Source organism: Manis pentadactyla, chromosome 9, assembly GCF_030020395.1.
Source record: "Manis pentadactyla isolate mManPen7 chromosome 9, mManPen7.hap1, whole genome shotgun sequence".
In the NCBI taxonomy this organism is placed as follows: Eukaryota; Metazoa; Chordata; class Mammalia; order Pholidota; family Manidae; genus Manis; species Manis pentadactyla.
The window spans coordinates 125,879,565-126,001,460 of NC_080027.1; the positions used below are offsets into that span (position 1 = coordinate 125,879,565).

At 56.7% G+C, this 121,896-nt stretch overlaps 2 protein-coding genes and 1 long non-coding RNA gene across 9 annotated transcripts; all 3 read left to right on the top strand.

The window, feature by feature from the left end:
- The first annotated feature begins 27,522 nt into the window (after positions 1–27,522).
- TMEM9 (transmembrane protein 9) lies at positions 27,523–45,295 on the top strand. Of its 5 annotated transcripts, XM_036909486.2 has the most exons (7): positions 27,607–27,742; positions 28,381–28,552; positions 28,983–29,093; positions 30,066–30,157; positions 33,939–34,047; positions 36,308–36,439; positions 44,330–45,295. In XM_036909486.2, the coding sequence occupies exons 2-7, from the start codon at positions 28,520–28,522 to the stop codon at positions 44,480–44,482; spliced, it is 630 nt and encodes a 209-aa protein (XP_036765381.1). In that variant the 5' UTR covers positions 27,607–27,742; positions 28,381–28,519; the 3' UTR covers positions 44,483–45,295. The 5 variants fall into 5 exon arrangements, with proteins under 5 accessions (XP_057364122.1, XP_036765381.1, XP_036765382.1 ...); XM_057508139.1 differs by lacking the exons at positions 36,308–36,439; positions 44,330–45,295 and adding an exon at positions 34,558–35,540 and having other exon boundaries at positions 27,523–27,742; XM_036909487.2 differs by lacking the exon at positions 27,607–27,742 and having other exon boundaries at positions 28,402–28,552; positions 28,983–29,084.
- Positions 45,296–48,430: 3,135 nt separating this feature from the next.
- On the top strand, positions 48,431–54,951 carry LOC118924597 (uncharacterized). Its single transcript, XR_008999463.1, has 3 exons — positions 48,431–49,722; positions 49,820–51,325; positions 53,634–54,951. It is a non-coding gene; the product is annotated as an uncharacterized LOC118924597 (long non-coding RNA).
- Positions 54,952–58,975: 4,024 nt separating this feature from the next.
- CACNA1S (calcium voltage-gated channel subunit alpha1 S) lies at positions 58,976–121,685 on the top strand. Of its 3 annotated transcripts, none has more exons than XR_005029676.2 (44): positions 58,976–59,446; positions 61,008–61,113; positions 74,662–74,801; positions 76,305–76,447; positions 76,624–76,776; positions 78,934–79,139; positions 80,448–80,551; positions 82,283–82,428; positions 82,830–82,911; positions 84,654–84,814; positions 87,355–87,580; positions 88,208–88,415; positions 89,406–89,526; positions 90,332–90,446; positions 91,291–91,384; positions 92,072–92,141; positions 94,307–94,439; positions 95,049–95,178; positions 95,490–95,549; positions 97,107–97,213; positions 97,676–97,763; positions 97,971–98,078; positions 100,281–100,333; positions 100,618–100,764; positions 101,214–101,415; positions 101,858–102,016; positions 103,263–103,373; positions 104,526–104,609; positions 109,591–109,647; positions 110,521–110,649; positions 110,845–110,910; positions 111,506–111,597; positions 112,264–112,423; positions 113,411–113,538; positions 114,482–114,578; positions 114,891–114,993; positions 115,880–115,981; positions 116,240–116,364; positions 117,671–117,799; positions 118,366–118,580; positions 119,867–119,952; positions 120,646–120,734; positions 120,867–121,047; positions 121,185–121,324. XR_005029676.2 is itself a non-coding variant. In XM_036909482.2 (44 exons), the coding sequence occupies exons 1-44, from the start codon at positions 59,295–59,297 to the stop codon at positions 121,509–121,511; spliced, it is 5,655 nt and encodes a 1,884-aa protein (XP_036765377.2). In that variant the 5' UTR covers positions 58,983–59,294; the 3' UTR covers positions 121,512–121,685. The 3 variants fall into 3 exon arrangements, 2 of the variants coding, with proteins under 2 accessions (XP_036765377.2, XP_036765378.2); XM_036909482.2 differs by having other exon boundaries at positions 58,983–59,446; positions 120,907–121,047; positions 121,185–121,685; XM_036909483.2 differs by lacking the exon at positions 109,591–109,647 and having other exon boundaries at positions 58,983–59,446; positions 120,907–121,047; positions 121,185–121,685.
- The last annotated feature ends 211 nt before the right edge of the window (positions 121,686–121,896 follow it).

Consider the following 121,896-nt stretch of genomic DNA (forward strand, 5'->3'; position numbering starts at 1 on the left):
GGCAGGAGGAGCCAGATGGGGTCCCTCTCACCTGCTTGGACCATGCTATTTATCAAGACGTAACAAGTGCCAGTCCTACGGTCCTTATTCTAGAGAGCCAGTCCATCTTTAACCTTCATTATTTCATGCTCTAAGCCTAACGGCGTCTGAAAAATCAGAGCCAGGACAGAACAACCCAGCCAGGACTCACTGAAATTCTCTCCTCCCAGTATCCTGGAGTTGTCTGGAGGGGATGCCCGCGCATCCAGATGTATGATCAGCCAGCCAGGGAATGTCCCCCCCGGGCTGATCTCGTGCCCACTGCCTACCCCCTTCTGGGTACAAAGTGAGCATCCCAGCATCTCCATCTCTGCCCAGCCCCCCACCCTGGGTGGGCAGCCAGGTGTGCAGTGCCCACCTAGCTGGCACACAGCCGGCCTTCAGCCTCCCACCTGCTCCCTCCTCCCTGCTTCCAGCAGCTGTGTTTGCTGCCAGGGGCTCTGCCTAGACTGCGGGTGGGCCGGAGCGCTGGGAGCAGACGTAGGTCTCTGCACACTCCGAGGGCTCCCTCGGCCCCCCCACTCACCCCACCCCCCTCCTCCTCCTCTAGCCCAGGCTTGGCAGGGCAGGGCCCCCAGGGCTAATGCCCTCGCCTCTGAGGAGGTCGGCGATGGAAGGGTCCCGTGACACCAGCTCATCCAGCTCCTCCTCTTGCAGAGCTTTCAGCTCATAACCGGTTTGGCGTAATTAGGTTTGCCTCATGTTGCCGCTTTTAAGTGGAGGTGTTCTCATCACCAAAAGCCCTACTTTTTCAGCTAAGCTTGTCCCTTGCGTCCCTTGATATTCTCAGTCACACAGTTACATAAAGCCCCCGCCCTCTTGGGAATCACACCCCAAAGTGGTACCAAACAGGAACAAACTTTGGGAGCTGGTCACAGCCCCTGTAGACAAGGGTGTGATGCCAGAGACTCTGCCATGGGGTGCACCCCTCTGAGAGCCGGGGAGTCACACAGCTGGGGGGCCCTCTGGCAGGAGGTGAGCTTTCTTGGGATAAAATGGGTGACCTGGTGTCTGGACGGGGCTGAAGGCGGCCAGGCAGTTGGTTGGGTTTTTGAGGATGTGTGGATGGAGGGTGGTAGTCAGGGACAGGACGGCAGGTATCAGATTTCCTTAAGGAGAGTGGTGGGCAGGTGAGGCCCAGAAGAAGATAAGACAGTAAGGCCACCTGTCTGCTTTAGAGGAGCCACCTGCTCTCTCCTCAAGAACCAAGAACTGGTTTGTTACCCCTAATAAGCAAGGCTGGTGAGGATTCAAGCGAGGTAGAAGGGAAATGGGGCTAATGTTTCCCTCAGGGGCAGGGTGCTAAACATTTACATGTGCTCATTGGCATGTTGGCATTTCTGTAGGCAAGCTTGGCGAGGGGAGGTGACTGACCTCCTACACTCTAGTGTATGTGTGTGCACGTGCACGCTTGCACACATGCACATGTATTTGTGTGTCCCCTCTGTGTTTCTAACTCTGGGTGTTAGAGGCTGGTGTTTCATTTGTGCAGGAAATATGTGTTGAGCACCTGCCCTGTGTTGGGTCCTGGGCCTGGTGCTATGTGTTGGGTCCTTGGGTCCTGGGTCCTGGGGCACAAAGGGGAGCAGACAGCAGGGCCCTCAGGAGCTGACAGTCCGATGGGGAACAGTTGCCTGGTATGACTTAGTAAGTGGTGCTTCTCCCCGACACTGGAGCAAATCTGGCCAATTCTCCATGAGCGTCTTGGCAGGCCATGCTCCTCTCATTAATGCTAATCTGTGGATCTAATCTGACTTCCTTCTTTTCAGAGATGGGTGCTGAGGCCTGGAGAGGCTGACTTGCGAGTTAATATAGCTAAAGACTGAAGAAAGTCTGACGTGGGCTCCGTAAGAGTCAAGTGCTGCTGTTTTGTTGTCGGCCCAAGCTCTGACCTGGGAGGTTCTACGCTGCCCTAATAGACCGATACCTGTTGGGGCCGAACCCCTCCTGGAAACTGGAGCACGAATTTCAGTTTCATTTAGCCACATAACAACTCTATGAGGCAGAAATGTGTGTCCATGTTACAGGTAAGGAAGCTGAGGCAAGAGTAAATGCTGGCCCCACGGTTACACAGCTAGTAAATGAGGAGGAGGGATGTAAAGCAGGCAGCCCGTTTCCACTTCACTCCTGCTTCCTGGCCCAGAATTCAGAATTTACAAATTAGATAGAATCCAACATTTTGTAGCCCTTATGGCTCTATTCTTTTAGTCGTGAGCCTTATCCTCAAAAGACCTGCCAGGGCCAATCAGAAGTTGAGAAGGGTCTAGCCATTTGCAATTGTTGAGACTTCTGGTGTATATTTATTTAAAGGGTGATATACATATGAGTAGGATATTTTAAATATTTACGTTTAACTTCTCAACATTTGTAATCCATGGATACAAAATGCCATGCAGTGTAATTCTGCTATTCACAGTTGATCACAGGACTGAGAAAACGGTTAACCCCTGGGCCATCGCACGCAGCTCTCTGTCGGATCACTGCCCCGAGCGCGTCTGAGGACACAGAGCTGAGCTGCATTTTCTCAGGTGGAGAAACGAGTGCGGGAGGAGCTGGGGAGCTGGGAGGCCGGAGGGAGGTGGTCTGGAAGGGAAGCCAGACCCCCAGGGCCTGGAGGACTTGAGGGGGTCTGATCTCAGGCACACTGGCTGCCCCACAGGACAGCCTGAGTCAGATCTCGTGTTAGAAACAGACCCTGGCCTGCTGTGCAAGGGAGCCTGCTTGTGCAAAATCTAGGCTCCTCACGGCTTCCACCAGCTTTCCACCAACCAGCACCCTCCCCGCCTGAACTGGCTTATTTTCTCCAACTCATAAACCCTGGGCTCTTGTCTCCAAATTTACTCTCCCTCTTGTCTAGAACAATGACTTTCTTGCCCTCCTGTGATCCCCATATTGAATGACATCCATGTGACAGCATTAATGCACCTTAGCTTAATGTCTCAGTCCTGTCCTGGGGACACCTGTCCCCCTCTGTGCCCAGGGCCGGAGCACACCTCTCCTCTTTGCCGCATTTCCTGGTGCCCACTGTGCCCGGGTTGGAGCTCTGCTCCCCCGGCAGCCTTATCCCAGGGCAGCTTCTCCTGAACCCACAGGCCCCAAGGTTGGCAGATGGTCAGAAGTGGTCCCTATTCTGTCTCCTCCCCACCCTGCAAGGAAACGTTCCCTTAAAGCAGAACAGCGTCCTAAACACAAGTTTAGTAAGTGCACAACGGAGCTTCTCAGCAGGTCAGATTCCTTGACAGGGCAGGAAACAGCCCCCCCACCAACCCCGTGGGCTTCCCACCCAGGGAGGTTGGAAAGTGCCTTTTGTGCCTTGCAATAGTTTGGTATTTATTTTGGAGTGAATGAGGAGCCATGAGAGGTTTTCAGGCAGAAAAATAATGTATTTGTGTTTAGAAAGATCGTGTTGGTGCTTTACGTTGGTTAGATTGGAGTGGAAACAGATCGAAGCCAGGAACTGTCTCCCCATTAGGCAGGTGCTCCCCACGGGCAGCGGCTATGTTTCCTGTGTCAGACCAGGGGCTCCAAGGGCAGGGCCAGGGACTCCTAACTCCCGTGCCTGAGCCTGTAGATGCACCTACGGGCAGTGTGATGCTTGTGGGCTGATTTACCCAAGGCACAGATTGAGGCCCAGACTGGGGACAGAACGTGATCCCAAGAACCTGCACTCCCATTGGCCAGCTGAGACCCTCTGAGGCAATCCCCCTGCCTCCATTCCAAGGGCAGTGTGGCTTCTTGCCTGGGATCAGCTGTCCTCCCTCTGGCACCAACTCCCCAAATTCCCAGCAGGCTGGCGACAAGCAGCTGGTGGCAGAGATCAGGCTGAAACTCCATCCCTGTCAAGCAGCTCGGCCCCAGGGAGCCAGGCCAGTGCAGGGCACTGCAGGCAGGGCAGACTGAGGCCGGGCGGGGAGCTGGGCTGGCACTTGCTGGGTACTTCAAGGCCTTGGAAGGTGTGGCCATGTGGATGAAAGGAGGCTGGCAGTGTCTTGCTTAAGAAACCCTGAGGACAAGACCCCTCCACCCCCCTACCCCTGGGACTGGAGAGCACATTCCTACCTTCAGGGGCTCTTTGATGGGGCGCAGTCCCCACTGTCGGGTCTCCAGTAAGCAGTGTCTCCCTGCTGTGTTCGGCGTGGGCAGCAGAGCTGTGTGACAAGCAGGCAGGGAAACCAGCATGTGTGACATCCATAATGGGTGACTAGCAGGCAGCTGCTATTATTGTGCCACTTGACCGTCTCCCTGTCTTCCCTGTGGACGCAGAGAGGTGTTGCCTCTGCGTGCCTGACCCTTTGTCACTTGGTTGGCACTCCACCTTCCTTACGAGCCGATGCACAGTGGTGAACGCTTAGCAGTATGGACCTGAGCCAGTCCATGCATTTATTTATTGGCTCTCTCCCCATCTTGAAATGTAAGCCCCATGACCGAGAGAGATTCTGTTGTTTTGGAGTTGAGAACAGTGCTTGGCATTCACGCAGCGGAGAACTGTCTGCTCCCTCCCGCCCCGTCCAAGCTCCACACAGTTCACCTGACTCTCACTGGGGAGATGAGCGGTTTTCCACCCCCACTACTTGGTTTTAAGAGGGAGCGTTTGAAGATGCCTCTGTAAGTGTGGTGACTCAAAGACAGGCCCTGGATAATACGCCCAGAAAGCAGGGAAGGGAGAGGGTCCAATGAAAGGGAGCAGTGAGACTCAGGATGGGCCTGGGACCCACTGGAATGACAGCCAGGGGAGGAGCCGCTTGTCAGGAGCGAGTTCGGTCATGGGCTCAAAGCCAAGGGCCCGGGTACTGGGTTGATAGAGTGACCTTCCCTGCCCTAATGTCAGTGCCTGATTATTACACGGGCAGCAAAGCCGTGCCCCGCCCCTCTGGGTGGAGGTGGAGAGTGGGGTAGCAGGTGCAGACACAGAGGGAGCCACACCTAACAGTCACGACTAACTTCTCTTTACTGGTGTTGGTTCATTAAGAACGGTCGGGGACAGCCACCCAGCCAGAACTTGAGCCATAAAGTGTTAAAATGCCATGAAAAGTATAGATGTTCTCAACACAAATAATAGAGCAAAATAAGGAAATAACCACTGAATTCAGGAGGACATAGTCACTATAAAGGAAGAGTTCTTCCTTTATAAGACTGTTTGGTGACACACAAGGCATTGAAAAGCCACCAGGGAGGTCTTACTGTTTTAGATAAACATTGTTTCTTTGACCTCTGCCACATATTGCACTGGAGCTGATCCCCACCCGTGAAGACCTTTACCAGGATAGTAACCAAGTTCCCTGACTCGGTGCCAGATGCCACCTGGGCTCTTACATTTATGGGCATCTTTAATCCACAACTGTCCTATCCCCATTTTGCAGAGAGGGAAGCTGCACCTTTGAGAGGTGACGTGAGTTCAGATCACAGAGTGAGCTCTGACTGACATAGTGGCAGAGCTGGGAATGGAGCCAGGCAGACAAACATCTTCACCCCTTAAAACTTGGGCATATCTGTTTACAAAATGAGAAATCTAGGTCTGCTTAACTGCAACCCTGTCCAGTTCCTGCTACAGTTCTGCCTTCTAGAAACCAGAAAAGACAGAACAAGAAATGGAGGGAGGGATGCCTCCCATCCTCCTACAATTAATTCTGGACGATGCCCCAGGCAGTCCCTGGGCTCCACTATCGACCACATCCCAGGGGGCCACCTGTCAGCCTAGGCTGTTAGATGCTTGCTCCTGGAAGATTGACAGAAGCTGGCTGGATCTCATTAATGCCCAAGGCAGGAAAGGGCTTTACTGCCTTGTAGCTGATGTGTGGCCCTGGAGGAACACAATCAGGAACCACCAGACAGGGTGCCAGTAGGGTGGCTTCACAGAAGGGGGAGCCCAAAGACTTGGGGTCCACTCTTGGTCCAGTCTCAGGTCTCTCCTGGAGACAGTAATGCTGGTGTTCATCTCTGTGCTGGAGAAAGTTCTCCAGGACCCTCTTGCCCATTTCTTCTCACCCCATAGTGTGAGCTGATCCACGTGAGTGGGCGATGGTGCCCTGAGCCTCCTGATTCTCCGGGGGAGTCTTGTCTGTGGACTTTCCTCCGCTCTCCTGTGACGGTTCCACTGGCGACACAGTGAGTGCTTTCAGTGGCTTCTCCTGAACCCGGCCGCAGCAGGAGGTGGGGGCAGCTGTGACTTCAGACCTGCTGGGTGCCACTCTCACCTCATTTATGGGTGAATTATGGGGATGAAAAAATTGCCCTTACATTGTGGGTCTCGTTAGAATTTGAAGGAAGGAAAAAAATACATTTCTTGTCCAACTTTCTGAGATCAGTTTAAAATGACCTTAGGCTGAAAGGACCCAGACCACGATCTAAACAGACATAAAAATCAAGGGGATTTGGTATCATGGAAGGGACTTGAGCTGCCAATACTACTATTTTCTGGCTTACGCTGGTGGACATTTATGATCTTCTAGAAGAAGTGGTAGGGGGGGTCTATCCCAGGATTTGCAATCATGCAATTACAGATACAATTTGTAATTAATAGTCACATGTCCTGATCATGGGACTGTAGCCTAGTCTTAAACTTACTGAACATCTTTTTCCTCGCTTGTGAAAAGGGATGATAATATTAAGCATTATTAATGGAAGGGGGCGTGGACTCTTGAATCCATGACGACATGAGCCAGAGCCAGAAGCAAATCCCGCTTCTACCTGGAGACGGACAGCCTGGCGGCTCTGGCGGGGGGGAAGTAGGAGGAGACGTTTTCAGAGAGGCAAGAGGCCAGCCGTCCCGCAGGGCCGTGGGCCGTGGTGGCGTCTTTGTCCTTCACTCTGAATGAGATGGGAAGCGGCGGCAGCGTTCTGAGCAGAGGGCTCACGAGAGCTGCCATAACCTCTTAAAGGCCCCCTCTGGCTGCTGGGTTGCAAAGAGACTGAGGAGAGAGAATAGTGGGAGGAGGGAGACCAGACGAGTGGCCCCTGCAGTGACCTCGTGCGAGCTGGCCGGCCTGGGCCAGGGGTGGGGGGATGGGAGCGGCCGACAGACTGTAGGTGCCCCTGCGGGTAGGGACGGGATGTGCTCACGTCACAGTTTCCCACCACGCGTTTGAGTAGTGTATTTCTTTATTAAAGACTTACTTTTAAGTATCTGTCTGTTCCCCTCTACTGAAAGCTCTGGGGCAGGGATCATACACGTATTTTATTCCTTGGTGGATTTCCTGTGTTGAGCCCAGTCCAGCAATGTTTGAGGAAGGATGAGCAAAACTCGGGCAACTTCTCAGCAGAATGTGTCCCGGAGCAGCTGCCTGTCACCCGGCCTCTGCACACTCCCCGAGTCGTCTGTTCCACACACAGGGCAGGGGCAGGGGACCAGCGGCGCGGTGGTGGAGGCCCAGGGCAGGCAGGGTGGGAGGGAAGGGCAGCTGGCCAGCAGCCTGAGGAGTCACAAGGCCGGGAGAGGGAGAGATACTGGGAGGGGGAGTCAGGGGGAGGGTGGACACTGGGGCCCAGCAGAGAGAGAGGGGCCTTGCTGAGGATAGTGGGGGGCTGATGCCGGCAAGGGGCTCCTCAGAGCTCAGCCCACCAGTGACATAGGTTTTGGGGAGTGGTGGGGATCGACTTCACATCAGAAAGCCCGCAGGCTGTGGGGCTTTGGCTTCACTCTTGCTGGGTGCTAAGGCCAAAAAGTACATCAGGCATCCTGTCCTGGTGTTCTGGACAGGGCAGACCTTGGGGTGCGTGCAGGTGCTGGGTGGGAGGAGCATGGCACGAGTGGAGAGCATGGCAGGGGTGAATGTACCGTGAGGGCACACAGGGCCCAGGCTGGGTCTGGAGGAGAAGCCTGGAGAGAGGGGTTTGCGGGGCAGAGGGCTGCAGAGGCACAGGCTTGCCCCCCTTCTGTGTGACCACCCATACGTTCTTCTTTAAAAAGCAGGGAGCCTTCTGCATCTGCAGGCCATGACCCCTGATGGCCGCCCTCAGTAGTGAGCAGAATGAGTTCACAGGCTGTTGCTGCCCAGCTCGCCCTCACCTTGCGCCTCACACGCAGCTCCCCTTCGTACCTGCCACCCATGCATGCATCTAGCTTCCCCCCTCCACGGCCCCCTCTACCCGCCCCACCACAGAAAGCCCCATGCATTTGATTGTCTAATGCATGTGTGTACACATGCACACCCGACTGGGTACCAGGCACCTGCGTCCTTTCCTGGAATGTGAAGCCTTCAGGCCTCATCATTCTTCTCCTAGGTGGGGTCTAGGGAGAGAAAATTCTGATGCTGTATTTACATCCTGGCCTGGTATACATCCAAGGACTCTATTCTAGCCGTTCCTTTGCTGCCTTTCAGCTTTGTTCTGGGGTCATTTAACCTGCCCTGAATCTGGATCCCTCTCTTTCTGTCAAGCACCATTGTCCAGAGCTTGTTGAGAGCCCTTCCCTGGCTAATTCCTCTGGACTCTGGTTCCTCCCGCCCTCTCCCTCCACCTGCTGCCATTTCACCATCGCACAAATGCAAGGGAGGTTGCCAAAGGTTGGGCCTGTGTGTCTTGCTCTCTGTTTCTCCCCTCCACCACACTTGTGCACAATCCCTGTGTGCTCCCCGAGGAGAGGGTGATGTCTTCCTGTCCCTCTGGTTATCCCCATGGCACTCCATCCTGGCCTCTGCCCAGGAATTACTCAGCCTTGGGTGTTTTGCCAAGAGATGTGATCCTTGGGGCAGAAACCCGAGGAGGCTAAGCACATCGCATGTTTGCAAATGACTGCCTAAGGGATGGGGAGGGATGGGCATGTGGCAGGCTGGTTAGAGGGTGGCTCGTTCAGGACTACAGGTGCTGGGGGTAAAGCCCCTACCTCAGAACCTGGGACAGGTCATCCCTGTTGAATGACCTACAGGAGGTTACCCTTGACTGGTCGGGAAAGATGTAGCACCTCTCAGCTCCAGCATTTAATGAGCTGCCCAGACTGTTATTTGCTTTGTCAGCTTCCCTGCCAGGGACGCTCTGTGGTGAGGAGAGAAGGTGAGAAGAACCTAGAACAATCTAGAACAGGGAGGGCAGGTGTCCTATAATAGGGAGCTGGGGAGACCCTGGAGTGGTAGGGCATCTGGGCAAATCAAGCCCCTGTCTCAAGGGCCCCCTGGAGGTGAGGGATCAGAGCAAAGGAGCAGTAATGTATTCATTTGCAATCTATATTTAATATCCCATAAACATGCCTTGCTTGTACCAGGGCCTGAGCTGAGCTGCCAGGCAGGCTCACTCCAGTTGCCCCCTGAGAATACCTCAGAGGTTATCCCATCAAAGGCACAAAACCCTGAAATCAAGAAAGGTAGCAACTCCGCAGTCACAGGCCTGGTGTCACTGAGGGCTCTGAGCGTGGCTATCTACAGCTAACCCCAAAGGAAGGGTAAAAGATCAGGACAAAGGCTCCCAAAAGGTGGAGGGGAGAGGTGCTTGGAGACTAGAAAAGCAGCAGGACGGAATGACAACTCATTCTTTCCTCCCCGTGCCCTCCTGCCTGCCCGGCCCCCCCACGAAGTTTCACAAGGTGTCACCGACCAGCGGGGAGCTGCAGCCCCTCTACCAACCGGGGCCATGATAGGAGGATGGAGGAATGTGGCAGAAACGGGGGCCTCTAGAAGGGAGGGCAGGCAGCCGTTGGAATTCAAATGCTCGTTGGCTTCCTAGCCTGGTTTTCTTCAAATGGCCTCTGGTTTCCCTGCTCTAGGAAACCCGTCTCTGCCCCTCCCCTCCAGCAGGGGGAGACTGGAAAGGTCAGTCTGATGATATCTGGGAAGTTCTTCCAGGTCTTTGGGAGACCATTGCTGGACCCAAGAAGTGTTATCAGAACCCCAAGACTGTAAACCTGGCCCATGTGCCGCCCAGCTGGTGGGGGGCCAGGGGGAGGCTGCAGTTAATTTGCAGTGGTGTGAAAATCCTAATTCAGTTATGACTGAAGTTTTCTGAAGAACAGGAGCTCAGAAACTCTCCTTTTGGAAGAAAACCCCTCTGACTACTCCCAGGGTAAATGTTCACACCCGCTTTCTGGAGGGTTCCTTCTCTCTGTCAACTGCTCTCTCTCTCACATACACACACGCGCACATGCACACACACACCCTCAACACGGGACCTGTTTATAAAGAGGAGACATTACACAGAGTCCCAGAGAAATCCTAGGGTACCCGAGCACAGAGGGAGGCAGGAAGACTCCCCTCCGCGTTCTGCCTTCTCCGGCGAGGGCCCCTGACACACCAGATCTGTCTCTGTTCAAACAGCTTTTAGAACATGTGATGCACGTGTGTTCAGATGTCCATTAATGGAAGCAGAAGCCGAAAGGGAAAGGCTGAGACAGAGGAAAGGGCCTCTGCTCCCTCACACTTCTTGGAAGTTTATCAAGAATGTGCCAGACACATTTATTCCTATAATGGTTAAGGGGAAGCTCTGCCCAGGGACATGGGAGATTTTTTGTTGTTGTTGTTATCATTAATCTACAATTGCATGAAGAACATTATGGTTACTAGGCTCCCCCCTTCACCAAGTCCCCCCGACAAACCCCATTACAGTCACTGTCCATCAGTGTAGCAAGATGCTGTAGAATCACTACTTGTCTTCTCTGTGTTGCACAGCCCTCCCCGTGTCCCTCCCACGTTATACATGCTAATCATAAGGCCCCCTTTCTTCTTCCCCGCCCTTATCCCTCCCTTCCCTCCCATCCTCCCCAGTCCCTTTCCCTTTGGTAACTGTTAGTCCATTCTTGGGTTGTGTGATTCTGCTGCTGTTTTGTTCCTTCAGTTTTTCTTTGTTCTTGTACTCCAGAGATGAGTGAAATCATTTGGTATTTGTCTTTCTCCACTTGGCTTATTTCACTGAGCATAATACCCTCTAGCTCCATCCATGTTGTTGCAAATGGTAGGATCTGTTCTCTTCTTATGGCTGAATAATATTCCATTGTGTATATATACCACTTCTTCTTTATCCATTCATCTACTGATGGACACTTAGGTTGCTTCCATTTCTTGGCTATTGTAAATAGTGCTGTGATAAACATAGGGGTGCATATGTCTTTTTCAAACTGGGCTGCTGCATTCTTAGGGTAAATTCCTAGAAGTGGAATTCCTGGGTCAAATGGTATGTCTATTTTGAGCATTTTGAGGAACCTCCATATTGCTTTCCACAATGGTTGAACTAATTTACATTCCCACCAGCAGTGTAGGAGGGTTCTCCTTTCTCCACATCCTCGCCAACATTTATTGTTATTTGTCTTTTGGATGGTGGGGATCCTTACTGGTGTGAGGTGATATCTCATTATGGTTTTAATTTGCATTTCTCTGATAACTAGCGATGTGAAGCATCTTTTCATGTGTCTGTTGGCCATCTGAATTTCTTCTTTGGAGAACTGTCTGTTCAGCTCCTCTGCCCATTTTTTAATTGGATTATTTGCTGTTTGTTTTTTGAGGTGCATGAGCTCTTTATATAATTTGTATGTCAACCCCTTATCAGATATGTCATTTATGAATATATTCTCCCATACTGTAGGATGCCTTTTTGTTCTATTGATGGTGTCCTTTGCTGTACAGAAGCTTTTCAGCTTGATATAGTCCCACTTGTTCATTTTTTATTTTGTTTTCCTTGCCCGGGGAGATATGTTCATGAAGAAGTCACTAATGTTTATGTCCAAGAGATTTTTGCCTGTGTTTTTTTCTACAAGTTTTATGGTTTCATGACTTACATTCAGGTCTTTGATCCATTTCGAATTTACTTTTGTATATGGGGTTAGACAGTGATCCACTTTCATTCTCTTACATGTAGCTGTACAGTTTTGCCAACACCAGCTGTTGAAGAGGCTGTCATTTCCCCATTGTATGTCCATGGCTCCTTTATCGTATATTAATTGGCCATATATGTTTGGGTTAATGTCTGGAGTCTCTAATCTGTTCCACTGGTCTGTGGCTCTGTTCCTGTGCCAGTACCAAATTGTCTTGATTACTATGGCTTGGTAGTAGAGCTTGAAGTTGGGGGGGACATGGGATATTTTCATTTATTCATTTGATAAATGTTAGTTGAGTGGCTATTGTGTAAATATTGACTGAGTGGCAAGTACTGTGCTGGGAGCCGTCAGTCTAACAGAGGTACAGGCCTGGAGGTGACTATGCGTGAAGGCCAAGGTAGGGGACTGTCAGGGCTTAATGGGAGCACACAGGGTGACCCCAACCCAGCCTCAGGGGGTGGGAGCAGTCTGAGGGGGTGTCCCCTCCAGCATGGCAGGATGAGCAGGGTTCAGCTAAGCAAAGAAGATAGAGCGAGTGTCCTAGGTCTGGGGGACAGCTTCTGTAGGGGTTCAGAGGTAGCAGAGAGAGAGGTGGCCCATGGAATGCAGCAATTCTGTTATATCTGCGGTGATTCCTCGAGGCCCCTCCCCATCAAGGGCTTCCCAGAGGCTACCGAGCATCAGGCCCTAGACAGGAAGCATGTCCCCAGCCACAGACTACCTCATACAGGTTTGCTTTGGGCTTTCTTCCTAAATGCATCTGAAGATAAGGGTGATACTGGTAAGGCTTGTGGGGCCTCTTCCCTGAGGAAGAAAGCTGTCTGTGTGGGTCAGAAGCACTGAACACAGGGGTCCTGAGACCTGGGGGGCTCCTCTTAAGACAGCACCCCAGAGCCCTATTCCTACAGGCTACTTCCAGGACCTCAATCCTGACCTCAGTCAGTGCTCCCCACGTCTCTGTCTGTTCATGACCTCTCGGTGGGGTAGGTGAGGCAAGTGCCCTCTGCTTGTGGAGTCCCCAGTGTGGCCAGAGGTATTACAGAAGCAGCCCACTGCTGCCTGCTAGCAGTGTGGCCCACAAATGTGGCCCATTGACTGGTTTTGTAAAGTTTTATTGGAAACAGCCACATTTGTTCATTTAGTTATCCCCTATGGCTGCTTTTGTGTTACAACAGCAAAATCGAGTAGTTGAACAGAAGTTGTATGGCCTGCATGAAATAGTCACTGTCTGGCCCTTTGCAGACCTCTGGACTGGATGAACTGAATACTTTAAATTTGTAAATACACCCCTGCAACAGATTCCTGGAAGCCTGCTTCCAGAAATCCCATCTTACCAAATGCCCTGGCTGTGTAACTTTGTCAAAGCTGAGATGCTTTGACAAGGAGCATGAAGAATTTCCTCCTATGGTGATACTTAAGAAAAGCTCTCAGTTGGGCATAAAGGAGGGAATATCCTGCAGAGAAGCAGGAGGTGGACTTCTTATCTTTCTAGACCTGTCCGAGCTGAGACCAGAGGGATAACTTGCGGGGTTTGACAAAAAACTTATGAAAACAACAGCTATGAGAGAGGATGGAAGCCATCAGGGCCGGGTCACAGGGAGGCCAGGACGGCTAGAGGGACAGGCAGAGGACTCAGGCTGGGCCCCTGGGGCTGGCGAAATGGAGAGGCCAATCATGTGATGCTGTTTTCGGACGGTTGCCTCATCAGTACCCCTAATCCTATAGGGGTTTGCATGTTCCTCTCCTGCTCCCACAACAGCTGAACTCAGTCAGGAGACCCAGACCGCCTGTTGGGCAGTACAGAAGGAGAAGCGAGTGGAGTCTGAGAGGGCATAATGGTTCAGGGAGAGTTTGAGGATTGTCTGCAAAGGCCTGCAGAGGTCACCTCGAGCAGCCCCTTCTCAGGGAAGGCAGCACACCCCCAGCTGGAAGGGGGATCTTTTGGGTGGATGACGTCTGAGTCTGACAACCACCCAGCTAGAAGGTTCTCCTGGGGCCCATCCTTCCCAGGTGCTTACAGAGCCTGATAACCTGGGTGTGAAACCAAGCCCTGCAACTTCCTTGCACTATGATTTCGGACAAATAATTTAATCTCTCTACACCTGTTTCCATACTTGCAAAATGGGGATAAAATAGTAGGTTGTTGGGAGTTCTAAGTGAGATGGTACTTGAGGAATATGTGAAGAATGACTGGTAGAGCGTATGTTCCAAACACATGGTGGCTACTAGATGTGATCAAGCGGTTACATCTTTTCCCCTAATATATTTACTTGCTCTTGTTCTAGGTTTGAGCATTAAGATAAATAGTTGGCAAAAGACAACAGACTCTTCCTCTGATTTAGACCTGAAGGGGCCCAAGTTTTGGGTCCTGATGGCTCAGTGTTCAGCTCTAGGACACGATCTAATGGTACAGAACATTCTGGAACCTGATGGCTGGCCTTCCTACCTCCTCAGCACTAGCTGTCCAGGACTCTGTTGGAAGGTTAGTCCATTAGAATCCTGGTCTTGACCCTAAGTCAATCCAGGAGGGTCCAGAGTCCCCAGTTTGAGACACCATGGATGTCCAATACTCAGAGCAGTGCAGGCCCCATGATAGTCACAGAAGGAAGCGAGCTCCGAGACAGGAAGCTGACATCTTGAGCCCACTGTCTTGCCAGTGGGTTTCAGCCCCAGACAAGTTCACTATGGATTCAGTGTGACCAAAGAATATGATGGCAAAACGTTCTTGGGAGTGAAAGGGTTATACCCAACTTTATTTCCAGGTGGCAGGTCAGTCACATAAAATCCCGTTCACTCAGAGCGAGTCTGCCTGCAGCAAGCCAGTCTCTGCCTCTGGGCCCCTCTGTCCGCACACCGTCCTCTCGGCTTCTCTGCACAGCCATCCCACACAGCCATCCTCTCTGCACAGCTGTCTGCACAGCTGTCCTCTGGGCCTTTGTCTTCTGCGCTGCCACCACTCCAGCCTCTGCTCTGCTCTCCAGCGTCTACTCCGCTGACCCTGCCACCATGTCGTGCCCAGAGCACTGGGCAGAGCTCTTTATATAGAGTCAACAGCCATGTACTACCCACAGGTGTGCAGCGAGCTAGTCAACCAGGGCCGGGTGAGAATCCTGGCCACAGGAACTCTCATTTTATCCACACCCACTGACCCAACTGGTGCCCTCCCCCTCACTGCCCCCGGCAGGGAGAATCTGCCTCTGAGCCACCTACCCAGAGGCAGCTTCTACGGCCTTGGGTACTGATCATGGCAGATTTCTGTCATCCAGCTGGCAGGCAGACCTGCCAAAATCTCCCTCCCTCTCTCCCGATGTTCTGTGGCAAGGCCTCCCAAATGCAGGACTGGTCTTTAAAATGTTCATTGCACACATACTGTGTGCCAGGTGGTGTGTTAGGCGTTTTACTCAGATTGGGACATTTGGGGGACTTGGCTGGGAAGAGTAGGACACCAGCAAGCTGTGCCAGCGTCATGTCGGGAGCACTTACTCCACAGCCTCCTTCCTGGGCCACAGTTCCAGGCATCAGGGGTAACTGAAGGACGCCCTTCCCTGCATACTCCTGCATGCCCACCCTGCCCGGGGATGGTGGGCATCCTGTCCCGGGCTGAGCCACCTGCAGCTGGCTGTATTAACAGCAAGTGGTAAACTGATCAAGTGCATGGTGGACACGAAGATCGGCCCCCTCCTGAATCCCACCCAGGGAACACTCTCTCAGCGGAGTCTGCAGGCCTGCCTGGGGTGGGGAGACGTGGTGTCAGAGAATGGCTCCATGGAGTTCAAAATGCTGTGCAAGTGGGAAACAATCCCATTCACCCTTTGGGGGGAAGGTCCAAATCCTAAAACCTGATTTCATGTGGGGGTGCAAGTGCTGGGGAGGCAAGATTGAGGTCCAGGTCAGGAAGCTCCTTTCAACAGGTCTCAGAGAAATTCCAGAGCTTGCGCTGGCCAACAGCCGTGTGCCTTGGCCAGGCACTTGCCCTGCTTGGACCCGTTTCCTTATCTGTTAAATGAGGGCTTCCGCTCCGAAGGATTCCCAGCCTCCCCTAATCAGCAGACTTAGCAATGGCCCTGATCACAGGAACCTACAGAAGCCAGGGGGCCGGGCCTTCCTCCCCTTCTGTCATTCCCCGAGACTCCCTGCAAATAGCCGTCGCCCACGCCTGGCCACCGCCACTGGCCTCCTGGGCGATTAGGTTGGTTTCAAGTCAACCACAGACTTTAAAAAAACATAAACTAGGCATTCCGTGGTGAGCAGACACGCAAGCCGGAGAGCCCCGGGAGGCAGGGAACCCACTTCCGCGGGGTCCTGATTTTCAAAACACTCCCTGGAGCCTCTTTTATCCTTAAAAGGCAGTGAGATGCTTCGGCTTTAGTTTAACCCATTTACCGGGAGAGAAAACCAAGGCCCAGAGACGTGCTGGAACCTAGTGTGAGTGGCTGCTGGGAAACTGGCGTCGGGGCCTCTCTCCTCCCTGGGGGGCCCTGCAGCCCAAGGCCCCGGACCGGGAGCGGCCAGCCCCCGGACCACCCTGCGAGCGGCGGCCTGGAGCCCTGCGGGTGAGCGGCCCCCGCCCCTGCCTCCGGGACCAGCGGCACGGGCCCTCGCCCACGCTGCCGCAGGGACGCCGAGCGGTGCCCCCGGGGCCCAGGCGCCGCCGCCGCGGCCCAGCCTCCGCTCGCAGGGCCGGACGCCCCCCGCTCCGTCCCGGGCCCACCCACCCGCGCCGGGACCGGGCTGGCGGCCCCCAGGCGTCCTCACCGAAGCCCTTCCGGGCCCCGGGCCTGTCGGTTCAGCAGGCCTTATCGCCTGGTGGGGGATCTCAGTCTTTCTTGGGTGACAGCTGCTGGCCCAGCACAGAAATGTCCCTACTCTGGGGGCGTCACCTCCGCCCAGGCGGGGAGCGAGCGCAGCCCACGGGGAGGCGGCCCGCGCCCGTCCCTGGGGGGGCGCTGGCGAGGGTCACACAGGCGGCGGGCCTGACCGTCCCCCTCGGCAGCCCCACGGCCGGAGCCCGATGCTGCGCGCTCGCCCTGCGCCCGCACGCGTCCCTAGTTGGCCTTTCCATTTTTGCACCGGTTGAATGAATCTCGGTGGCCCAGGCCTGACACACAGTGGGCACCCGGTACCTGCTGTTGACGCACAAGCTCATCAGCTTGTTTACCTCCTGGGAGAGTCGTGCTCTCGGGCCTGTGGACATTTCACCCCGCACCCAAGACACTGGCACCTGGGCTGCCAGTGAGAATGTTAGCGTCCAGAGGGGTGCATTCTCCACTTGTAAAGATAAATTGGAATATGTTGAAGAGTATTCCTGCTATAATGTAGCCGATTCTCCTCTCTTAAGCTCTGAGGTGCTTATCCCGGGTGGGAGGAGAAAGGATGAAGTGTGTAGAGGACACTTGTGGTTTGTCCCCTCTGGTGACAGCTTCTGGTTTCATCTTGGGGGATGACCTTGGGCTGACAAAGTGTCGTGGCTTTCGTTGCTGAGGGGCAGGTGTGTGACCTAGTTAGGTCCCTGCGACTCCCTCTCTCTTCTGGACTTTGAACACTGCATAGTGACCTCAGGAAGAGCGGGAACCGCCTACGCCCCTGTGGCATGCGGAGAGGACTCGCTAGCTAGTCTTTTCCCTCTTCGTGCTTTATTCTTCAGCCGTTTCTTAGATTATATTATTTCCCACTTCTTTCCAACAACCTCCCTTTCTCCTTAGGCTAGCCATTTTGCGTTACCTAAAACTGAATCACCCTAACGGCTGGAGTCACAGCTTACTAACGTTGAATACATAGCTATTCCATTATTCAGCACTTCCATTCCTAGGTATATACTGAGGGAGACAAGAGCATATATCCATCAGGAACAGTTACAATAACAGCAGCTTTGCTCACAATAGCCAGAAGCTGGGAACAACCTGCATGGCCACCTGCATGGATCATTCTCACAGATACAATAATTAGCAAAAAAAGCCAGGCACAGATGAATGTATGGTTTAATTATGTTATGCTCAAGAACAGGCAAAAACCAACTGATACTGCTAGAACTCAGAATACTGGTTACTCTGGGAGAAAAGGGAGGCATGCTGACCGGGATACAGCACACAGAGCTTTCTGGGGAGCTGGGGGTGCTTCCTGTGTATAGTTGCAGAATGTATACTATAGGTAAAAATCCACTGAATTGTTCCGTTAAGATTTGTGCACTTTATTGTATGTGAATTATAATTAAATACAAAAGTTGAAAAAGAAAATATATCTATCAAAGCAAAAATGTTCTTCCACATACACTTAGAATCATCTTGCATACACACACCACACTTGGTAAAATAACAATCTAGTTCAATGCTCTTGCCTTATAGTTCAGAAAACAGAAATTCAGAGGAGGAGATATGCCATGCTCAAAGTCATACATAGACTTAACAGCAGAGCTGAGACAGGACCAGGACTCCTGACTCCCAGGCCTGACTCTTACACACGTAAAAATTAATCAAGCTATACACATGGGTTTATGCACTTTACTATGGAGTTGTTCTACCTCCATTAAAAAAGAAAAGTTAAAGAATTTTTAACTTGGTGGCAGGACTGGGTTTTCTTTTCTCCCTTCTGACTGCTGGTGGTGAGAGTCCTTAATAAGACAGTACAGAATCCTTATTGAGACATAATAAAATGAAGAGTTTTATTCTTCTGAAAATACAAGTTGTACTCTTACAACTCATGTTATTATCCTGCAGGTGTCTAAACAACCTTATTACCTCCTGCTACACTGGTCCTCACCTCGCATTAGGTGTATTAATCACCTCGCATTAGCTGTAGGTGTCTGTTGGAACTGTTTCATAGGACTTTTCTGAGAGCACATCAGAGGTCAAGGCAAGCACCTCAAGGCTAAGTTTTAAAAATAAAGTAAGTTGATTTAAACTGAGTCAAGAAAAGTATGCAGTATTGGAGGGACATAGAAAAAATTGTGAAGCTCAGACATGCGATTTGGGGAAGACAGTCTGTTGTGATTAGTCACTGCCCATCTTGGGCTGCCACTCTAGCTGATCAAGGCCCCACTTTTTCAAGTAAAAAGGCAATTCCATTTGGCAGGAACTACAGGCATAAAACATTGCCTGAAGCCCTGCTCTTTCTTTTCTGTGTTCACCATGAGCAGTATACGCTCGGCCCTAAGCAACAGGCCTGTCTCTTCTTCCATCTCTTGAGTTACAAACAGAGCTTTATTTGTACAAGAGCCCTTTTGAATCTCCTTAGAATTTTTGGCCGACTTCAGTTTATCCTGGACTTCAGTCTTTCCTAAATATTACCCTGGTAGTAATGAATATAGATGTTTTCTCTCAAAAAGTGATAAAATGTGACTCATTCTCATTAAAGAAAAAATTTTAAACAAAGCAATTTAATTTGAAGAAAAATAAATTGCTCATAGTCCTTTCCTTGCCCACCCCTATGAAAAACAAGCAAATGATAAACAGAAATATTTGTGAATTTATTATTTCTTTATCTATCTATCTATCATCTCTCTACCCACCCCTGTGTCCCCGCTCCCTCCATCCGTCCATGTTGGTGGGAGAGCAGACATTGCTCATTTTGCTCACGTAGTATCTCATTGGTCCTGACAGAGTGAGTCAGAGGTTCTCCTCTCTCCATGGGGTTGGGCACATGAACCATGCTGGACAGTTAGTCTTTCACCACCCTGGCCACAGTGATTGGTTGATGGGTGAAATTGTGACCCAAGCAAAGCCAATTAGAGTCTTCCCTGAGATGTGCCACATGTTTGCTATGATAGAGAAAGTCATTTTTCCTTGATATCCACAGTCATAAAGCTGTAGGCCTATAGTCATCAGCAGCATCTTGCCAACGATGTGAAATCTGGTCTGAAAATAAAGTCAGTTCACAGAGGAAAGCAGAGTCAGAGATGGAGAAAGGGGTAGAGCCCTGAAGACACCATTTGATTGGCTGCATCCAGTTGTCCCTGCAGCTGGTTCTACACACCAGCTTCCCAGTTATGTGAACAAATACATTCCTGTTGTATCAGGTTGAGTGTTATGAAATTGTCATTTTTGCAAGTCAAAGCCAGTCAAATATTAGCAACTGTATGTAGTTTAGCCTAACAATTTAAGCAAATTTGAGTTAGATTTCTAACACAGTTAGCCTCTTGACTAATTTAGGAAGATTCTTTAAAAAGTAAACTTTTTATTTAAAGATAGTTGTAGATTCACAAGTAATAATACACGAAGAGCACCTATATTCATTACTTAGTTCCCCCTGTTGGTAGCATCTTACAAAGCAGCAGTACAGTATCACAACCAGGATATTAACATTGCTACAGTCAAGACACAGAATATTTTCTTCAGTACAAGAATCCCTCATGTTGCCCTTTTATAGTCATATTCACCTGCTTTCCACCAACACTTCATCCTTAATACCTGGAAACCACTAATTCATTCTTCATTTCTGTAATTTTGCCATTCAGGAATGCTGTATAAATGGAACCATACAGTATGCAACCTTTTGGAATTGGCTTTTTTAAATCCAATGTAATTCCCCGAGATTCATCTAGGTTGTTGCACCTATCAGTAGTTTATTCTTTTTTATTGCTGAGTAGTATTCCATTGTATGGATATACCACAGCTGTTATAACCATTCATCCATTGAAGGGCATCTAGATTACTTTTAGGTTTTGGCTATTTTTAATAAAGCTGCTATAAACATTTGTGAGCAGGTTTTTTTGAACTTAAGTCTTCAGTTCTCTAGCTCATATACCCAAGAGTGTAATCACCTACAGTTGCATGAGAGTTGCAGATTTAATTTTAAAGAAACTGCCAAATAGTTTTCCATAGAGCTGTACCATTTTATGTTCCCTTCCCCAATGTATGAGTGATTTAATTTCTTCACATCCTCACTAGCATTTGGTGCTGTCACTATCTTTTTTTTGTTATTGTTTTTTTATTTTAACCTTTCTTACAGGTGTGTAGTGATGTCTCATTGTGGTTTTGACTTGCATTTCCCAAATGGCTGGTTATGTTGAATATTTTTTCACGTGCCTATTCACTTCCATGTGTCCTCATCAGCAAAATGTTGCTCCATGTCTTTTGCCCATCTCATTGGTTTTGTTTTGTTTTTACCATGAAATTTTTTAAGTTCTTTATATATTCTAGATACTAATCAGTTGTCAGATGTGGTTTGCAAATATTTTCTTTTCATCCTTTTAACAGAGTCTGTAGCAGAGCAAATGTTTTTAATTTTGATGAAGTCCAGTTTATCTTTTTTTTCTCTATGGGCTGTGTTTTCTGTACAAAGTGTAAGAATGCCTTTCCCAGGCCCAGATTCTAATCATTTTCTCTTATGAACCTTTTCTCTAAAAGTTTTATAGTTTTAGGTCTTACATTTAAGTCAGAGACCCATTTGGCTTAATTTTTTAATAAGGTGAGAAACTTTGTCAAGTTTCATCAAGTTGCCTAGGGACATCCAATCGCTCCAGCATCATTTGTTGAAAGGGCTATCTTCCCTCCACTGAATTGCTTTTAATCTGTCAGAAACTCAGCTGTGCATGTTTGTGAGCTATTCCTGGTTTCTTCCTCTTATTCCACTGATCTGTGTGTCTATACTTCCACCAATACCACACAAGCTTGATTTTTGGGTCTTTTAAAAAGGTTCTTCGCACGTAGCAGATGTTCAAGAAATGGTAGCTATCATTCATCCTTTCAACAAGCATATAAAATATTACAATTATAATTGCCAATATTTTCCCTATTTAATTTTCAGCAAAATGCATCTTATCTAGGGACCAAAATTTCATCAACCTGAGGTTCTCTGAGCACCAGAAATGACCATTAGAAAGTCTCTCCATTAAAAGAGCAATAAAGCATGCGAAGAACTGTATTTAGAGAGAAATGGATTCCACATGATAGAATCCCATCTGTTAATATTCGGGTAAAGTATCCAGGAGTCACTGGGGCAGGATTTCCCAAGGGTGTAGTTTCCTTGGTATATTAGTCTTTAAAGATGCTTCTTAAAAAAGAGTTCATGGTTAAAACTATGGGGAAACACTATATACAATAGTATTTTTTAAAGGGATTCACAATCTCTATTATTACAATGAAGCATCTAAAATGTCCTGCAACAAAATACATCTAGTAATTTACTTCAAACTGAGGTTTCCCAAATTATTTTATTCATTGAAATCCCATTCCTCCTATGCAGTGTGCATCCCACATATAATAACATCCCATGAAGTTATTCTTGGGAGTGTGTATTCCTGAAGTGTATTTTGAAAAACAGAGTATTTTCAGAAAGACCACAGAATGTCAGATCTGGGGGAAATGGTAGGGATCTCTAAGCCAGCAGTTTTCAAAGTGTGGTCTGAGGACCCGTATGGATCTCCAAGACTCCTTCGGGGAGGTCACGAGGTCAAACTGTTTTCCAGGTAATGCCACGATGTTACTTGCCTTTTCCGCTTTCACTCTCCTGCCAGCCTCCAGGGCAGATGGCATAAGACACAGAACCGATTGCAGAGGCAGGTGCGAGAATCCGGGCAGTGGGAAGATTTCCCAAGAAATGTAAAACATGCTGTTCTTCTCACAAACTTTTTTTCCTTTAGAAAAAGGTTTTTTTTTAATCAAAAGATGCTTATGTGTGCAATATTATTGTTAAAACGAATGTTTTAAATTCTCTCAGTTTTAGTTTTAATACTGTAAATACGAAAAGATATGACTACATTAACAAGGCTTTCTGGGGCCCTCAATAATTTTAAGAGTGTAAAGGGGATGTGAAAATGGGAAAAAACTTCTGTTTCCTGTACTCTACTCACTCACACATCAACACATCCGACAGCAGATATGTGGGTTTTCCACACATCAAACAATTCTGCAACATAAGCTGTATGTCCTACGACTGATCAGTTCTGACAGGACCCAGAATTAGTGCAGCCTTCGTGGGTTAAGGACTCAGTCCCATGAGACTGCTCCGTCTCCCTCCGCTTCAGAGGCCAGCTGCTAGTCACCTGCTGTCACCTCCGCTTCTGGCTGACCAGCTATAAACGGCGTTCCCACCATCCCTTCCTCAGGTTCAGTAATTTGCTCACAGAACTCAGAACAGCACTTTACTCACTAGTTTACCAGTTTGTTATAAAAAGATACAACTCAGGAACGACCAGGTGGAAGAGATGCACAGGGCAGGTGTGAGGGAGGGACCCAAAGTTTCCATGCCACCTTCCCCACACGTCTGTGTGTCAGGAACTCAGAAGCTCTCTGAATCCTCACTTAGGGATTCTATGGAGGCTTCATCACATAGGCATGTTCGATTATTAACTCATTTTCCAGCCCCTCTTTCCTCCAGGCTGAGGGGTGAGGCTGAGAGTTCCAAGCTTCTAATCATGGCTTGGTCATCCAGGAGGCACCACGAGCCACCTCATCAGAACAAAAGATGCTCCTGTGTCCCAAGAAATCCAGGGGGTTAGTATCTGTGTCAGATGCCGCTATCATGAAAGAAATTCCAAGGATTTTTAAGAGCTCTGTCTCAGGAACTGGTGCTGAGACCAACACATACTACTTAGTATTTCACAGGACATGAAACCAAGAAGGTCTAAAACTGCTATTCTAAACATGTCCCTGTGGAGGAAACTGAGGCCCCAACAGGCTAGCACTCAGACAGGAGTCAGTCCGCACTAAAACCTGGATCCTGTGAGTTCTGGTGCCTGCGACACCCTGCTGTGGTCAGAGAGAGGACACTCACTCAGGGTATCTGGGGATGGTGCCCACTGCATCTCAGGGACACCCTGGGCCCCTGACCTGCCATCTGTGGGCAGAGTGATAACTTCCTATAAAATGCAGGTCAAGGGCTCCTCTGTCCTCTAAATTATTGCCCCTGAGAGCTGGTTACAAGGCTCTGAATTCTATTGCGTGAGCTCTATGCTCTGTTTAGGTAGGACAATTCCTGAGTCTTGGTTGCTATTGCAAAAATTAGGAAGTTAAGCATCTCCAAGGAGCTTGAGGCTCTGAGACACTGGACAGCAAGCTTTGCTGGGGATTCAAGGAAGGGCAGGGGCATGCAGCTGGTGCTAGGGAGAGTGGGCACACTTTGGGGGTGGTGACAAGTCCAGTCCCTACCCAGGAGCACCAAGAGTGGGGATGCAGTGAGGAGCCCAGACCCTCATCTCCGGCATGGATTCCAAGGCCTGGCCTTATGAGGCCCACTGATAATAGGCTTGTTTGCATAAAAGCAGGTTCCAGAGAGGAGGACCAGAGGCTGGGTTTTGGCCTAAGTCTCAGAGCTCCAAACCTGGGATTAGGGAGCAAGGGGAAGCTCCCAGCGCTTCATTCAGCCTCCTCTGCTGCAGAGAGGATATTGCCAAGGTTGCCTGTCTGTGAACCCTGAGCAGGGACCCCAGCTCCTTCCCTGGCTCTTCTCCTGACTCTTCTGCCCAAGGTCTTGCTGCCGTCCCTTCCCATGCACTTGCCCCAGGTTCGAGCTGGACTGTACCATTTGCTCTTTCCTTTCGTGATTTTCCCAGTGTCATCTCTCTGCTCTTCCTGTAGCCGCTCTGCTCGGAGTGTCCCCCCAGCCATAACCCTGCCCCTGACTTCTGTTCCAAATCTTGTCCACCCTTCCTGGCTGGACAAGGATTCTCCTGCTATTAGTTTTCTGTTGCACTGTAACAAAGTCCCGTTAATTTGAGGGCTTAAAACAACACAAACTTATCCTGTAAGTTAGTTCTGTAGGTCAGAAGTCCAACGCAGGTGCAATGAACTAAAATCAAGGTGTCGGCGGGGCTGTTTCTTTGGCAACTCGAGAGGACAGTCCGCTTGCCGTTACCGCCCTCTGCGTTTCTTGGCTCACGGCCCCTTCCTCCGTCTGCAATCTCTATGACTCTGCTTCCGCTGTCACATCTCTTTTTTTGATCATAGCCAGGAAAGGTTTTCCTCTGGTTAGATAATCCAGGCTACTCTCCCGTCCCAAGGGTCTTCATTTAATTACACTGGCAAAGTCCTTTTTGTCACGGAAGGAAACATATTCACAGGTTCCAGGGAGTAGGATGTGGACATTTGGGGGTGGGGGGCGTTATTCCTCCAGCCACACTGGCCCAGGTCAAGGAGTCCTCACTGCCTTGGCCTCTCCTCTACCATCTGGGCTCCCCTCGCCCTCAGGCTAGGTCTCCCAAGGCCTCTGCAGGTCTCCTCCACCCCCACATAGCTCTTAGCACCATGGATTATAGTTGCTTATTAATTTGTCTTTTTCCTGCAATAAACTTCAAAAGTTCCACGAGAGCAGGGCCAGGGTTTATCCTGTTTACTGATACATCCCCAGCAACTAGCACAGTGTCTGGCGCATAGGGCACAGAAATATTTTGAGGGGGAAAATTCTTCTGTGATACATCACTTTCCATTTTAACTTACATTCTGGCCATAGCGTTTCTCCTCTGCAAGACTGCAGGCCCACCTTTGGAGATATTGCAGGCTTGGGTCCAGAGCACTGCTGGAGAGACAGTCATGACCCTCCATGCACACAGACGTTACGTCTGTGAAGCGTGAAATAGCAATTATCTCTGAAGAAAAATCTATGTACACACCTTAATTTAAAAATACTTGCTGCTAAAAGAAGGTAACCATCATCTAAGCTCTCAGGACATCATCTTTATGCAGGTGGCAGTGAAGGGTTTTGCGTCGGTGACTGCTCAGGGTAGGGGTTGCTGAAGTCTGGGGTGACTGCAGCAATTTCTTAAAATAAGACAACAACGAAGTTCGCTGCAGCCATGGACTCTTCACGGAGAATTTCTCTGTAGCAGCGATGCTGTTTGATAGCATTATTACCCACAGCAGAGCTTCTTCCAGAATGGGAGTCAGTGTTCTCACACCCTGCTGCTGCTCTATCAACCCGATTTATGAAATAGTCTAAATCCTTGGTTGTCAAGTATCTTCACAGCATCTTCACCAGGAGTAGGTTTCATCTCAAGGAGCCACGTTGTTTGTTCATCTGTAAGAAGCTACAGCTCATCCACTGCAGTTTGATCAGGACGCTGCAGTAATTCAGTCACAGCCCCAGGCTCCACTTCTAACCCCAGTTCTCCTGCTGTTTCCACACAGCTGTGGGTGTGCCTCGGGGAGCAGGGAGGCCCCCCGGAGGGGGGGAGAGGCCGGAGCAGCTGGCCGGTGGAGCAGTGAGAGCACACACACCATTCAGAGATTAAGTTTGAGCTAATGTGTGGGTGCAGCTCGTGGTGCCCCAAACCAGCTACAGTAGTAACATCAGGTCACTGGTTACCCTAACAAATATAATAATAATAATGAAAAATCTGAACTATTGCAAGAGTTACCAAAATGGTGACACAGAGACATGAAGTGAGCAAACGCTGTTGGAAAAATGGTGCCAGCAGACTTGCTGGACACAGAATTGCCACAAACCACAAACCACAAACCTTCAATTTGTAAAAAAAAAAAAAAAAGTGCAGTATCTGTGATGCACAATAAAGGCTCATTGAAATGAGGTGTGCCTGTATAGAGCAGGGCTCACACGCGGCTTGTCCTGTGTGCTCTGCAGCATCTGGACAGTGGGAGGCACGTATTTGTGGAACTGAACTGAATAAAGAGGTTCCAGCTCATCTCAATGCCCTGGCTCTTAAATACAGGGCACATGGAGGATGTGTGGCAGCGAGGTGCCCTGGGTCAGGTAGGGCTCCTTGGATACGTTTCTGGAAGAGATGTGTTTGGGGCAGAGGTTTGAAAGAGAAGAAGGATAAGGATGGGCAGGGTGGAGGGGCTGATGGCATCCTATGGGAGGACTGTATGAGCAAAGTCAAATCCAGGAGAGCAGGTGGGCAGGAACCGGAGAAGAGGTGGGGTGGGAGAGGGCAGAAATGGCCACCAGGGCTTGGATGCCAGGCAGAGGGGTCTGGGTTTGATGTGACTGGTGCTACTAGGATTACTGAGCAATAAGCAATGTGCAGAATACAGGATTGGAGGCAGACAGGATGGAAACAGGTGGACAAAGGAAGGGAGTGCATTTCAGGGAGCAGAGGGCTACTGAGGCAGGATGCAGGCTGGTGAGGACAGCTGTCCCTTGGGACATGTAGGTAGACTAGCTGTGGTGACAGGAGAAAGCAGAATCTGACACCACAGATCTGACACCACAGTCTGGGGCCTGAGAAATGCAGGATGTCGGTGTGGTGAGGAAACTGAGAGGAGAGGCATCGCTTCCATTTGACAGGAGACGGGAGCTTGACGTTGGGTGCCTGTAGCTGGGGTCAGAGGATCATACTTTGGAGGTAACTGAGACTCAGCCCCATGCTTTTGTCCCCATGAAGTTCCCCTGTCCATGTATGAGGTGCACTGGGAAGGAGGGCATTGTCCAGTGCCTGAAACTGCCCATCCGTCGGCAGGCATCCTCTCTCTGCCCCCGCCTGCTCTCCAAAGCAGACATTCTATTCCGACCTCCAGAACGAATTGATATTTCCATGTATAGACCCCTCCCTGCCTTTGTGGCAGCCACTGTTCCAGATGTGCAGAGACTCATTATACAACAGCTCCAAAAGGTAGGTAATACTATTACCATTTTATGGACGTGGAAACAAGTGCCTTCAAAGGACAAGCCAACCACTCAAATTCTTACAACTGCGAAGGGAGAAATCAGGATTCAGGCCCAGTCATGCCAGCTCCAAAGCCCATGGGCTCTGTCACACCATACGGGTGCCTCCTGCCTGCTCCCCACTAGGTGTATTTTAATTCTACTCAATTCCGGTCAGTGGCATCTCCTGAGCGCCCATCAAGTGGAGGGAGCTCCGCCAGGTGGTGAGGATACACAGAGGAGGAAGACTTAAGTAGGAGAGACACACCCAACTGTTTCCGCACCAGAGTGCCTGCCTCAGTCATGGTGCCTGCACCCAGCCCACCTGGTTCCAGCACCAGCCTCAAGTGCGGACCACATCAGGCACCCCCCCCCAAGAAACCCAACATACCGAAGTCGAAAGGGACCGTAGTGTGCAACCAGCTAATTTTAAAGGTAAGGAAACAGGCCCAGAGAGGGAGGTGTTTTTTCCGGGGTGACACGGATGCTCAGCGGTAGAGCCAGGTGCGAAGCCCACGGGTCCTCACTCTGGTCTGATACCCTAGCCTCAGATGGCTCCTCTGTCCCTCCCAGCCGGCAAGAAGTTCACAACTGCCCCTCAGCAGCCTGGGGCTCCCCCGCACCCCGACTGGCCTTGCACACCCTGCCCCACTCTGCCAGCGCCAGGGCCAGTGCGAGGCTGCGGGGCTGAGCGCACGCCCTGCCCCAGCCAGCCGACCGTCCCACCGCCACCCCCGATTTCCTCCTCCTCAGGGGTGTGGAGGTGTTTGGTGGGGTGGGGCCAGCTAAAGTCCTGGGCAGCAAAGAAGCGGGTCCCTAAATCACATTTCCAGGTTGTCAGGACAAAGCCCTTTAATCTTTTTATCGTTATTGTTATTACGCGCTTACTGTTTATAAAGCGCTTTCCCTTTAAAACAGCAAGATGGGACAAGCTCAGCGCTCTACAAAACCCTGAGTCTTACACCACCACGAGGGGCGAAGCCCTGCATAGGAGTTTTATCGGCCGCACAAAGTTAAGACCCTTCCCGGTTTCTAGCCCGGAAGGCTGACGCTCCCTTTTCTTGTTCGGTCAGGTTGGAGAAATGTGTCCCTCTCCCTTGCGCTGGAGTTTCCACGCCCCGGCGAAGGTGGGCCTTGTTACCATGGCGATAGCGAGACTGGGCTGAGAGGCTGCTCCGACAGCCAATAGAAGCCGGGAGGAGGCGGTGCCAGATGGGTCCTGCGCTGCTGCGGCGAGGCTTGCAGGTTAGCGGACTGGGCGTTTGGGGAGCGGCGCGAGGCCCCGGGGGCCCTGGGTGCGGTGGGCCCTGGCCTAGGCCGTCGGATCAGGGCCCCCAAACTCTGCACGCAGAGTTCTCGTTGGGCCCGAGCGGGCGGGAGCTGCTGGAGGGCTGTGCGGCGCCACGCGGGCGTCTGAGCTGGGCCTTGTCGGAGGAACTCCTGGCCCTCGGCGGCCGCGGCGGTGCCCCCGGAGGCCCCTGTTCTGGGTGCTCCAGGTGGGCAGTGGAGAGCTGGAGACCGGGTAGAAGGAAAGCAGCATTTGGCGAGCGGGTTTAGGAGGCCCTGGAATCTTGGAGCCATTCCCGTGTCCGGGAGAGAAGAGAGGGCTAAGGGGCCGAGAGTGCTGGCTATGGTGTGGCCACTTCCGTTCCCCGACGTAATATCTCTTTTCCAGGTGTCTGGTCTTGCTGGCTCCCCAGGCCCTGTAAGCATGAAGCTTCTGTGTTTGGTGGCCGTTGTGGGGTGTTTGCTGGTTCCCCCAGCGCAAGGCAACAAGGTGAGGGAGGTGAGCCGGCCGCTCCGGGTGCACGACCACCCTGCGCGCAGACAGGGCTTCCCCAGACGCAGGTGCTTTTCCGCCCTGCCCCTCACCCGTAGGCCAGGTGTTTCCCTCTGGTGCAGACCTCCATCAAGGTAGAGTGAGGGGAGAGGGGTGAGGCCCAGGGCCCAGGTTCTGGATTAGACACCCCCCGGTAGGATTCCCACAAGGGCTTCTGTTTAGGGAAGCCGTCTAAGTTCTCCGTACACCTTCCTTGCTCCTGGGTGGAACAGGGATGGTTGTAATGCCTACTGCTCCCCTTCGGGGGAATCGAGTGATACATGCTCCTAAATGTGAAGTCCTGCACAGATGGAAGTTTGTTATTGAGGGTGACCAGCCTAAGTGCTGGGACTTAGGTTCTTTAGGGGTGAATGATTCAGGGCGGGTTTAGTGTAGGTATGTGGAATTTTTGGTTCTGACTTGGTATCACCAAGGCTTTGAAGTAAGACAGTCTGAGGGTTTGATTCCACACCCTCTGGGGAATTCCTGATTGGAGTGAAAATATTTGTGGTGCTGCCTCTTACCCATTCCAGAGAGGAAGAACTTTTTAAGGGTTGCTTGACTATTCCCATAGAAGTGATCCATATTTCTCATTCACCCCTGCCCTTTTCCTTCCCCCAGTCCTAATTTGGGAAGTCGGAGATGGAATGGGGGGAAGAGGCTACCCACCAAGAGTGCTAGACAGAGGTGCACACAGTGGTGTGGGCTCAGGGCGGAGGACTGTCACCTTGTCCTGGCCCTGCCTTGAGCAGGTACTAGGCTCTGTTGTAACCCTATAGCATCCTTCCTGCAGAAGTCATTTCTGGATGGGCTTGGGGGTGGGGACAGGTCAAGAGCATTCATATAGTCACCCTAGGGTGCAGGGAACTGAAAGTTGAGAGTCTTGCTAGAACCTGAACTCAGGGGCCCTGCCTACCTGATACGTGCTTTCTCTTCCAGAGTTCTGAAGATATTCGGTGCAAATGCATCTGCCCACCATATAGGAATATCAGTGGGCACATTTACAACCAGAATGTGTCACAGAAGGACTGGTAAGGCTTTGCACTGGCTGGCTCATGCCAGCCCCGCCTAGTCAGGAGTGTTTCTAGGGTTCTTGGACCCTGGAGGGTAAGCTTGCTCTCCCATTCTGATGGAGAGCCTTACAAAAGGAATATTTCACCCATGGCACACAACCAGTTAGAAATAGGACCCAAGTGTCTTGAATTCTAGCTGAGGGATTCCTGGTCAGAGGAGTGGATTTTCTTGTTCTGCTTTGATTTAGATGTTTACATAAAATAGTAGCAGAGATATTGGGAGAGGTAGGTATTATAGCCACATACTGTGGGACCTTCCACATACTTTTTCAAAGTTCTGTCATATGTGTTATCCTAAACCAGGATCATAATGACCTTCTAAGGTAGTAGATGGGGTAAGTCCTGTTCCCGTTTTGTAAATGCAGAGACTGAGGCCCAGAAAGAGAATTTAAATTATACTCCTGGAGTCTGGAATTCATTTCTGAGTGCCGCACTTTAAAAGAAGAGAATTAATTTAAAAATTCATTGAGAGAAAGGAAGCTTCCTTGTGAAGAGAAGCTTTGACACTTTGTTCTGGATGGGGTGGTTTAAGGGACTAGAGGTGGCCTGAGGAGGAGAGGACTTGGGGACACACAGTGGCTGGCGAAGACTGGGAGGAGGGCGGCATGCGGGGGGCTCGTGGGGATCATTTTGGTGCGCTTTTTGGAAGCCAATGGAACGGCTTTAAGGGGAGCTTGTGAGTTCAGGGAGCATTTCTGATCCAGGCTGTTTGGGGGGCTGGGGAGTGCTGTCCTGGGTGGGTCTGAGCCCAGAAGGGGGGGTTCCTGGATGAGGACGCCAGAGACGGGACTGGCACCCCACCGGCAGCGTGGGGTCCAGGCCAGTGTTGCCTCTACTTGGTTGTGCATTAGGATTGTCATGTGGGCTTGAGAAAATACAGATTCCCAGCACCTCCTGCCCCCAAGCCGCCCCCACAGCTTCACTGAGACACATTAGACGTGTTATGTTGTGTAAGTTTAAGGTCTACGACATGCCAGCTTGATGTACATACGTGCTGTGGGGTGATTACCACCATGAGGACTGTTAAAGCCTCCTGTCACCTCACACAGTTACCTTCAGTGTGTGCGGTGAGAACATTTAAATCTCCTCTCTTGGCGACTTTCAGGTATACAATAGTAAATATGTAAATAAATAGTAAATATGGGGGTGGGGGGAAGACAGCAATAGCCTTTTCTTTAAGTTTCTGGGTGATTGTGATGCAGTTGGTCCCCAGCAGCATTTGGGAACTTTGAGCCTCTCTGCTTCTGAGGTACTCTGAGTGCTTGATTTTCTGAGATACTCTCTTGCCCTCCCACCTTCATGTCCTCTGGCCAGTCCTTGGAGTCTTTGGTATGACTGATCCCCAGAAAGGTTCTGGGGATCCTCAGGAGAGGAAGAGCATGTTGGGGTCTCACTGATAGTCAGGAGGGCCAGGGACACGGAATGTCTCAGCTCCCTATTTACTGTTCCCCTAACAGCATCGTCACCTGAGTAACCGGATCCCAGTTTGAAGAACTCAGGTGGGCCCCTCCCAGCTGCCCCAGGAACCCCGTCTCGGCCTTGCGGGGAATCCACATACCCAGTGGAGCACCGGAGCCACCTTCCGAACCCAGGAACCCCTGTGGCTCAGAAAGGGAGGGATCTGGCCCCCAGCAGGCTTGTTAGGACTTCCTGGAGAAGGGAAGGTCCCAGGAGTGATGACCGAGCGTCTTGTGGGAACCTGGCCTGGCCGTCAGCTCCTCCCAGAGGCAGCAGTGTGCAGGGTCCGAGAGGGGTGCGTTTGGTTCCAACAGGGGAAGACCCGTTCGTGCAGCAGGGGGTAATGTGTTGAAGTTGCTACCCAGAGATGGAATTGCAGTCGTCAGAGGTTTACATACTGTAATATATGCCACTTACTGGATTTTTTAAGGGAAACAGGCTTTCAGAGAACACGGCATTTTTTTCAACCCCTTGTCTTCACATTGCACACCACTGATGCTTCTGCCAGAAACCCAGCCTGGGTCTAAGGACCCCGGGATAGCTCACGACTGGCCTGATTGTTTTCAGGAAACTGTGCTGGACTCTTGCAGGATTCTTGTGAGAGCTGGAAGGGCCTTAAAGGCCATCTGGTACAACCCCTACATCTCACAGAGTTGAAGACGGGCCCAGGGCACTGGACACTCAGCAGCAGAGCCAGGAAGCCCAGCCCAGGCTGTCCAGTGCACGCAATGCCTGGTTCGCCTGTGCGAACCTCTGAGGTTTTGGTTGATTTCTGCCAGTGACAGTGATAAAGGCGCGTTCTGCAGTGTCATTTGCTCACTCCCTGTGGCCTGTGAAAGCCTGATCTGAGGAAGGCTGGCATCAGGATCCCCAGTTAACTGAGCACCGGCCCAGGCCCCACTCTGGCTGAGTGTCAGGTGTGAAGACATTGAGGCCGAGGATTTGGGTTTGGGTTTGGGTCCTCCCCGTGACGGGGATGTGATTTTGCCACTCTGACCCATTTCCCCATGTAAGTGTGTGGCCTGTGGTCTGTATTCCACCTGACCTGGGAGCACCAGTAGGTAAAGGTGGGCTGAGTGGGCTTGGAACGTGTGATTCATTTGGCAGTTGCTTGTTTCCTGAGCCCTGCTCTGACCCACGCTGTGCTAGGCATCAGGACCACAGAGCTGACCCCTGCCCTCCAGGAGCTTAGCATCCGGGGGAGACATACAGGTAAGGGTACGATGAAGGCGCGGTGCCGCTAGTGCTGCGCAGAGAGGTGCACGGGGAAGCCGGCTGCTGTAGGGAGAGGCAGACCTTTGAGCTGAGTCTTGAAGAATGTGTAGGATTCAGTGGCGAAGCCGTGTCTTCCTGGCAGAGGGTGTGAGCTGTGTCAAGGAAGGGAGTGTGGCCCCCTCAGAGAACAGTCCAGAAGATCAGCGCAGGCGGGCGGGGGGTGGGAGGGAGTTGGGTGAGGAGCAGCAGGGATGGGGCTGGCCAGGCGGGCACCCCGGGCTGAGGTGCCAGGGCGCACAGGCTCATCCTCGCCCCAGAGGCTCATGGAGGCAGTGACCAGCTTTAAGCTGGGAGAGGCCCGAGTTCCATTTGGATCAGACCACCCGCCTGCGGGGGAAGGCAGCATTGGGACAGGGACAGACAGGGTGCAGAGAGCAGGGGGCGCAGGGACCACTGTCTGAGGAAAAGGGGAGGATGGCCGCAGTGGGGCCACAGCTGGAGAGGACGGAGATGGTGGGTTTTAGAAATGTTCAAGAAGGTAGAAGCAGTGGCTTTTGGTGGATTGATAGGCGAGAGGAGGGGATTCACAGCTGATCCCAGGCTTGAAGCCGCCAGAAGAGCTGCTCTCTGCCAGTGGGAGCTCAGAGCCGGGTGCGGGTTTGTAGGCTGGGAGCTGGGGGCAGAGGGCGCGACTGGCTGGCTGTGCGTTGTGGTCCCTACAGACGCGCACTCGGTGGATCCTGCAGGCAGCCGGACGTAGAGTGGAGGAGAGAGGCCCTGACTGGAGGAGATTCTAGTCCAAGAGTCTGATCGGAGGCCCATCAGCTTCTAGGTTAAAGTCTCTGGGATGGAAGCCTGCCCAGAGCAAGCACAGAATGGGACCAGGCAGCCAAGGGCCGAGCTCTGGGGACTTGGACACTTTTGGTGCCGGCACTGTAGGTACAGTTTGGAGAGCTGGACAGGGGCAGGACCGGGGCTAGGAAAGGGCTTTCTAACCCCTCCTCCCCGACAGCACTCTCTCCTGGGCCCAGCCACCCCAGTCCCCGCCCATGTCTGTCTGTTGCAGCAACTGCCTGCATGTGGTGGAGCCCATGCCAGTGCCCGGCCACGACGTGGAGGCCTACTGCCTGCTGTGCGAGTGCCAGTATGAGGAGCGCAGCACCACCACCATCAAGGTAGCCCCGCTGCGGTCCCCACGCCCCCTGCACCCCACCGCCATCCTTGGCTGCCCGACGCCACGGGCTTTGCTTGTTGTGGAACAGCCCAAGTGGCTGTGGGACTGGCCTGTAGGCTGGTGCGGTCACAGGCACAAGGCCCCACACCCCCCACCTTCTGGGAGCCAGTGTCCCCTGACACCTGTCAGAGCCCCATCACACAGGGGCAGGGAACCGGGAGAGGTGCTTGATGCTCCTTTTTTCCCCCCTCATTCTTCCCAGTTTTTTCCCTTCTCTCTCCTTCCACTCATTCAGTAAACGTGGGTGCCTCTTACGTTCTGGGCACCGTGCAAGCTGCTTCTGATAGAGGGGCAAGCCTGCCTCCCTGGAGCTTCTGTCTGGATCAGCCTCCAAAGCAGTGTGGGACTCTCTGAAGTGCTCCAGGCAGCTGTGGACCCGGGGGGCTTTCTGGGGGGCAGGAGGGGCATCAGATCACTTCCTTTGCTTTTTCCTTGAACCTTGTTCTCATAGTTGTTAAGAGCATTCAGGAGAGATGTGGTGGCTGTGGCCACCACTGGACGGGTGAGGACAGGGGCTTTGCCCAGTCCGCTGGCAAGGACCCCAGCTCGCTGCAGCGGGGACGTGCCCACCGGAGCCTCCCCAGGCCGCCCAGTCCTTCTGAGCCAGGCTCTGCTTACTCATTTCTAACATAAGCCCTTCCTGGCCCAGCTTTTAGGCTTATTTCTGCTTGTCTGGGAAGAGTCTGGAAATAGCATTGTTAAAGAACTCCTGGGAGTTGAGCGACACCCCTGAGCCCTCTGTCTGGTTGCTCCTTTTGAGGCTCCCTTGGACGGGAGGTGACCTCGCCACTGTCCCCCTGGCCCCCACCCCATCGGTCATCTCCCTGTGCAGCCGCAGTGTCAGCTCCTCTGAACCTGCTCCAGCAGGTCCCTGCTCAGGGGACCGGATGCCTGACACTGAATTCCCAGCCAGATGTCACCTCTCCCTGTTGGGCAGGGAAGGGGCTTCCTGACTTGGGGACCTTCTCCCTGGGAGACTCCATCCAACCCCCTTCCCCACTGTTAGACCCTCAGCCTCCGTTCCCCTTGTCCTGCCTGGGGTCTGGGCAGGAGGTCTGATCATTTGCCCTGTTTACAGAGGCAGGGATGCTGGTGTCACAGTCAGGGAGGCAGTCTGTCCAGTTGAGCTTGGCTGTCAGCTGAGCTGGGCACCAAACGTGACCTCCCTGGGCATCCTCTCTTCCTTTTACCCCTCTTCACAGTCCATTCAGGGCCAGATCAGAGGCCAGTGACGGGCAGGTGTGTGGACGTAGAACAAGCATTTGTGACGGAGTCAGTAACTGGGTTCAAGTTACGTCCGTACCATTTACCAGCCTTGGGATCACGTGGGTGGTTTAGCCTAGTGGTTCCCAACCAGGCGATTCTGCCGTCCAGGGGCCTTCCGAGCTAAGGGCAGGTGCATCTGCGGCCCAGTCCTGAGGTGTGTTCCTGGTGCCCTTATAGGGACCTTGGCTGCTGAGCGTCGTGGAGAGTCCTGACCTCGGTGGCCCAGACCACTCACACTGAGAGACACCGAGTGAGCCTCGCTGAATCTGCCTTTTCTGTAAACAGAAGTTCAGTTCATGAGGCTCTGTGTGTGTAGATTTGGGAAATTGTCACTGTGCCACTGGCTTCCACCTCCCTCCAGGGGGCTGGTGGGCCGTGCTGGGGATGCGGCCTCCGCCATCAGTGCCCGCCTCCTGGTGGGTCTGCGATGGCCCGGTGGCATGACGAGACCTCTCGGAACCCAAGCCTCCCAGCCGTCCTTCCTGCCCTGGGCCGCGGGGGATGAGCCTGCCGATGCGCCTGCCGTGTTCGTCCTCCTGGCCTCTGCCTTCAGGCCTCTGCCTGCACTGCCTCCTCGCTCTTACTTAGCATCCAGCTGCTCTGCACCATTTGGTGTAGCCAAGCGACCCGTTTCCCTGCTCCCAGCCCCGGGGGCGTCTTGGGGCATCCAGACGTCTTCCTTTACCATGTGTCGTCTGGGCCTGCCAGAGACCCGAGGTGGTGTGGGGTCCCCTCCACTGAGGGTGACCATGGCAGATATGTGGCATAGGGCCGGCCCCACCCTTCCTGGCGCTCTTTCCCTCCCAGCCCGACGGTCCCCCTCCTCGGTGCAGCGCAAGGCGGTCGCTGCTGCTGACAGAAGATACCATGGGAACAGACAGTTGGCCAGCCCAGCCCCTGGGCGCTGGTTCACGGGGGCTGGGTCTCGTCCTCAGGTCATTGTCGTCATCTACCTGTCAGTGGTGGGGGCCCTCCTGCTCTACATGGCCTTTCTCATGCTGGTGGACCCTCTGATCCGCAAGCCAGACGCATACACCGAGCAGCTGCACAACGAGGAGGAGAACGAGGTAACGGGCTCTGGGTGCGGGGCCCCTGCCAGTGCCTCTGCCCGCCACAGGGTCCCGGGCCCCCAGCATGTGAGTCCCCAGAGCAAGACCAGCAGAGCGTCGCCAGGCCTTGGGGGCATCCGTGTCCCCGGCCGTGTCCAGTTTGCTCCCTCCATCTCCTCACCCAGGCTCCAGATGTCTGCCCAGTGGGGCGCTGCCCTTTGCGATCCCAGGGGAGGCGGGAGGTGGTCCTGAGTCTTCCTGGTGTCCCGGCCTGGGGAGCCGTGTCCTCCTGCTACACTGTGTTTCCAGGCAGAGGGCATGTGAGCCAGCCGGGGTCAGCCACACATAGATGCACTTGGTATCTTGGTCGCCCAGACGTTAGTGTCCAGCGGGCTGTAGGCTTGGAGTGGCAGGTTGATGCCTCCGTGGGCCCGCAGAGACCTGCTAGCACCTGTTCCATGCAAAGCACAGCCCCAGAGCCTTGAGAAAGTAGGATTTTTAAGAGCCAGTGAGGCCAAAGGGTGGTGGTTGTGCCGAGGTGGGAAACTGCCACGTATGCCTGCGGGGTTTTGAGCATTTCAAAGATAAGGTAGGCCTGTGGGAATAGTGGCAGATAGAGCTGGCCAGGGGCTTTAGCTCAGATTGTTAAAGATGTCAAATGTCAGGCTGTGGAGTTTCAGCTTTATAAGATGGAGGAAGTTGGGGAACTGCTGACGCTCAGCAGCCTGTGAACATGTTGGTGCGCACACCGCGGGGGCTGTAGGGCCTGAGCCAGGCCAGCACAGTCGACACTCCCTCACCTCTCGCCTTGTCCCCATACTGGGGAGTCCTGGATGCCCTGCAGGGGAGACTCAGGGTGGGTGAGCAGAGCGAGGGCCTCCGTGAGTAGCTTTTCCCGGGAGCAAAAGCAGCCCACGCCCTGCAGCCTGGCCCAGGCAGATCTGTGGTGAGCCGGCTGTGTGCACGAGAGGCGGAGCAGCTCTCTTCGGCAGAGCCAGCAGCCTCCGTGGTGGTTTGAAGGCAGGTGGTGCCCCACCACCGCTTTCTGCCCAGAAGAATGGGCTCTGGGAAGTTGTGGTGGGCACAGGAGTCTGTGAGCATTATTCTTCGGGCCGTCCCGCTGCTGGAGAGCTCTGGACTGTTCATCCATAAGGTGAGGGATGGAGTGAGTGAGCCGGTACATGTACGAGGAGGCGTGTGGTGTGAAGGGCCTCGGCCATATCCTGGAGAATTAGTTAAAGACCCTGGGAGGTGTTTAGCTTAAAAAAAAAAAAAAAAACAGACCAAACTCAAAGAGGTGCATGGTAGCAGCGTCATACGTTTACAGAGTAGAGCTTGGCCTTCCTGGGGCCCAGGGACCCCCAGCTGGGAGCTGAAACAGGGAGATTGAATGCCACATAAGAAGGAACTTTCTTGCAGGTGATGCAGCTGAAAGATGGGCGGGTGGGCTTGCTTGTAGGATGGTGAGTTTGGGGTCACGGGGGCTCACCAGCCAAGGGCAGTCCCAGCTGAGAGCATTCCAAGCACGGACTGGAGGTGGGAGAGGCACGCTCCCCCCAAGAAGGGGTCTGGGGCGCAGACCTCAGTGTGAAGCTGCCAGGCATGTGGGTCTGGGCCAGCACGAGCTAGAGGGTGGCTTCTGGGTACGTGCTGGCACCCTTCCCAACCTGCTTCAGCCTGCAGCTCACACGAGTTTGGCCAAAGGTGGAGCTGAAGGCATGAGCCGCCCCAAGGGAGCCAGCACGGCAGGTAGTGGCGCTGGCAGGTGGGTGGTCTGTGTTCAGGAGGAAACCTTGTGTGCCTATTCGGTTATCAGTGTAAAAGCCGCTTGGGTAGGGGAGGAGCTCTGCTAATAAACACTTGGCGATTAGGGGTGATGTGGTCAGAGCAGTCCTGGCTAGTGGAGTAACTGAGGGACGTGGCCTGCCAATCACACAGCCAGAGCAGCGATTTCCCGGGAATGCACAGCTCTCAGGCATGGCCCTGTGTCTCCTGCCACCCTGTGTGCTGAGCCAGGGAGGGCAGCCCACTGTCTTTGGGTCTGAGCACTGACCCTCGGCCCCCAGGAGATCTGGAGTGCTTCCTAGTTTGGGTCTTAAGCCCCGTCTGCCTGTTAGTGTGAGGGGGGCCTCGGGGAGGGAGGAGGGGTGAGAATGGTCAGTCCAGCCCCTGGGAGCAGAGCCCGAGTTGGGGGTGGACATTTGCTGGGCGCAGATTTGGGCTGAGGAGGAAGGACTGTGCAGTGAGGGCTGCTCTCCAGCCCTGCCTCTGCTGCCTGGGGGACAGTGGCTGCCCTGGACAGCTCTCAGGCCGAGCCAGCAAGCCTGCATTATGTGCTCCAGAGGAGGTGCTATCCTGGGATAGAGGGTGGGTGGGTGACAGCCTCTCACCTCTCACCCCGAGGGGCTGGAAAGTAATGAAAGTGTGTTCTGTCTGTTTCCCCGTGCCGCGGGCTCTGAGCAGATGGGGGGCTGGGGCAGGATGGAGTTATGTTGCCCCGAGGGGGTAAAGGGAATGCCTGCCCAGCCCCTGAGCTGGGCCGGCCCCCAGCCCCATTCCTTGGCATGGCCTCTCCCTGTCCTATTCCATATGGTGTCCCTCTCCCAGGTGCTCCCTGCTCGTCCCTTCTGGGGTTCAGCAGCCCGGAATGGCCTCTGTCTGCCCCCGCCCTGCACCCAGCTGTCCTGCAGGTGGCTCTGTGCCCTCAGGGCTTTAAGCCCCAAGGCAGACCCCAAACCAGGTGGATGAACAGGGGACATAGAGGCAGTTGGTAAGGTCAGGTTTTAGGAGATGGGCAGACGGAGAAAGCTGGGTGCTTAGCAAGCCTTTCCTAGTCAGGGGTTGGGGGACTTCTCCTTCTCTTCCTATGAGTCTGGTTACAGAGGCTCAGAGGGTGAATGGGAGAGGGTGGCTCACCGCTGTGGGGGTGCCAGGGCTCAGGGGGCCCACGCCGTGGTCCCAGATGGTGAGGGGCCCTCTGCTGACCGACCCCTCGGTGCACAAGGAACACAGGTCCCAGGGCCCCCTGGCTGACTGGCAGAGCTAGGGCTGAGGCTGTGTTTCTGGGCTCACTAGTGGCCTAGAAAACATTTCCCTTTGAAGGGAAGCCGGAAGGGTGGGGCCCCCGCTGGGGTGAGGGATTCAGCTTTCACCCCAAGAGGAAGAAAGTTGGACCAAGACCTCGCAGGCTCTCTGCAGTCGGCCTAGGCCTGCACAGCTCTGACCTCGAGCAGGAGACTGTCGACGCTCCAGGCCTGCCCCTACCCTGTCTGCCCCAAGACCCAGTCAGCGGTGAGGGCTGGAGGTCAGACCCCTTCCTGGAATTGGGGGCCTTTGGCTTCACACCTCCCCCCCCCCGTTCCCAAAGCCCTGGGTCAGGAGGGCTGGAAAACGGAGGCGAGGCCCCCCCAGCTGCCTGCACCCAGAGGGAGATGAAAGCTGCCGTGTCCCCTCTGAAAGTGCCGGATGCCTGGCCGGCCCTGATGGCAGGGTGCCGCCCCCCCGGGGTTCCAGCGGCATCGCATCAGGCCTGATCCCGGGGCTCAGACGTCCTTTGCAAGGAGGACAAATGGCGACCAGAGCTGTTTCGGATGCACAGCCTTGGTGCTCTTTGAAGAGGGAGCAGCAGGGTCTCCGTGAGGCTCCAGGATGCACTGCCACTCACAGCGTGGCACCCCTGAGCTCTGACGGGCCCTCAGAGGTCACAGCCCACCCGGTGTGGTGCAGCTCTAGGCCCCCTGGGGGCGGGGGGGTGAGGGCATCACGGAGAGGCGATGCAGCCGGGAGCGTGCGGGGCCGGGGGAAGCGAAGGCTCTGGGCCTCAGAGCAGCTCCCTTCCCATCCAGGGATGTGCGGTGGCACTGGGTACAGAGGCCCCAACCCTGGGAGGCTCTGGCAGGCTTGGAGCCGCTTCCCTCCCCTCCTCTGAGGCGGGAATGGGGATGTGTGTGATTGAGCAGACGTATCCAGAGTTGCCCTCAGGTGCCTCCCACACCCCAGTCAGGAGTGTGGCTTTTGTGGTTCTGGGTTCGGGACCAGCTCTGCCACTTACTGTCTGGCACCTGACCTCTGGGTTTGATTTGCTAAATCTGGAGTGGGCATAGTCCTGACCCTGACATAACTTGGGGTATGTGAGTGCCGGCTCCACTCGTGTTCGTTCATCCTTAAGAATGAGGTCTTAACACTTAGATGGTGTTCTGTGTGCTGGGGGTGGCAGGGGGCAAGGCTGCAGCGCAGGGTGACTGCTGGGCTCAGGGGCATTTCATCTGTAAGCAGCTGGGCCCCCAGGCAGCATTCTGAGCCAGTGCCGTGGGACGATGACTGGACAGCAGCCGGTGGGGGTCAGGCGGGACCTGCAGCAGAGGGCGGTGGGACTTGGCTCCAGGGGAAGGATTTGGGTCAGACTTGGAACGCTGAGGGAGGCTGTACTGGGGCCGTTCCTATCAGTGCAAGGGGGCCAGCGACAGGCCTGCTATCCCCTGCTCCCACTCCCAGGATCAGCCGGGAAGGCACCTCCCCCATGGGGACTGTCCTGCGTCTTGTCCTCGGAGAGGCGTGCGCCCTGTCCGCTGCTGACTCGGAACCAGCCTCTGGGCAGGCTGATGAACTTCGGCTGGTGGGAAGGGCCCAGGGCTAGTCTGTTAGCTCTGGCTGTGCACAGGAATGTTAGGGGCCTCCCAGGGCTGGAGAGGAGGGGCTGGCCCACCAGAAGTCCTGCTTCCTGGCCCCTTGAAAGGAGCTTTGTTCTTGCTTGATCTTGGGAAAGGAACTGGCCTGCTTCTTTGGTTTTCCATGTTGGCTTCTTCTTAGGAGGAGCCAGCCGAAGGAGGACCCGGGAGAGTTCTGGGGTGAGACATACACAGGCGTGGTTTCAAGTCCTGCCCAGCCACCGATCCGCCGAGTGCCCTTGGGCAGCAAAGTGATTGGTCCTCCGTAGCCTCAGTTTCCTTATCTGTGGGTGAGACACTGACCTCGTGAGCCTGGGGACGGCCCTGTGCCAGCAGAGCGCCTGGCGTGGTGACACCTGTCACCTGTCCTTGTCATGCTGCTGTGGTCCCGCCGGCCACCGGTCAGTATCCAGGTGCTGCCCCCTCTCCTGCCTCCCTCTGCCTCCCGGGTTTGCCCGGCCACCCAGCCTCAGAGGGAAGGGGTCAGCACGGAGGAATTTCTCCTGCCCCCAGCGGCCATCCTGCCGCAGAGCAGGCGGAGGTGAGGCCCCCCGGGGCAGCCCTAGAGCAGATGTGGGGGCTTGAATGCCTTTGATCAGACTGTTAGCAGTGGAGACACAGGCCTCGGAGGCAGCTGCCTTCCCCCACTTCGGAGCTGTTTGTTAAGACTTTACATGAAGGGAAACAGATGACGCTGGGGTAACGCAGTGAAGGTCAGCATGTCCCCTCGACGCCCGCCCTTGGCGCCCTCTGGCTTCGCCTCCTTGACGCACCCCCCGAGGTGCAGGGCACTGGGAGGAAGCCGGCCCTGCGGCCCCTCCTCCGGGCTCAGACCCGCGCTCCTCACTGGCCCCAGAGGGTCAGGGGTAGGAGTGGGAGGGACAGAAGCTCCTCGGGCCCCGGGCTAGGATGGCTAGGTCCTGGGGGGCCTGCAGCTTCCCGGGTGGTCTTCAGTGCCCACCCCACCAAGCTGGCCCCATGGAGGCTTGTCCTTGGCACCGCGGAGCGCTCAGTTGGAAAGCTGAGCCCGGAAGGAACGGAATTAAGCGGGTGTCACACCGGGGGTGGCTTTTCAGAGGCAGCAGGCTGCCAGCTTTCTCCCCAGCCCACCTGGGCTGGGCTGATTCTCGTAGGTGCCATGTCAGGGGAGTGCTGCCCGCAGGTGCTGCCGAAGGCTTTACATTCACTGCCTCGTTACGAAGCATCTAGCATGTCTGTCTCCATCTGATGGAGGGGGGAGATGCATTCAGAGAAGTTGCTGACTTGCGAGGGGCCGTATCCCAGCCTGCTTTGTGGCAGGATGGCCGCTGGGGGCAGGAGAAATTCCTCCATTGCTGACCCCCTTTCCTCAGAGGCAGAGGGGAAGCTGGGAGAGGGGGCAGCCCTTGGACACTGACAGGAGCCCAGCAGGACCACTAACATGATGATATGTAGGTGTCAAAGCCAAGTTTGCTTGATTCCAAAGTGTTCATAACCACTGTGCTGAACTGCTAGGGAAAACGGCAACTGAACTTACCGTGAGCTCCCGCTCTGCGACAGGCAGTGTACTGACTTCACGCGTTTTATTTAAACTGGCCATACCCATCTCCTAATCATAAGCCATGTGTTTTGAAGTGTAGGGTTACATTCCTTGAGGTCACGAAATCTAAATTGACCAGCATTTTAAAAAATGAAGCAGAGCAGAGAATATCAGAGTGCATCAGACTAAATATTTTGTGAAATTTTTTTATCATGCGTGCATATGTGTGTGTGCATGTGCGCCAGATTATCATGTAAATGTAACTCCTATTGACAGTGTAGTCAAAGAAGTCTGGGAAGACCGGCTTTTTGAAATTGAGGCTTGGAGAAACAGTCGCTTGCCCAGGAGCACACAGCGGCTAAGTGCCTGAGTCCCTCCTGCCCGGCTCCCACTGCCCACCTCCGAGAGGGGCCCAGGGGGCCCTGAGGAGAAGGCGGCCCCTCGAAGCCCAGGCGTAGGATCCAGTCCTGACCCCGAGCCCAGTTCACCCCTGCCTGATCCTGCCAGCACCTGCCTCCCGGGTGCTGGCACGACACCCCCCTGCCTGGCAGAGGGAGACTTCCTCGGGGTCCCGGACCCAGGGCGTCCAGGCGCGGCGTCCCTCTCCGACTCTCCTCAGGCAGTGCTCAGAGCTCTGCAGCAACGCTGAGCTACCTCCCAACCTCGCCTCTAGGCAGCCGCCTCTGCATCCGCCAGCTCGCTGTCCGCCTCCCCGGCCCTCACCTAACTGCCCCTTCCTCTCCCCAGCCTGGCAGCTGCATGGCGACAGGAGCCATGCCAGCTGCGGGCATCAGAAGCAAAGTTTCGTTTACAGGGCGGGTCTGGGCTTAGAGGCGTGCTGATCCCCTAAGAAACTGGCAGGAGATGACAGGCAGAGAGAGCTAGGGAGGAAAGCCCCAGGCGGGTGTGGGCCTGGCCCGTGGCTCTAATTCCCCTCAAAGATCAGGTTTGGGTTCTGCAGGAAATGCATGCGCTCCAGAGCCTCAGAGGCAGAGAAGTGGTCTTAGCAGGAGAGGCTGCCTTTGACAACAGAAACCGTTCTGAAAGCGAGGGGAAGGGGATCCGTGGGGGCCACGGGGAGGGAGCTGGGCTGTCCCCACCTGGCACAGGAGGGGGCAGGCCAGAGTGGGCTCCAGATTCCCTCCCTGCCAGCCTGAGTGATGGTGCACCCCCTTCTCATCAGGGGGAACAAGCCGGTGTCGCGCGTCCCTCAGAGCAGATCCCGTGGGTCTCTGTCCGTGGGGGCTCCTCACTGGGATCAGGAGTCTCCCACCTCAGGGCCGCAGGCCCTAGACCCAGGCCCTCCTGTTCCTGGGCAGTGGCAGGCAGGGCAGGGGGTTCCCAGTGCCAGCGGGGCGCTGATGCAGTTCCCCAAATGGCGGGCATCACCACATCCTCTGTGCAGAGCAGGCGTGGTCCTGAGGCCAACGTCAGCCTCCCTCTGGAGGGTTAGAAACAGGCCTATGGGGTGCAGTGGGGGACCTGGCTTGAGTTAGCTGCATTGTAGTGAGGGCCCAGGTTGTGCTGCCCTGGAGCCCCCCTTTCCCAGGCCCCAGGGAGGGGAGGGACCCACCCCCTGCACAGCGGCCCGCGGGGGACAAGGCCTCCCCTCGGGGCGGTCGGGCTCCCTGCCCCAGGGAAGTTCCGGCTTTGGGATCGCCCCCGGGCTTCTGAGACCCCTCGGCTCCCAGTGCTACGTGTCTCCTTTCTGTGCCCACTCAGGATGCTCGCCCTGTGGCCACCGCCGCCGCCCCCCTGGGGGGACCGCGAGCCAACACCGTCCTGGAGCGCGTGGAGGGCGCCCAGCAGCGCTGGAAGCTGCAGGTTCAGGAGCAGAGGAAGACGGTCTTCGATCGGCACAAGATGCTCAGCTAGGCGGCTGTGCACACGGCAGGGACCCGCGGCTGCCAGCAGCCAGGGGCCAGCCCGCCCTCCACACCTCCCTTCCTGGGGGCTCCCTTTAAAAGCCCGTGGCATTTTCCGCCCTCCTCCCTCTTTAGAAATGTTCGCAGCTGATTTAATTCGGGCAGAGTGATGGGGTCCCGATCTCCAGTTTGCCTGCTCGGGTCTTTGGGCCGGGGGAGGGCTGCGAGGCCGGAAGGGGATGGAGACGTCTCGGGGGGCCTCAGGCTCAGACGGGTCTGCCTCTCCGTGCTCCGCCTGTGCCTCCCGTCCAGCCGCCGGCCTTGGCAACGGTCTTTCCCTTGGGGATGGGGAGCTCAGTGGGAGGAAGCCTGGCCCGGCATAGGCATGGCTGGTTGTCATGGCCGCCTTCCTCAACCCCGGTACCAGCCCCAGCCTGGCCTGGTGCCAGCCCCAGGATGGCCCTGGTGGGAGAGCTGGTGCTCCAGGGCCCTGCCGCGGTCCTTGGCACCCGGGCACTTGCCCGCACCCCCCTCTCCTACAAGGACTCCTCCGCTGACGTGGCAGTGCTCACGCACCCCGCTGACTCTGCTGCCCGGCCCCTCTCTCCCTCCCTCCCACCCGAGGGGCCCAGGCGGCCCGACTGCTGAGCCGGACAGTCAGTGGGACCACGCGACCAAGAGGCTGAGCTACGGTCCCGTGCACCCGGCCTCGCGGCCTCAGATCGCCACTTTTCCCTCAGTTTCATTGTTCTACCGCATGGGAGACACATCTGTCCTTCAGTTATCTTAAGGATGCTGTCATTAAATTGTCTTACTTCTCTCACTTTTTGGATTTCAAGAGATTTAGAGAGCTAAGAGAGTCTCACACGTGACTTGGAAAATGCTGTGTGCCAGAGGCAGGAAAGAGCACCATCTCTGACAGGTAGGGGTGGAGAGCAATGCCTGTGCTGCCTGGTGGCTGTGGCAGAGCCCAAGGGTCCAAGGGGAGTCCCAGTCACCTGGCAGGGAAGAGCCCGGGGGGTGGGAGCTGCTCCCAAGCTCACTCACTGCACAGAAGTCCAAGGGGACTGGCCTTGGGGTTACCCTGAGATTTCACTGGTGGTCCATGTTTGTGGGAGAGCCCTTAAAACCAGGAGTAGTGCCTGCTGAGAGTGTCTCACAGCTACAGTGAACAGCGCTCAACACAAAACCTCTGAGTTTCCCACGTGAAAACCAGCAGGTATTCAGAGGAGTGGGGGCAGCGAGGCAACAGCCACCTAGAGAGAGAAGTGTGAGTGGCTTCAGGGGGACCCAGGAGGAGCCCAGTGCTGTCACCTCCGTGGGTCAGATCTGATGGAAGATTTTTGTGCCTGGGTGGTCCACAAGAACAGGTACTGGGCACCTTGGTGTTGAGTCACACTCTGGGGTCTTGGTGAGGGCCGGGGGCCAAGAGAACCCCATAAGGTGCGGATTTTGGTTTGCAAACATTTGCCACAGGTCAGGGCCAAGTGCAAGTATCTAAAGGGCCAGGAGGGGCCCGCGTGCAGATGGGGCTTCTGGGAGAAGTTGGCACTGGAAGCCAGCAAGGGCCCAGTGACAGGTGGATGTCAGAATCCTGAGCAAATGTGCTTAGCCAACAAGGAGTCTGCGCTGCGGTCGACCCGGGGACACATGCTGCGAATTTGAGGCCAGGGTACAGGGACCAGTGCTGATTACATTTCCACCCCCTTCTTTGCTAGCATGTACACAGTGCCTATGGGGACCATGCACTAATTTGGAAGCCTCTGTGGCCATTGTTTTCCTCTACGATAGAAATGGTCCTCCTGCCAGACGCAGACAAAATCGGGGTTTCCAAAGGTGGGGGGAAGGGTATGTCAACCTATCAAGAATAACCAGTCCAGAAGTTGGTGTCTGACATTGCTGGGTCTCTCCTAAAAAACCGCACCACCTGGGGGAGTTCTCTGTTTCTCTGAGACTTGGTTACATTGTGCAGAAGATCCAGCCATCACTGGTAGGCTTAAGGAATTGATCTGAAGCAAGTAGCTGTCACTAGCCATAAATAATTAAGCCCAGTGTATGAACATAAAATAATACAAAGATTAGGAATGACTTCACTTTCTGTAAGGACTCAACTAATAACCAAGCATCTAAATGCAAAAAAAATTGATTTTTAGATGACTACTCCAGAATATACCTCATCTTTCTATGAATGAAGAAAGAAAAGCAAGCCCGGAAGAGTTTTCTACTTTACAAATCGCTTGGATCAGAGACTAGGATCCCTGCGGTCAATACAGGGAAGATCAGAAGTAGCACTCTTTATCCTGTCTTGTATGATGTGAGATGCATTTTAGTGTCATCGTGCTCAGAAATCCTGTTCGCCTCACATCCAGCCCACCAGGCCTGCTGTTCCACGGTGGATTGTCCCACCTGGGAAAAATGGGTTTGGCCCTGGGACCAGAGCGTGAGACGGGGTTACACATTTGAGGCCAGCCCTCAGCCCCCTGGGGCTCAAGGGGAAGTGCCCCGCAGGGAATGGGGAGAGGCCACAGGCTTCCTAATGACCTCTTCCTCCTCTCACTTGGCCAACTGCGCCCCCCTGTACTCTCGCGTCCACCCTTACCTGTCTGCCTGCAGAACCCCAGCCATGGGTCTATACCCAGCCTGCCTTCTCTGCCCCTCCCTGGACGGCTCAGCTCCGCTTACAGGAGACCGAGCAGGCCCACCGGGGTATCCACCCCAGCCCCACCCCATGTCGTGGGGGCCATCCATCCTTTGGCATCAGTCCTTTCTTGTGCCCATTCTAGCTGTCACTAGGCAGTCTTCCTGCATTTCCTGTTCTCTCCACCCTAGAAAATCTTGGCTTACAACTTCAAGGAAAGCAAGGCCAGTAGATCAGATCATTCAGCTTCCTTACCCCGTCTGCAAACTTCTCTTCGTACCTACCTTGACCTCCTTTGTTATGGGCTCTGGGGTAGCGGGTCCCTCCTGTTCAAAGCCGACCCACCATCCCCTTGTCCCTGATGCCTAAGTCACCTCTTCAGCTCCAGCCTCTTCCCTGACCGCCCTCCACGAGCGCCCTCCAGCTGCAGCAGGGTCTCCTACTGACCTTCCGCTTCTGTCCTTCACCCGGGCCTCTGGCGGCCCGGCACTGGTGACTGATAGCCAACCTTTCTGGTCCCTTGGCTGCATTTCTTGCACTGATCTTCTCCCTCCTTCCTGAAATTCTTTGCTTGGCTTCTGGGCCCCTGCCTCCCTGTCGGCCTCGCCTTTTCTGACCATCCCTTCCCTTCTCCCAGACACTGCTATTGCCCAGGCGTGCTTCCTCAGCCTACTTAGCTCACCCTAAAGGTAAACATTGAAGTACTGTCCCTGGAAGTTTATTCTCTCTTGCAGTTCCCTGGTGTTCATTCTAGGATCGGTACCTCTAGCCTAGACCTGTCTATCTGGCCCTCAGTTGGCAGCTCCCCTTGGGCGCCACAGAGCCTGTCAAAATTGGCATGTGTGAGGCTCAGCTCATCTTTACTTGGCTTCTTTTATATTCTCCATCTGAATTGGTGGTACCACCACCTACCAAGCTGTTCAAGCCAGAAACCTGGAGGTCCGTCAGTTCCTGATTCTTTGCTGTCCGCAGTTCCCACTTCTATCACTCACAAAGTCCCACCAGTTTTTACCTCCAAATACACAGGAATCTGTCCCCTCCCTCTGCCCCTATGACCACTGTCCTAGCTCACACGTCACTCTTTCTCATGGGACTATTGCAATCCTTATTAGGAGCCACCAAAGATCTTGCTTTTAACCCGATCATGTCACCTTTCTTCAAAAGTAGGAAGGGCTCCCGTTTCCTAAAGCTTGAGTTCCTTGAGGCCTGTAAGCTCTCGAGGCCACGATCTGCCGTTAGCCCCAGAGCCAATTGACAGGAGTCACTGGGTGGGGCCCCTGCAAGCCCTTGGAAGGTGGGAACATTAAACCAGCCACATTAAACCAGCCCTTTGCTTCCCAAAGTGCAGGTCACACGTGAAGGTGGTTTTAGGTGGTACCTAGAAGATAACGTTTTATTCTAGCAGTTATGTAATTATCTCAATGAGTATTAGAAAAAATGTGACTAGCACATAAACTCCATGATTGCATGGATGTTATTAACATTGAGGATAAGTAGGAGGGAAGGGAGTATATGTAAAGAAAAATATTAATAAAAGTACAAATGGCACTCAGAAATGGTAGAAATGTTAGAAGTGCTGTGTACCAATTATGTTGGTTTAGGACCCCTGAGGCCATTGACATCTAAGGTACCTTCAGATCTGACATTTGTAAACTACTTGGCCTTCTCCAGATTTCAGCCTCCCGTGGGCCGAGGGGCGTGTACGTACTGACAGGGGCTCTCAGGGCTCTGCCGGTGGGGTGGGGCCACGGTGGCTCAAACCGGGCACCAGATGGATGCTTGCCCACCCCAGAAGGACTGTGGTGGCCAGGAGGGTGGCAGTGAGCCAGACTGCCAGGTCCAAGTCCCAGTGCTGACGCTTCTGGGCTGCATAAATGTGGGCAAATTAATCTGTTTTCACTCCCTCAGCTGAAAAATGGGAATAGTAACTTATAGGGGCAGTGCAAGGGGTCAATGTGAGTGCGTGTGTGTGTGCAGCCTGCCCGTGGTAAGTACTCAGTGGGTAGGTTGTGTCTTTGTGACAGAATGGAGTGTCCCACTGCTGCTGAGCAGGGTCCCTTCGGCGCCTCAGCCCCCTTCCCGGGCCTGTCCTGTCTGCAAGGAAGCCGTGTAGAATTCACCGTGAATGGGGTGACAAAGCAGAAGCCAGGGCACGGGTGTTCCTGCTTCCACCTCAGGCCTTCCCCCAGGTCGGCAGGCTTTGCCAGCGCTGGGCTCTTGCTTCTCGGAAAGCAAAGCCAGCTGCTTGCGTGTCCTTGGGCAGACCCTTCCCTCTCTGGTTCCGGTTTCCTCTGGCATCAGGCGCTTCTCTGTGGGCACCCTCCCCGGGCCCGGAACTGTCCCAGGAGAGCCACAGCAGCCCGTCCAGCCCCCAGCTCATCCCCAGGAGTGGGCACCGAGCAGCTCTCAGCACCCAGACTGGTATCTCAAAGCCACTTGAGAGAGGCTGTCTTCCCGGGACCACAGGACTCGCCCCCGGGAAGAGCCGCACATCTTCCTGGGCCTCCCGCCCTGCACACTCCCAAGGAGTTCCGAAGCTCTCCAAGCCCCTCTGAGTGAGAGTCCACACAGTCTCCCGCGGGCTCTCTGAGCTTCCCTGCCAGCCAGGCCAGGTGTGCTGTCGGCCCGGCCCTCAGCGGGGCAGCGCCCTGGGAGGACAGCTCCCACCTGCCCTTGGCCCCAGACACGGCAGACCCATGTGTCTTGCAGACTCACAGCAGCCAATCAAAGGAGGCCAGGAGTGGCCCTCACTCCTTGGGAGTGGATCCCAGATCAGAGGAGCCCCCCCCCCGCCACCCCCTCCTGCCTCCCCTTCTCGGTGTGTCGCTGTTTGAAGCTTAATCAGGTGCGTACCTGGCTTCTGGTGCTGTGGCGGGGAAGCCAGGCCAGAGGCTGTGGAAGGTGCTGCAGGGCAGGTGGGCAGCTGGGACCCCTGCAGCCCGCCCACCTTCCATCCCCTTGAGCAGGAGCAGCGGGGCTGGAGGAGCAACCCCAGAGGTCACTGTGCAAGAGGCGGCTGAGGGAGGCGTCTGAGTTCCGTCCTGAAGTGCCCCACCCAGCTGGAGGAGTGAGGCCGGGAACTCGGTACTTGGGGCTTAGTCACTCCTGACGCTTTCCTACCCGAAGGAAAGGAAAACGGCCCGGCCACCTGCCGGCTGGGGCTGGGCACCCGCCTCTAAGGGGAGATGCGGAGATGAGCTGCCCTGGGGCGTTGGCAGCCACCGACCATCTTCCCATGGATGTGGCCGCTGCAAGCCCGCTGCCACTGGGTTTGGCCTGATGCCTGATGCCTGCCAGCATCCAGGGGCTAAAGCATGGATTTTCTCCGTGGAAATCAGCTCAGGGAGGCTTCTTGGGAAAGAGCCAAAATGTGAAGAGCGTGGCAGGGGAGCGCTTGGGCCCGCATCTGAATGAGGGCACAGGCGTGCACTGGTGCTGGGCGGTGGTTAAGGGCATGGCCTCTGGGGCAGACTGCCTGGGTCAAATCCCTGCTGCGTCACTTAGTAGCTCTGTGACCACAGGCCATTTCTGTATCTGGATCTCTGTCCCATCACCTGTTAAATGGTCCAAAAATAGCATCTGCTTTGGGGCACATGAGGTTGTGAAAAAGGAGTGAAGGGCTCAGACCAGTGCCCAGCACAGAGCAAATACTATATAAATATTTTTGCTGTTTTCTTCATACTATTTACTAGAAACATGATTTCAGTTAAGTTCACTTTAGCTCTCCCGGCCTGTTTCCCCATCTGTAAAACAAGGATGCAGAGTTGCCTTGAAGTGATTAAATAAGTTGCCAGCACATGGTGGGTGTCCAATAAAGAGTAGTTTCCTTCCCTGTAAAGGGAGCCAAGATTCTGTCCCTATTAAAACCCCCGATCTTCTCCCATTAATGCCTATGTTGTTTTACTGCTCCCAGAGGAATGAGCTTGGATAGAAACAGCTTGTATTTTCAGGCTGAGGGACCCTGTATAGCTGCTCTGCCACAGACCGTAGACGAAGTAGACAAGGCTCGTGAGAGGGCCTGCTGGATAATATTCTAGGGCCATGCCGGCGATACTCTCTTAGGGCCGCACGCATGGCCTCTGAACCACCCCCCTGCTTTAGGCCACCTTGGGCGCCCCCGTGTGTCGGGGCGGTGCCAGCCCCGCAGGACACTGGGATGCACGCAGCGTGGTCCTGACCTCTGCTTGGGAGAGCAAGATGCCAGCATGGGACGAGGTAAACGGCAAGGCGAGAGGACAACCCGAGAGAAGGTCCCCAAGCCACTGTGACTGACAGGGGGCCAGCCCGCGGAGGCCTTAGGATTCAGGGAGGGAGAGACAGAAGGGGAGAGGGCTAGTCCCAGAAGGAGGACTTGGGTGGGCGGGAAGGAAGGTGCTCCAGCAGTGGAGCGGGCAGAGGATGGTGGACGGAAGAGTGGCAGGCTGGGCCATCGCAGCGATGGGGGCGCGGGGAGAGGAGGATCCTCAGTGCTGGGTGAGGGGTAGGCTCCAGGGAGCTATCCGTTGCCTATGGGGGAGCGCCGTGACCGGAGGCATGTTTGATAAGATGAATCTGGGTGTGTGCACCCGGGAATCTGGGGGGCAGCCCAAAGCCGGGACAGCAGCGGCGCCTAGAGCTTCCTTCCTGCTCAGGCAGCACACAGGCGTTTTCACACCCAGTTGCTTGGAACTGCACAGTAACCTGGGCGGCAGTGCTCTTCCCACCACGTAGGAGAGAGCAGAATAGGCTTGTCGTGGTCCTGGAGCTGGGAAGGGGAAGGGCCAGAACCCTAGGCCACACGTAGCTGGCCCCAGAGTCCCTGGGTGTAAGCCACGTCTCTGCAAGACACGGAGAACACCGACTGTCTCTAAGACATGAGCAACTGCGTGAATGGGACAGACCAGACCGGAGAATCCCAGTGACAGCCTGTGTGTGTAGGGAGCTGCGAGGACCTCAGCCACCAGGAGAGGGACCCGGGTGGGGGAGCTGAGACGCCAGGGCCGCCGTCTGCCCTGGCCGCAGGGACGGGCTCTCGGAGCCCCAGCTTTGTTCCTGTGGAGTGGGGGCCAGTCAGTGCAGCCTGAGGGCCAGCAGGGCTGACATCACACAAGCGCTCCCATCGGCCCAGAAGGGGAGGCTTTGGTTCCTAACCCTGGAAAGGCACATTGTGGTCAGATGCCGTGTGGTGTCACCGAGACTGCGGTGGCTGCCTGTGTTGACACTCTGTTAGGAGTTGTTGAATAGGTACACGGTGGGAGTGGTGAGATTATCCTTCTAGAAATATCTGGATATAAGGCAGACTCTCAAAGGAGAGGGTGACATTTCTTGTTTAAAAAAAGAAAAAGTGCATATTTATCCTGGTGGTTTTGAGGTAGAATTCCCTGAAATGTATTCTCTTTGATGTCAGTAGGCTTGAGATGACATAACAGGGTTCTGAGGTCCATTTAGGAACTTCTGGGTTGAATGCGGTTACGTGCAGGTTTCTCTAGGATGTTAATGCACCGGTGGCTCTCCGAGGAGGGGAATAGAGAAGGCTGCATGTCTCAGAGTGCCAGACCACGGAGCACTCTGGGGAAAGTTCTCGGGGCCACCTTGCCTGGAGGCTGGGGGGCGGGTGAGGTCTGCCAGTGGGTGTGACTGGCTGACAAGCCAACGGTTCGGTCACTTTGAGTCTTTGGTTTCCTTACACATCCCCCAGCATTTGGCAGTGGGGGTAGGGGGTCTGGAGGTCTTGGTTTAGGTGCGCAGAAGCACCACCATGGGCTGACCAATCGCAGGGATCCCTCAGGGGTAGGAGAAGCAGAGGACTGTGGACTGACTTTTCCCAAAGCCGCTGCTGGAGCCGTAGGTTCCATTTTAGCCAATTTCTGGCCCAAGCCCCACCCCTGGCTCCAGCCCCATGAGACAGTGAGAGAGCTAGAGGGTGGAATTCTGTTACCTGCTCTTAAATGGTCTGGCCTGACGGAAGGTCACATCTCCCTTTGCTGGATGAATGATGGCTCAGCCTTCCCCAGGGACTCCTCATGTCCATTTACGGGCATATGCTGTGTGTCTCAAGGTGCAGGATAAGACCAGAGTTCTTTGCTTACAGTTTACAATCTGGGTCAAGAGCTAGTGTCAGGGAGAGCTCTGGGGAGAGGGATTTCCAGCTGCCTGTTGGCTATGAGGAGTGTGGGGCTGAGGAGAGAGGGGGCGATGGGCCTGGGTGCCCACTGGACACCTTGGGGAGAGCTGGGATGCGGTCAGCAGCAGTGCTCATAAAATCAACAAGAAGCTATAGTAATGTGCCATCCTGGGGAATGTGGCCAGTGAGAGCCTCTGGCAGTATGTGACAGCACAGAGCTCACGTTGGTGGGGCAGACACTACATGCTGCACAATTAGAAGCAGCCAGGCTTTGGGAAGGAGGTGCAGGAGATACCCCCTGGCAACTTACCATTTCTGTTGCATGTTGGATTTGGGGTGTATAAGGCTCTTTGTATAATATCTAGATAATAGATGGCCCCCAGTAATCCAACTGTTTGACTGAACACATCGTGGTCCTAGAAGGGAAAGCTCGGTGTCGCTTCTCGGAGGAGCATCGGGTACTTCTTACAAGGTCTCCTGCTCTGCTGATCCAGAGTGGGCAGAATTGGTGCAAATAGATGAGCCAAGGGTCAGGAGTGCCCCCAGGCCCAGAGAGGAACCAGGGCCCTTGAGAAGGCGGACAGTATTGCCCACAGTTGATATTCTGTGGCTACTTAAAGCAATTCAACTTATTAATTCATTCAATGGCCTCCATCAGGGCTACTGTGTGGGGAAAGCTTCTGTAGTCTATTTCAGAGCCACACTTTTCTCTAGTGAGCTGCCTGATACCGATGCAATGTGCTGCTGCTTGTTCAAAACAAATAACAGAATTCCATGTTTAACCATACTATTTTATGTATCTGCATATAATGAAAATGTAAGTGATATGAATCGGTTCACAAACTCAGGAAGAAAATTAGTAGATATAAACAGAAAACCCAGTGCCTCTTTGTTGCGGGTCACTTACCCTAAATTTTCCAAAAGGCTTGCGGACTCGGAGTTCCCAGGGGGAGTTGTAACTGGGAGTTCAAAAGTCCGCACTCAGGCAGTCACCACACAAATGTCATCAATCTGACATGCCATCGCTCCTCGCTGCCACACGGTGGCGCCCTTAACCAGTTCTGTCCCAGTGACCCGAGGAGGGATTCGTTCCCTCGCGCTGACCCGGTTCCGCCCAGGCTTCTCCGGATATTTGAGCGAGAAGGATCCACAACTCAGGTTTTCTAAGTTCAGGCGAGAGGGCTCCTCATCAGGTTCCCAGGCGTACAGTTCGTGGCGCTTGACCAGGTCTGATTACACCCCAGTTCCTGCCTTCCCAGCAATGGAACATCACGGCCACCTTCCTACGACCCTCAAGAACATCACCTTCCCAGGGACGACCAGCGTGACCCGCGGCACCTCCCCACCTGAGCAGGAGCTCAATGCAGGGCGCTGATTTGAACGTGCGATGGGACATGCCCTCCAACAAGCACCATAATTTAATTAGATGCTTTCATTAGGTTAGAGCAAGCCCCTGTGGTCTTGCCGTTCCAAGGTGAAGCCACCAGGAGAAATCCCGGGGACAGGTGCAGGAAGACCGGTGAAGAGGGAAGGGCACCATCGACTATCGTTAATTAGTTCAGGAATTTACTAACTGTGGAAACCTGGGCAAGTAACTTAACCCTTGTGAACCTTAGGTTCCTTACCTGTAAAACTGGATGATATTAGCACCTACCTCACAAGAATGGTGTGGAGTTAAATGGGATGATTCACGTAAAGTGCCTAACACAGTGCCTTGGACACCACAAATAATAAATGATAGCCATAATTATCATTAATATTATTTCACTCCAGTGTTTTGGTTACCACTCTATCCCAGCACCCAGAGCTGTCCCTAGTATACAGGAGACCCTCAGTAAATGTGTGTTGAGTGAATGACTCTCACACCTCTTAATGATAACCTACTGCAGGGTGTCCCTCAGCACCTGGTATGGGGTGGAGGGCTCAGTGGTAGAAATACACACGGTGACTGATGTGTTCTCACCTCTGCTTCCTGCCAGGTTATCTGTTCTTTTTTTAACAGTGAAGACAGAACTGGTTCAAGAAATACAGTCAAGCTGTGAGGTTTCTTGTTTGAGTCATTTTTTGAATGGTTTTATGAAAAAAATATAAATAGTATGTGAGGAAAATGAATATTAAATCAATACATATAGGTATTAAATTGTATTTATGAAAATTGTCATCAGATAAAAACTTCTGACTTGATCAAATTAAATGCAAACAAGTAAGGATCATGTGGCAGAGTAGAGCCTGGATCCCATATTTTTCAAATACAGAGCACTGATAGCAAACAATTTTCAGCACCTATTATGTGCCCAGCCCTGGGCAAGGGACTGAGGGGCATTACCTGAGAATAAACTGCCAGCCCCTGCCCTGGTGGCTTGCAGTCTGGTTGCAGATTCAGAATTTACGTCCTTGACAGCCAGTGCTGGGAGCTGCAGGGCTCAGGCCACCAGCTCAGGCAAGGAGCTCCCTCAGAGGACGGCAGAAGGAGGGAAAGCAGAGGGCTGGGGAGAAGGGGAAGCGAATGTGTGAGGTCAGGAACCAGCAAACCGTCAGGCGGACACTGGTCCCCATGGAGCTGAGGGTCAGCTTGGAAGAGGTTTTCTAGAACCTTCCCATTAAACAGCAGGGAGCGCCCTAAGGCTGCTGAGCAGGAGGGCTGTGTGGGTTGTCCCGATGCCTCACACTTTGCGTTTCACTTTCAAGAGCAGATGCAAGTCTCCGTGACGCTTAGAATCACTGCTGATTTTTTCTGGTTTTGCTCAGCATGGAGGGCAGAGCTCGGCTGGGAACAGACTTGGGACTCAAATAAGGACAGAGATGGGAAGGTGCAGGAGACTCAGGCATCTGGGTTAGTCCCTGACCCTCCATAGTCTGAAAGAGAGCCAGTAGCCCCTTCAGTCTCCCAGAAAGTCTTGCCCAGTGTCCGAGGCCTCATGCTACCCCATCACCGTCCATGTGGGATGTGCACCTTCATTCCATAAATCCTGAGTTCATCTTCATCCATGATGAGAAGGACAATAATAGAGAAGTGTGACAAGTGCTAAGATGGCATTTACAGGACACTGTGGGCACACAGAGAGGGGAGTGGAGATGACGCCCAAGTTGAACCCGATAACCCCAGGTGATGAGGGCTGATGGCACTTAAATTCAACGCAGGCTGATCATTTCTAAGAAAACAGCTTCTTGGAGTCTGGGAAAGGCTGTGTGTAACTTAGTCCTGCCCGTACGAGCCCACCTTTCTACCTAACACTTTCAGTTATTCAACAACTTTTTCTACAGCACCTGTTACGTGCCAGGAGCTGGGCCAGGCCCTGGGCACACAGAGGTGGGAGAAGAGACAATACTTGTTAAAGGCCAGAAGGATAAACCCAGGACGGCTGGGAGGGGGCGTCCCGCAGCCGTGTGGACAGTGGAGGCTTTGGTAACTGGCTCCCCACTGGCGGGGGGGCTTTGAAACCCATAGCAACACCTGGGTTCTTGGAATGAAAGAATCATTTCTTTCAAAAAGAGTCAGGTGGGTGGCTGGCCTGTGGTTGCCACTGGGATTACTACTGCGGATTCAATGAGCAGGCTTTGAGACGGTCGGCATTTTTCATTGGCCAGGCCCAGGAGGTGGGTGTCTTTTGGTGTATCTTGAGAATCCCGTCTGAGTCTCATGTATTATTAATCTCCTGTGAGGAATGTCTTAATTATCTCCATGTGTGGAAACCAGTGCTCAGAGAGGGCTTCCAACTAAGGCCGGACGCAAGACTTGAACCTGCCCTGTGCCTGTTCCCTTCAGCAGCCACGCCGCCTCCCCTCAGGTTGCTTACAGTCACGTCTAAGGGTGGGCTGACCCCATAATACGAGGCTTTCCGAACTGACACGTCCTCTCCCCCTCTTTAGAGACCTTTCTCTGCTGCGCCAGCGCGCTCCTAACGGCAGCCATCAGTTCCCGGCCCTGGGCAGCAGGGTTCGCGCCGGTGGGATGGGCCCAGGCTGGGCTGCAGGAGGAGGCAGGGGGCCGAGGCCTGGTGCCCTGCGGGTGGGCCCCGCAGAAGAGGGCGAGGACCCCGCGACTCTGCAGCGCCCCAGGCTGGATGGGGGCGCGCTGCCCCGCCGCGTCGCCCGGGTTAGGGAGACCGGAGAAGCCACCCCGAAGGGCGAAGGGCAGCCCTGACAGTCCTGGTACCGGGGCTGCGCCGGCGACGTAGCTCGTCCTGGTGGTCAGAACAGCGCCGACGCCCCGCGGGGACGGTTCAGGAGGGTCCACGCGGCCCCATGAGTTGCACCTTCTGCCAGGCGCTGGTGGACCGGAGGCCCAGGGCGGGCGCCCCCGGCCCCCCCTCCCGGCCAGGCGCCCCAGGCCCCGGCTGAGCCCCTGGGCAACGCGCCCCTCCTGCTGTACCCCTGCGACGCCTTCGCGGTCCCTTCCGTGCGTGCCCTTCCCCGGCGCCTTCGGGGTCCCCGACTACCCCTTCGAGCCTGCCCTCACCCAGCAGCGCAAGGAGCGCGAGCGGCGGCGGGTCAAGCGGGTCAGCGAGGGCTACGCGCGCCCCCGCGGCCTCCTCCCCGGCGCCCGAGGCGTCCGAGGCCCCCTCGCCGCCCCTCGAGTCGGAGGAATCCAGCCCCTGATCGGGCCCGTGGCCGCCCGGGGGGTCCGCGGGGCCGTCCCTCTGCAGGGTGCAGCCGGGGGGCCGCAGGGGCACCCGCGGCGCGGTGCGGAGCTCCCAGCCGGCGCCACCCTCCCTCCGTCCCCCAGTGCCACCGCCGGCCGCGGGCCTTCCAGCTCGAGGCGGGTGGACGGCGGGGGATTCGACGGCCCCGCATGGATCGGGGAGACCCGTTCGGGCAGCGCGCGCGCCGCGCCCCCTCCGGGCCGCAGGAGGGCTGCCTGGGACGGTCATTCCGCGTCCAGCTCCGGCCGCACTTAGCCCCGCGCTGGGGAAAGTGGGAGCCCAGCCTCCGGACGTGCACCGCCGGCCGTGCTGGCCCTGCTCCGCCCTCCGCCGCCGCGGGCGCAGCCACGAGATGCCCACAGACACCAGCATCCTCCTGGGGAGCCTGGGGGCCACCGCCGCAGCCCCACCCGGCGAGGAGCCCGGAGGGTGAGCTGGGAGGCCGGGCTGCCGCAGGCGCTCAGTCCCGACGCGACCACAGACTCGGGAAGAGGCCCGGCGTGTTCCCTGGCGGCGCTCTCGGCTTTCGGGGGGACGGCAGTTACCCACCCTCGCCCCCGCCCCGCAGGGTGAGCGAGGACTGCGCTTTCTCGCCTCAGGACTGCAGGCCTCCGTTGACAGCGTGACCACAGGCCGCTGGCGCTGGATTTGCACTGAGCAGCTGAAGAAGGTTGAGTTCCCGGATTCCTGGCCCGCTGTCCCCCCTCACCTGCCCTGATGCTCTTCTTACTCCCGCACCCATGGCCCAGCCCTCGCCGTGCGCCCGGGGAGTGTTCTGCTGGCCCACGCATCCAACACTTGCAGAGAGCTTGTCACACACCGGCAGTGCGCTGTGCAGGCGCCGCGCCCCAAGTGTGGGGGCCTTGTGCCCCGAGTGGCAGGTAGTGCGCGCAGACCCGGGGACTGCAGGGGGAGGGGAGGAGGCGTGGCCTGAGGGCCGCAGGTACTGAGGTGGGGGTGGGGGCGGCTGAGCTAGGCCACCAGCACCTTCCCTGGACAGTGTCCTGGGGTGAGGGGGTCTGGGGACAGGCGAATCCTGGAGGAGGGAGCCAGTCCGCGGCCCCCTGTCATGGGCTACCTACCCCCCAGCCCCCAACCTTCCATCCTGTCTCCCACCGCCCCAATCCGCGCCCACGTGTCAGTTCCTCCACCACTCCCTGACCAGCCCCCTAGGGGACATGCTGGATGCCACTGACTGGGCTGGGAAGCAATGACAGCTGCCTGGCCTCGGGAGCTCGGGCTGGGCAGCAGGACGCCGAGAGGAGGCTAATTTTACCCGCGGGGAGCAGGGACAGTAATCCTCCTGCCCCCACCCCGGCTGGCCCAGCAGGCCCAGCAGGCCCAGCAGGCCCAGTCGCCAAGGCGCAGGCACGGGGCACCCAGGGAGCGGAGGGCAGTGGGGTGGGGGAGCAGGAGAGGACGGAGCTGCCGGGACGCCATGGAGCCGCCCTCACCCCAGGACGAGGGCCTGAGGAAGAAGCCGCCGAAGAAGCCTGTCCCGGAGGTTCTGCCGAGGCCGCCCCGGGCCCTGCTCTGCCTGACGCTGCAGAACCCGCTGAGGAAGGCCTGCATCAGCGTCGTGGAGTGGAAGTATCCTTCCGGCCCTGGCGTCAGGGAGCGGCCGCCGCTCGCTGCCCCGGGGGCCAGGCGCCCGGGCGCTTGGAGGGGGGGTGAACTTCCACAGAGGAGCCCTGGGGAAGGCGGCCTTCAGCTGACGGGGAGGCGAGGGTGGGGCAGGGCAGGTGGGCTTCAGCCGCCGTGCCCGCTGACCAGCTCCGGAAGGTGAAGCTGTGGGCCACCCACATCCCCGCCCGCTGGCTCCCCTTGGATCTGGTGGAGGAGGGCGAGAAGAAGCGGTGCCTTCTGCGAGAAAATCCCCCCCGTTGGTGGGAGGGGGTAAAAGTTAGGGGAGAGCTCAGCGAGGGGTGTCCCAGCGGGGGCTGGAGCTGGGGGGGCGGGGCTTGGACGGGGTCTGCTCTCAGCGGCCCCCACGCAGGCCCCCTGGGCACGGGGACATGCCATCCCTCTCTGTCTGCATTAGCTCTGGGAGAAGAATGACGAAAACATCTGGGTTATCTGGGGAGGCGAGGAAGGAACTCCAGAGGCGGGGGGCCTAGATCCAGGGGGCTGAGAGACAGCGTCGGGAACGTTTGAAATATTTCTGAACGACTGTGGAAGCCTGGGCTCCCGCCGGCTGTTCTCAGAAGCCAGGAGAATCAGGGATAATGGGCGGACAAGGAAAACACGGGACCAGCCGGGCGGCTCGGGGCGGAATGGGCCACAGCCGTGCTCAGCCGCAGGCGGCCCCAGCCCCCTCCCTGCCCCCCGGCCTCCCGCGAGATGGGGTGGCCGAGCTCTCGCCCCTCCTTGCCCGCTGCCTCCTCTGCCCTGCCTCTGCCCTCTTCTCAGACACTGGGGGATGCTGGGAAGAGAGCAGGGCTGTCAACCCAGCCCCTCTACACGGTGTACCTCCCCCGCCCCTCTCCTTCCCTCCCCCGTCCTGCCACCCTTTCTTGCCCGCCTCTCCCTCCAGTTGGCGCCTCTGGTTGGCCCAAGGAGTGGGCCTGGGGTGCCCTCTGGAGAATGACAGTGGAGGGCTGGGTGTGTCTGGGAGAGGGTGCGGGTGTGCACACGGCTTGGGCGTGGGAGCCCGTCCAGGCGGTGACCCATTCCTCACCAGGGGGAGCCTGGGAGATTCCCGTCCCACCTCTGCACCTTCCCCTTTCCTAGTCCTGCTCTGTGGACACTCAGCGCGACCGCATCAGTGTCTCCCCCTCCCCCCCATTTCCCTGTGTGAGTCCCACAGGTTATCTGGTGAGACTCTCAGGAAGTCATGGCTCCTGGGGGCAGGCAGGTGGGGGTGGGTGGGGGAGTGAGCAGGAGCTTAGAGTTGAGTGTTAAGACCTCCTGCCCCTGGCAGCTGAGCAGCCCGCAGCCAGGAACCAGACCCTGAAGGTCCCAAAGCATTGATGGAAGTTCCCTGCTGTGAGGAAAGCCTGGCCCTTCTATGCCCTGCGGAAGAGCAGGAAAGGAGCCCTGGGGCATCAGCCTGGCACTGTAGTTGTGATCCGGACTGACCCTTGGGGCCCTCCTCCTCTCACCCTGCAAATCCCGTGCCTCACTCAAAGGCTCTCCTTAACCTGGGCACCAGACCCTTCGAGACAATCATCTTGCTCACCATCTTTGCCAACTGTGTGGCCCTGGCTGTATACCTGCCAATGCCCGAGGATGACAACAACACTCTGAACCTCAGCCTGGTAAGACAGGGTTCCCGTGCCTCCTGCAGGCCTGCAGCGCAGGTGGGTGGGCTGAGCCCTGGGGGATGATGCTGGAGCTTCAGACCCCACCCTCCCCACCACCGGCAGGGCTGCCGGAGCCACTGGGCAGCTTTGCAGGGCACCTGCTTATTCTGGATTCTAAGAGCTCAGCCAGCGTGGAAGGAGTATCCTGAACTCACATAATCCTCACAACAAACTGGAAAATGAGCCCCATTAGATAGATGTGGAGACAGAGGCTTGGTGAGGTCTGCTAGTGAGTAATGGTGGCAGAATGCTGATTTTGCTTTCCTGGATATAACCCAGAAGAAACTTGCTTCCACTGAGCTGCTTCCTGGGAGAGTCTGACCCAGGAATCTTAAGGCAGGCCTGGTCTAGAGCTCCATGCCACTTTCTCTTTGCCCCTTCACCAGTCATGTGAACACATGGACATAAAATGCCGGAGGAATTTTCCAGAACTGTGTTGTCCTGTCTCCTTCCACCTCCCTCTGTTTTATGAATGAGGTCTGGTATCTAGAAAGGTTAAAGGGCTGACTTACCCAATAGCTAGATAAAACAAAAGCAGTTAACATTTATTAAATGCTTCTCAGGTACCAGGTTCTGTGCTAAACAGTTTATATTATTGTTTGTTTGATCCCCTAACTGCCCCTGTGGGGGGGTCACACCTTTAGACCCATGTAAAAGGCAAGGAAATGGGCTCAGAGTTGGGGTGCCTGGCCTGGCTCACCCCAGGTGCAAGTCTTGCCCAGGTCTCAAACTCAGGCCTCTCCGACGTCGGGTCCGCCCGTGGGACTGCTCTGCTGCCAGCGCAGTAGCAGCCCACGGAGCTCTGATGGGGGCCCCGCAGGAGGCTCACAGGCACCTACTGTCCCGGCTCCCGGGGACAGGGCAGTGGACCCGCCATTTCAATGGGCTTCGTCTGCATGTATCCCCAAGGGTAGGAGGGAGGAGGCCAATTAGCAAGCATCCAGGGCTTGAAAGAAGGACATTTCTCTCTGCTTCTCCTTTATGCTGTTTCCATGGGGATCTATCTTGAGCTGGTGAGAAGCTGGCATTCTGAGTGTGCTTGGCTACAAGTGCGAAAACCTCTGAGCTCCAGAGTGTGGAGGGAGAGTGGGATCCGTGTGGGCAGGGCCCCGGCAGCCAAGGCTGGCAGCAAAGGTGTCTCTTGGGGTCCTGGGCCTTCCACATGCACATGAGGCTTAGGACTCAAGCTCCTGAATCTGGGAGGGCTCTGGGTCCACCCTGCCCCTCAGGATTTCATTTTCTGGGGCCTCTGTTCCATTTCAACTCCTTAAGAAGTTGGCTACTTTCCAAAGAAGCTCTGCCCTCCTGGGCGGAAAAACGTTACACCTTAGGGGACATGTCATCTTCCATCTTGAAACAAAAGGCTGCCCTAAAAATCTCAGATAGTCTTGGGTGTTTTCCTTCACCCCGTGGGCCTGACTTTCAAGGCCTAGAGCTCATAGATACAACACGGTGAATCCCCTGGAAGAGAAAACCTGACCAGAAACCCGCCTGAAGCAGTGACCGTCCCCTTAAACATCCAGTCTGGATGGACTGTCAATGGTCAGTGAGGGACCCTCATCTGACCCCTTTATGGTGGAGCCCAGAGAGGGTCAGCCATCCTCAAAGTCACACAGCCAGCTTCTAAGTGAAGCCCACTTGCCAATTATATGTCCATCTCCACACAACCCAGCAAGGGGGAAATGAGAGGCGTCAGAGCAGGGGGTAGGCAAAGGGGTATTTGTTCCTCTGCCCTGTGGGCTGCTTTGTAAGTATCTGAGACAGGTCAGGGACCATCCAGTCATCCAAAGTAACCCATAGTTTCCAAGGACGGTGGCCCAGGGACCAGTTCTTCATTAACTTTCTCACTCATTTAACAAACATTTCTTTAGTGCCTGTTATATTCTTGGCACAGACTGGTGATGTACTTGCAAACCGAATAGACATGATTTCCATCTTCACAGAGCTTAATTAATTCAATCAATTAAATACATTGTTACAATTAAGCCAACTAAATGAGTCATTAAAATGGAATGGGAAATGTGTAAGGTTTGGGGACACTATAATATTGTACTGGGGGCCTCCCAGAGGGTGGGATGTTGAACCCAGGACCTGAAGGATAAGGACAGGGCCAGCTCCATGGCATGTGACCTGTGCAGTCCCTCCCAGGCCCCACAATTGGGGTTTAAAGCCCTGTCATCATAGTACTGGAATTTTTTAAATAATTTCATCTTTGAATCCATGTTATGTAAGTGAAGGCCGCTGGGACAATGACACAAGGACCGGGAGCTTGGAGGCATGGCCGCCTGCTGCCTCCCACCACCTCCCTGCCCCAGAGGATGGACTGCTCTGTCCCCCGCCACCCCCGCACTGGGGCCCCGGGCCCCCTGCCAGCGGGGTGGACGTGGGTGTGCTCTTTAGTGTCTCAGGACAGGGCACGGCGGTGGCTGTCCCCACCCGGGGCTGACGGTACCGTAGCCCATCCGGTGGGTGCGTGCAGGGGCAGCCTCGGGCCCATCTTCCAGTCGGGTACGCCATGCCTCCTGGAGCAGGGGCTGCCACAGCTTTGGGCGTTGCCTGCCCACCTTGAACGGAGGCAGAGGCCCGTGGGAAGGGGGCTGCCCAGCACCACCTCCCCCGCTCTGGCCAGGGTGCAGGGTGTCTGGCTGTTGGGTGGTGGTGTGGAGGACCTGGCAGGGTGGGCAAGGGCCAGGGAGGAGGGAGGAGCGCCTGTGAGGGTGTGTACTTGCCCTGCACAGCACTAAACAGGAAATAAAAAATTGCCATCATAGTTTTAAAAAGAGACAATGGAGACAAGGCAAAAGCTTTATATTGTAGCACCTATGGCGGCGCTTATTTCCTGCCGTCTGTTTCCGTTCGCACTGGGCCCACCCGTTACACAGCAGGTCCCAGATGAGAGTGAGGTTGTAGACGCCTTGGCGGGAAGGGGGTTCTAGGCTGAGGGGCCCCGGGCAAAGCGCTGCAGGCAGTGGTGAGGACGTGAGCTTGGGGTTTAGAAAAATCACTCCGGTGCGCGTGGAGCATGGGCCGGGGTGGGGTGGGGTGGGATGGGAGAGGGGTGAGGAGGCCACCGAAGGTGTCGGCAGACTATGCGGGAGGCTGGAACTGAGGCAGGGGCGTAAGAGGGCAGCGCCGCCGAGAGCTACTCAGGACCAGTGGGACATGGTGACTGATGGAGGCAGGGAGGCGAGGGGGATGGAAGACGGAGGCAAGGATGCCACTCAGGTTTCAGAGTGGTGACAGAGCGCATGGTGTCACTTACCGAGGCAGGCAGCATGGGAAGGAACAGGCTGGGGCAGGCAGAGCGCCACAGAGAGTTCAAGTGCATGTGCCCTGAGATACAGGTGCCCGCACCCACCAGGCACCCTGGTTGGCAGGTCTGGGTGTTTGATGACAGAAGGGTCCTCCTCCGGGAGATGCCAGACTAGCTGGGTGGGGGAGGGAGCAGTGGGGACGGTCAGGGGGCAAGAAAGGCTTCCCACAGTGCAGAGTCGGGGGGCAGCCAGCATCGCCAGTTGTGGCAGAGCAGCCCCCAGGAGCCTGGGTGCCCCTCAGGCAGTTCTCTCCTCTCTCCAGCTCCTGCCCCCAGCTTCCAGTGAGGGTACCTGGCTGGTGCTCCTCTGCCTCTGCTGCACAGAAGAGGAAACTGAGGCCCAGAGAGGGCAGGGGACGCTGGGAGGCCCAGGGGCTGGACGACAGCGAGGAGGGGCTCCAGGACACTGGCATGCTGGCCGGGTGCGTGGCACCGTGGCCGAGGGGAGCATGCCTCTGAGGTCAGCCCGGCTGGAGAAGCAGGCTGGAGGTTGGGAGACTGGGGCTGGCGCTGGCATATGTGCTTCTGAGCCCGGGCTCTGCCCCATCCTTGCTGCGTGATCTCGGACGTGTCATCTAACTCCTCTGGGACCTCCGTTCCCTCATTTGGAAAACGCGGCGGATCTACTTCAGAGGAGCTCCCGGACGAGCCCTCGTCTGCTGTGGCACCTTATCTATGAACATGAGATTTTACTGTGCAGCTGCCACAGTGCCCCAGAGTGGGCTCCCAGCCACAAAGCCGCTGGCCACAGAGACCCCGGGGTACTCTAGGGTCAAAGGGTGTAACCCCGGACACAGGATTATGTCAGTTAAAAATTCCTCTTCACCCCACCGCCATCTGCCTGTAATTCCTCTTTAACCCTCCATCTCTCTCCCTGAAACATCCAACATACCTGAGTGGCCTCCTGGCCACCCCGCCCCCACTCCCGTCCTCCTCGTCCTTATCAACAGTATCCAGTGTTTACTGAGCGCTTGCCCTGTGCCAGGAACCATCTAGAGCTTTATATGCTTTCTGTCATTGAATGCCCACAACAACCCCACGAGGCAGGGACTTTATTTTTCTCATTCTTACAGATGAGTAAACTGAGGCACAGGAAGGTTGAGTCCCCATATGCTTGCAGGTGGCTATATGGGTGGGCTGGTAGCTGTTGTTGGGCACCTAGATGCCACCCCAACCTCTGGGCAGGACTCCACTTGCCCAAGAGAGAAGCCTGTCTTGGGCCTGGGGAGCCTGTGCCTACCAGCCCCGTCCCAGAATTCTCCCAGGAGAGGGAAGGCTGGGGGCCGCGGGTCACTGGAGGGGCACTGGCAGAGGGGCAGGGGGACAGAGTAGACACTGAGGCCAGCAGAGGGGCAGGGAGATGTCCCAGGACAGCTGGCCGCCAAGGCCAGGACCCAGGACCCAGGGCCCCAGCCCCCAGCACCCCAGCCCAGGACCAGACCCTCCAAAGGCAGCTCTGTCCCCCTTGAAGTCCCACGTGCTCCCCGACGTCTGAAGGAACCCTGGGGGACCCTAGGGAGTAGCTCCGATTAAATTAAAGGAGATTTGGGGAATGTCATCATTCCAACCTTGGCCAGCCTGCGGGACCCATGTGGACAAGCAACAGTGGTCACGGCTGCTCATTACTGGGCAGAGACTCGAAATCAACCGCTTTTGCTGCATTATCTCACTTCCTCCGCAAAGCAATGCTGGGTCAAAGCACGATTTTCAAACCGAGCAAACATGACTCTTATTTAAGTATAGAAGGAACACACGTCAAAGATTAATTTGGCTCATGAGAGAACAAGTAGGAAGGTAGAGCTGGTTCCAAGAGAATTAGAAGAACAGACAGAAATGACATCGGAGAAGGGAAGGAGGTCACAGGATTGCCAGGTGAGACACCAGCTCTTGATGTCCCACAGGGCAGTAAGAGGGTCACCCTGGGGTTGCCTTTTCTCTCTGGCCGACATCCTTTGGAGGCTGGGACAGTGAGAGTTAGACACAGGACAGTCCCCCCTAGGTCAGTGGTTTTTCAAGGGCGGGTGAGGGGAGAGGCACTTGGCAAAGTCTGGAAATTGGCGGGGAGTGTGCACAAGATCTTCAGGTGGGTGGCGGCTGGGGATGCTTCTAGACATCCTGCACCGCCCAGGACAGGCCCCTGCGCCCCACGGCAAAGGGTCACCTGGCCTGAAATAGGAACAGGGCTCAAGCTGACAAGTCCTGTCCTAGATAATTACCTATCTTTGGCTAAGCTGTTATAAAACGCTCCAACGTGGTATATTCCAAGGACTTGGCGCCCACCCTTTGCCCCGTTTCCAGGTTCTGGGTGATCTCTGGTAGCACTGGCCGGGCAGGCCGCGCTGCTGCCTGGTGCATATGGGGCTGGCAGGACGCACCCCTCAGCAGCCTCGGCCAGGCCCCTGGTACATTCCTGGGGTTCAGGTTGCTGTGCGGTCCTCAGCTAGGCTGCAGCCTAAGCCTCTGGCATCCAGGGCGGGTGTATTTTTATAGGGTCTGGAATGTGCCTGCCCACTACCTCCCACAGCCAGAGCCCACTCCACCTCACCATCTGGTGAGGCTCCTGGCTCAGAGGGACCCCTGCCCTGGCCTTGACCCCCAGAGGCCTGGGACCTGAAGCACATAGGCAGCTGAGCCTGGGCTTTGGCACAAGGGTCTGGCCAGGTAAAATGAAAGCCTGCCTTTTACCTGCACCCTGGAACCTGCCTTCTCCCACCATGGGGCTCGGTGCCCCTTCTGAGGACAGAGCACACCCCACCCCTGCTCTGCACCCCTCACACCAGGGCAGTGGGCTGCGGACACTGAGATAGTCCACGGCAAAGCTTTTGAGGAACCTTGGGCACCTTGCCCAAGCTGTGCAGCCTTTGGGGGCACATGGGAAAGGATGGGGCTTTAAAAAGTCAGACAAAGCTGCCCCCCAGCCAGACTTAACACTGGCAGCTTCCTGAACCCTGAGCCTCAGCTATCTCCTCTGTGCACAAGGGACCGAACTCACGTCAGTGAGGACAACAATGTCGTGTCCCATCTAGCACATGGGGTTTGCTCAATAAATGTTCCTTCTTTCCCCTCTCAGCCCTCCCAGCCCACAGCTGAGTCACGCTGAGCCCAGACCAGGGCAGGGAGGAGGCCAGTGAGACCTGGGTGGGGGTGGGGCGGGGTCTGAGAAGCCCACCCCGACGTCCCAGGCGTGCCGTTTCTCTCCCTCCTCAGCATGGCATGGTGGGTGAGACCACCAACCTTGGAACCAGACTCTGATTCACATGTGGCTCTGCTGCTCTGTTGCTGTGTGACCCTGCAGAAATTACTTACCCCCTCTGTGCTTTGGTTTCCTCACCTACAAAATGAGGGGCAGTGCCTCCCTTCATGGCTCCTGTGAGACTGAGTGTGCATAGAATAAGGCCTGGCGCCCATGTGGGAGGGTCATAGGCCTCGGATGTTGTCATGATCACCTGAGACAATATTGGTCCCCCACCCTCTTCCAGGCTGGCCCCCTGCCTTCCCCTCGTGCCCTTCACCGCCGCCCAAGCCCCTCCTCTGTTACTCTCAGCTCGTGTCTCCCTGGGTAGGAAGCCCTGGCACATGCAGCCCACCGAGACCTGAGGGGGTCTGCTTCTCCGCAGGGGAGATGGGGACCCCCCGAGGGAGGTAGGCCAGCAGGAGCGGCCCAATCGGGTCACGCTTCTTTGGGTGAGAGTTCATCAGCCTAAATATAGCCACTTCCCTCACTCCCGAGCTGGGCCTTTTCCAAACCTGGAGGCTGAGGTGCTCACGGAGGCAGATAGATGCCAGGGCCCTGGGAACCCGTGAGCGTCGTGGCCACAGGACACCAGGCCGGCTTACCAGCCCGGCGGGTGGGGTGGGGGCTACAGCCTCGGGCACCTTGTGCTCCCTCTCCAAGCCCCCCTCTCCTCCTCTGTGAGGTGGGACAGACAAGTGCCAGGGCTGACCCTTAATGCACAGATAGATGAAGGGCTCGAGGAAGATCATCTTTTTGCCTAGAAACCAACCTTAGTGGATTGCCTGCCCATTTCTCTCTGGGGCGGTGGGAGCCATCTGCAGCCTGTCCTGGGGTCCCAGGCAGGGCTAAGGACCAGGGGTCACAGGCCCTCTGCCTGCCCTGGTCGAGGCCATATTGTTCCAGTCCGGTCCCCTCAGCCCACGCCCCGCTGTCACCATGCAGTGTGTAGGATGCAGGAACCCTTGGCAAGGTGGGAGCCTGCTCTCCTGGGGGTCCTGGGGCCTCCCCCCGACCCTGCCCCATCTTCAGGGCACTGTGAGGAAGCCCACCTGGGCTGGGGGCACCCCTGAGAGCCCTGAGAGCTTGCAATCCTGTCTGTCTGTGAGAGAGCCCTCTCTTTGACCGCTTTTTCCACTTGATGGGTTTGAGCTTCAGGAAACAAAAGCCTGGGGCCCTGCCACAAACCTCCCTCGAGGCGGGAGGCCCCACACAGCTGTCTGCTTACAGGAGCTGGAAAGGGGATGAATCCGGGAGGAAACCAGTCATTAATATCATGAAAGCATCTTATACCGGCAGCTCCCAGCCAGCTGGCTTGCAGCAATTGTTGCACGGCCTGCAGCGTGAAGGGCATGTGAGGGTCACACAGAGCCCCTCGCCACTCAGCCGAGCGCCCCCCCAAGTACCCCGGCTTCCCTCTCCCTCAGCTAAACCCACTTTGGCTCGAGGCAGATGTGTGTCTTGAAGAGTTAACCAGCATGCTGCCAACGGCCCCACCAGCAGGTTTCAGATCCTCACAGGCCACAGATCCCTGATCCTAAGGAAGATTTAGGCCCAGGTGATGGGGCAGGCATGTGGTGGCAGGCCACCTTCTGCACGAGCCTACTAGGTTTTTCTGTGGACTCTCTAGACCCCAGAGCCCTCCCCGGGGTCCACTGGGAGCCTGGAAACGAGTCCAGTCCAGACCTCCCGCAGGCCCCAGTGTGGGGGCAGAGATGCGGGGGAAGAGGGTGTGGTGACAGCTGCCTCTGTGGTCCAGACAGTGAGGTGAGGCCGAGCAGGACCTTTGGAGGGGAGCCAGCCAGCACCCGGCACCCTCCTGCAAAGCCCAGTGATGCGAGGGTGGGAGGGGCAGTCCCGTGCCAAGTCTGGCTGACCCCTGGAAACGGAAGACTTGGTCTGAAAATAGAGGCAGTGGGAGGCCGAGGGGAGTGCCGTCTGAGCCCTGCTTCTTTCATCCCAGTGTCCTGCTCCCACACTCCCAGGAGCAGGTGCAAGGCCCGGGGCCAGGGTCACACGCCAAGCCTCGCCCCCCCAAGTGTGGCCCCAGGGAGCCGCAGGTGGAGGCATGACCACGCAGGGGCAGGAGCGCCCTGGGAGGGGACACCTGGCAATGAAGGCCCCCGTGGGGAGCTGGTGGCAGGGCTCTCATCTCACAAAGCAAGACCGGCTCACCGTCTCCCCTGAGGTCAGGATGGTCAGGGAGTCAGGCCTGGGGTCCAGAGTCTCTTCTTAGGAATAGAGGTCCCAAGACTGCCCCTGACCGATGCTGCGCCCCCTTGGAACCTGATGGCTGGCTGTGGATCAGGGGTTCCATGAGCGCCTCCTTGGGTTCCACTCACTTGCTTGAGCGACTCCTAGAACTCAGAGAGACACTTTACTTACTAGATCACTGATTTACTATAAAAGGGTATAATTCAGGAACAGCCAGATACTTTGCCCTCAGGGTACGAGGGGGAAGGGCACGGAGCCCCCAGGCCGCCTCTGAAGGCTCTGCTCTCCCTGAATCTCCACCGTTACCAATCAGGAAGCGCTCAAAAGCCAGCCCTTTTGGGTTTAAGGAGGCTTCATTTCCCGTGCGTGGCTGCTTCAGCCGTTGGCCACGGGATCGAGCTCAACCCCCAGCCCTGTCTCACCTCCTAGTGGCCCAGAAAGGCCCAGCCCTCTAGTCACAGGCTGGTTCATGTGGTGACCAGCCCCCACCCTTAGGTGGCCTTCGGGTATTCCGAAAGTCACCATTAACACAGCAAAAGATGCCTTTGTAGCTCTCACCAGTTAGAAACCCCGAGTGCTTTAGGACTTCTGTGTCAGAAAAGGGATGAAGACCAAATACATAATTCTTATTGTAAACCGCAACGTCACAGCCTCCCTTTGATTTCTGCAGCGGGGATGACAATTTTCCATTGGGTTTTTCATTCGCCAAACGTTTCTTGAGCGCTTACCCCGTGCCAGGAAGCACGCTGTGCCGGAGAGCAGAGCCTCTCGGATGGTCTGCGGGGGAAAGACCCAGGTGCCGCTTTTAACTTCCGGTCCACCTGGACTGCGAGGGGCTCCTACCACTCCACAGCTCCTGCCTGAGGGCCTTACCGTGTGACTTCCACGTGCCCAAACTGGCCTGTAACCCACCCATGTGCTCGGCGTGGTGGCAGACGGCTGTAATGATTTCCAGGTGCTTCTCCTCAATGCCTATGCTTATCTTGCCTCAGCGTGACAGCATCAGCATGTGGACCAGCACCACTTCTGCCCCTCCATCTGCACCTTGAGCAGCCGTGCGCTAAGGACCTGATTCATTCCTTCCTTCACAAACACGGATGTGGCAGGCACTGTTCTGGGAGCAGTGACAGCAGTGACCCCTCCTCTCATAGACCTAATTCGGCGCCCCCCGCTCCCACCTGGCCCGCCGTTTCGTGGTCCACCAGGGTCTGGGAGCAGGTGATCCTCCTGAGTAAGATCAGAAGGTCGGCAGCAGCCTGACACGGTGTAGCAGCGCCCGCGCCACTGCCCGCTCTCCATTCCGGCACAGAGGCGCTCCGTCATCTCACAGCGTCACAGGGACAGTGGGCAGCACAGGAAGAGGTCCTGAGAGAGGGACCACGTCACGTAGCTCTTGCGACAGTGCATTGTTATAACTGTTCCGTTTTATTATTAGTTATTGTTATTAATCTCGAGCCTAATTTATAAATTAAACTTTCTCAGATTGCGTGTAGGGAAAGACATGTTACACATAGGATTTGGTATTGCCTAGGGTTTCAGGCATCCACTGGGGGTCTGGGAATGTATCCCCTGTGGATAAGGGAGGATGGCCACATTCAGGTCGGGAGAGAGGGTTGAAAGACAGACACAGCGTGCCAGGGGCAGGTCGCTGCTGAAAAGAAGAAAGCAGGCCAAGTTAGGGCGAGAGGAGAAGGGAGGTCAGGAGGGCCTGGGTGCGAAGGTACCATTGAAACTGGGATCCAGAAAAAGACGGTGAGCCCCGTGGATATCTGGGGAGAACATTCCAGGTGGGGAGAACAGGAAGGGCAAAGCCCTGAGGCAGAAATGTTTTCAGCTGGGCGTGGAGCGAGCATACACCTCTGGGTGCAGGGAATCAGAATCACTGGCTGGGGTGAGGGTGGGGGGGGTGTCCAGCCACCAAACCTCCCCTCACACACCACCAACAGAGACTCTGGGGAGCCTTCTGTGGGGGGTGAGCCTCTCCCCGATGCCCAGATACCATTACCGATGGGAAAGGTCACATGGCAGAGAACGGAGGATCCTCACAGCTGGGAATAATGCAGCGTCACGAAGGCTGCAGCTGGGGGAGGCAGCGGCGAGCGGCACGGGGTCCTGGGACGGCGAGGGTTCATTCTGTGCGCGGTGAGGAGGGGCCTCACAGAAGACAGGTCCGCTTGCGGACAGGCCTTGGGCGGTCCAGGCGGAGGGACCCTGCATGCCAAGACACGGAGGCCGGGGCGGTGGAGAGCTTGGGACCTGGAAATCATTCGCATGACTGGCGGGACGGCCAGCGCGGCAGGAGGGGGCGTGTCACAGAAGGCCTGCGTGGCGATTTTACCTGGTAAGCAGTATGGAGCCAGCGGAGAATTACAGGAAAGGAAGGGGTCAGATCTATGAAGAGAAGGGCCGGGTGGCGGCGAGAGCAGCAGACTGCAAATCGGGAGAGCAGGCCAGGCCGGGGCTCTGGAGGACACGTGGAGCAGGCCCCCTTATGTCCTGGGGGCCACATTTGTGGCTAACAGTAGGCTTGGATTGTGGGGCTCAGACCCGCTCGTTGGCCACTCCAGTGCCAGGAGTCAGTGGGATGGCAGGGTGGGGTCAGTTCAGGAAGACCTGGGTCTCCAGTTTGGGCAACCGGGTACCACTGGCCGAGACAGGAACCCATGAGGAAGGGCGGGCTCAGGAGTCCGGTTTGAACATGTGGAGTTCAGGGTAGGACAGGCCAGCCCTGGTGGGCCACCGCAGATGTGACCTCAGACAACCGCTCTGTCAAAACCAGGAGAACACAGTGGGAACCCATAGAACCTGGGGCAGGCGGTAAGTGGTGCAGATGGGCCTTGGAGCTAACAGGCTGTGGAACCCGAGTGGGCCCCTCCCAGGCCCACAGCCCTCGACAAGTGCACGCGGGGCCAGGCGGGGGCAGGGCGGGCTTGGCAGGTGTGGGGAGCCCTCCTGCACACGCACCCATGGCAGGCCGCCCGGCCTGTGAGCGCTGCAACTATTCTGGGCCCTGTTTTCCTACCCCTCAACCCCACTTCTCCAGTCTGGTACCTGGGGTTGCAGCAACTTAAAAATGTAGGTGCTGACTTGAGTTCACTCTCCTCCCCACGCCTGCCCCTTACTGTTGTGTCTGACTCCCGGGGACCCTGCCCTGCAGCGAGACGGAACCACTCCCCGGGGCTGTCTGGCTTCACCGCTGGGCAGGGAGAGCAGGCTGCCCCACGACTCCCACCTGGCGTTACACGAAGCCTTCTCAGTAGGCCCTTTCTGAGAATGCCATGGCTTGGCATTTTAATCATACATTATCATTTTCTGGAAGAAGAAGAAAGCTTTGGGATTACAAATTAGTAGAAGGAATTAGGCGCGGCAAAGTTAAGGAAAGCAGGCTTCATCCCTGTATACCTCAGTTACCCCGCTATGTAGAAGGGGACATGATGCTCTCAGGGAAATTCTCTGCAGGACAAGTGGAGAGTTTTCTAGGACCACACCTACTTCCTTGGAAGCAAAATGAATTATCTTCCAGATCGTTAATGGGGCAGCCAGTCCCTGATCTGGCTCTACCCAGAATGAAGGAGCTCTGCACCCACAGGGTGATCACGCCTACATCCTGTGCTGCTGGGGGCCGCTGGGGGGTGACATTTGTGGCTAATGGTGGGCTTAGATTGTGGGGCTCAGACCCCCTCACTGGCCACTCCAGTGCCAGCCAAGTTCGACACACATGCCTCCTGTAGTTGTGCATGCTGGGGCCGTCCATGCAGCAGGCAGCGTTGGTAGTCCCTCAGGAGAGAGGGTTTGTCTGGGGAGGCCTGGCTGGGGTGGTGGGGGGCTCTTGGAAGCCGCCAAGCCAGGGTTCAGACGGCTGCAAGGAGAGCCGTTTCAGCCTGGAGTCCTGACAGAAGGGACCTGCTCTCTCGGTTAGAAATAGCTCTGTCTGGGCGCAGAGGAGGGGCAGGGTGACTGGCCAGAGACGGGCCACCAGGAAGGAGTGGGCGGAGCCAGCAAGGCCTTCTGCAGGAGCACCTGAGCTGACACCTCGACCCTCGCCTGTAGGGCCTCCTCTCTGCACAGAGAACCCGATTCCCCTGGTCCTGGTTAATGCAGCTGGGCCCCTTTAAGGGGCTCCCTGCGGGCAGCTGGGGTGGGCAGGGAGGTTACAGAACAATTTATTAAAGGCCTGACCAGCCAAGGAGGGCCAGCTTGAGTTCTGAGAAATGCCTCCTGCCACCTCCTCCCGTCAGTCCTGAGGATGCTGGGGAAGAAGGTGCCAGACCAGGAACCCCCCGGGGCCTTCAGTCTGGGGGCCGCCTGGACCATTCACTCATTCCTCCAGTCCTGGGCCCTGGAAGTGGAGTAATGAAAAAGAATGAGCAAAAAGCCCCATACTTCAAGTCTCTGTCCTAGTGGTTAAGATAATAAATGAACAAGATAAAAAATATATGGTAATTTTAGCTAAGGATAAGTGCTGAGAAGACAAAATGAAGCAGGGAAGAGGAACATAGCGTGATTAGTGTGGCTCAGATCGTACTTGGGCGGCCAGGGAGGGCCGCGGAGGGGCTGACTTTTGGGTACAGACCTGCAGGAGGTGAGAGGGCGGTGGGGGAATGGCAGGCAGAGGGAATAGCGAGTGCAAATGTCCCGAGGCAGGCACACTGGGGGAACGGGGGTGGGGTAGGGGGAGAGCAAAGGCCGGGGCAGGGCACAGTGGGGAGGCGCAGAGCAGTGTGGGATGCCCCTGTCCCCGCAGGAGAAACTGGAGTATTTCTTCCTCATCATCTTCTCGATCGAAGCCGCCATGAAGATCATCGCCTACGGCTTCCTGTTCCACCAGGACGCCTACCTGCGCAGCGGCTGGAACGTGCTGGACTTCACCATCGTCTTTCTGGGGTAAGGCCCAAGTTGGGCGGGTTTGGGGTCAGAGGGGGTCTCTGAGGACCCCGTGCCCTGCGTTATGTCCACCAGCATTCCAGAGGCAGGAGGGGCCCCCGCCGTGTGCTGAGCCCGGCCACGGAGCAGCCCGTTAGGGCCCGGCCTCCACGGGGATGCCGCCAGTGTTGGCGGAAAATGATTGTCCCCTGGCAGGTCAGCCGCTTCCTCTCCAGCAAGGCCCTATGAGGTCCTTATTTTTCTCACATTACACAAAATTAGAGATGATGTGTGTGGTTCCAGTGTGCAGCAGTTTCTGGATGTTCACAGATGTCTTAATCTTTATCATCTATTCATTCATGGACCTACACGGAGCACCTATTATTTGGGTTCTATGGACATTTAGAGACCTGTATGAATGCACTCCAGCTGCCGTAACGAGATATTGCAGATGGTGGCATAAACAACAGAAATTAATTTTCTCACGGGCTGGAGTCTGGAAGTCCGAGGTTGAGGTGTTACCAGGTCTGGCCTCTCCTGGGGGCCCCCAACATGTTTCCACACAAGGTCTTGTCTCTGTGCGCACGCACCCCTGGTGTGTCTCTGAATTTCCTCTTCTTCTAAGGATGCCGGTCACAGTGGATTAGGACCAACCCTGACAGCCTCCTTTAACTTAATTACCTCTTTAAAGGCCCTATTTCCAAAGATAATCTATTCTGAGGTCCTAAGGAGTAGGGCTTCAACATATGAATTTGGAGGTGCCAATAGCTCAGCCTGTAACCTGGCTTCTAATAACCGTCACCTAATGTAACAGCAGCACTTATCAGGCACTTACTGTATGCTTTACGTGTAACATTTCATTTAATTCTCCTCTTATTATCTCCACTTAGGAAAGCTAAGGCTCAGAGAAGTCAAGAAACTCACCCAAGGTCACACAGCAGGCCGGTGGCAGTAGGATTATTCAAACCTAGGCAATAAATATGATGTTGATTATGGAAATGGGAGGATAATGGAAATGGGAGTAAGTTGAGAGAGGAGGAGGAGGTGAGCAGGAAAGAAAATAGAAGGGCGCTGTCCTAAAACAGTAGTACAAATAAATGTTCTTACACAGAAAAAAAAAAAGGGCACTGTCAGAGAGCAGCGTGCGGAAAACCCACAGGGGCCCTCGCTTGGCCTTCTCCTCTGGGCACCCCGCAGGATGAGGGGCTGCTGGTCACTTCGGCCCACCGTGGGGCACACTCAGGCCTCAGGCTGGGGACTGTAAGCCCGTGGCCCACGTCCCTCAGCCCTCCCCTCAGCGCCCAGAGCAGACACCATGCATGTATCCAGTACCTTTTCACGGAGTCTGTACATGGCTTCAGAATCTTTCCTGATGATAGTCTCGAGGCGGGCATTGCTAGCTCGGTTAGCAGGTGGTGGGCCATACCTGCCACCCCTCGCCAGGCCTTGCCGCCGGCCCTGGGCCCCAGCCCACCAGCACAGGGGCCCATCTGACAGCCGGGCCCTCTTCTCCCCCCGCTTCAGGGTCTTCACCGTGATCCTGGAGCAGGTGAACATCATCCAGAGCAACACAGCCCCCATGAGCAGCAAGGGAGCTGGCCTGGACGTCAAGGCCCTGAGGGCCTTCCGCGTGCTCAGACCCCTCCGCCTGGTGTCAGGGGTGCCCAGTGGGTGGCAGGCAGCGCCCCTGCAGGCCCCTCTTCCCCTCCCACACTGTTCCTTTGCCCGCTTCTGGGTCCCCCTCCGACCCCTCTGCCCCCAAGGCTTCCCAGGGTCTGTGGTGGTGGTGGGTGGGCCGCGAGACCAGGGGGGGAGATGACGCCTCCCGCCCCACCCACTGCAGGCCTGCAGGTGGTCCTCAACTCCATCTTCAAGGCCATGCTCCCCCTGTTCCACATCGCCCTGCTCGTCCTCTTCATGGTCATCATCTACGCCATCATCGGGCTGGAGCTCTTCAAGGGCAAGATGCACAAGACCTGTTACTTCACTGGGACAGGTGAGCTCCCTGGGGGCTGGGGAGGTGGCACAGATGCCAGGGCAACCCCAAGGGGGGTGCCGCTTCCGCCGCGAACAAGCCCCAGGCTGTCACCGCTTCCCGTGCCTGCTGACCTTCGGAACGGGTTTCTCTGGGGCAAGGGGAAGTGGAGGAAGGACGGTGCCCAAGGGGAGCGCGCAGAGGCCTGCCCACGCTTGCTCTGAAGCGCCCGCACGTGGTCGGTGTGGCGCCTTCTGGCCTTCCGGGCTGGCTGTGGGCGGAGGTGCGGGCTCAGGGTGGGCCTGAGTCTGTGTCTGCTTTGCCTTGTAGCCGTGGTTGTCGCTTTCGTCTGAGCAGCCCCCCCGGAGCAGGCGCCCCAGACTGGGGCTTGCGCGGGACCTCGGGAGAGCACCCGGGAGCCAGGGGGGCCGTTTGTAGGGCGGTCAGAGGTGACATGCCTTGGGCCCGGGGGACCCGAGCTAAGCCTTCTGGACCAGCAGTTCTCAGACTGTATGCCCTTGGGACCCCCGGGCACTCTGAAAAATTATTGAGGACCCCAAAGAGTTTCTGCTGACATGGATTTTGCATGTTGATATTAGAAATGAGTATCATTTCTATGATATTCACATGATGACATTAGAAATGAAAACTGAGAAAAATGTCTTATGAATTAATTAATTTTAAAAGAACAATAAAATAAACCCATTATAGACAAACATAAATAATGTGTTCTTGCAGAAAAGTAACTATATTTTCCCAAGTAAAAAATATTTAGTGAGAAGAATGGTACTAAGTTTTGTCTAAATTTCCTTAATGGCCGAACAGAAGTCCACTGGGTTCTCACATCCGCTTCTGCTTTGGTCTGCTGTGACATCACGTGTCACGTCGGCTCCGGAGAGCTGCCCTGAACTCGGTGAAAGAGTGGGAGAGCAAAGGGCAAATCATGTCTTGGCATTATGATGAAAATAGTTTTGACCAGGCGGATGCCCCGCACTCTGAGACTCGCTGCCGTCAAGCGGCAGAAGAGCGCGGGTGTTCGGCGGGGCATTAACGACGCCGGGGCTGCAGGGACCTGGATGTGGCCCAAGAAAGAGGGGACCTCCCTCTGGAGCCCTGGCATCTAGCTCACCAGAGTCACGCAGGACAGCAGGACCACGTGGACCTCCACTGCCTCAGGGCTCTCTCCTCCCGCCCTCGGGCCCTCCGACGAGGGAGCAGGCGGCCCAAGGCCCAGACCCGGCTCAGAGCAGCCATTCTGACAAAGGGTTCAGTGGCTGTGTTCCAGTCACCTCCCGCTGCAGCCTCTTCCTGTCCCCATAATGATCTCTGATAGTAAACATGATCAGGACATCAGGAGGGGCTTCCTATACACAAGTTCAAGGCCAGTCTGGAGGTCTCCTCCAGCACTCTCGTGAGTTCTGGGCCAGGGCTATTGGCAGCACCCAAACATCCCTGTGGGTGGGGGGCTCCCTGGCTTGAACGGGTCGGGCGCCATCAGACTGCAGGACCTTGATGGTCTCCAGCTCCCCTCTCTGGGGACTGAGACAACGTGGCAGACCCAGGGAAGGGAGGGCATTGCAGCTCTGATGAGCTGACCAGACCTCTGAGCACCAAAGGAGACAAAAACATGCCAGGACAGGCGGCCGTCAGGGGGTTGTCAGAGGGGAAGGATTCATGAGGCAGGAAGAGCACCGTCCGGACACAGAGGGGACAGTCGGCAGGCGAGGTCTGTTGGGAACGCTCCCCAAGGGGAGGCCCCTGAAGCCCGACGTCAGGAACAGCCCAGAACCCCTGGGCATCTCTGTTCCGGCCCCAGGCAGAGCTCTAGGCCAGAACATGAGCACTCCTGCCAGGCAGCTGCCTCCTTTTTTAGAGTGCTGTGGGCACAGGTGGCACTCACATTACACCTGCTTCACCAGTTGCTCTTCACAGGACAGGTAACCCCAGAAGCCGACCCTCGGCGAGGCCCTGGAGGCCACCACATACTCAGACAGCCTGTAGGTGCCCATCGCCAGGCCCCTGGCCCCACGCGTCTCTCTTCATGGCCCGTGCGGAGCAGTCCCCTGCATTTCAGCAGCGTGTGGCATAGACCTGTCACTCAATGCTTTTGAACTACTGTTCTCCCATCATTGTCCACCTACACCTGCTGTCTGAGCTCATGCCGCCTTCTGCCTCCAGACATCGTGGCCACCATGGAGAACGAGAAGCCGTCACCCTGCGCCAGGACAGGCTCGGGGCGCCCGTGCACCATCAGTGGCAGCGAGTGCCGGGGCGGCTGGCCAGGTCCCAACCACGGCATCACCCGCTTTGACAACTTCGGCTTCTCCATGCTCACCGTGTACCAGTGCATCACCATGGAGGGCTGGACAGACGTTCTTTACTGGGTGCGTCGGGCCTGCGCCTGCCGGAGCCATCCCCTTTCGCCACCCGCTGGGGGTGGGGGTGGGGGAGGCTGCCCATCACTGCTTGAGCACCCCTGCTCTTCCCGCCTCCCCAGGAACCCCCCGCAGGTGTGTGGCCCCCTTCTGGTCCCCATAAGGGCCGTCCCCAGGTACAGCCTGCCTGTGCAGGACCAGGACGGGTACGGGAGCGGAAACCAGGAGGGCCAAGGCTTCTGGTCTCAATTCCTACCTTTTCCCTAAGCCTGGGAGTGTCTCGCTCCTGAGAGCCTAGAATCTCAGATTTCTCGAGATAAAGGACCTTTTGAGTTTCTCTTTTTGCCGCCAGGCAAGACCACTTTCCCATATAAATATGATTAGATACAAATTTCCTTGTCTGTAAAATAAAAACTAGTACCCACATCCTAGGGTAGCTATGAGGGTCAGTGAGAGGTTAGCTGAGTCACAACAGTGCCGGCACCCAGCCAGTTCCGTGTAAGTTTTCTTGTTGAAGTATGTGGTTCATTTGGGATTATTAAGAACCAGGTTGCATTTTTTATTTAATCGTCCAACAATGGAAGGCATCATTCCCACTTTATAGGTAAGGAAACTGAGGCTGGGGGAGGTTCAGTTATTTGCCCTCGGTTACGGAGCTAATGAACAATTGATCCAAGAACTGAATTGTAATCCATGTGACTCTGATCAGAACTCAACCACGATATGGCACTGCTTGTGGGGGAAAACGCTGTAAAACTGTCAAATACTTTGCAAGTATAAAGGATTTGTAAGAACAGTTCTTATAAGCTGGTATTATGAGAACAAAGTATTTCAAAGGATGGCCACATGTGTCACTTACCCTCTGTTATCAGCCTATGAGGAGCATGCAAATATCGTCCATCATTCAGGTGGGGCAAGGCTCGGAGGTGTCAGGGGACTGGAAGGGCCACAGGTCATTCAGGGAGGAGCTGGCCAAGCTCAGGCCAAGACATTTCCGTGTTTCTTCCACTCTGAACCATCTTGGCTGGAAAGAAACCAGCTGGAGATTGTGTCCCTGGGAGAGTCAAGCCAGGGAGGCAGACGGTTGGAGGGAGGAATGGTTCGGCCTTACCCGGGCCAGGTAGGCAGCCAGCACGACCCCCCACGGAGGTCCTTCCAGCTCCGGGGCCCAGTCCTCGAGTGAGAAAAGGTCCCTTGCTGGGCCCCAGTGGCCCCTTCCTTGTCCCTCAGGGCTGGGTGGAGTGGGAATGAGCCAGTTCTGGGAGGGAACCTAAGCCTCAAGTTGGGGGCTGGGACTCACACCTCTGTCTGGACCAGGTCAACGATGCCATTGGGAATGAGTGGCCGTGGATCTATTTTGTCACCCTGATTCTGCTGGGGTCCTTCTTCATCCTCAACCTCGTCCTGGGTGTCCTGAGCGGGTAAGGAGGTTCAAAGGTGGCTGAGAAGAGAGAGGAGAGAGGGGAGGAGGAGGTGGGGGGGGAGGGCAAGAAGGACAGCGGGAAGGGGGCAGAGGCAGTGGGGGAGGAAGGGGTGGGGCCGGACAGGGGGGCTGGGTCAGAGCTTCCTTCACCCCAGGGCCCCTTCAGCCCAGAGCGCACCCCCTGGTTAGCAAGAAAGAGACAGAAGATGCCGTCAGGAGCCGCTCAGCTTTCGATTTTTCTCCCTTCTCCTCAAGCCTTCTTCCATCCTTGCTTCCTTCTGTCCCTCTGCCTCCGCCCTCCCCATGAACAAAGCCCCGGGGACCCCAGCCTCCTGCCCTGGACGTGTGTGAGCTGATGCCCAGCACTGAGTCAGTAAGACCTTCAGTTCAGTGCACAGACCCTGGAGTTAGAGGCCCAAGTTTAAATCCTTGCACCACTGCTTGGTGGCTGTGTGACCTTTGCCTAATTGCCTAGCTTCTCTGTGACTCAGGTCCACATCTGTCAAATAGGAGAAATTTCAGTACCTGTTTCAGAATTAAATGATGGGAAGATTAAATGAATTAATACATACAAAGTACTTAGAACACAGTCCAGCCCGTAAGAAGTGCTGAGTACTGTCAGTCACTGTCAGTGAGGGCTGTTCTCCGTGACAGCTCCATCCCAGCCCCAGCGTGGAGCCTAGTGACCACCAGCCTCTCCCCATCCCATCACACCACCTCAGAAGCAATCCCAGCTTCTGTAGGTCAAATTCAGGGGGTCTGTGAACTTGGATAGGAAAAACTGGTGTCTATCGTCCATTACCTCTGACTGAAACTGAGAGTTTCATTATGAATGTGGGTAACAAGTCACAGTGAATTTAGCACTGTCTGTGGCTTGTCCCAGCAGAAGGCACATGTCACATTACAGCTGTTGCAAATATTACACTCATTACTACTTCGACATGATGATCATTATGGGACCTGCACCTGGATCTTGCTAGTTAATGAGTCAATAAAGCATATATATTGCTTTGTTACAATTTCTTTATATTTCAGTAACTACATTTTAGTATAATTAGCTCCTTTGTAAAGCTATGGCTTTATTTTGCGCATCGAACAGCATCAGTCTGAGGAGGGTCCCATGGCGTGCCACGGCCACGAGCCCCTGGCTGGGGCCTGCCCCTGGGACGGTGCCGAGGGCTGGAGCAGCCCCCTCCTGGCCTCCCAGTCCCACCTCCTCAGAGCCCCCTGTCTGGCCCTCGGTGTGTGGCCAAGGGCCGCCTCTGCTGGTCTGCAGACCTCCACTGACCCTGTGGCCCTGACCTTCCGGTGTCACCAGCTGGTTCCTTCCTGGCCCAGGACGGGTTCCTCCAGGCCTTAGGGCCCGAAGCGATGCTCCCAAGGCCACTGGAAGGGTCAGGGCAGCACCGGAGATCCTCCGGCTGATTCCACAGCAGTGGGCTGTCCTGTCAGTCATCGCTAGTGTCCAGGGTGACCCCAGCTAGGGCGGGAGAGAATGAGCTGGGATGAGAAGGACACGAGAAAGAAGCCCGGGGGTTCCAAGGCGCTCCTGGGGGTGGGGGATGGAGAGGGAGTGAGAGGCTGCCCCTCGGCTGCAGATGGCGCCCTGACCGGAGGAGGGGCATGTCCAGCCAGAGAGCGTGCCCTCTCTGTCCTTGGGAAGCTCGACCCTCCCCCAGCCCCTTCTTTCTCTCCTGCTCCCCTCCCCACCGCCCGGGTTGCACCTCAGGGAGTTCACCAAGGAGCGTGAGAAGGCCAAGTCCAGGGGCACCTTCCAGAAGCTCCGGGAGAAGCAGCAGCTGGAGGAGGACCTCCGGGGCTACATGAGCTGGATCACGCAGGGCGAGGTCACGGACGCTGAGGACCTGAGGGAAGGTTCGTGCCCGGGGCCCCGGCCGGCGTCCCCTCCCACCCTGCATCGGCCCTCGCGGTCGGCTCCCGCAGTGTGGGGCCCGAGCAGGTGGAACACTGCCGTTTTGCAGATGAGAAAACCAAGGCCCTTAGAGGGGGAGTGATTTGCACCTCGAAATGGTGGCATCCGGGTGTGCCCAGGCCCCTCCGGAAGGACAAAGGACTTCGCTGCCCGCCCACAACCACCCCCCTTCAGATGTGCGCTCCTGGGCTCCTGGGGATCTGGGTCTCAGGAGCACAGGGAGGCCTCCAGCCCCACTAGGCCCCATTGTCACAGGCACCTCCAGTCAAAAGACTCTTTCCCAGGGGAGCCTGGCCTAGGTGTGTCGCCTGCAGAGGGGCCCACCGTGCGCTCCTGTCCCCAGGCAGGCTGTCTTTGGATGAAGGCGGCTCTGACACGGAGAGCCTGTATGAAATCGAGGGCTTGAACAAAATCGTCCAGTTTGTGTGAGTACCTGCCCACCTCCCTGGGGTCCTCCCAGCCCCGAGCTCCTGGAGACATGGTGCCATCCCCCTAGTGCCATCAGAGGGCACTCAGCGGGTGGCCTGTTTATATACACTGGGAGGCCCGGGAGGCAGCAAGCACATTGGGCTGCTGCCCTCGGCTCAGAGCGGAGTGGGTGGGGCAGGACGTTCCGGGGAAACTCCGCGCAGGACGAGGGGAGACGCGCGCCGCAGAGGGCAGTGCCGGGAACTGTGCCCAGGGTCGGACACAGGGTCCATCCAGCTCCAGGCCTTCGTCTCCTTCCCTCACACATTCACACATGGCTGTGAGTTTGAAAGATCAAACAACAGTGAACCACACCAAAGATAAGATGGAGGTTCCCCCTGCCTGCAGAGAGGTGACCATGGTGATGATCTGTATCCCTCCAAGACGCTTCCTGTGCTTTCATCTCACACACACACACACACCAGGTTTTTTGTTTTTGTTTTGGCTTCTTACATAACGGGGTTATTTATGTAACTACTGTCACTCCAGAGCCTAGAACAGTGCCCAGCATACAGGTGCTGCTGAATATTTGACCAATAAATGAATATGATACACATACTATCTAGTAACTTATATTTTAACTTCAAATTATCTGTTGAGGTCAACTTTATCCATACACACACATTTTTTTAAAGGCTTCTTAAGGAAAAGTTTAAGGTTCACAGCAAAACTGAGCTGAAGGTACAGGACTTCCCATATGCCCCTGGCTGCACACATTCACGGCCTCCCCCGTTATCAACAAATGCACCAGTGGACACATGTCATCACCAGGCCGTGGGTTACATCAGGCTCACTCTTAGTGTTGCACATGATGTGGTTTTGGATAAATGTGTACTGACATGTATCCGTCATTGTCATCCAGAGTATTTTCACTGCCCTGAAGGCCCTCTGTGCTCTGCCTACTCACCCTCCACTTCTCACAGCCAGCCACTGACCTCTCTACTGCCTCTATGGTTTGCCTTTTCCGGAATGTCATGTAGTTGGAGCCATACAGTATGTAGTCTGTTCACATTGGCTTCTTTAACGCAGTAATATGCATTTACGTTTCCTTCTCGTCCTTTCCTGCCTTGATAGCTCATACATCTTCTTTTGGTACATATTTGGATATAAAACACTCCACAGTATGGATGTGCTATAATATATTTGATTAATCTTTCCAGTTTTTGGCAATACAAACAGTGCCACAGGGAACAGTTGTGCATAAGTATGACTATTTCTGCTGGGCAGATTCCTAGAAAAGACGTACGGGGCCAGAGGGTGTATAGATTTTAAACCTTGCCAGGCACTGCCATGTTGCTCTCCCAAAAGGTTGTGCTGACTGTGAAACCTTCCCCAGCACCAGATATTCTTAACTGGCTAAAGAACTGCTTTTATAATGGGCGACGTGTGTTCCTTTAATGAAAATGTGTGGCGCCCCTACTCCATGCCAGGCACAGCGCTAAGCACTATGCTAGCATTCTCTCTATTCCCTCTGAGGTTGTGGCATTGTCATTATTTTCCTTTGAAAGACAAACAGCTTTGCTAATTAGATGCAAGATTTTAAATCAGTCTGGCTCTGCAGCTCATGCCCTTGGCATCTCTCAAGTGGCTGGATGGCAGGTGATCAGACTAAGTGTGGCTGCAGTCCATAACGTCGGGAAGGTGGGAACTTAGAGTAAAGCAGCTTTTTGCCTCCATCCTCCTTTGCGTCCTCTCCCAGCCGACACTGGAGGCGGTGGAACCGCGTCTTTCGCTGGAAGTGCCATGAGGTGGTGAAGTCCAGGGTCTTCTATTGGCTGGTGATCCTGATTGTCGCCCTCAACACCCTGTCCATCGCCTCAGAGCACCACAACCAGCCTCTCTGGCTGACCCATTTGCAAGGTGAGACAGAACAGAATGAGGCCAGGAACAGGACAGATGGGAGAGTTGGGCAGAGCCAGCCAGTAGCACCTCAGTTCGCAGAAGAGGTCAGTTAGATAGTGACATTGTTTTCTAGAAACTGTAGGCTGGTGATGCTTTCCTCCTCATGGCATTACTGCTGACAACACATGGGGAGACCTCCAGGTGCTTGTCCAGGTGTCAGAGCAAATTATTAAATTATAGATACTGGACATAAACATTATCAGTAGTTTAGAACTTCAAACATCCAAGTTCAAATTCCCCTCCCACAACAGCAATCTTTCACTAACTATTTGTCACATATATACTATAGGTGAAGCATGCAAAGGAGCTCAGGACGCACAAAGAATTAATGCACTGCTCTTGGCTTCAGGGAGCTTACCTGGTCAGAAGGGAAGACATATTAATAAATAATGCCGACGTAAGGCGGGCAATGACAGAGGTGAATTGAAGGTAGCAAGAGAAAGATTACAGGGCAGGTGATGTTGGGGTTCTGTGGATCTTAAGGAAAGGTAGATAAGCGCCAGGCAGCCACAGGGAGGAGGGAATCCCTGCAGGGGGACAGCACGTGCAGAGACAGGTGATCCGGGGCGGTGTGGCGAGCTCGGCGGCCGTACGCACTTGGCGGTGACTGGAAGTAGCAGGAGGGTCGGGACTTTAGACTTGAGGTCATGGGAAGCTCATGAAAATAAAATAAAATGAAGAGCAGGAACGGAACACAATCTGACCTGAGTTTTTGAAAGGTCAGTCTTGGTGGAAGGTGAATTGTCCGCTTCATCTGTGCGGTGGGTGCCCTCCTGTGGGGGGGACTTTGGGTTGTGACGAGTTCTCCAAAGAAAAGGGGGACAAGTTCCAGCAACACGGTGGGCCAGACTAAGTGCTCCCCACGACGAGCAGTTAGCAGTGCCGCCCGTGTCATGAGAACCATATTTCCAAGAAAGGAGAGGAAGTTTCTGAGTGGCGGAAATGAAGAAGTGTCTGAAAGCAGTGTGTTCGTGAGCTGACTTTCAGGAACATTCTAGACCTAGGCTTAAACCCTAGGGGGTGGTGGCTGGCTTCTTAACACCTATACAGGAAGAAGAGACACGGCCTGGGGCCTGTGTGGGGTGGGAGCTGGAAGGCATAGAGCCAAGGCCCTGTCCCCATGTAAGGAAAGCAAAAGCTCACTGCCCCTTGGGCCACAGGGAGAGCTTGGGAGTTTATCCTCGCTGGAAGCTCTGGGAACAACGAAAAATGGCTCAGGTGAGAAAAGCTAGTCACAGACAAGGGAAGCCTCTGGGGCGCCCAGCAGAAGTGAATGTAATCCACTCTTTAAGGATGCGTCTCAACCGGAAGGTATACAGAATCCCTGCGGGGGAAAGTATTTCCCAAAGATGAGCTCACAACAAAACAATTGCAAACTGAATAGGGAACAGGACCCCCCGAGGAAGAATGATCAGACACAACCAACAGGAGCCGGCACCTCCAGGAGCCCGCGATACAGTACAAAAGGCACTGTGGGTAAAAGGATGAAGGAGAAAAAGGAAGGAAAATAATTAGGGCAGAAGAGTGTCACCTTCTATGGGAAGGAGATAGGAAACGACGCTGCAGACCAGATGATGCATGCCTGCGGCCGTCCACCCAGTCGTTAACTGTTGAGTGTGCCAAGCATGGTCAGGGCACTGTCCGTGACCACATGTGGGCAGGACGTGAACACTGCCCACCGCAAGGAGTGAGAGATGAATTTGAGATTCCTGGCCTTTGCAGATAAACAGATGGTAGCGCCACTTACTGAGATGGGGAAGTCAGTCAGTGACTGGGTATTTTGGGGGCTGAGAGAGGCTGGTCAACAGTGCCCAATGCTTCTGGGAGGTCAGGAAAATGAGAATTAAAATGTTGGCTGGATTTGGTAACATGGAAGCGATGGAAGACAGCGTGTGTTGGTACGGTGAGGAGGGTGCCCCCAGTTAGGTCTGAGTTGGAGAGGGAATAGGTGTGAGGAGGTGAGAAATCGGAGTAGGTAACCCTTTCTGGAGAGTGGCTGTGACTGGAGGGAGAGAGCGAGGGCAGAGCTGCAGGGCAAGGGGAGTTGGCTGGGCGTTTAGAACGGCGGTAGGACAGTGCCCTAGAAAGGGAGAAGCTAAACTCCGGGAAAAAAAGGGGTCACTGGCAGTGGGTTTCCTGAGGTTGGGGGTGCGTGGGGCAAGCAGAGGGGACAGATCGGCTTCAGAAAGGTGGGGGGACCCCCCCTTTAGCAGGAGAGAGGGAGGTGTCATGAGGAAGTGGCAGAGCTTTATGATTTTAAGTGAAATTAGATGAAATAAAATTGTTAATATGGAATGGCTTAGCTTTTTAGAAATCTAGGTCAGTGCCACTTCCACGGGCAACAATTCACCAGATTTCACTGGGTTTTGAGGGTGGAGAAAGGAGGATGCTGGGAAAGGTGGTGAGGGCGCCGGGGCTGAGGGCTTGGCCAAGCGAGAGCTGGGGCGGGAGAGGGCGAGCAGGTGGGCAGGGGGCTGAGGCCGCACTGCCGCCCGCAGACGTCGCCAACCGCGTGCTGCTGTCCCTCTTCACCGTCGAGATGCTGATGAAGATGTACGGGCTGGGCCTGCGCCAGTACTTCATGTCCATCTTCAACCGCTTCGACTGCTTCGTGGTGTGCAGTGGCACGCTGGAGATCCTGCTGGTGGAATCGGGCGCCATGACCCCCCTGGGCATCTCCGTGCTGCGCTGCGTCCGCCTCCTGAGGATCTTCAAGGTCACCAAGTGAGCGCCAGGCGGGTCCGCACCCACCCTGCACCCCGAGGCCTGGGGTCTGCGCAAGGTCCCCGGTGGCCCCGGCCAGGAACCGGCCCCCCTCTATGCAAGAGAAATTGCTTCGCCCCTCTTGACCTCACTTCTCTGATCTTTGCTTGCCCCTCGCCGTTGTCTCGCAGTGGGGCAGGGACGGTGGGCATGCACAGGAGAGAGGGAAGAGAAGAGGGGGCTGGGGAGGAGGAAGGAGAGGCAGGTGGGGGAGGAGCTGGGGGCGCAGGGAGAGCCTGGGAATAAGGAAGGACCCAGTAAGAGGACGGGAGGGAGGGGGGGAGGGAAGGGGCGGTGCAGTCACGCGTTCCGGAGGGCTGACTGAGCACCGCCCGAGCTGGGCGCGGTGCCAGGCACAGGTGCCCAGGAGTGAGGTGGTCCTCACTCTCACGGGGCCTATGGTCTAGTGCTGTGACCGGCAAGAATGGAGGGACAATCTGGGTAAGTGCTCTGGAGGAAGGAGAGGCGGCCTGCACTCGATCCACGAATCCTGGGCCTTCTTGGCCAGAGGCAGCCCTGTCGCCCTCCGCTCCCCTCGGTCCTGAGCCCTCCCCCAAGCCCGCCCGGGGCCTCATGAGCTTCTTTCAGGTACTGGACGTCGCTGAGCAACCTGGTGGCGTCCCTGCTGAACTCCATCCGCTCCATCGCCTCCCTGCTGCTGCTGCTCTTCCTCTTCATCGTCATCTTCGCCCTGCTGGGCATGCAGCTCTTCGGGGGCAGGTACGACTTCGAGGACACAGAGGTGCGGCGCAGCAACTTCGACAACTTCCCACAGGCTCTCATCAGCGTCTTCCAGGTAGGCTGTGCTGCACAGGCTGAATCCTGCTTCTCATCCTTCAAGGTCATGGTGGGCATCACCTCCTCCGTGAAGCCTTCTCTGATCCGCGGGTTTGAATTCGAGGTTCCTCTCCAGGCCCCCTCAGCCCTGTGCTGCTCTGCACTGGCATAGCTACCTGTCTGTCTCCTCCACACTCCTGAGGCCAGGGGCTGTGCCCCGTGTGTCCTGTCTTCCTCCCTGGTGCCTTGCAGAGGGCTGGCCCATAGACCAGGAGTGAATGGAGGCGGGCAGATAATGAAGGAGTGGAGGTGGGGTGCGCTGGGAGCCCAGCTGCATGTTTTCTCTCCATTGCTCCTGGTATCAGGCACGGTGAGCTCTCCCTGCCAAGGCCATGAAGGCCCCAGAGCAGTGCCGACCATTTCTCCCTCAGAGGCAGGGCTTGGCAAGGGTTTGCTGGAGGCCATTCACAGGAGCCTGAGTGACTCTGACTTCCGAGAGGCCCTCAGAGCCACAGGCCTAAGGAGGAGCTTCCCTTGTGCAGGGCAGAGAAATGCCCCCTCCGCTGGAGCCCGTGCTCAGGAGGGACCCTGCCCGTCGGTGCCGTGGGAGGGGCCGTGTGTGACACCTGGCTGGCTCTACACCGTCTTCCTGTCACACCCCTGGCTGCTCAGGCATTACGTCTTCCAAGGCACTAAACATTTCACACTATTTCTGGAGGCTGGAATAACAGGCAGCCTGTCAGGACGCATTACATACAGTTAAGCCTCGCATTAGGAACAGGGCACGGGGGAGTGGGGAACCCACAGTCAAACCCCTCACCTGGGCAGCCAGTGATAAGGAAGAGGCCCCAGGAAGAGAGCAGGGACCTTCCGTTCTGGCCACGGAGGGAGAGAGGACAGGTCCAGGGCGTGGCGGGTCGCACGGGCCCTCCCGGAGAGCCCGGCCCCTACTGAAGGGTCCCAGGTCCTTCTGCGTCCCCCCCACCCCTGTTTCTCCCTGTCCCTCCAGGTCCTGACGGGTGAGGACTGGAACTCTGTGATGTATGACGGGATCATGGCCTACGGTGGGCCGTCCTACCCCGGCATGCTTGTGTGCATTTATTTCATCATCCTTTTCGTCTGTGGTAACTGTACCCCCTCAGGAGCAGGACACAGGAAAGGGCTTGGGGAGCGGGGTTGGGAGATGGGCTTGAAACAGAGTCAGGGGTGTCCGCCTGCCAGGCACCAGGCTCTCTGGCCACAGGCAAGCTCCTAAGCTCCTGGTGGGCTGGGAGACAGGCTCCAGCAAACACCAAAAGCAGGTGTAGCTGCAGGATAATCCTCCTGCCAGGAAGGCCAGAGAACCACGGGGGTGGGAGAATTAATGCCAGGGAGATTGGTGAGCCTGGGGGAGGGAGCAGGAAGGGCAAGGGGAACAGAGAAGAGGGAAGCTCAGGGGACAGCCTGGTCCAGAGGTGGGGAGGCAGGTGGGGAGGAGCCAGGGAGCCAGGCAGGCCGAGCATGGGTGAACTGAGAGATGAGCCGAGGGGCTGGGGTGCGGCGGGCGGGGTACAGAGAGCCAGCAGCCAGGCCCTGGAGGCCTGTGCCTCGGAGCCTGGTATAGGACGGAGGGAGGGAGGGAGGGGGCCACCCTTCCCTGAGTCCCCGTGGGCTCATAGCTCCCAGACAGCCTCTGTGGGAGCTGGGATCAGTCCTGAGCAGGAAATACTGGCATCTGAGGCCACTGGGGATTCAGGCCCCATCACAGGCGCTCTCTGTAGGCAGGCTTCCCTGAGGATGCTTGTCCATGTCCCTGGGCCCCTGCCCTCCCCTGGGACTCCAGGACCCCACCCAGGGAACAGGTTCAGGTTCTACCAACATGCGTGCATGTGGGACTCCGGGCCCAGAGGTTTGCCTTTCACCACAACCCGAGGCTCCTTAGCTGGACGCCCTCAGACATCCTGCTCAACGTCTTCCTGGCCATCGCTGTGGACAACCTGGCCGAGGCGGAGAGCCTGACCTCTGCCCAGAAGGCCAAGGCTGAGGAGCGAAAGCGCAGGAAGATGTCCAGGTGAGGGCTGCCTCCCCAGCAGGGAGGGATGGGGAGCACGCTCCTTGGGGCCTGCTGAGCAGGGGCCGTGCCCCCACGGTGCCCACCCCAGTGGCAGGGCGCTCACTCCACGCCACCCAGGGGAGCAGAGCTGGGACTTCTGGACAGGCTTGCCAACAGCATGTCCAGGGGTGGCTGGGGTCCCAGGAGGCATCCCTGGGCAGTCCTGGAGGCAAGGCAGCCTCTACAAAGGCCTCAGGAAATGGCAAAGCCTGGGGAATCGGGCCAGGGTGCCCCGAGGAGGGGTCTAGGAATCCCCCAGCCTGTCCATGAAGCCCCTGCACTTCTTGGAGGGTTGGATGGAGTCTTCCCTTGGCAGAGCCTCAGGCCTCCCGTGTGAGTGGTGGCTGGCTCCTCAGGACCTTTGCAGTTCTCCCCGTCTACACGGGTGTCCCTTAACTCCCTGGAGTCTGGACCCCCCTCTGGGAACAGAAGCAGGCCTGGTTTTCTAGGCAATGTTTCCCACATTCTGCCCACAAATGGGTCATCTGGGGTCTTGTTATGCTAATTCTGATTCAAGATGGGTGGGTCTGGGCTCCCCGGTGGCACCAGTGCTGCCAAGCTCCTCCCCCCCACTTGCCGGTCAGTAGCCATGGAGTGTGGCTGGCCGGTGAGCCCTGTTTAGCCACGGGCCCGACCTGAGCTCCTGCCCCCTCATCACAGGGAAAGGGCTTGCCCAGGCCCACATCCCTGCCCGTGTCCTGGCCTTCCTGCCCAGAGCCCCTGAGGGCCCCATCAGGCTGAGCGGATCCCAGAGAACTTTCTAGTCGGGCCCCCACTTGGCTTTCTTGGTTTTCCCACTCAGGGGCCTTCCAGACAAGCCAGAGGAGGAGAAGTCCATGATGGCCAAGAAGCTGGAACAGAAGCCCAAGGGAGAGGGTATCCCCACCACTGCCAAGGTGAGCAGGCCACATGGGGTGGGCCTGGGGCAGGATGGGGACTGACCTCAGAAACCCCCCATTCACCCCCGGGCCTTGGGGTGCTGGTGGGGGGGGTGGGAAGGTGGGGGAGAGGCTTTCTGCCTGGTCATCTCCCTCATGTTACTGGGGAAAGAGTCAGGGGCTATGGCTACAGCAGGGGACCCTTTGTACTGGGAACCCAATCTGGGAACCAGACTTCCTCAGAACCCCAGCTTCCCACCCAAGTCAAGGTGTCCCCCTCCCCTCTTGACACCCCTGTTCCATTGAGAGGCCCAGACTGGCCTCCCACCATTCCTAGCCCTGCCCTGTTCAGTCTCCCTGGACGGGGAGGAAGCAGAGCTCAGCAGGTCAGGGAATTGGGCCCCAGGGGGGCTGGGACCCCGGCCTGGGGAGCTCAGCTCTCTTCTGAGAACCAGCAGGGGTGCAGTGCACAGACCGGGGCTGGCGGAGGTCCTGGCTTCGTCCCGTGGGAGCTTGGGCAACTGGTCTGACCTATCCAGGCTGGCTTCTCGTTTGTGAAATGAGAATGATCGTAGCATGGCCTGTCCTCCAGGCAGCAGGGAGGGTGAAGTGAGCTGAAGCCTACACGGGCCCCCCAGTAAATGTTCAATAAGTGGCGACTGCAGCTTTTTCCCATCATCATTGTCACTGTGTTCCTTCCTACAGCTGAAAATAGATGAGTTTGAATCGAGTGTCAATGAGGTGAAGGACCCCTACCCCTCGGCTGACTTCCCAGGTGAGGGTCCTGGGGCCCTGGGGGGAATATGCTGGGGTGGATTTCTCCTTAGGGGCAACCTGTCGTGTGTCCCTGCCTGGACTCTTCCGTGAGGAGATCAGGACACAGGGCGTCCCTCTGCACCTAGTCATGCAAACAAGCTACCTGCCAGCCTGCCTCTCCTTACAATACACACAACAGAAAAATCCATGCATTTTATTTTCCTTTAATTCAGCAAGTATTTATTGAGTGCCAGGAGTGGGCTTCAATGCTTAGGAGCACAGACTCATGGGTACACAGGTCTTCCATTCTAGCCACACAGCGCAGATCGTTGATGAGGGTGTGTCCAAGTGTGTGGGGCAGGTGGGCAGGTTACTCAGCATCCAGTGTCTAGCAGGACTGGGGAATTGACTGATACAGGGACTTGCCCTGTGGGAAGATCCAAATGAAGGTGACAAAGGTAGGCTGGGAGAGAGGATAATCCATGGCTGTGGATAAACTATAGCATCTTGTAAGTGCAAATAACCAGTGGCTGCTGCAGAAATCCTCTTCATCTGTCCCAGAGATCACATGGAAGGGGTGGAGCCAGGCTGGGTTCATGCCACAAGGCTGCCTGCAAGAGCCCTGATGCTCCTGAGCTCACCCATGAGTCCTTTGGGGCCCTGAGTCTCTGGTCCACCAGAGGAATCAGCTGGTCAGCATCAGTCTGCCCCAGGGACTCTAAAGTCCAGGGGGGACTTCCTGTGTTCCAGATGGCACAGAGTAGGCACTCAATAAACAGACTGAACTGATGCATGGAAGGACTTTGCAAAGTGAAGTGTGGGGAGAATGGAGCTGGTGCAGATAAGACTAATAATATTTCTTCAGATATCTGCCAGAAACGAGTATTTGCATTTCAAAATAATTCATCTTGAGTTGTTTCATCTAACACCCATCCTTAATAGACGCAAGTGGCTGGTAGAGGGTGGCTGACCCGGGGAGTCCAAGGTTAGGGGAAGTGCGGAGGGTGGAGGGGCGAAGGGGTGGGCAGCTGGAAGAGGTCTAGCCAAAGGGGTTGAATATGTTTATCCTGCTTCTTTCCAAAAATAATTTGAAATGGCTTATGACAAAAGATGTGGACAATGAAGCTAATGAATTGGGAAGAAATCAGAATTAACCGGTAGAAAGAAAGCAAATATGCTGACTCCAAGAATTAACAGTCTCTGTGATTGAGCACAAACTGTGTCTCTGGGGTGTCTGGCAGCCGGGGGAGGACGGGAAGCGTCGTGTCAGGACTCATTGTGAGGAAGAAGAAGTGGGGGTCTCTGGGGGGGCTGAGAACCTGTGCAGGCTGCCAGGATGGAAGGGGCAGAGTCCATGGCTTCGGCTTCCCCAAGGGGCCTCTGCCAGGAGCCGGCACGGTAGGGAGGGGGCGGCTGTGGGGTGAGGGAACCAAGGGACTGGACAAGAGCTGCAAGATGCCGGGCACCAGCTTGTGCCAGGGCTGCTCACCCTTGGAGCTGAGGGCCTCGGGGGGTCAGCTCCCTGTCACAAGTCCACGGGACAGGAATGAGCTTGGAGGGCCATCTCTCTCCTCCACCCCCTACCACCGCAGTGTCTGCCCTGGTGCTGGAGTCTGGCTAAAGCCCAAGCAGTATCATTTCTTCTCATGCTGGCAAGTCGCCTCTGCGATGGTTTAGAATCTAGCCCAGGAGAGGACCTCAGAGTCCATTTATTTCAACAAGCCTCTGGTCCCTCATCAATGTTGCAAACTGGGAAGCCAAAGCCCAGGATGGACAGGGACTTCCTAGCATGCACAGCAAGTTAGGGACATGGCCAAGCACCAGAACTCAGGTCTCATCTGAAGCAGGGCCCCCCAGTGCTCCCCAGCTTGTGAGCATTTGAGATGGTGTGAGTCCAGCCCTGAGACAGAAGATGCAACATCAAGGCTGCCCGATCTTGCTCTCGGCCCCACTTCTGGAGGGTCTGGGTCTGACGGTTATCCGCGACAGCTCAGGCCTGTTTGCTGCAGGGAAGGAGAGACCCATGGGCTGGACTGTGCTGACGTCCTCGGGCCTTGCCCTGACTGCTACCGCCTTTTGCTTGCTGGCTGCTGGGAGGCCGTGGTGGGATTCAGAGCACGGAAGCCAGGGGAGCAACAGAGTAGGGAAGGACGCTCCCAATCCCGCTCTGTCTCCTCCCCACAGGGGATGATGAAGAAGATGAGCCAGAGATCCCGGTGAGCCCCCGCCCGCGCCCCCTGGCTGAGCTGCAGCTGAAAGAGAAGGCAGTGCCCATTCCAGACGCCAGCTCCTTCTTCATCTTCAGCCCCACCAACAAGTAGGCGGTCCCTTGGCTGCCGAGCCGCTCGGCCGATGGGACTTCCGGGGAGGGCTGCCCTAAAAAGGCCCTTTCACCTGATTCTCTGGGCTTAGCGTTACCCTCTGAGGAACTCATTCCTCCAGCTGAAGCTCTGGTGCCCTGTTTGAAATGCTAGTGTCTCTGAGAGAAGTAACGCTGTAAACCTCAGCAGGTACTTACTAACGGGGACTGTATATATTGGCTCCTTCCTGGGAGCAACTTTGACCTCACAATTTCACAACTTTAAAATATGCATAGACTGTAGTCTTCATGAGTTTCACCTTTCTGGCTTGTGGATGGAGGTCAGCCTGTCCTGTTCTCTGGTGGGGAAACTGTGGAGGGGTGGGGGTGGGCTCCTGGGGGAGAGGGCAGGTGGTGCTGGGGGGGCTTGGTTGCGAGGGGCAACTGAGGCTGCAGGGACAAAATGAGGGGCAGGGCCGCCTGCACGTCCAGCCAGAGGACCATCCAGACGCAGGCATCCTTCTCCACCGGCCCGTGAGGTGCGACCCAGCGGCCCTCTGCAGGACAGCGGCTGGTGAGGCCTGAGCGCCCGGTGGCTCATTGCTGCCCTGACCCCCACCCCTGCAGGATCCGCGTCCTGTGTCATCGCATTGTTAATGCCACGTGGTTCACCAACTTCATCCTGCTCTTCATCCTGCTCAGCAGTGCCGCGCTGGCTGCCGAGGACCCCATCCGGGCAGAGTCCATGAGGAATCAGGTGATGGCAGACCCGTGCCCTCTGCCCGCTCAGCACCCCTCCCCACTCCAAGGTCAGCCACTGGCACACGTCGCTCTGGTGTTAGAGCTCATCTGTATCCTCTGTGTGGTATGGCAGCAGAGTGTGTTAGAGTTTAAATCCCTGGAGGGCCAAGACTGTGCAGTCCCTCCTTCTGAATAGTGTCATCACAGTAGGCAACACAGACAGGCTCCTGTCGCCTGGTTTCAATGATGCTGGTCGTGGTGGCATAAAGATGGTGCCATTGCTCCGCCCTTCCTCACTGACCTCCCTCTCCCCGGCCCCGTCACCAGATCCTTGGGTATTTTGACATCGCTTTCACCTCTGTCTTCACTGTGGAGATTGTCCTCAAGGTGAGTGAAGGCCGAGGGATGGCTGGATGAGGGGTGTGTCCAGGCTGAGCGGCCACACCTGCTGCGGCTCCGACTTGCACACGCTGTACGCACCCAGGGCGTGGGTTGCAGGGATGAGGGAGACGCCAGAGGGTGGAGAGCATCAGGGAAAGACTCACAGGACCAGGAGACCAGATGGGCCTTTCGCTGATAAGCTGCAGTGAGCCGTGAGGAGGTGGGAACACCCCGCAGCCTGCGGGCCTGTCAGCAGAGCGCATCCGTGTCTGTGAAGCTGTAGGCATTTTCTTCCCATGTTGAGGGTGCAGTTAGCCTAAGAGCAGATCCAGGGAGCTGTGACTTGCTCCTGGACCTTTGTTACCGATGCCTGAAAGGCCTCTCCCCCCAGGGGTCCCCAGAGAAGTGACTGCGGCCTTGGTGGCCGGTCTCCAGCGGCTCCGCCCTATCACAGCCCTCCCGGTCCTGGTCCATGGCACATGGCTGCTCTCCCATTCTCGAGGCTGACACACTGGGCTCACACTACCACAGTGGAAGGTCTGGGCACCAAAGAGAGGGCCCACGTGTGACTGAGACCGAGTAGTCCCAGCCTTTACCTTCGCAAGCCAGGAGGGAAGAAGGGGGTGTCCTGGGCCCGGGGAAGACTGCATGACGAAACTGGAACAGTCCCTTACTTATTTCATGGCCTCCACTCCTGAAGGAGCTGAGCAGAGGGAGAGGGTGGCTTCCCCAAGGTCCAGGAGGACTTCTTGGAGGTGGTGGCATTAGAATTAGACCTGGAAGATGGAAAAGATTCATTACTGGGGAGATATACCAGAGTCGGTCCAAGAGGACAGAAAAATACCGAATGCATTGAAAGGAGATTTTGGGATTTGCTCAGAGGGCAGAAAGTGACCCCTTTGGGCTGAGATGGAGTGCACAGACATGGAGGCCTGGGCTCAGAGGCTGGGAGGGGAGTTGAGACGGAATCACCTTGAATGCCAGGAAATACTTTACCCTCCCAGACCTCAGGGACACGATGTGCTCGTGCAAAGGGCCTGGGAGGTTATTGGAGAATAGATGACAGAAGCCGAGAGGAGAGCAGGAAGCAGGGGGGAGCAGGAGAGGGGCTGCAGAGGGAAGAGGGGAGTCAGAGGCTTGCAAAGGTCTCCGAGTCTCGGGGGTTGGCTGCCTGACTCCTCAGTCCTTAGGGCAGAGGTGACTTCTGAGGAGGCTTTCCAGGGAGGAGGGGGGGCACTTGATCATGTCCTCTGGAGAGAGGAGGGCAGGTTTCCCCACTCTGGGGCTCCCCGTGGCATCTGGGGAAACACGTGCTCAGAGAGCAAAGCCTGGTTCTCACGGCCCGTGAGAAGCCCTCACACTTCCAGAGCCAGGGGAGCAGAGACGGGGATGCAAAGCGCTCAGGGTAGGCAAGGAGTGCAGCGAAAGGCACAGCCTTCTGGCCACTGTTGGCCTCGCCAAGGGCTCCTCCTGAGCAGAGGTGAACCTTCCCTGGGAGCCCTTCTTTGCGGGGCGCGCCTGCTCCCAAGCTCCCCCCCACCCGGAATGCTGCCTCTCCCACAGATGACCACCTACGGCGCCTTCCTGCACAAGGGCTCCTTCTGCCGCAACTACTTCAACATCCTGGACCTGGTGGTGGTGGCCGTGTCCCTCATCTCCATGGGACTTGAGTGAGCAGTGGCAGGGTCCAGCCTGGGGCACAACTGCCCTGCTTCGTGCCAGGGCCTCAGGGCAGGAGCACCACCTGCTGTTTGTTGGGGGGCACCAAGCTGCAAAGGGAGGGTCCCTCAGGGCCATGGATGGGGGCCAGGGCTGTCGCCACCGAGGCTGCAGTGACGACACTACGAGGGCAGAGCCGTGTGCTGGAGCCCGAGAGGGAGGGCTTGAGGGCCAGGCAGCAGGTGCAGCCCCTGTGTCCAGGCTGCTCCCCGTCTGACGGTGGAGACAGCCTGGAGCCACACGCAGAGGAGCCCTTACTGAGCTGGTGGCACACTAGTGACAGTGGCCCGGAGAGCGGGAGGCACCTTCATCCCCGGGAGAGTGCACACACAGCCAGAGGGAAGGGCTGGGGAAGGCGGGGGGCAGGTGTGGGGGGTTGAAATCCACCGCCCTCAGCCCCCACCCCACCCCAGGTCCAGCACCATCTCCGTGGTGAAGATCCTCAGGGTGCTGAGGGTGCTCCGACCCCTCCGGGCCATCAACAGGGCCAAAGGGCTGAAGGTGAGAGAGGGCTGGGCAGGACCCGGGAAGGCAGAGAGGGGCCACGGGGGCCGCTGCCGGGGCACCCTCCCCACCCCTTCGCCAGATGGGGGGTGAGCATGAGGCTGGGCAGCCGCTCTTCCCCAGGAGCCTCCCTGAGCCTCTGGGGAGCTGGGAGGCAGCGAGGGACAGTGAGGGGCGTGTGCCCACCAGCCCCTCCGTCCGCAGCACGTGGTGCAGTGTGTGTTCGTGGCCATCCGCACCATCGGCAACATCGTCCTGGTCACCACCCTCTTGCAGTTCATGTTTGCCTGCATCGGCGTCCAGCTCTTCAAGGTGAGCCCGCCTGCCAGGGCGGCGTCCCCTCCTGTCCCAGCCCAGGCGCCGGCGCCCAGGCGGAGCAGGAGCCAGTCTCTCTCCCTGCTCTGAGCAAAGGGGGCCTGGACTGTGGAGGCAGATGCCCTTGAGTGCGCAGAGCTTTGCAGCTAAGCCACGTCCAGTCTGGGGGCCGTTCCCTGGAGGATGCCCTGCCCTGGCTCTGTGCCTCTGCCAGCCACCACGGCCATTGGATCTGATGTCTTCCTGGCTGTCCGTGGCTTCTCCTTGAGAATGAAGGTCCCTCCCCACACCTGCCGGGCCCCGCAAGGCCCTCCCCATTGTCATCCCCTCCCAGCCCCTTCCAGCCTGCCAGGCTAGAACTGCCGCAGCTCCACCCCCCATCAGCTGGCCTTCTGCCCACCATGCCCCAGGCTGGTGCGTCTGGCATCGTTCATATATACCGGGAGTTTCTGAGCGCAGGAGGCCATCAGTTCAGATCTGGGAGGTGGCCTCATTCTGTTCTCACTGTCCTGGGGGAATGTGGCAGTCAGTCCTACGAGCGTGTCCCCTCCCACCAGGCTGCTTTCTGGATGCCTCTGGCTTTCAAATCATTAGCAGGACATAGAAATTGATACTTGCATGTACAACTGACACCCCCAGTACTTCCTTTCATAACCCAAACCGCCCCTGGCCCAGAGCAGGATTCTTTAAAATCACAACTACATAACCTCAGTCAGACTTAGGCATTCAATGACATCATCTTACATTCATTCACTCACTCAACAAACACTCCTGGAACATTTTCTCTGGGCCGTGGCCTCTGGTAGGGCTGAGGGGGTCATGAAACAAGCCCCACAAATCCCCATGGACAGGGAGCAGGCTCTGGGGAGAGTAGTCAGGGTGGGGCACCCAGAGGCCCTCAAGGGGGATGGGCCCTATCAGTCACATCTGGAGGGACAGGAGGGCCTGACCTAGGACACTGCTCCTCGACCTGACCTCGACACAGTGCCCAGTGCTCTGCATGTAGCCCTTCTCCTCTTACCCCCAGGCAAGGGCTGCCCCCTACCCCCACCCCAGCCCCTCCTCTGCTGGGCCCCCCCAGGGCACTCCGCATCTGACCCTTCCTAACCAGGGGACGTGCCCCCTGAGGGAATGCCTGGGCACCGCTCTTCCCTGTCCCGTCCAGGCACAGGCTGTTGCCCTTCAGCCCACAGCTCCCTCTGTGCTTCATAGCCTCCCATCAGAAGACCCCCAGTTCCCGCCCACCTACATAGCAGGCATTGTCACAAGTGGTACGTACACCACATTCTCCTCTGGGAGCTTGCACACGCGTTCCCACGCAGCTATTGTATCAAGACTTGAGCCTTGCTTTCCATATTAAACCGGGCGTCTGGTGTGACACGTCCAGAAACCTGCCCGGCAGCAGCTGTCCTCCCCTACCCCGGTGCTGCCTGCCTCATCTTCACCCCTCTGCTCCAGCCCCCGTGACGGGGGATGTCGTAGGAACGGCAGAGCCCCGCAGCGGGTAGGGGCAGCCGTGTACCCTCGAGTTGAGGCATTTTCCCTCTCTGGCCTTGGACGGCACTGGACCAGAATCCATGCATTTCAAACTTAATTTAGGCATATTAAAACCTAGCAATCAACTCCTTTTGTTCAAACAAAATCTGTGAGTGCTCAATATGTGCTGTAGGTAAAAGGAGGAACTTCTCTGGCTGGAATCTGTATAGGGGAGCCCAGAGCCCACCTCCTCAGGCCTTGGGGTGGGTGTGCGGGGCCACCTGTTTGACTCTGAGACGGGGGAGCCCCACCCCTGCGGCGTGTGTCCCCACAGCAGCTGCAGGGCCAGCACGCTGGCAGGAGAGCCCTTCCTGCTCTGTGATGGGGGGACCCTAAGAGGGCTTCCTGCCGCCGCTGGGGGCGGAAGGGGCCCCACCACAGAGAAGCAGGGCCCAGCCGTATTCCTTTTTGCACCCCCCCAGGCCCAGCTCCAAGCACTTGAATGCTCTAAGGAGCTGGATTCCCAGGCCTGGCAGCACGCAGGCCTGGCAGGAAGCCCATGGGGGGCTGGAGATGTGGAGACTCCTCTGGGGCCTGCCCCCAGCTGGGCCCCCTCCGAGGGGAAGACAGCCCCACCCTCCCGATGCCCACCCTCCCTTCCTGTGCCCACTTTGCAGTCCTGTGTCCATACAGTGTCCCCCTCCCCGTTCCTTGCGGATGTAGGGGAAGTTCTTCAGCTGCAATGACGAGTCCAAGATGACAGAAAAGGAGTGCAGGTGTGCGGAGGAGGGGCCCCTGGGGCGCAGGTCCGCCCTGCCGGCTGAGAGTGCAGGGGACAGGGGTCCCTGGGTGGGGACCTTGTGCCGGAGGCAGTGGCCCTCCGGGCTGGGGGCCTGGGAGGCATGTTCGTGGAGGCACCTTTCCTGGATGATGGGAGGGAGAGCTGGCTGGTGTCCCCTCCGCGTCCCCCCGTCCGCGCGGCTGTTTCTCCAGCACACTCAGCATGCGGAGGAGGTGACCCAGCCCTGCCCAGGGGAGTGACTGGGCCTCCTCGCCTCAGGGGCTATTACTATGTGTACAAGGACGGGGACCCCACGCAGATGGAGCTGCGTCCCCGCCAGTGGGTGCACAACGACTTCCACTTCGACAACGTGCTCTCAGCCATGATGTCGCTCTTCACCGTCTCCACCTTCGAGGGGTGGCCCCAGTGAGTGAGGGCCACCGGGGGTCCATCATGGCGGGGCAGGCGCAGCGTCAGGAAGCCGCCCCGCCCTTTGCCCACCCCCACCCCCTGCTCCGTGCCAGACCCGCTGCTGGCGCTCAGCACAGCCCTGAGGGTCTGCAGGACCGGCATGCCAACCGGTCACTCCACTGAGAGTGTGACCAGGGCGCGCTGACAGAACGTAGCAAGCCCCCCACGGGTGTGGGCCTCTCTGCCCGCAGGGGACCCTGTGGGTGACTGGATATAGACGGTCTCCTCATGGGTGGGCGGGCCTGTTCCAGGATCTGTCCCAGCGCCCCCAGCATGGCCCTAATTCTCCCACTGCTTGACTGTTCAGAAAGCTCCCTGGCTGCCCATGGCTGGCAGGATGAAGCCCGCCCTGGCCTGGCCGCCCCCATCATCCCAGCCCAGCCCACCTTCTCACCCGCCCCAAGGCTGCTGTACAAGGCCATAGACGCCTATGAGGAGGACACGGGCCCCGTCTACAACCACCGCGTGGAGATGGCCATCTTCTTCATCACCTACCTCATCCTCATCGCCTTCTTCATGATGAACATCTTCGTGGGCTTCGTCATCGTCACCTTCCAGGAGCAGGGCGAGACCGAGTACAAGAACTGTGAGCTGGACAAGAACCAGGTGCTCGGCCACCCGCTGCAGGTGGAGGGCAGAGCCCCTGCCAGCCCGAGTCCGAGGCCCAGGCCCACGGAGCAGCCTCGGGCAGGAATGGCCCAGAGCCTCCGCGTGGTGCCCAGACCCAGCCTCACCCTCTCTCCCTCACCCCCAACTGGTCTCCAGCCTGAAGCGTACATGCTGGGGGGTGGGGGGGTCTTCTCATGGCACCCAGAGAAAGCAAGGCCTTCGAGTCCCCGGGCTAGAGCCATGTTAGACTCTGGCCGTGATGACACAGAGCCCCGCAGGCCCAGTGGGATCTTCCTGGGCAGTCTAGTGGAGTCCTCCACCCAGGCTCCAGACCCAGCTGCTCCCAGCCTGCCGGATGCAGGGTTCTGAAGCCCAGGATGTGGGGGGGAGGGGGAGGGGGGCCCTTGGCGCTGACCCGCTCTGTGGTGGTGCATTTCAGCGCCAGTGTGTGCAGTATGCCCTCAAGGCCCGCCCACTGCGGTGCTACATCCCCAAGAACCCGTACCAGTACCAGGTGTGGTACGTCGTCACCTCCTCCTACTTTGAGTACCTGATGTTTGCCCTCATCATGCTCAACACCATCTGCCTGGGCATGCAGGTAAGGCCCCCGGAGATAGTGCCTGATGTGCTGTGGCCTGGGCAGGGTCCGCCTGCTTCTCCGGGCGCTTCTCCTGGCGCCTGCTATGGGCCAGGCTCTGTGCGGTGAGGCGCTGTGCCGGGAGACACGTGAGCCAGACCCAGGCCGTGCTGCCAGGCACTTGACTGCTTAGGAAGGAGGTCTTCCAAGCCTACAAACAGCTGTGGCCATTTTTTAAACAGAGGACGTCTACACAGGACGAGGCAGTGTAGGAAGTGGGAAGCGCTTTCTCTGTTTTCCTTCTGCTGTTGCAAATCTGGATGGTTGAGTTGGTTGCAATTCTGGCTCCAGTCAAAAGAAAAATGGATTTAATATTCACAGAGCAGGTGCCTCTTAGGAGTCAAGCACACTCTAAAGAGAATATCATAATCAGCAGCATCATTATCAAGACTTAATTAAACATCTGATCCCTTAAGCCCTGTATAAATAGACTTGCCGAGCTCGGCCTGGCCCGAGGCGCCCGAGACACCCGTTGGCCTGACCACACATTGCTCGGTGATGAAGACACGGAAAGGAGTCACCTAGCCAGCAGCCCAGGTCGCACAGAGGATCATGAGCAATGGCTCAGGAGTGGGTCCAAGCTGGGCAGCAGACCTAGGCAGTCCTGCCAGGACAGGGGAGGGGAGGGACAGCCACCACGTCCTTCTGAACTGCTCGGGAAGGTTTTGTGGAAGAAGTGGGACGTCATCAGCTTTCTAAAAAGGGATAAGAAATGTGTGGGAAACTTTATGAGGAAATAGATTCAAGGAGGGTCACAGTGGCGGGTTGGAGGGGCTCAGGTTGCTGCTTTGAGACGCCTCACCGTCACTGGGGACACCAAGGAGGTAAAGTAAGCTTGGTGAGCTCAGCGTCCTCCTGCAGTCGGTCATCACGCCGGCTCTGCAACCAGGGGCTTCTCTGCTCGTCCCGTGCCCAGGTGACTAGAGGGAGCTGTCACAGAGCCTGCTGGGGCCTCCCTGCTGGGCAGCCCAAACAGACGCGGGAGGAAGCCCGGCCGTGCCACCCAGCACAGGGCGGCAGCCGGGTGCCTCTGTCCTCCTTTCGTCATCTCTCTGGGGAAGGGGTGTCATTAGGCTTGGTAGAATTCAGGGGATGGCGAAGCAGGACCCCAGTTTTCTGAGATTGATAAAAGTTGGGCAGGGGGCCTGAGGAAGAGGATGGGGCTCTGGGAATGCAACCTCCAGCCCCACTCCTGTGCCCCCAACAGCACTACAACCAGTCAGAGGAGATGAACCACATCTCAGACATCCTCAACGTGGCCTTCACCCTCATCTTCACCCTGGAGATGATCCTGAAGCTCATGGCGTTCAAGGCCAGGGTGAGTGCTGGGGCCCTGGGCAAGCTGATCTGGCGGGGCCCGGCTGGAGGGGTTCTCATGGAGTGCCCCCCCCTCCAGCCTCATCCCGCCGAAGGCCCCTTCGTCCAGCTCTTCTGCCCCCAGCCTGCTCATGCCTTTGCCCGCGTCTGCCTTCAGACACAGGGCAGGCAGGGTTTCCAGGCTGACGCAGTAGAGATCTTGACGGCCTCTTTTCTGCCCCATTCTTTGAGCCCATCTTATATTCCCCGCCTTCCCCTAAGCTTGATAGGCCCGGGGCTGGGGAAGCAGACACACTTCATTTTATCTTGCTTCACTCTGTCACGCTTTGCAGATCCTGTGTTTTTGACAAACTGAAGGTTTGTGGCAACCCTACATTGAGCAAGTCTGCCATTTTTCTAATGGCATTTGCTCACTTCATGTCTCTGTGTCACATTTGGGTAATTCTTGCAATATCTCAAACTTTTTTATTGCTATTGTATTTGTTGTGGTGATCTGTGACCAGTGGTTACGACTCGCTGAAAGCTGGGATGATGGTTTCCATTTTTTAGCAACTAACTTTCTAATTAAGGTGTGTACATTGTTTGTTTACACATAATGCTACTGCACACCTGATAGGCTACAGCACAGTGTAAACATGACTTTATATGCCCGGGGAAACCAAGAAATTCATTTGACTCACTTTATTGCCATATTGGCTTTGTTGCGATACGTGCTTCACTGCAGCGGTCTGGAACCAAGTGCACACGTGTCTCTGAGGCATGCCTGTGTCTGGCTGTGCTCTCAGTTCTCAGGTCCACTCCCATGAGCTCAGCCCGGCCTGGCTGCTCAGGTCTGCATTATCAAGTCCCAGAGAGGGCTTCAAGGGTGGGGGGATGAAAGCTCCCCATCTGGACTAAGACCCCAAATACCGAGTACCCAACCACTCTCTCACTCCCCTTCCATCACCTGATGCTCTGGAGAAATAAAGAGCTAACGGGAGAGGGGGGCGGGAGCAGGTGGGCATGCTGGAGCTCCGGGGAAAAGGGGAGCCACATGACCCCCCACCCTGGCGTGGCCCATCGGTTCTGCATGGGGGCCACCACCCTGGGCCAGCCACTGGAGCTCCTTCCTCCCGAGGCTCATGCCCTGGTTCTCCCATCTCTTTCCTGCCAGGGGTATTTTGGAGACCCCTGGAATGTGTTTGACTTCTTGATTGTCATCGGCAGCATCATCGACGTCATCCTCAGCGAGATCGACGTGAGTATCAGGCGCGTGGAAACCTCGCTGGGGTGGGGCTGAAGCATTCATGCGGGCTACAGATGTTTCTTGCACGCTCACTGAGAGTTCAGCATGAAATCCCAAGGGTTACAGAGGTAGAAATGACAGGAGCTGCAATCCTGCCAAGCAGACAGATAACTCAGATTCCAGGTGGACATAATGAGGGTGCCCGGCTGTCCCAGACAAGAGCTGTAGTGAAGAGGAGATAGCGTCTCTGGGTGTGGTGGTCTGGGAAGGCTTCATGGAGGTGGTGCAACCTTAAGTGGGCCCTGAAGCAAAAGGGAGCTGATGGTTGGAGGTGGAGAGAAGAGCAAGAACCCAGGGCTGCTGTGGGAGAGGCACAGGGCAGGAAAGAATGAAAAGGAGGTTCGGGTGATGCTGAGAGTGAGCATGCAGAGGACAGAGGGGGACTTGCAGCTGGAGAGGAAGCCCTGGGGAGGAGGGGCCTTGAACTTCATGCAGCAGGCAGTGAGACGTCACTGAAGGTTTTCACTGCGGCAGGGGGAGCATCAGAGCTGTGCTTCTAGATAATCTGTAGGGGAGGGGCAGAAAGTAAAAATGACAAAAATAAGGGGCCCAGTCCGGGAGTCAGTCGTCATTCACTCTTCAAATACTTAGTGAGGGCCTCCCGGGTGTGCCAGGGTTACAGCACGAGCAAGAGCCCAGGGGAGACAGACGCTAACTGGGACATGGCCCGTTTGCCCGACATGTGCCACGGAGAAAAATGAAGCAGGTAGAAGGCTGAGAGTGGAAGGAAATGAGAGGTTAGTGTCAAGATGATATTTGAGCAAAACCTGAGTATAGTAAGGGGGTGAGCTGTGCAGGGACAGAGGGTTGTACAGAGAGCAAAGAGTGTGTGCAAAGGCCCTGAGCCGGAGGCCCTTGCAGCTGGAGTGGAGGATGGGGGAGATGAGGCCAGAGAGAGAAGTCAAGGGCCACATCACTTGAAGGCCATGGTTATAATCTTGGCTTTTATTCCAAGAGATGAGCGCCCTTTGGAGGGTTTAAACCTGGTCTGGCTTTCGTTCTAAAAGGGTCAGTCTGGCTGCTGTGTTGAGGTTAGACTGTAGGGGACACGCGCTGACTTGGGGAGCATTCAGGAGGCTGTTGGCCATAACCCAGAGGAGAGATGACGGCCGGGTGCTGGCCGTGGAGTGGGGAGGAGTGGACTGCGTCTGGAGCCACCCAGGGGGCTGAGCTGACAGTATTTGTCGATGGCCTTCACTTCGAGGGAGAGAAAGAACAAATCAAGGTTGATCACAGGGATTTTCGCCCAAGCCACTAAGATCCCATTTACTGAGATGTGGAAACTGGTGAAATGGCAGGTGTGGGGCGGAAGTCAGTATTTTTGCTGTGGGCGTGCTAATTTAGGATGCTTATGAGGCTTGCAAATGGACACACCCTGCAGGCTTGGATTTATGAGTGTGCAGCTCAGAGGCTAGGTCAGGTTAGAGGTGCGACTCTGAGCCTCTGGAAATAAAAGTGGCATCTGAAGTCGTGGGGATGGACGAGATCACCTGAAAAGAGGTATCACTGAGAGAAAAGGCGCAGAGACTGAGCCCCGGCGCGCTCCTGGGCTTCGTGGTGGGGGGGGGAGAGGGGGAGCCGGCAAACAGGGCTGGGAAGGAGGTGGCGGCGAGGCGGGCGAGAGCAGTTCTGTGGGGGTTACAGGGGAGGATGCCTGGTGGGAGCGGACTGAGGGGAGGAAGCAAAGAATGTGAGTACGGACAGTCCTCTTGAGGCGTTTTGCTATAAAGAGAAGTGGGATAGAAGCTGGAGGGGAATGTGGAGCCAGGGAGAGTCTCCTCGGAAACGGGAGACGGGAGAGCATATCCTCGGGTTCCTGCAGTTAGCGTGGGGTTGGGGGGTGGTTACAGGAGCCATGTCCTCGGATAAGGAAAGGGCTCAAGACCCAGTGTCCCTGGGGAGGAGCTGGGTCTCAGAACACAGCAGTTTATCCAGGAACGCAGCAGAGGTAAAGCAAATGGGCCTGAAGCAATGAGAGCGGGAGCACAGGCTGTGGGCGCGGAACAGAGCAGCTCGGGGCTGGAGAGGGGCCAGCAGCATGCGGACTGCTGCCAGGGCCACTGGAAGGAAGGGGTCTAGGGTGACTCGGCATCTCCAGGAGGGAAGGTCTGGGGAGGCACGGCCCCTATCATTCTGTTCTGGTGTGTGGGTTCCGTGCCGGGTGTACGAGTAGAGATGGGTAGCAAGTCATTGCAAGTGCTGGCGGATAATGGAGGGTCCCTCTGCGTCTTGCATGAGGTGGCCGCCCCAGAACACAGCCCCGTCTCTGATGAATGGAGATGACGGCCGAAGCCTCAAGTGGGACGGGCGACGGCAGAGGAGCCCAAGCCTCAAGGTCACAGGGCTTGTGGTCAGGCGGCCATCAGTGAGCAGCTGGACGGCTAGCAGACGTGGGGCAGGAGCCGGTTACAAGGGACGGAGATGTGACTAGGGGGTGCGAAGGCGCGACAGCGGGCACAGGGAACAGCTTCTGGGGGGAGTTTGGTCGACAGCAGTTGCTGGAGGCGGCAGAAATGCAGGGGTCTGGGAGGGGCAAATAGGCGCACCCTTCCTGGGCGGCCTGGAGGCAGTGTCCTGGGCTAGAAGGGGAGGGAGTGGGCGTGATGGGGCTGCCACACAGCCGTGAGGCAGTGGTCTGAGTGTGGGGTGGGCCTGGCAGCTCCAATCCACTCTGGGTTCATGCTTGGCAGCCCTGCAGCCTGGGGACAGGAGTCAGACCCCAGGACTGGTGCGGTCTGGAGGGCGAGCCCTTGGGGGGGCATCTGAGTGTAGGCGAGGCCTTGCTGACACGGCAGGCCCTGCAGCCCAGGCTGAGTGGGGAGGCAGATGGCCCCAGGAGCTGGACCCAGAGACATGGGGTGGAGGGGGTGAGGCCTGGGACAGAGGAGAGGCAGCAGCAGTGGGCAGGCAGGGAGGAGGCCCACGGTCACCTCTAGGGGCGGCTCTGATGCTCTGAGGCTGAGGGTCGCTGCAGGGTGAAGTGAAGGAGGGGGCAGGAGGCAGGGAAGAGGAGCTCCAAGAGTCAGAGGCTGAAATCCAGCGACGGTGCTGCTCTGGGCGCTGTGCCTGCTGTGCTGCATTCTGGGAGAGGTGAGCAGAGCACACCCCTGAGTCTCCCTAGCCATGGGCGTGGTGGATTCTACTCAAGGGTGGCTGTTCTAGCCATGGGGACCCAGCAGGGAACTGTTCCCCAGGCCAGGGGGGTCATCACATGGAGGGCTTCCTTCTAAACTTCCCACTGCCTAACGAGAGGCACCAGCCCAGGCACGAACTTTATGGTGGGTGGACAGGCGAGGGAGAGGATAGAGGAGCCCAAGAGGGGTGAGGGAGGGCGAGCAGCCGAGCAGAAGCATGGAGCCAGCGAGGAAGGAGCCCTCCGGAAGGCTGCGCCCAGGAAGGGAGCGGCACCTCTGGGGACTCGGCCTCCTAGGGGAGGGCACGCCTGCCTGGGAGTCGTGCTCAGCCCCTGGTATAGGTCAGACAGCGATAGAACTCCGTCTGCTCGGACCGAGGGGTGGGCTGGTGAGACGGGTAGGGTAGGTTCCAGGTGAAACCCCTGTGTGCGTGCGCGCGCATGTGCGTATGTGTGTATGTGTGTGTGCATGTACGTGTGTGCGTGTGTGTTGTATATGTCCATCTGCTCAGTTTCTGCTGGGAAAGAGCACCCCAAAGGCCCCATGGTTTGAAAGCAACAGGCCTCACCAGCAGTCGGAAGAGAGAACTCTGAACAGGCAAAATAAGCAGCCCAACTAAACATAGCTGCTTCTTGAAGTTTGAGTTCAGTGCATGGGGAGACCTGGGTACATCAAAATTGTTTCCTTACTTGCGGAGAATCAGATGCTGTCCCTCAGTCACTGTGACGGAAATGCCCTGTTGTGTTCAGTGCTAGACTAGCCACGTGTCTGTCGGGCACTTGAAAGGTGACATGGAGGAAATGCGTTTCTGATTTTGTTCAGTTTTCCCTGTAATTCCAACGCCACAGAGCCCAGGGGCTGCCACGCTGGCCGCACAGTCTAGAACAGTGGTTGTTACTCCTGTCTGTGTATTAGAATTACCTGAGGTGCATTTAAACCTCTGAAGCCAGCGCATCCCCTAGAAGCTGACTTAGTTGGCCTGGCTGGGGACCCAACAAAGGTATACATGTATATGTATTTTCAGGTTCTCCGTGTAGCTCTGATGTGCAGCCAGGTTGAGAACCAGGGGTCTGGGGGAAAGGATGCCGGTCGGGAGGCCAGTTCTCTGGGAGCCAGCCCACCCACCAATAAGTGTCAGATAAGGCGGTGACTTCACCTGCACCAGGGCTCCAGCTAAGGGCTTCTCCTGAAATGTGGCCTAAGGGAGACGCTCAGAGTGACCAGGAAAACATTCTGCTCCCACGCACCGGACACCTGCGCTCTAAGAGCCTGGCCAGGAGAGGGAAGCCCTGGTCCCGCCCCGGGCGGGGTGCGGGGAGGGGCAGGGAAGCACCTTTGCCCCCGAGGATGGGGCTTCCGTGAGGGCCTCCGTGGCACAGGGATGCTGGCCGGCATCCCCGGGTGCAGGGAGATGGGCTGTGAAGCCCCTCATAGTGATGAGCAGGTACTGGTCCGTGTGCCTCCCTTGGGGAGGTCCCCAGTGTCACCCAATGCGGACACACAGGAAGAACCTGCACCCCTGTCAGCTGTAGGTGCATCTCAGAGACGAGACAGGAGGCGTGGGCCGGCCTTCCCTCCTCCTCCTGCTCCCTCGTCCCCAGCCTGTCGCCTCCCTGTTCCCACAGCTTGGTCCTCACCCCCCACACACACCCCTGATCGGCAGCCCCTGGGGTCTTGGCCCCCTGCTGTCTTTTCCTCTCTTTAACTCTTCTGTGTGTCTGTCCTTTCTGGCGCCTGTCCTCACCCCCCTCCCACCGTGTCCCCCCTCTCTCTCCCCCCCTCGTCTCTTCTCTCCACAGACTTTCCTGGCCTCCAGCGGGGGACTGTATTGCCTGGGCGGAGGCTGCGGGAACGTTGTAATTCCGGGCTGCATGAGCCTGCCCAGCACGCCCGCCAGCCCTCCGCCCTGCAGCCCGCATGCGCAGGCCTGGCCGCGTGCACTGCATGGGGAGGGCCCGGCGCTCAGGGCTTCCTCCCTAGAGCAGGCCCCCTGAGGGGCAGGGCGGAGGCGGGGACTCTGTGGTAGGGTGTGCATGGACGGAGCGGCTTTCCCAGAGCCCCAGGACGTGGGGCAAGCGGTCTCTCTGGCACCTCTGTGCGGGTGGAAGCGTCCAGAGAGGTCTGTGAGTGCTGGCTGGCACAGAACCTTAGTGGCAGTTCCTTGGCACAAGGCCTTTGGGGCCACAGGAAGTCCGGCAGGGGGCTCTCCCCTTCCAGAGTTATGAGGGTGTCTAAGGCTGGCACAGAGCAGCGGCCTACCAGCCTAGGACGGCCACGTGCAGGTGGGGTGGGGGGTGCCATGCTGAGGTGATGGCACCCGAGCAGCCGAGCTTCGGGGAAACTTTGCGCTGGGAGGACACTCAGGGGAGGCCCAGGAGAGCTGCCAGGTCCTCGGCTCGGCAGCAGCTTGAGGAGAAGGCGAGATGAGGCAGGAGGCCCTGACAGGGCAGGAGGTGGGCCTGGCGGCAGCCTCACCCCAGAACAAAATCCCCCTTGCCGCCCCCCAAGGATGGCTTGTCTCAGCACGGCTTGGCGCTCCTCCCAGCTGAGCAAGCCCAGAGCCTGAGCCGGAGGAGGGCGCAGCGCTGGTGCCCAGTGGGGGCCGTGATGTGGGGCCTCTCCGTGCCGTGGACATCTGCCCGGCGCACACACACTGCCCTGCCACCCTGCCTGCCCCTTGCCTCTCTGAGGTGCCACCCAGACTGACCTCTGGGGCTGCCGCCCCGCAGGACCCAGACGAGAGTGCCCGCATCTCCAGCGCCTTCTTCCGCCTGTTCCGGGTCATGAGGCTGATCAAGCTGCTGAGCCGGGCAGAGGGTGTGCGCACCCTGCTGTGGACATTCATCAAGTCCTTCCAGGTGTGTGCACCCAGCCCGCTGCCTGGGGGCCTGGCCAGGTCTGCGTGGGGACCCTGGGCACTGCACTTTCCGGGAGAGGCTGCTGGGGGCATCCACCCAGCCCCGTGTGGAGCCTGGGGTCCCCGGAGAACTAAGGGAGGGCAGTGCAAAGCAGGCAGGTGAGGCCCTGCGAACCAACCCCCTGCTCCCCGCCAGGCCCTGCCTTATGTGGCTCTGCTCATCGTCATGCTATTCTTCATCTATGCGGTCATCGGCATGCAGGTGAGAGGCAGGTGGGCCCGGGCCGAGGAGGGATCTTGGCCAGGTTAGAGGGGACATCAGTGGATGGTGGAGAAACCAAATCAGCACGCAGCCTGCCCCCTCCACCCTTCGTGCCGCCCTCATCCTGGCAGCCCAGTGGGTCAGTTACAAGACTGAAAGAGGAGGTCGTTCACCTTCTCCCAGACAGTTGCCCTCTTAGTCGGTGGGAGCCCTCCAAGAGGGGCCCTGCATGCAGGTGGACAGCAGGGACTAGACTGCATCTCTAAGGCCAGTTAGAAACCCGGGTGGTCTCAGTCCGCCCTCCCCTGAGAGCCCCCCCACCCCCATAGCCTGCAGTGAGTCCCCAGGTCCTCTGGCTGTTAGGAAGATGGCTCTGCCCTCCCGCTTTCCTTTGTCTGGATGGGAAGAATTTCAGCCAACCTGGAGAAAGTCATCCAGCTGATTTGGCCTCTGGTCTCCTGTGATCTGAAGTGAAGGGGATGTGGAGGGGGTGGGGGTAGACAGGGGAGCAGGTCAGGTGGGAGGGGCCAGGAGGCAATGACCTGAGGGGAGGCGTTATCTAGATCCCAAAGTCAGAGCGCTTTGTGATTTGCAGATGTTTGGGAAGATCGCCTTGGTGGATGGGACCCAAATAAACCGGAACAACAACTTCCAGACCTTCCCGCAAGCTGTGCTGCTTCTCTTCAGGCAGGAGACCCTGATGCCCCCGTCCGGGCCCTCGCTGGGCTCCAGTCTGCTCTGGAGGCTCTGCTGGAGGAGCCGGGCCCTGGGCTCGGAAGGGCTAAGGCCCTGTCCTGTCTTGAAATGCTCACTCACTTTTGGATGGCAGCTATGCTAACTGCTCTTCAACCAATGCCTCTTTCTAAGTCGTTTCTGAGCCGGTGGCGCTGCATCGTTGTTTTGCACGGGACCCAAAAATGACGTAGCCAGTCCTGAATGGGGCCGCCTGTTCCCCAATCTCATCCCGCTGAGCAGGAGACAGAGGTCAAGTGTCCTTTCAAGAAGGGAGTGGCGAGGCCTGGGTGACCTCTGGCCCACCTTGCCTTGGGTAGCACAGAGCTCTCTCCGGCTGCTCCCCCAGTGACCTGGATCATAGACTGGTTTTGCTCCTCCGTCCAGGAAACCCCTTTTCTTTAGCTCCTGCTTGTAGTGCCCCCGAGGGGTAGAGCAGGGGACTGCCGTGCAGAGGGAAGCTGAGGCCCAGCCCACACCCGGCTGTACTGTACGCTGAACCTGGAGCGCAGGGGAAGTAGCCCCAGTCTGCTCACTGCCCCCGCCCCGCCCCCACCAGGCTCCTGGCCTCAGGAGGGGCCACCCAAGAGCAGCCCAGCTGACAGGAACCCTCTCTTCCAGGTGTGCAACAGGTGAGGCGTGGCAGGAGATCCTGCTGGCCTGCAGCTACGGCAAGTTGTGCGACCCCGAGTCCGATCATGCCCCAGGCGAGGAGCATACGTGCGGCACCAGCTTCGCCTATTACTACTTCATCAGCTTCTACATGCTCTGTGCCTTCCTGGTGAGGGGCCCGCGGGGCACGGGGCCGGGGAGGGGGCTTTGACGCGGGCAGCTGGGAGGACACCTGTCCTGTCCTGCCGCCCAGCTCCTGTCTCTGCAGGGAGTGATCTTGGGGGTGCAGGGGGTAGGAGGCTCTGGCTAGATTTTCCCTTATTCCGGTTGTGCTGCCTGTGGCTCGGCTTTCCAAGTGCTTTTTCCTGCTCCAGACGGGATACTGAAAGGTGTTACCTTTCTGCTCTGGTTTTGGTTGGTAATTAATCAAAAGAATTAATGGGATTCTGTCCTAAATAAGTAGGAGCTTCCAATAAAGCCATTTGCCCCTCCCTGTTCCTTGGAAGAGAAGGTTGCCCCCCAGTGGGGTTAGAAACAGAGTGCCAGGCTGTTCTGAGATGCCAGGGCTGCTGGCTGTCCGTGTGGAAGGCAAAGGGCCAGTGGAATCCCCTGGGCTCTGGCTTCTTAGCTCATGTTTGTTTCCTATATTCTCTTAAAACTGCTGTTGGAGCATCTGATGTATGCCAGGCCCTGGGTTCAGTGCAGGGGATAGAAACATGAATAAGGTTCAGCCCTGAGGGAGCTCACTGGGTACCAGGGGGTCCATGTGTGAGCAAATCTTGCAGTTCAAAGGGACGCCCAATACAGAGAGAAAAGGCAAGGGCCGTAATAGGGGCATGGTCCAGGGGGGGCACAAAGGAGGGGAGATCATCTCTCTGGGGTGAGGGGAAGAGGCTGAGGTTGGAGGAGCTCAAGCCAGGTTTTAAAGGCTGAGTACCCAGCACCCAGCACCCAGCAAGGACACTGCCTGTGCAAGAGCACACAGGCGTGACATGGGTGGCTTGTGTGGGGGCGCAGGCCATGCAGAGGGGCCGCAAGGAAGGGCCTGGGTAGGGAGAGGCAACGGACGCCGTGCCCAGGGGAACGTCCCCACCCCCCACCCCATTCCTGCCCGGGCCGCCTGTCCCCGTTGGGAGCCCTCTGCCCACTCTCGCAGATCATCAACCTCTTTGTGGCTGTCATCATGGACAACTTTGACTACCTCACTCGGGACTGGTCCATCCTCGGCCCTCATCACCTGGACGAGTTCAAGGCCATCTGGGCGGAGTATGACCCAGAGGCTAAGTGAGTCCCATCCGCACACTCTGTGCTGGGCCTCTGCCGCCTTCTCCTGCTCCACCCGGACCCTAGCCCTCCAGTCTAATACAAATGAGCAGGTTTCCTCTCCCTTGTCTGAGGCCCCAAATCAGAGAACTGGAGCTCCTCAGGTTGGAAGGGGTCCCACATCCATAAACCCCTTTGACTTTAGTGGTCAGCCAGCTTCTGCTTGGACTCGTCTAGGAACAGGAAACTCAGACCTCCTCAGGCCCTCCGGGCCCTGGCTACTCGGAATCCGGTCCACTGACTAGACTGATAGCAGACTTTATCAAGCACCTGATCTTGATAAAAATGCAGAGCCCCGGCCCCACCCTGGTCTGACTGATCAGCACTGCCCCGCACCCTGGGGCATCTGCGTGCGCATTAACAGCCAGGCAGCCCTGCTGTCTTTACATGCTTCCTAAATAGGTGGTCACTCCCAGTGGGAGAGGGTTCCCAGGTGTCCAGCGCCGTTAGCCACAGCGTGCATTATCTCATGGAGTCCTTCCAACCTGCTATGGCACAGCTATCCAGCCAGCCCTCCACCGGCCTCTGGGAGTGGGGGCCTCTACTGTCCTTGATCCAAACCCTCTACCTCCACTAACACAGCACAAGAGGCCCCCGTCAGCTTGACCCAAACCCAAAGAAATCGTGGGGAAATGAGACCCAGATTCCAGGCCTGAAGATTCCATATCTGAGGGAATTCTGGCCTTTATCTGCCCAAAAAAAGAGAGCCCTTTTCTGCTGGTGGGCAACAGGGAATCCAACCACTGTTTCTTCTTGAAAAAGGGAGCTTGGCTTCCCCTTCCTAGCGTGGTTGGAAATGAGGCACCGTCCCCAGGCTCCTGTCCCCTCTCCCTGGCCCGTTCTCTGAGCAGGGAAGGAATGCGGCTGGGCTCCCAGGCAGACAAGTGTGTGCAACCCCCTGCAGGGGCAGAATCAAACACCTGGACGTGGTGACCCTGCTGAGAAGGATCCAGCCCCCGCTGGGCTTCGGGAAGTTCTGCCCACACCGGGTAGCCTGTAAGGTAACCCGCGCTGCCGGGAGGGGTGCAGCCCTGGGACAGGAAGAGGCCCAGGTGCTGGGGAAGCTAGTGAGGTCCGACCGCATGGTTCCTTTAGGAGCAGTCATCTCCAGGGTCCGCAAGTGCCCCTCTGAGAACCTAATGTCTCTGCAGTGCCCCCCAACCCATCTTCCCACCCACTCATGGGGAGCATCCTGGTTGGCCTGCACCCCAGCCATCATGCCCCACCCCTCCCGGAGCTCAGACCAGGGGGGTGGCCTGCCAACCTGGCCTGGTCCCAGCCCTGCAGCAGGCCTGCCTCCCCCACCCCCACAGCGGCTGGTGGGCATGAACATGCCCCTGAACAGTGATGGCACGGTCACCTTCAATGCCACTCTCTTCGCCTTGGTACGCACGGCACTCAAGATCAAGACGGAAGGTGAGGCCCCCCACTGCGTGCAGTGCCTCCCTTCTGGCAGAGGCTGTTTTCTGGCACAGACTCTGCCAGGTCTCAGAGCTGAAGGTTGGAAACAAGAGTTATGGAGAGAAGCAGTGAGAGCCCCCCAGGCCGTGACCACAGAACCCTCACACCCCTCAGGGCTTACAGGGCACAGGGCACTCAGGATCTGTGACCACCCAGCTGTGTCTGAATGGGGCCAGAGGCAGGGCAGCATTCGCACTGGGTGGGCCGCCCTGAGGCTGGGCCCGGGGCAGGAGCAGAGGAGGTACTCAGGTAGCACTGGGCAGGCTGATGGACTCCACTCGGCTCCTTAAACCTGCAGGCCCCCCGGGTGGGAGCAGCCGGCAGGAGGCAGGGCAGGTCCCAGTTTGTCCCTGAGCCCTCACTCGGGGCTCAGCTGTATCAGGGCCATCCCCATGGGCTGTTGGGACCATCGCAGGCACCGGAGACACCCCACAGAAGGTTTCCTGGGGAGGGAAAGGAGAGGAAGGCCAAGAGTCAGGCAGGAGCCCAGTCGGAGCCGCAGGGAGGCTGCCTGGGGCCCTCGGGACAGACCATGGGCATGGGGATTCGAAGGCTTCTGCGGGGGGCAGGGAAGAGCAGGGGAGGACAGCCTTCAAAGCCACCCACTCTGGACACTGGGAGCCGAGGCCTGAGGAGAGGGAGCCCCTGGCCCAAGGGGTAGGCTGCCCCCGGGGCACAGCGATGTCCTCCTCCATCGCCGTGCCTGGCATGGCGGCCGTCCCGAGAGAAAGTCAGCCGTGTGCTGCCTGAGAGGTTCCGAGAGTCCAGGGTGCTTTGCCACTTACACTCGGCTTGGCCTGGATGACCCAAGGGCCATCCCCTGCCTGTCCCTTGCCCCCAGGTAACTTTGAGCAGGCCAACGAGGAGCTGAGGGCCATCATCAAGAAGATCTGGAAGAGAACCAGCATGAAGCTCCTGGACCAGGTCATCCCTCCAATAGGAGGTGGGCGCAGCTCGGGAGACGAGGGTCCAGAGGCAGCCGAGGGGTGGACACACGGGACTTCCCCAGGAAGCCCTGTGGGAATCTGAGAGCGGCCCCACAGTGGCCGTCAGGGTGGGCACCAGCCTCAGGGTGGGTGCTGGCCATGTCAGTAAGAGGAGGGGCAGCCTGCAGGGCCCAGTCCTGGCTACACCTGGCCCCCCTCCAAGCCCAGGGTCAGAGTCCCGCTGGCCTTCAGGTCCCTCATTGGCTCCTCTGCAGATGACGAAGTGACTGTAGGCAAGTTCTATGCCACGTTTCTCATCCAGGAGCACTTCCGAAAGTTCATGAAGCGCCAGGAAGAGTATTATGGGTATCGGCCCAAGAAGGACACGGTGCAGATCCAGGTAAGCCCAGCCCGAGCTCCAAAGGGCCCAGACTCCAGCTCCCTCTCCATACCCTGGAGGCCCAGTGGCAGGAGTGCAGAGGGAAGGAGGGAGCCAGGACCAGTGAGGACGTGGAATGACAGTTCTGGAGGACCCACAACAGAAGGCATTTCAACCTCAAGAGAGGAGCCAGGAGCTCTTCCGTCTCTGCATGCTGGGACTAAAGGAAATGGGATTTGTGCAAAGGAGAAATTTGCGTTCGATATGAGCGGCGCTCTCCAAAGAAGGCAGAGCTCCCGGGGGGCCCTGGCAGTCATCCACTGGGCATGCAAAGAAATCTAGAACGTGGTTTTTACTCATCTATTTTTCTGGTGTTAGTTGCAAGGCACAGAATTTATAATATCAAAAAATATACAGGCATTTGGGCTGTGTGCTCAAAAATTTATTTCAGTTGCAATTCTTATTTTTAAACAACCTCACAATTTAAAAAGTTGCATGTATAATGCAAAAACCTTTCTCTTCTGATCCACTTGAGAGTAATTCCCAGCATGATGTTCTGTCAACTCAGAACACCTTAGTATGTAGTTCCTGTGAGCAAGGGCATGTAGGAGCAAGTCCCCCACATAACAATGCAACCCCCCAAATCAGGAAATTAACATTGGTAATCACTGTCATCCATTCCTCAGGCCCCATGCAAGCTTCACCAGTGGTCCCACTAATGTCCTTTGTAGCAGAAGGATCCGGGCCTGGATCACACACTGCATTTAGTTGTCTTTTCTCTTTAGCCTCTTCCATCTGGAACAGTTCCTCAGTCTCTCCTTGACATGACCTTGACATTTTTGAAGATTACAAGCCAGGATATCCCTTAGTTTGGGTTTACGTTCATGTGATGTTTCCTCATAATAGATTTAGGATACATGTCTTGGACAGGAATGTCACAGAATCAATGATGCAAACTATCAGGTGACACCAGTCTTGATTTTGTCCCATTGCTGGTGATACAAATTTTGATCAGCTCAAAAAATTATGTTAATGTCATGTGCAATCAAAAGAGATCATTGTGCAAGACTGCATTGAGTTGAAAGATTTCTCAACTTGGAGGCCTGGGAGGGTATGAAATAACCTGGGAAGCTGAGAGAAGACTCCTTGGAGACCATTAGGTTTTGGACTCTCCCAGGGGCCAGAGCAGGACCTGGTGGTCTCACCAAGGCCTGGGACACTGAAAGAGCCAGGGTCCCAGAGAAGGGATTAGAAATGAGTGAGGCCAAGGGAAGCAGCCTGGTATCCCCTTCTGGACTGTTGGAGGTCACCGAGTCTCTATCTCTAGGCTGGACTGCGGACCATTGAGGAGGAGGCTGCCCCCGAGATCCGCCGAACCATCTCGGGGGACCTGATAGCTGAAGAGGAGCTGGAGAGAGCCATGGTGGAGGCTGCAATGGAGGAAGGGATATTCCGGGTAGGTGGGCGCCACGGCCACCCCGTGTGTTCTAGGCACGGGGAGCAGTGCTGCCTCACAGAGGGGGGCCAGGAGCCCAGCCACGCAGGACAGGAACGTGGAAGCAGGAGACCCCCCCCCATCTCTGGGGACTCGGAATCAATGACCCAGACTACTCAAGGTGTCCAGTGCAACACATGCTTCCCCATCTTCCTCTGCCAGGTCTCACCCCTTTCCTTCCCTCCCCACAAACCCTAGTCAACACTGCCTCTCAGAAGCCCTCCAGTATCAAATGCCCCACCTGCCTCCAGTTACCCCAGTCCTCAGTCCTTGGCTCGGTCTAGTGTTTCTTAAGACACCGTGGAGCAGGAAGGTCCCTGATGACCGCCTACTTAAACCTGCCTGGGTTACCCGCGGGCAAACAGTGCCCAAAGACACGCCACGATGTGTGGATCCGCCTCCCCTGGCCTCGTGGGGTTCGTCCCTTGTTCCCAGCACCATCGTCCTCTGGTGGCAGCCCCGAGGCACGGCCAGCCCGCATCTCCAGGCACTGCTCTCGGCGCCCTCACTCTTCTCCTTGCCCCTAGAGGACTGGAGGCCTCTTTGGCCAGGTGGACAGCTTCCTGGAAAGGACCAACTCCCTGCCCCCCGTCATGGCCAACCAGAGACCCCTCCAGTTTGCTGAGATAGAGATGGAGGAGATGGAATCGCCTGTGTTCCTGGAGGACTCCCCTCAAGCCCCAAACCCCAACCCTCTTGCTCGTGCCAATACTAATAATGCCAATGCCAACGTTGCCGCCAGGTAGTAACCATAGCAACAGCCAGATGCTCTCCAGGTAGCAGCCCCTGCCACCTGGATGTGGGGGTATTGGGGTAGGACTGGGAGGATGTGGCTAGTGGGTTCCAGGATCTTTTGGAGGGGGCACCCCTAAATGTGTAGGGTGTCATTTGCTGGCCCTTGTGCCCTTTGGGACCCATCCTGCACCTAAGGCAAGAGGCGGGCCTGGGCTGCAGAGACTCCCTCGGCCGGCAGGGGGCAACCTCACACCAGCACTGGCTTGGGCCCAGGGAGCGTTTTATTCCACGTCCACAGCAGGGTTTGGAGCGGAGACCTACTGAGCACATGAGGTTCGAAGGAGAGGGCCTTCCGCAGCCGCACGTACTACAGAAAACCGTGCACAATTGCAGTTCAGTCGTTGGATTTGGGTTCCAGAGAGATCCCACTGTGCTGGCTGGTTCCCATCTCACCAACCCTCAGCTGCAGACTAAATATAATCTATGATGACATAATTGTCATGAAAAGCAGCAGGATTGGGGGAAGAGCATCCCAGCATTATAACCCGTGGGCTGGGCTCCAGGCAGGGCTTCTGTTCAGGCGGGAGGCCAGGCGACTGGACGTCCCTTTGGCCTGTGAAGGCTGAGTGCCTCGCCCTTGGGAATGCGCAAGAAGCTTAGAAGCCAGGTAACAGCCACTGTCCGTGGCCAGGCCTCCTCCCGGCCAGAGGCCCCGTGAATCCAGCCCAGAGCCCTGAACGACTGCAGGCCTGCCGGGGGCTGTGTTCCGTGATAGGGCTGTGACCAAACAATCCGAGAGCTCGTATCCTGAGTTCGCAGAGTGGGCACCGATGCCATGGGCTGGACACACCGTGTTTCCCGCCCCTGCTGCACATTAGGAATGTCTAGGGAGCTTCCAATATGGCAGTGCCTGGGCTTCCCCAAGCCTGGGGGTGGGGCACAGCCACTTACCGTTTTTAAAGCCCAGGTGGTCCGATGTGCAGCCATGGTTGGGAACCAGTGTCCTGGAGGTCGTGAGGCTGGAGCTGGGCCTTGAGAGATGGACAGAATGCGGGAAGGGTAGACGGAGGGACACCTGGTAAAGGAGGGGAGGCAGGAATGCACTTGGCTCATTCCTTTTGTAGAGTCAGGGCTGGCTGGGCAGAGAGTGGGTTCGGTGCCTGCCCTGGAGCCAAAGCCACACGTAGAGATGGGTCCTGATCCCGAGGGGCAGGATGTTTGCAGCCACAGAGGGGCAGGGGCGGCAGGGGAGCGGCAGCCTGCTCGAGTCCAGTGGCCTCGCTTCCATTTCAGCGTCCACCATGAAAGGGCATTCCCCGGAGCGACAGGGGCACCTGCCGCTGGACGAGGAGCCTTCAGCCAACCACCGGCGGCCCTGGGTCAGTGTCCTGTGCCCCCGAGGAGCTGAGCCTTCTCCCCGGGAGCCCTGATCCTTGCTTGCTGTTGGGGAACCTGGCTGGAAGGGGGGCTTGGGAGCCTGTTGCAGTGGGAGCCAGCTAGGCCCCGAGTGGGAGATGTCAGGGCCAGCTTCTCATCCAGACTGAGGTGACTGCATGAGGGTGGGGGGCACTGTAGAAGGGCCCTGTGCAGGTGTGCCAGGAGACCCATCCCCGCCCCCCAAAGGACAGCCCCTGGACACGGCCACCTTCGGCAGACAGCCTGGCAACCTCCCAGTAGGTCCTAGACCGTTGTGTGCGACAGAGGAAGCCCTGAGGGTGCCGGAGTTCAGTGGCCATGAGGGACTTCCCCAACACCCATGCATGCACATGTGTACACACACACACACACACACACACACACACACACACACACGCACGCATGCATGTGCTGGTACACACATGCACATGTATGTACACACAGTGAAGAAGTTTGGCCAGAGTTGGCCCTCACCCCCCTCCCAAGCCCACAGGGACAGATCAGGACCAGTAGAGTCGGGGGGTGGGGCCAGCACACATCCACCCTTTCGGGTGCCTTCTCTCAGGGTGTGGCTGATGGGCCAAGCAGAGATCTGTTGACCCGGGGACCTGGCAGGAGCCACGGCCCCACTTGCTCTCGACCCTACCTGTCCACAGGACCCCCCAGCCAACCCTGGGTGGAGAAGCCAGGACAGCTGAGCCAGAGAGCAGTGCCCAGAGCTGGGGCGCCCCCTGCCCCCTGCCAGGTAAGGGCGCGGCCTGGGAGGAAAGTCAGCAGAGGAAGGGTGTGGCGGTGACCTGCCCGTAAGGGAAGGGCGGGTCTCGGCTGAGGCGTCCCCAGGAGCGCTGGGGCTTCGCTGCACCCCGGCAGGCTCCAGCCTCCCTGTTGGGACCTTTGCTTTTGTGCACTTGGAACAGCATGCCAGGGCGGAGCCTCCCCTGCCTGGGAGCTGGACCCCCACTCCAGGGCCTCTGCCTGAGGGAATGGCCCACCGCAGCAGGACCCAGGAGAGCCTTTCTGGCTGCCGGACCCCAGCCACGGCCCTGCTCATCCAGGAGGTGAAGTGGGGGCTGGGGCAGAGCCCTGGGCTGCCCTCAGGGCGGCCCTGGCATGGCCTGGGGTGGAGAGAGGTCCCACAGAGGAGGCCCGAGGCAGCTCCCCAGGAAGACCCCACTGGCCCCTCACCTCCCTGCAGGCTCTGGTCCGAGGAGGCCGGGACACCTGGGCAGCTGACGCGGACTTCGTCATGGCAACAGGCCAGGCCCAGGCGGATGCCTGCTGGATGGAGCCGGAGGAAGTGGAGGTGGTAGCAACCCAGACGCTGAGAAGACAGGAGTCTCCGGGAGGCGTGGCCAGCGCCCTGGGCTGTCCGAGCCTCGGGCCTTCTCTGGGCAGCCTCGGCCAGAAGCAGGGCTCCCAGGAGACCCTTCTCCCCACCAGGCTGTGCGCACGACCAGCTGGGGCAGAGGGTCAGCCTAGCACAGCGCCCCGTCTGTCCCCAGCCAAGGGACGGGCTGAGTAGGGTGGTCGGGAACCACCGCGGGAAGTCAGAAGGAGGTAGATTCCTGGCTTGTCGCCTCAGGAGCAAGGGGCGTGATTGGATGGAGCGTCTGTCGCTCACTAGGCTGGTCAGTGCCCGTGTAGTCCGGCCTCGGCCCCTCCCATCAGCTGGGCATTAAAGTCTCTGGGCCTAGGACGCTGTCTCTGCTCGTCTCCTTCCTCCGCGCCGTTCTGCACCCACTCTCCCCTGCCCGTGGGCTCCAGGGCCGGGGCCTAGGGGGTGACGGAGGGGCCGTCTGGACTGCCATTCGCGTGCGGTACGGAAGGGCCCGGGTGAGGGCGTGGGCTCTCCTGGAGGTCCACGGCTGCTCCGCTGACTGGGCCCAGCCCCCCGGAGGGGCTGCAGC

Excerpts from the sequence above, each read along its gene's own strand:
- TMEM9 (XM_036909486.2), top strand. The coding sequence starts at position 28,520 with ATGGGTCCTGCGCTGCTGCGGCGAGGCTTGCAG. Across the intron at positions 29,094-30,065 it reads AAGGCAACAAGGTGAGGGAG|AGTTCTGAAGATATTCGGTG; the intron begins GTGAGCCGGCCG and ends TTTCTCTTCCAG. Across the intron at positions 36,440-44,329 it reads ACAACGAGGAGGAGAACGAG|GATGCTCGCCCTGTGGCCAC; the intron begins GTAACGGGCTCT and ends GTGCCCACTCAG.
- CACNA1S (XM_036909482.2), top strand. The coding sequence starts at position 59,295 with ATGGAGCCGCCCTCACCCCAGGACGAGGGCCTGAGGAAGAAGCCGCCG. Across the intron at positions 89,527-90,331 it reads CCTTTTCGTCTGTGGTAACT|ACATCCTGCTCAACGTCTTC; the intron begins GTACCCCCTCAG and ends GGACGCCCTCAG. Across the intron at positions 114,579-114,890 it reads CACACCGGGTAGCCTGTAAG|CGGCTGGTGGGCATGAACAT; the intron begins GTAACCCGCGCT and ends CCACCCCCACAG.